The sequence below is a fragment of the Heloderma suspectum genome, chromosome 4 (assembly GCF_057233095.1).
Source record: "Heloderma suspectum isolate Gila_16-S chromosome 4, 16-S_ref, whole genome shotgun sequence".
NCBI classification, from domain to species: domain Eukaryota; kingdom Metazoa; phylum Chordata; class Lepidosauria; order Squamata; family Helodermatidae; genus Heloderma; species Heloderma suspectum.
In genome coordinates, this window is record NC_139461.1 from 271676531 (window position 1) to 271820709 (window position 144179).

At 42.8% G+C, this 144179-nt stretch overlaps 2 protein-coding genes across 13 annotated transcripts in view; one reads left to right on the forward strand and one right to left on the reverse strand.

Moving 5' to 3' along the window:
• Nucleotides 1-1055: 1055 nt before the first annotated feature.
• AHCY (adenosylhomocysteinase) lies at nucleotides 1056-75598 on the reverse strand. Of its 2 annotated transcripts, none has more exons than XM_084853859.1 (10): nucleotides 49275-49385; nucleotides 45539-45729; nucleotides 43830-43905; nucleotides 37922-38074; nucleotides 26952-27064; nucleotides 24757-24964; nucleotides 23875-23962; nucleotides 22311-22428; nucleotides 6989-7183; nucleotides 1056-2197 (listed from the first exon to the last, which is right to left on the reverse strand). In XM_084853859.1, exons 1-10 carry the CDS (start codon nucleotides 49300-49302, stop codon nucleotides 2066-2068), a joined length of 1302 nt encoding a protein of 433 aa, XP_084709985.1. In that variant the 5' UTR covers nucleotides 49303-49385; the 3' UTR covers nucleotides 1056-2065. The 2 variants fall into 2 exon arrangements, with proteins under 2 accessions (XP_084709985.1, XP_084709986.1); XM_084853860.1 differs by lacking the exon at nucleotides 49275-49385 and adding an exon at nucleotides 75377-75598 and having other exon boundaries at nucleotides 1208-2197.
• A 12508-nt stretch (nucleotides 75599-88106) lies between these two features.
• The window catches only part of ITCH (itchy E3 ubiquitin protein ligase), a 66859-nt gene continuing 10786 nt past the window's right edge, over nucleotides 88107-144179 (forward strand). The window contains exons 1-20 of one of the 11 annotated variants that reach the window (XM_084853870.1): nucleotides 88107-88167; nucleotides 88590-88840; nucleotides 98783-98868; nucleotides 104889-104979; nucleotides 112522-112666; nucleotides 114061-114185; nucleotides 117703-117834; nucleotides 120951-120993; nucleotides 126565-126734; nucleotides 127553-127778; nucleotides 129750-129845; nucleotides 130608-130782; nucleotides 135206-135266; nucleotides 135368-135452; nucleotides 136525-136653; nucleotides 137637-137709; nucleotides 138932-139003; nucleotides 140451-140539; nucleotides 142010-142169; nucleotides 143589-143722. In XM_084853870.1, coding sequence (XP_084709996.1) covers nucleotides 98863-98868; nucleotides 104889-104979; nucleotides 112522-112666; nucleotides 114061-114185; nucleotides 117703-117834; nucleotides 120951-120993; nucleotides 126565-126734; nucleotides 127553-127778; nucleotides 129750-129845; nucleotides 130608-130782; nucleotides 135206-135266; nucleotides 135368-135452; nucleotides 136525-136653; nucleotides 137637-137709; nucleotides 138932-139003; nucleotides 140451-140539; nucleotides 142010-142169; nucleotides 143589-143722 — 2012 coding nt within the window. In that variant the 5' untranslated portion in view covers nucleotides 88107-88167; nucleotides 88590-88840; nucleotides 98783-98862. Of the gene's footprint in view, nucleotides 88298-88589; nucleotides 88845-94846; nucleotides 94963-98782; nucleotides 98869-104888; nucleotides 104980-112521; nucleotides 112667-114060; nucleotides 114186-117197; nucleotides 117310-117702; nucleotides 117835-120950; nucleotides 120994-126564; nucleotides 126735-127552; nucleotides 127779-129749; nucleotides 129846-130607; nucleotides 130783-135205; nucleotides 135267-135367; nucleotides 135453-136524; nucleotides 136654-137636; nucleotides 137710-138931; nucleotides 139004-140450; nucleotides 140540-142009; nucleotides 142170-143588; nucleotides 143723-144179 lie in introns of those variants that run through there. The other 10 variants (XM_084853878.1, XM_084853869.1, XM_084853868.1 and 7 more) reach the window with 10 other exon arrangements.

The following is a 144179-nucleotide window of genomic DNA, read 5'->3' on the forward strand; positions in this document are numbered from 1 at the left end:
GCTTAAATAAACCATGGTGGGCTGCAGTGATCATGCGAACTGGGTCTCTATCTGCTTTGGTGGAGCGGGCACACCCGTTCCTCAATCAGATGCAGACCTTCATCAGCCTAGAAAATATTTCAACCAGCTGTGGCACTTCAATGACTTCATTAATGATGCTCTGACCTTGTTTGGTGTTACCTCTTACCAACACTGAAAAGTCAGGAGGTATTTGAAATTTCTAAGGGCGGCTTGCAAGTTCATCACCCAATGTGTGAAACATCTCAACCTGTTCACACAACTTGAGTGTGTGAACTGGCCATACGCAACAAATAGAATGTTCTTTTTGCTTCGCTCACAAATGAACGGCATCCAGATAAGTTGTCAGAGATTATGGTTATGTACAAATGTTATAAATCCAGTGGGCTACGAATCCTGCTCATTTTCTTCCATTTAATCTGACACTCTGCTGCTCTAAACTCACCACACTTGGCTTTTCAACTATCTTTAAATTCCCTATTACATGTAAACTTATCTTCCTCTTTTATTCCCCATTTTGAATTATTTCTGAACTCAATGATTTAAGTATGTTAGTTTGTTCTTTTATTTACTTCTGACCCTCATTTGTATATTTAGTATTTTGCATACTTTAAAATAAGTTTCAGCAATATTTGTGTTCAAAACAAATGCATTCCAATGAACTCTACCCACATCTTCAGCTGTCAGTCACCAAGCACAGAGCACAGCAACCAAGAAGAGAGAAATCAAGTGATGTGCAAACCAGGTCAGGTTTGCACATCAGTAGAGCAATCCTATACTCCAACTACGCTGCGGTGAAGGTGACATACCCAACACACCTTGGCCCTGTTCCAAACCTAGCTGAGCCATTGCTGTAATATTTTGAGGATTTATTTATTATTTGATTTGTACCCCATCTTTCTACCAAGAAAATGGAAAATTCTATGAATATAGAAAATTCAGGAAGGACACACAGTGCTACAGATATGAAGGGCTGGGGAAAAATGGGTGGGGGGGGAGAAAAATTTTGAACACCTTTTTTCCAGGGATTTTTTTTTAAATTTGGAGAAATTTGGGGGGGGGGGTCCCCAGGCCTTCACAGTTCCATGGACTACTAAGAGTTCCCTTAAATAGGTGCACATTAGAGAAGACAAGGTGAAATGACAGCATCCTTCTTCCCAATACACATCACTGTAATAAAAACAAGGCTACCACTGCAGGGTTGTTGTTTTTTAATAAACTCATTTTAAGACACTATGACAGGCACAAGGTACAAAAACTAGGCCTGAGCAGACATTCGCTGCTGGCATCTTTGGAGAACTGATTGCTCCCCAAACCCCTGGCCGCAGGCTTTGGGAATCTCCCAGTTACATATGGACAAAGCTGCTTCCAGATTTTGCCTTCTCAGACATGTTCAAGGTCGTTCTTGCTAGGGAGACTGTATGCAAAGTGGACCATGTCACACTGACAAAATTAGATTCAAACCAACTTCTGAGATCTTGAACAATTATGTAACAAGATAGAAGCAAATCTCGCATTAACGCCTATCTTTTCAGGACATCCCCAGCTGACTTCCAGCTCACAAGCCGTGATGAAGTATGGATGAAGATGCAGCCAGATGAAGCCTACTGCGAAGTGTTGTCCCCATCCTCCAGTGGAGAGAAAAGGATCACTGTAGCATGCATCTTCCTCCTTCCCATTCAGACTATTTATGGTGAAGATATTCAACGATGCAAAGGACAGGACCCTGGAAATGCAGATCTGAAAAGAACTGAACTTGCAAAGTCCGTTTTGACCCTCCAGCACAACAGCATATGATCGAGACATTGGCTGGAGAATTATTTGATAAAGAGGACAGCCTGGGAGTTTCTTTGGAAGAGGAGACATGCTGGACAGTGCAGCAGAGAGATAAATGGTGACGAGAGACAGGTAGGACAAAGGGAACGGCCATTCCATGGGTATAAAGATGGCAAGGGGTGGAGCTGTTCACCGAATCCCAGCAGCGAAGCAAGCACTTTGGAAGATTTCCCATCCTTGCGTCTTGAGATCTTTGGGCCCTACCAGCTGCTCAGTATCTGTAATGATCTGGTTTGAAGGGACCATCTTTGGGTAGTCCCAGGTACTTGGCTTGCTTATCACTCAGCTTTGTTAGCTTCACGCAGAGTTTATCCAGATGAGCAGCAGCCACGGCTTCATCCAGCTGGAAGTAGAAGAAAAGGGGCAGTTAAGCTAAAGCGAACTGCACTGTATTGCTCTGCGACAGAAGAAGCAGCCTCAGACCACTGCCCCATCTTTCTCAATACTGTCTCCAGTGGCTTTCCTGGGGTCTCAGGCCAGATTCTTTCCTATCCGTCCCTGGAGATACCAGGGACTGAACCTGGGAACTTCTGCATGCAAAGCATGTGGTCTGTCACTGAGCTACAGCCCTCCCCCTGGTAAGGTCCAGCAAGGCAATGAGCCAAAGCTGTGAATACGGTGTGATTCTCTGAGAGTACTGTGCCAGCCCAGAAATAATCATTTGATGCAGGCAAAAGGAGAAGGGGACGGCAGAGGATGAGATGGCTAGATAGCATCACCGATGCAATGAATATGAACTTGAGAGAGCGGGAGAGTGCGGAGGGCAGGAAGGCCTGGCGTGCTATGGTCCATGGGGTCAGAAAGAGTCGGACATGACTCAACAACTGAACAACAAGCCAGTAGTGTAGTGGAGCCAGGGCTCATGGGGATGCAGCACCAACACTTTTTATTAGCAGCGGTGCCAATGGCATCTGCCACCCCCATCCCCGCAGAATTCCCTGTCCCCTCCGAGCTTAGCTACAGTCCTCACAGTAGCTGGGGGGAAATGAATTTTCCCAGCAACAATGGGCTGGTTCACATGGATCAAGCAGCCCACTGTGGCTTATTTAATATTCAGAAGTTGCGCCAGCACACACCACAACCCACTGGACTGCAATGATAGTCTGAATCCAGCTACTGTGTTGTTCCCTGTTGCAATGCAAAGTATTTTGGGGTGCCTTGGTCTTGAAGGGGCCATTAAGACCCATTAGCTTTACAAAAGACCTGCTCCTGGTAGAGAGCAACTGCTAGAACTGGCTTGTTGGTATGGATCAACACAGTTGCCTGCATTTTTGGACTCTCCTTGGGTACTGTCATGATGAGCACCTGCACCTCAAAATTTACTACTACACCACTGTCTGGTGCAACATTCCGGAGACATACTTTTTTTAAATGCAAGAAACGTGCTGTTAAAGCTAAAGAGCCAGGCATTAAAGCATGTGAGCAATACCTGGTGAAGTCCAAGAAGGGAAGGCTATCCAAGTGCCGCAAAAGGGAAGAGGGGGCTTTAGCACCCTCCAACAGTTCTTTTGCGCCTTTCTCAGGGTTATTAAAACAGGGCATGCCACAGTTTGGAAATATCGGCAGGGAAACCATTTGCTCTCACATAGACAGAGTCCCAGAATAAGTGATCTATATGCCAATGCGTCGGACTATTCTTCACCGCAAAATGTGCCGTCATGTCATCATTAGTTCTGAAAACGTAAATTAGTTGATTTTCAATTGTATTTTATGTTTTAAGCTGTGCATGTGAGCTGGCGGGGCCGGGGGGGGAGGGCTTTTCACTCTGAAAGGCGACAAATACTGGTAATATTATTAATCTTTCTTATTGTATTGTTTTAGATTATGTTTTGATTATATTTGTTTGTATTTGTATTATTATACTGATTATGGTTTAGATTGCTTTTGATGTTTTTTTCTGTTATATAAATCATGGATTTCTGTGGTGCGTGTAAGTCCCTTCAAGGCTACTTTTTTGTGGTGGGAAGCGAAGTAGAAATGTAATAAATAATAACTACAACAAGTAGTAAGTAAGTAAATAAAAAAACAATATTGCCAATTACTGCTGTGGAAAAGATCACTGGGCAAGAGATTTATTCCTCTCTTTCCAATTCCAAAAGGAAGTGCTGAGTGGCCTACAGAGCTAAACTAAGTTCAAAGAAAAACAACAATAAATAATAAAAAAGAAGACAGACAGACAGAATACGAAGCAACGGGCCTTTGATCTGTCTGCTGGTTAATATTTTGTGGTTATTAAGATGCCAAAACACAAAAAGCAGCAGGCAGACCAAAATCTTACTGAAACAGCACAATCTTTCCCAACATGGTGCCCTCCAGATGTGTTAAACCACAAAAGCCCATAATCCCCAACCAGCATGGCCAAGGGTAGCTGGAGATTACAAGTGTTGCAGTCAAAAACATCTGGAGGACACCAGGTTGGGAAAGGCTGCTTTAGGTATTGTGTCTTTAATGCCATTTAAGGATTTTAAAAGGAGAACCACAGCCCTTTGAATTACATCTGGGAAAGAAGGGGCACAGCAAGCAACAGAAGAGGCCTCTCGTGCATCCCCAGCAAGTGCCAGAAGATGGTGGGACATGGAGAGGCCCTCACCAGGTGCTAATATAGTGCAGAGGCAGATTCGGGGGGGAGGATCCTTTAGGTCAGCCTTCCCCAGCCTGGCGCCCTCCAGATGTGTTGGACTACAGCTCCCACGATCCCCAGCTAGCATGGCCGTATTGGCAGGGAATGATGGGAGTTGCAGTCCAACACATATGGAGGGCACCAGGTTGGGAAAGGGTGCTCTAAGTATTGCATTCTTAAACCGTTTCAGGCTTTTAAAAGGTGATAAACAGCCCTTTCAACTGCACCCAGAAACTATCACCACTAGTGCAGTTGATCCTCCACTACTCCACGAAAGCGTACATCTGTACCAGCTGGTGTTTCCAAATCTATCTCCCTTGTAAGCATTTGAGCTTTGATCAGAAATGTCAGACTGACTGTGCCTCTTAAAATTTCACAGCCTTTCGGCTCCAACTGCCTTTCAATTTTTCATGCATGCATGTGTATAGGATAAATCTATTAGAAACACAAAGTGCCAAAACGGAGGACTTCATGCCTCGGAAGAAATGGGCTCTGGTCCACAAAAGCATATGCCACAATCAATCTGCCTGTCTTGCCACAAGTCTTCTTTGTATTTGGTCCAACAGATGAACATGACTAATTCTCTGGAATTTGCTATCATGCAGTGACTCCAGGTGCACCAGGGTAATTCTTCTCAACAGCAATGTTGCATCAGATCCTCCCCTCTTCTGAAATTCTTTGGGATTCATTTTTACAGGGGGATGGGGCATGCTGAAGAGCAGTTCCAGCAAATATGTCTTGCCAGTCATGCACAGGTTTATCTTATTTACCAAAAGGAAAAACTTTTGCAATTATCACTTTTGGATCTGGCTGAATTTCAAAGATGACAGAGCCAAGCTCAAGCATCAAACAATCACTATCCTGTCAAATTTACAGGGTTGTTTTGGAAAGTTGAGGCCAGATGACCTTTGCCTTTTAGAATGAGGAATTTACGACATCTCTCAATCTTCACTCCACTCGAGAACAAAGAATTCACTGATGATTCTCATAATTAAGGAGAAACCCAGGGGAAATAAAATGGCACAAAATAAGTTAGGCTTAGAGATTTTGCAGAGACATGGTGGACACCTGGACAATTAGAAACAGATTGTGACTGGCTTTGCTGAGATGTTCAAGGGATGGAATAGCCCCTCTTCCCATTATGTCTGTGCACAGGAACAAGCCACAGTCAGGTTCCAGAAGGATCACCAAAGGAAGAAGACAGGCTGGCGCCACATCAGTCCCATCTCTGGTTTCACAACACATGAAAGAAGGGACTTGGGAGTGCATGGCAATCCCAAAGCATATAACAAAATACAACAGACCCGTGAGCAATGCTTTGAAGTTCCCAATTTGTGGCAGGGCAAGATTAATATTTCCTAAAATGTATTTTCCTTGCAGAAGGTGTATACTTAGCTGTAAGTAAGCCCAAACACATTCAAGAATTATCTATCACACACATTAATAATTAACACTATAGTAGGTATGAGACTTCCAAGGCAATCCTTTTATGGTACGATAACTGCACAGCTGTTGCAAGGCCATGAGCTGGGGAGTCCCCAGTTCAAATCTTACCACAGCCACAAACTCAACAGATGGCTTTAGTAAACTGATGCTCTGGGAACGTAAGAAACTGCCTTATACTGAGTTGGACCTTTAATCCATCCAGCCTGATATTTCCTCTGACTGGCAGCAGCTCCCCAGGCTTTCAAGTAGAGAAGGGTCTTCCCCATCATCTCATAACTGGCGATGCCAGGGTTCAAGCCTGGGACCTTTTCCACACAAAGGCTGTGCTCTGCCACTGAGTGATGGTCCCTCCCTGAAGAAGTTCTCTCAACCCAGCATCTATTGCAGGGTCCTACCTTGCAGGGCTGCTGTGAGGATTGCTCAGTAAAACATATATGAAGTACTATGAGCACTTGAAATGCCATGCTGAATTTAGCTCGTGATGTTCAGGAGAGAGGCCTATATTGAGAAGGGCATGGGGCCAGAAGGAACATGATGAAGCCATGTTCTTGAAGCTAAGCAGGTCTGGATCTGGTCAGTGCCTGGATGGGAAACCACCTAGGAACTCCATGTATGCTGCCTTAAGTTATGTGAGGGAAGAAATGTGGGATATAAATGTATTAAGTAAAATAAGTAACCTGATTGAAGGGTGGGATATAAATCTTAATAGATACATTGGACAAAACTAGTAACAGTTTGCCATAAATTGCAACGGCTTTCACTGTTCCTATCTTGATCCAGATAGCAGCAAGTTCATGAAAACATTTAAAGCACAAATGGAATACAGATTATTATTAATTCAGTTTATGAGACGTGCTATAGCCAAAGCCAAAGGTGACATAAATAAAAACAAATACAAAATCAATAATAAAACCAATAACATAACCAAAATCACTAAAAAAAAATAGGAGTATTTATGGTACTCCTAGTGGGCAAGAAGTCAGTTTCCCCCCGTCCCCCACCCTTCCCATTTTATGTTCCACTTTCAATGAAAACACAAGGCTGTTCTTTAGCCCATAAAGAACTCACCTTCTTTGGCAGAATATGGACTCCTACTGCATATTTGCCCGGATTTGTCCAGAGCTCTATCTGTGCCAGCACCTGGTTGGTAAAGGAGTTGCTCATGACAAAACTGGGATGACCCATGGCACATCCTAAGTTCACCAGTCTCCCTTCTGCCAGAAGTATGATGTGGCGGCCATTTTTCAGTGTATACCGGTCCACCTGAATGGAAGCAAAAACAGCCTCAGTAAGAGCTATGGTTCCTAAATGATGGGTCAGGATCCACAGAGGAGACAGGGGCATTCTTGAGAAGGACTGCTGGACTGCCAGGTGGTAGGAGTGATGCTAGATGAGGACACCATATGGGAAATCAACTCCTTAGTCTCCTGATAATCTTCTTCACATATTATCTGTATAAACAGTATATTAAAAAGCAACCATAACAAAATATAAGATAGAGCTATGTCCCCTGAGCAGATTAAGGCAGTTGTATGATTCCTGGACAAATGGCTTTTCAGGTGCGTTTGTAGGACCAGTTTGCTAAACCCTTCTTGGATGCTGAGTACAAAAGACTGTGAATTAAAAAGAATTCAGGCCACAATCCTGTGTGGACCTTCCTAGGCGTAAGCCCCTTTGAACACAGTGGGACTTACTTCCAAGTACATATGCATAAGATTACATTGCACAGCAAAGCAAGGAAAGCATAAACCCATTTACAGCAAGCAACATGTTAAAGGAGCATGTTATCCAATCACTGCTGCAGGTAAGAGCACTGAGCCAGATGGGTCTCTGGACTGATCCGGCAAGGAATTGTATCTTTCGGTGCCTAATCTCATACAAATGTATTTAACATATTAACACCAGGGATGGGGTACCCCAGTGGTTTTAGAGATGTTCATCTTTCTGTAGATGTCAGAACAGTGATACACCATCAGTGACACCCACAATTATCAACAGCTGACATAAACAAAAAGAGAAGGGGAAGATTGTTCCTTGATCCCAACAAGCATTGACATACTGTAAGGAATCGAATGAGCCACAGCTATTTGGGCAGTGAATAAATATCCAGTTCGTTAACTCACTTCAAAAATATAGCAAGAGGAAGGGCTCTCTTACCAAGGAGAAAGGACAGATGGAGAGCCAACCCTGCCTTTATCGCAGGGGTGGGCAACTTCAGGCAGTCCAGGGACCAATTCTCCAGCCCCCAGATCTGCCATGGGCTGCACTCCCACCACCACACCTCTGAATATTAGGATCAAGTAGAGGCAAAAGAAAGGAAGAAAAGAAGCGTGGTTTGCCACTGAAATGCAGTAGCAAACTGCTACAGAGGCTTAGAATGGACAAATTTAGGTTGAAAACATGCTAAATTTGTCTGCTCTAAGCCTCTGTAGCCATGATTTTTCCCTCTTTTTTCTGGGTTAAAAAAATAGGTGCAGTGGGGGGCAATGGGAGCCACATGTGGCCCACCCCACTTTATAGACTGAAAGATCTTCATCTGGAGAGAAAGGACTTTGACACTTACTGTTATGGCACAGCGCAGCCCAACACAAAGAGCAAAGAGCTTGGCTAGGACAACTCAGGCCTCTGGTAAGATGCTCCCTTTGCCTGAGTGTAATGGCACGCAACCACAGGAGGCATCAAGCCCATGCCCAGTTTCCAAACCCAAGATAGGCCAGGTTCTGCCAGCGTGCACCCTGGAGAGATCCCATTGCTAAAGTGACACAGGCACCATGATTACAATGCTTAAGAGTTTGGGCATATGGGGATCTCAGGGAAAGCCAAAAATGCAGGTGGGTTGGGTGTCTCTAGAGAGTGGACTGATAAATTTGGGCAGCAGCCTCTATTTCCATAGCATATATCCCAGTAATGAGTCAGTGGAGGCCAGCAGCCCTGTTATGAATGGCCAGTTGCATTTCAGCCTTTGTGGCCAACCTCTACCCACAGGCAGCTCCTGTACTTTTAATACTTGCATAGATGAGGATGTTCAATAGGTACACAGCTTCCTAACCTCCTGCAGCACTGCCATACAAAAACTGCAACTGAGGAAGGAATGGCACTCAACAGATCCTAAAAGCCCAAGATAATGTGGCCTTCCTGAACCCAACGAAACAAGTTTTGTTTTGTTTTTTAAATGGAAGCCATGGCTTAGAAGTTACCAGGATGGCATGGGGGGCAAGAAGAAACAGAGCTTAAACACAACTACAAAAAATAAGCTATTCAAGAGAGCGCAAGGCAACAAGCTTGATAAATGGGGTAAAAGCCTCAAAGCAAGGAGAAAAAAGCCAAAAGTTTCCAATGGGCAACAAGGGTTTGCTGGAAAAGACTGTCCCTCAAAGAGAGAAGGGGACCATAGCTCAGTGGGAGAGAACACATGCTTCGCATGCAGAAGGTTCCAGGTTCAATCCTGGGCATGTCCAGCTAGGGCTGGGAAAGACAAGGCCTGAGAAACTGGTGCCTCGCAGCCAGTCAGCGTAGATGAGCCTTCCCCAACCTGGTGGCTTCCAGAATGTGTTGGACTACATCTCCCATAATCTCACCGTCAGCAGAGCTAGAAGTGACTCTGTATAAGAGAGCTTCATATGTTCAGAATCCCACCTGCAATGCAGCCCGATACGAAGGCCATTAAAAGAGCTTTCTTCTCAAATGCAAAAGATCTGAGCAAAAGTGGGTGAATCTCATGATACGGGTTGAGTCTTTGTTGTTGTTCAGTCATTAAGTCGTGTCCAACTCTTCGTGACCCCATGGACCAAAGCACGCCAGGCCTTCCTGTCATCCGCTCTCTCCCGGGGTGTGCTCAGGTTCATATTCATTGCATCGGTGATGCTATCTAGCCATCTCATCCTCTGCCATCCCCTTCTCCTTTTGCCTTCAATCTTTCCTAGCATCAGCGTCTTTTCCAGTGAGTTTTCTCTTCACATTAGGTGGCCAAAATATTGGAGCTTCAGCTTCAATATCTGTCCTTCCAAAGAGCACTCAGGGTTGATTTCCTTTAGGATGGACTGATCTGACCTCCTTGCAGTCCAGGGGACTCGTAAGAGTCTTCTCCAGCACCACAGTTCAAAAGCATCAATTCATCAACGCTCAGCCTTCCTTCTAGTCCAGCTCTCACAGCCATACGTTACTACTGGGAAAACCATAGCTTTGATTATACGGACCTTTGTCAGCAAGGTGATGTCTCTGCTTCTTACTATGCTGTCTAGGTTTGCCATAGCTTTCCTCCCAAGGAGCAAGCGTCTTTTAATTTCATGGCTACAGTCACCATCTGCGGTGATCTCGGAGCCCAAGAAAGTAAAATCTGTCACTGCTTCCATTTCTTCCCCTTCCATATGCAAGGAAATGATGGGGCTAGATGCCATGATCTTCGTTTTTTTTTAATGTTGAGTTTCAAACCAGCTTTTGCACTCTCCACTTTCACCCTCAACAAGAGGCTCTTTAGATCTTCGCTTTCTGCCATTAGGGTGGTGTCGTCTGCGTATCTGAGGTTGTTGATAATTCTCCCGGCAATCTTAATTCCGACCTGTGATTCATCCAGCCTGGCGTTTCTCATGATGTACTCTACATATAAGTTAAATAAGCAGAGCAAAAATATGCAGCCCTGTCGTACTCCTTTCCCAGTTTTGAACCAATCGGTTGTTCCATGTCTGGTTCTTACTGTTGCTTCTTGGCCCTCATACAGGTTTCTCAGGAGACAGGTAAGGTGGTCTGGTACTCCCATCTCTTTCAGAATTTGCCAGAGTTTGTTGTGATCCACACAATCAAAGGCTTTAGCGTAATCAATGAGGGTTGAGTCTTAGGCAACAGCTAAAAGCATATTTGTTCAACTAGGCTTTTCACATCTAACCTGGCCCTGGGGCCTTACAGCTTGAAGACTGTGTGGGTTGTGTTATGTTTTTAGGTTACTTTTATGGTTGATGTTTTTAATTACAGATAACTGATGTCTTTTTCTTATGTTGTGTATCACGGTGGGCTCCCTTGGGAGGAGGGGTGGCATACACATTAAATCAGTAAATGAATGGAATGCATGAATGATAGAACTAGATGACCATGAATGGGTGATAAAAGCAGCAGAGGGACTCAGTAGTTACATTCCTGTCCTATAGAGTAAAAGACAATCCTCACTTTGCCAAAGAACACACAAAACCTGCCTTATGAGAGTCATATGGTATTGGTCTTTCAAGATCTTTGCACCAGACACTGTACACCAGATGTCAACCTTCAGAAGCAGTACAGCAGCACTGCAGATCATAGATACAGAGTGAGGGATTCCCCTTTAAACATTTAGTGTACCATTGAAGACAGATGTTAACCGCTACTCCCCTTCAGGAAAGAGAAAGATGTTCCAAGCCTTTGGGCCTACAACCAAAAGGGCAACAAATGTGACAGGCAGGGAATTCTTGAATATGGACAGCCTAATCGAGAAGGAATGAAACCTGGGGGAAAGAGAGAGCAGAAGAGCAACTAGAAAAGAGCAGAATGGCAAGAATAATAGTGGCAAGTACTCAAATTGGAAGAATGGATAAAGTGGTACACTCTTTTCATGGTAAATTGGGACGAGGGAGTCTGTTCTTCATTATGGAGTGGATAACCTAGTATCAAAATACTCTTGGGAACTGGAGAAAATTCTTGGTTTCCTCTTGTCTAAGTGTTAATTTCCCTTGCCTCAGAGCCTATGAGCAGATTCAGGCATTTTTCCTGCCTCTGAAGTTTTGGTGGAGGAGGGAGAGTGGACAGTTTGGTATGCTAGACATTACATTGGGTTCAGTTTAAACTTGTAGCAAGTGGGAAAGGAAATGTTTTAAACAGATGTGGAACCACTAGTACTCCAAAGCTAGCAAACAGAAAAATTCATAGAAAATGTAGGGTAATGATGGCTGGAAGATTTGGTGCACTTTGTATTTTACTGCCATGACTGATCATAGAATCATAGGGTTGGAAGGGGCCTACAAGACCATCAAGTCCAACCCCCTGCTCAGTGCAGGAAGCCTGATTCCCAGGCGGAATCCCATGCAAGTACTAACCAGGGCTGACCCTGCTTAGCTTCCGAGATCAGACACATCCAGCCCTATGCTCGTATAAAACAATGCAGTTGCCTTCCATAATATTAAAGGGCTGAGATGTCTTGTCAAGAGGGATAGCTTGGCCAATAATTTTTTTTTAAAAGAAAAGGGATAAAGTATATTTTGCAGGAGGTGTATCTTCAAACACAAATGGTTCAAATGCCCTGAGGGAATCAAACAAGACAGCAGCAACAATTATACCAGTGAACCATGTTAATTCTGCTTTATGAGGAATAGTAAATGAAAAGGAAGTTAGAGACATTATGATTAAAGGAAAAAGAAGCAAATCTATCATGTTAGGGTGCAAACAGGCACAGGAGAAATTCTATATTGAGTTGTTCATCCATGCACATACAATCTGAGCAGGGGATTAAAATGTAGTAATGGATCTCAGCAGAGAGCTCAACCACAAAGAGAGTACCAGTTACAGAAACACATACATTATTGAAACTGATCAGAGAAACAGGTTCAGTGGATCAATGGCGAAAACTGAACCCTTCTTCAAAAGAACATTACTTTTTAATTCACCCTCTCTATAATCCTCCAGGAATTTATTACACTGCTTCCTATTTGCACTGGCAATAGAGCCATTGCCTTGAACTTTTTAGTCTGAATCAGGAAACAGAAGAAGTGGACGAAAACAATAAACAGGGCATTTTTTTGTTTAGCATTTCTATTATTTACATTTATCATCCGCTTTGGATACTTAACAAAATGTCAGAAGAAGCTAGCTGTAGATGTTGTAGCATCAGCCATTAAAAATTATAAGGCCATGCTCTCATGTATGAGGAATGGTGGGTAAACTGTGGCCCTATTATGGCATTTCCTTTCTGTGTAGGCTGAGCATGTGAGGGAGAGGCACTAGCCTCACCCCCCTCCTTGCACATTTCCATTGCCCTCTACACATGGGGGCCAAAATGCTGAAAAGGACAGCCTCCCCTGTCCATGGAAGCTGCCCGCACAATCTGGAATGCTGGAAAAACAGCGGTCAAAATCATGTGGACAGCCTCTACAGATAGAAGCAGCTCTCCTTTTCAGAATGTCAGTTTCTACATGTAGAGGATGAAAAAAATGTGCCAAGGAGGGCTGTGTGCACTAGTGTTTAGCCTACAGGGAATAGGGAACACCTGCACAGGGCATTGTAGAATATCGGTGTCATAGCTCTGGGGTGCCTAGATGTGCAGACAACATCCACAGCCCAGGACATCTTTCAACAACTTTGGCTGGTGCACCATTAGGCACCCTTCTGGGGGAAAAAATAATTGCTACCCTCATCAATGCCTTGGTAACCTTGGCTAACTTAGTAGAACACACCATTAATTAATTAAATTTATATCCCACCTTTTTTTCCTCCTTAAGGAACCCAAGGCAGCATACATAATCCTCCTCCTCTCCATTTTATCCTCACAACAACAACCCTGTGAGGTAGGTTGGGCTGAGAGTCTGTGACTGGCCCAAAGTCACCCAGTGAGCTTCATGACTGAGTGGGGACTTCTGGGACTTCTTTTGAAAAATAACTGGTTTAAACCACAGCTGCCCTAGCTGCCAGGTTATTGACTGGGACTCACAAATCTGAACACTTGGCTCCAGGGCTTAAGGCTGTACACTGGCATCCAGTTAGCTTTTGGAATGTGGTTACAATTCAGCTGTTGACCTATAAAGCCCCGAGAGCCTGTGGCCAACATCCTGCCATATTGACCTATTGATATGCTAGTATCATCGACTGAGACCTTGTAGGTGCTCCTTCCACCAGAAATTAGGCAGACAGAGACTTCTCGGTGATGGTGTCCAAGTTCTGGAATTCCACTTCCGAGAGCAGAGTGATCCCAATAATCTCACAATACCTTCTCTTTTCAATATCAAACGAAACCAGATTTTATCTAAGTGAGCATCTGGGAAGGGAGGGACAATTACTTATTTTACAGTTGATGTCTTAAGTTGTGCTTCTGCTCTGTTACATTCTTATTTTAACTAGGTAAATTTTAAATAAAATACCTTAGCTTGGGTATGGAGACAACAATTAATCCACCCCCTACCCTCACCCAACATAGACTGAGTATTAGCTTTGTTGGAAGAGAAAGTGGGAAATTCCTGGGGAAAATCTGTCTTTATAACAGGACAGATAAATCATTAAAGTATGCGGGCACTCCTGCAAGCACTCGATCAGTGGGCTTCACCCAGATGAGAGGGCTTTGCAGGGAAGGCAGAGGATACCTGCCCGGCGTCCTCTCTCCGGTGGGAGAAGGTGCGGGGCAGGTGAAGCGGCTTCACTATGCACAGGCCTTCTCTGATAAGAGCCACGTGTAGGAAAGCCAGGCCCTGGCAGACATGCCAGGAAGATCAACATCCCCGTTTTATTTATTTGATTTGTACCCTGCCTTTCTACCAAGAAAATGGAACTCATGGTAGCTTGAAAATGACACCCAGTGTGCCCGCCAGGAACCAAATTATGTCAGGGGGTGAGGCTGCACCCCCTGACATCATTTGGCCTGGAAGGGCTGGGTGGTCTTCCAGCACCCCACTCCATTCTGGTTCCTCACCCCTTTTCCAACATATCAGAAACATAGAACCCCCTGTAAAGCATGGAATGGTCGTTGAGGGGGAAGAGAAATGTTAGTTGTGTGCTTTACCACTGAAATAATACACATGGCCATCTGAAGGGAATCCCCAAAAGATCATTAAGTCCAAGGCCTAAAATTACCAAGCTGCACCACTGAGTGAGAGGATTAATGTCAGAACTATGTCTGTTTGCTGAATGCTAAAATGGAGAATATGCAGAATTGAGAAAAGGGTCCGAATAAAGAGATGACGGCGGAGGACTAGCAAGATATCTGGAAACAACCATATTTCTATTTAAGCATATTAGAAAAAATATTATAAAATTATGTGCACATGGTATAACATGATGGAAAAAAATTAATGTATATGTAAAAAAAGAGAAAAATTGTTGGAAGAGATGTGAAGAACAAGGAAATCATTTTCACATGATGTGGTCTTGTGAAGATATACAAGATTTCTAAGAGAAACTTTTTGATCAAATTGAGCAGATGTCCGGCTGTACTGTGTATCTGATTTACAATTTATCCTATTAAATAGGGGCTAGAAAGCAATGGAAATACTGGCAAAATCAAGAGTTAATTACATGTTTCTTGATAATAGCTAAATTATGCATTGTAGAGAACCGGAAGGACAAGTGTCACTAGTGAATGGTTTAACAAGTGCTGGAACTTGGCTATAATGAATAAATGTACTGCTGAGGTGTGCCCAGCTAAGGGGCTCCAGAGGAAAAAAGTGAAAACCTGGCTACCTTTTATGAGCTTTACCAGTAAGTATTTGTGGGAGAGGCCAAAGAAGCTTAAGGTTATATTCTCATCTGAAATCTTGTTTTATCTGGCTATTTTTGGAGACTCTATACTTCACATACTTGGGGGAACAATATTTTTAGTTTTGCATTCCATTCTGGTTTTTATTCTTCTATTGTTGAAATTGCATGCGGTTTTGAGAGCTTTATTAAAACAAAACAATTAAAAAAAAAAACCCTGCTCCAGTTGACATTCTCTCTTCTGTACCTATACATCTTCTAGATGCAGGAGACTTGATGCTAAAAGGATGGCCACCCCTGTAGAATAGAAACTTAAAAGGTGATTTATATAATAATTTTTACTGCTTGAGTTCTTTTACCAAGGCCAGCCCAAGACATTTTGCTGCCCGAAGTGAAGGACAAGATGGTCCCCCTTCCTAACTATGGAAGCTGACAGAACAAGCAGTTGAATCTTATTTCAACACTGGCGATGGAATAGTATACTCCACCTTACAGGGTGCAGAACATGCTGCCTAAGACACATAGCTCTCCCTTCCAATGGAGGGGAATGGCCAGGGGCTTCTGCCCCTTCCACTCCACTGAGCATCTGCCACCTGAGGCAACCACTTCACTCTGCCTAATAATAGGGCCGGCCCTGATCTTTACTGACATCTCTCCAACACACAAGGAAGAAACTCAGATGCATAAGCAGTGGTAGCATCCATGATCAGGACAGCATCTCCCCAATCATGGGCATTGCCGAGTTTTTCTTCATTTTTTGCCCTGTTCCTTACAGCCCCCATGACTTTGCACTATTCCAGCTTTCAAAATGGATGCTATTATGCACCTGGGTCATAGTAACAGTTAGTACTGACCCAAATCAGATCTTTCAGAGTATTTAATATTCACCTAACCAGTCAGTACAGGATAAGAAACTGAGAGACATATATGGATAAAAAAAAAAAATCATCAATGTTACATTAAAAGTGCTACAACTCTGTTTCTGTACCCTTCAAATGCTTAGAAGTTCACTATAAAAGAAAATTGCTCCTTGTAGCTTTGTTTTATTAGATAGATACTAATTCTCACTCTCTTGCCTGCTCTAAAGGGTAAAAGCAGACATAAACACTCATGATTATTTATTTTTATTTAAAATATTTCTAGGTCGCCTTTCACCAAAAAGGAGAACCAATGGACTCCATTTTAGAATCATAGAATCATAGAATAGTAGGGTTGGAAGGGGCAGGAATCCAAGTCCAAGCATCCCTGACAGATGGCTGTCATCTTGATGACAGGAGGGGGAAAGGAGAAGAGAGAACTCAGCTTGCATCATGGAATCATAGAATCATAGAATAGTAGGGCTGGAAGGGGCCTACAAGGCCATTGAGTCCAACCCCCTGCTCATTGCAGGAATCCAAGCCAGAGCATCCCTGACAGATGGCTGTCCAGCCTCATCTTGAATGCCTCCAGTGTGGGAGAGCCCACCACCTCCCTAGGGAATTGGTTCCATTGTCGTATTGCTCTAACAGTCAGGACGTTTTTCCTGATGTTCAGCCGGAATCTGGCTCCTTTAACTTGAGCCCATTATTCCCTGTCCTGCACTCTGGGATGATCAAGAAGAGATCCTGGCCTTCCTCCCTGTGACAACCTTTCAAGTACTTGAAGAGCACAATCATATCTCCCCTCAGTCTTCTCTTCTCAAGGCTAAACATGCCCAGTTCTTTCCATCTCTCTTCATAGGGCTTTGTTTCCAGTCCCCTGATCATCTTGGCTGCCCTCCTCTGAACCCTCTCCAGTTTGTCTGCATCCTTCTTCAAGTGTGGTGCCCAGAACTGGACACAGTACTCCAGATGGGGCCTAACCAGTGCTGTGTAGAGGGGAACTAGTACTTCCTGGGATTTGGAAGCTATGCTTCTATTAATGCAGCCCAAAATAGCATTTGCCCTTTTTGCAGCCACATCACATTGTTGGCTCATATTCCAAGATCTTTCTCGCTTGTCATTTTGTTGAGCCACGTATCCCCATCTTGTAACTGTGCATTTGGTTTCTTTTTTCTAGGTGCAGAACTTGGCATTTATCCCTATTAGATGTCATTCTGTTGTTTTCTGCCCAGCGCTCCAGTCTATCCAGATCACTTTGAATTTTGTTTCTGTCTTCCAAAGTATTCTGTCTTCTCTCCTGCCCAATTTGGTGTCATCTGCAAATTTGATCAGCATTCCCTGCACCTCCTCCTCCAAGTCATTCATAAAAATGTTGAAGAGCACTGGGCCCAGGACTGAGCCCTGCGGTACCCCACTCGTTACCTCTCCCCAGTTTGAGAAGGTCCCATTGATAAGCACTCTTTGAGTCCGATTCTGTAGCCAACTGTGGATCCACCGGATCGTTGTTTCATCTAGCCCACTTTGAGCTGGTTTGCTCATCAAGATATCATGAGGCACTTTGTCGAAAGTTTTGCTGAAGTCAAGGTACATTATGACTACAGCATTCCCACGGTCCACAAGGGAGGTGATGTGATCAAAAAATGAGATCAGATTCGTCTTGACAAATCCATGTTGGCTTTGAGTAATCACTGCATTGTTTTCAAGGTGCTTCCAGATGGCTTGCTTGATAATCTGCTCCAGAGTTTTCCCAGGGACTGATGTCAGACTGACTGGTCTGTAGTTCCCAGGTTCCTCCTTTTTACCCTTTCTGAAGATAGGGATCATACTAGCCCTCCTCCAGTCATCTGGCACTTCCCCCGTCCTCCATGATTTCTCAAAGAGAATAGACAGCGGTTCTGAGAGTTCTTCTGCCAGTTCCTTTATTACTCTAGGATGCAGTTCATCTGGCCCTGGAGATTTGAACTCAGTCAAAGTCATTAGGTGTTCCTTGACCATATGCCTGTCGATCTCAAGCTGCAATCCTGCCCCTTCAGCCTGTACTTCGCCTTTGCCAGGGGAGTCATGGACCCTCTTTTGGGAGAAGACTGAGCCAAAGTAGGAATTGAGCACCTCTGCCTTTTCTTTGTCATCTGTTATCATTTTGCCATCCCTATTTAATAGCTGAACCACCATTTCTTTCCTCTGCCTTTTACTATGCACGTAGCTGAAGAAAGCCTTTTTGTTGTTTTTGCATCCCTTGCTAACCTCAGCTCATTCTCAGCTTTAGCCTTCCTGACACCATCCCTGCAATTCTGTGCTACCTGCCTGTACTCTTCTTTTGTTACTTGACCTTCTTTCCACTTCCTATATGTGTCCTTTTTTGTTTTCAGCTCATCTCTAAGCTTTTTGTGAAGCCACATTGGCTTCTTCTGTTGTCTTCCACTTTTTCTTCTTGTTGGAATTGTTTGTAATCGTGCCTTGAGAATTTCCTTTTTTAAAAGCTCCCACCCATCTTGGACTCCTTTTCTCGTTAGCATCACTTGCCATGGGACCTTACTGATCATTGTTCTGAGTTTATTAAAATCAGCTTTCCTAAAATCCAGGGTATGTGTTTGACTACACTTGGGTTTTGCTTCCCTTGGAACCAAGAATTCAAGTACAACATGGTCGCTTTCCCCCAGAGTTCCTGTAACTGCTACTTTATCCACTAAGTCATCTCTGTTAGGATCAAGTCAAGGATAGCCGATCCTCTAGTTCCTTCCTCTACTTTCTGTAGGAGGAAGTTATCTGCCACACAAGTCAGGAATTTCCTGGAGAGGCCATGTTTTGCAGAATTTGTCTCCCAACAAGTATCGGGGAAATTGAAGTCCCCCATTACTACTACATCACGCTTCCTTAAAACATTCGCTATTTGCTTTTCAAAAGTTTCATCCTCGTCTTCTCCTTGATTGGGTGGCCGGTAGTAGACTCCGACCACGAGATTCCTTTTATTCTTTGCTCCATTTATTTTGATCCAGATGCTCTCGATGGGGCTACCAAGCTCCTCCTCCTGTATTTCTGTGCAGAGATATGTATTTTTCACATACACTGCAACCCCACCTCCCTTTCTGTTCCTCCTGTTCTTTTTGAACAAGTTATATCCTTCAATTGCTATATTCCAGTCATGAGAGTCATCCCACCAAGTCTCAGTTATACCTATCAAGTCATAATTTCCCTCCTGTATTAAGAGTTCAAGTTCGTTCTGTTTGTTTCCCATACTCTGGGCATTAGTATATAGACATCGAAGACCATGGGCTTCATAGTCTGGCTTTCTTCCTACATGTGTCTGAAGAAAATTATTGGGAGCTATCAGATCTGTTCTCTCCGTTGCAGTGCATGAGCCTACATCCATTGTTACCCCCAACATTACATCTCCCTTCCCCGTAGGTGCTCCTTCACTAAAAAAAAACACTATCTTCACTATCTTGGATGCTCCTTCACTAACAAAAACAAAAACATGTTTTTGGATACATTTGATTTCAAGTCAGACAACAGAATTTAAATGTTAAAAACAAGAGCAGTCCAAAGTTGAACTGAAAGCATTTTGCAATGGCATCTTTGAAAAGAAAACACCCCAGAAATTAGCTCAAAAGCCCAGTCACAACAGAATAGGGTTTGGCCTGAGGAATTCTATTATGCTGGTTCCAATCAGGTATGTGTTACACCCAGATCCAATTACTCTTCTTACAGCAAGTCTCTTTGCTTACATCGGATGCTAGGACTTTAAAAAAGACAGGGCTGTTTTTATGTTAAGAATGCATGAAGAGGTAAGAACTGCTTTTTGATGTGCTCCTACTGAAAGATTTGTCATATTCTCTGCACCTGGAATGTTTCAGAATTAGCACTTTGCCTTGCAAAAGGTTCCACATATTGCTTTAAATAAAGGGGGGGGTGTCAGGGTGGAAACTGAGCTGATAGAACCCCAGAGCAGTACTGATTCTGAGGAGGATCAGCAATCCGTGGGAGAGAAGCCAGCTCATCCCTCACAGGCACAGCAGCTGGCAGAGATTCCTCCTGCCGGCATTCCTGAGATAGATAGTGATCCCAGCAGTGAGAAAGTGCGGGAACGGGGCTTGCTAGATGCTCGACACAGACGCAGGGAGCGACGAGCGATGGAGGGCGCAGAAAGGAGGCGTAGTGCCCGTTTGGCGTGCAAGCAATGGCCGCCTCCCATGGACCCAAGGGAAAGAGGGAGGATCTCTCCCTAGCCCATACGTTCAGGGTCTTCAAGTGACTCTCCTTCAAATGGGGATCAACTGCCTACTCAGAGCATAAGCTACTCTGCTGTTCCTTGCTTAGTCACTGGTGACTAGCATCTGAAGGAGTCATTAAGTTGTAAAAGGATTAAAGCCTTGAAAAGAATCCTTTCGTCTTGAGTTGTCTATTTTGTCTTGAGTTGGCTATTGGAGTCCACTGAAAGAGGCCGCTAGGGCGATCCTGACATGGGGAAAGAAGATATGATAATGTGTTTCTGAAAGGCTCCAGGTCTCCATCCACCTATGAGCAAATGAAAACCAGTAGCTGAACTAGGAAGGGCGAGTTGGAAATGTGAGTTTGCTACAGAAAACCTGGAGGGCCTTCGCCATGAAAGGATACAGTAACCATGGCTGCGAATCTGGGATAGAAAAGCGTGAGACAACCCAGAACAGCTACAGCATAAAGTGAGAGTTTGCCAGGCTGGTTTCAGATATAGATTAATACTAGCCAGGCTTGCATTCTCAAGGGATTCCCAATGCAGTTAAAACCAGACCATGTCTAATCACAAAGGGTAGAGACCATTTTACTGAAGGTGTGTTGATTTAGCAAGTTTGGCTGCATTGATAGGGTGCCATGTGTGCATTCTGGACTTCTGAGACACAAACTATAAAAGGATGCTTTGATGTATGGGGAGGTGGGGGAGAGGAGTTAATTTCCATCAGCCTAAAAAGTGCAAGGAGCCTCTCATCTCAGAGTTTTCATGAAGTTATAGAAGCAGGAGTGGCCCCCACTCTGGTCAGACAATTTGAACATCCAGCCTGGAATTCTAGTTTCAGACAAAAGTCTGTGTTCCAGAAAGAGCAAGACTTCTGCTTGCAGACTTCAGCATCAACTTCTAGCGTTCTATCAGGAAGACAGAAGAACAAGCATAACCTCATTACATTTATCCACAGATTCCTAACCATAAAGTTAGTGGCTCTGTCATTAAAGTTTGCAGATATGCACTGCAGCTTCAATCGCTAAGCGCCTCTTTCACCAAGGCTGCGGTTAAACAATCACAGAACAAATAGATTCCCAGAGTGTAGCTTTGGTAGTCTATTGTGGCAAAAACAAAGAGTCTTGTGGCACCTTAGAGCCTAACGCATGTATTCTGGCATAAACTTAGGGGGACTATAGCCCACTTCATCAGATATGCATGTACAGTCCATGAAAGCTTATGCTGGAATAAACGTGTTAGTCTTTAAGGTGCCACAAGACTCTTTGTTTTGGAAGCAATAGAGACATCCACCCCACCTCAAGGTAAATGCATAGGCTAACCCAGTGATCTATGAATCCAAAATTCACAAAGAGGTTTTTAGTAACATTTCTACCTTCACTGAAGACAAATCAGTTACCATAGTTCGTTTACGCAGCTACTTTTTACACTCCCTCTTCCTCCTCTTCTCATGTGGAGAGTGCATCTATAACTTTAAGAGATGTCTGTAGAGGTGTCATGCTACACATCACCCATGGTGACAAGAGGGAGGAAGAGAGTTCACCCTGCTTAAGGATTTTGCCTGAGAAAAGCCTTCAGTACCAACGATGTGTGTCTTCGCACGAGTTCCAAGCTGCACATGCTGCTAGAAATCCTCAGCATAGGTACAGCCTTGGAACAGGGCAAACTGGGCCCTTCCATCCTTTTCAATGGCACTTGCTCTCCAAATAAACTTCATCCCCACCTCATTCCTTTGTCACCACTTGGCCATAAAGGGCATGGGTGCAGGGCACACCTCTGCAGCCCCCTTTACTGCTCTGGTGGTGGCAGTCATACTCTTTCCTACAACTTCATCCCCCATAGTGACAAAAAACGGATTCCTTGAAGATGAAAAATGAGATCCCAGTTCAGGCCTACTCACCTGTGGTTTAATGTTCACAGTGTCCACAGCATTGTCATTCAGCCACTTCACGTCAATTTCCACATCGAAGTGCCCAATGTTGCACACAATGGAATCATCTTTCATCTGCTCAAAATGCCTGGAACAAACACATACACAGAGATGTTTTCAGGGACCGCAACTCATTCTGTTATGCAGCCAAGGAACTGGACACTGCTTGAAGACCACCACATATCATGGTTAGGGTATGGCTTTGGTTTTATTCTATTTTACTTTGGTTTTATTCTATTTTACTTTGGTATACTTTGGTTTTATTCTATTTTAAACTTAAGTTTTTTGGATTATGATTTATGATGCTATTGTATTGGGTTTTAAGTTTAGTTCTGAGAACTGCCCAGAGAGCTTTGGTTACTGAGTGGTACAGAAATGTAGTAAATAACTACACAGTTAATACATAAATATCAGGTGGGAAGGGACTCATCCCAATACCTAAACCAATCCCCATTTATCAGCTTAATTGCAAACAACACTTAGGCTGTTATGTGGCTGAGATCTCCATTTAAAAAGGCAAGAAGGTTCAGCAACCCCTCTGACCTATCTACTTGCCATTTTCTACTACATCACCCTTGTACGGTGTAACCTGTCTTAGCTTTCAGCCCCTCATTATATTCTATTATATATTATAATATATATTTATATTATAATAAAATATTTTAATAATAATAAGCATTAAGATGAAAGGCTTATTGCACACCTTCCTGTTCTTCTAACCAAAGGAGTGTGGCCTTCATGAAGACATGGAACCAAGAAACATCAGCCATGCATCGCTGTCTTTAGGAATAAGCAATAAGGATATTTGCCCCACTTGCATTTTGCCATTTGTTTACGTTTTAATAGTGAGGGAGCAAGAAGAGAAGGGTGGGATGCGGATTTAAATATCACATGCTACAACAGAGGTGCAGAACTTCAAACCTGGGGACCAAATCTGGCCCACCTGCATTTGCCAGATGACCATGCTCCCTTCCTCGGGCCCTCCCCCTCCCCAACCAATTGTTTGGTATTTTCCTGTCTTTTGTGCAGGGTTTTTCTCATTCTAAAAAGCTGACATGCCTCTTCTAAGTCTTAGGTACTGGCAGCAAGAGCTTTAAGCTAAAATATGGTGGGCTTTGGGGTATTTTGGCCCATTTTGCCTTCAGCCCCAGACACTGCTAGAATGCAGCCCCTGAGAGCGTCTCCAAAACTTGGCCCTCAGGCTGTAAGAGGTACAACACTCTTGTGCTAGAATATCTTCTATGACCCAAAATACTCCAGACACATGCAGAAGAATTAGGCATGAACTCGAATGAGAGCACGAACCCCTCATTTTCTCAGAGACAACTGAATGCTTGAAACCTGTTCTGGTAGGGTGGCTCTGGTGATCACAGGCCAACGTCTGACCTACTTGCACTGGCCAAAAACAACACTGAAGCCAAAATAATAGTCAGGCCACCAGGAAGGTCGAGTCAGGGAACTAGCTTCCACAATTCTTCTGCGTATCTGCTTCATACACAGCTAAAGCAGACTTTAGCTGAAAGGTGTACAGTACCTCCCCTGCACAATATCTGTGCATCCAGTGGTGGTAACAAATATGTTGCCTTCTTTGCAGGCCTCTTCCATGGTTGTCACTTCATAACCTGAAGAGAAAAGTAGAAAGGAATTATATACGACACTATAACTACAGGACTCTTTGCACTTTTCATTTTATTGTCTTCACACAAGCCAGAGAAAGAACGCATGGATTGTTCTTGGGTTATCTGTCTTGGATGCCGAGGGAGAACCAGAGTTCTGGCTTCACACAGCACACTAGGACCATGAAAGTCCATGGTGTATTGAGCTGCTCCTGCTTACCATGGGAGCAATCAGGAAGCATGCATCAGCATGGTGCTTGTAAACTCTGGGGCAGTATCCAACTGTGCCGGTCCACTAGCACAAATGGCATTGTGCTAGTGGAAGGTACGTTCCGAACTATACACAAGAGGAAAATCCAACTCAAGGTACATTTGTGCAAAGTACAGTTGCACAAGCGGTTGTGCAGCCAGTTGCACATTACGCTGGTGCAACCTATTGCACAATGGATTGTGCAACCTGTTGGGAAACCAATTGTCCGAGTGGTTGTCCATTATGCTTGCATAATGTTGAGCAAACCATTGCGCAAGCATAATGCACAACCTCTTGCTCAATGGAAAGATTTGGCAGAGCTCCGGTAGCACTATCTGAGTTTGCAGAATGACACGACTGGATTCTGTAACCCCTGACTTGCCCTGATGTGCAAACTGGGCCACTGCTGCAGATTTTGTCCGTCTGTCCCCCGCCCTGCCCCCCCACAAACTGGAAGAAGACCCACTGTAGACCCATAGCTAGTGCAGCGTCACTGCATGACCACCAAGGGAAAACAACCCACTTGGGCAAGTGGTCCTTTGCTTCTCACCTTCCATGGCTGCCTGCAGTGCATTGATCGGATCAATTTCTGTGATGATAACTCTGGCACCAAAGTTTCTCAGAGCTTGAGCGCAGCCTTTGCCAACATCACCATATCCTGCCACAACGGCCACTTTCCCTGCAATCATGACATCTGTGGCACGTTTAATTCCATCGATGAGAGATTCCCGGCACCCATAGAGGTTGTCAAATTTACTCTAGGAAGGAAAGCAGGTGTTTGTTTTTAATGTAAGATGTTATTAATTTTCCAAATACAAAGACAAAGAAACTAAGAAAGAATAGAAAATGACATCAAATTTAAGTCTAGTTGTCGACGGAGGGTAGTAAATTTAACGTATTTTTCCCTTTTACTTTACAGGCAAACATTTGGGTGGAAACCACTGGCTGCCTGCAGATTTTCTTTATGGTTCTTTATTATAGCAAATTATATTTAATCCCTTTTCCATAATCTGCAGAAAGGCTTTGACAGATCTTGCTGCATATGTCCCTGATTTATAGAGGAAATAAAATCACACCATATTGTATAAAAAGCAGAAATTTTAACTTTGGCTGGCAGGGGAGATACCCTGATCACCAAAGTAAAATTTAAGAAACTGAAGCACCCTTTCCAACCACAAAAGATGTTTATAATATGAAGCAAGCACTTCAGAATGCTTCCTTCATATTATATTTGCTTGGTTCATATTCATATTTAGGTAGGCTAAATGCCTCCAGTTCAAAGTGTTTCTGTAAACCAGGGGTGGGGTACCTGAGATACTCCAGGTTATGTCAGACTCTAACTCCCATCAGCCCCAGACAGCATGGCCAATGGTTAGAGATTATGGGAGTTGTACTCCATCAACATCTGGAGGGCCACAGGTTTCCAGCCCTATCTGTAATCCAACAACATGTTTACACTCTTAGCTTCTCCACACAAAAAGCTACAATTCTGCCATCAAAACCTTCCATAGCAAGAAGATTGCTTAGCCACAGCGATTAGAGCAAAACTTTCAGAAGAAATGTGGAGTCCCTCTCACAGAGGTCTGCTTTCACATCAGCAGTGACCTTCTGCAGCCAAGTTCAAAGTTAACCCTACAGTTACAAGATCTTAGAGGAAGGTTGTTACAGGTGTCCCCAGATGTCATAGGGTATCCCATCTGCAATTTAGCTTGGATGCAGGTATCCCAGCATCTTACACCAAAAATCCACTTGCTTTGGGGAGTGCCTCACTAGCAAATGACCAGGTATCCTCTCTGACGCACAGGTATAAGCAGGCTTCGCCTCTGCTTCCCCCAAGGCAAATTCCCAGCCACCACCACCAGCAGCTATCATTATTTGTGATGAGCTGTTAAGACAAGCAACTTGTCATGGTAAAATTGTTCCTGGGCTCTTACTTCAGAGGGCAGGAGTGGACTCACGTGACTGAATATTCCTCCTGTATAAAGATGTAAAACTGGATGTCAGGAAGAAAAGGTATAGCTTAGCTTTCTCCCCAGTGTGCAAGCTTTCTCCCTGAAGTGCAGATTTCCTTATGTATACTATTTCTTTTTCTATGAGGAAGTACATCCAAACTTCAATCCTTCACAAGCAGTCTGAAAAGATACAATCTAGGAACAATTTTATCATATGACGAGATGGTTGTCTACAGCAGCGGTCCCCAACCTTTTTGGGACCAGGGACCAGTCCGTAGAAGATCATTTTTCCACGGACCGGGGGGGGATGGGCCCGGGCTGCAGTAGGGGTGTGGGAACCCCCCTTACCTTGGGTCCATGGGGGGGGGCATCCGTCCCTCCCCCCCACCCCTGGAATCCTTGTTGGCCCTGGACTCCCCTGCAGAGCTGCTAGCCAGCTCCGGCCGGGGAAGGACTTCTGGCCGCTGGGACTTCCGGCCATTTGCGTCCCTGTTCTTTGTAGTAATTGCTGCAATATGAGCACCCAGAAGTAGCACAACAGCTGCCTATAAAATCCTCAAGGCCAAGAACAGCACTGACATTTTATTCTGCATTTTAATGCCAAATACTATAGCCCGCCCTCCCCACCAACCCACCCACCCACTGTCAAGAGTAGCATTTCCACAGCTTCATTTTCCATTCAGTATGGACAAAACTTGCAGGCACAGAAGGAGACACGGAAGAACAAGAGAAAGAGAGTCACCAGCCAGGGAAGGGGGAAAGAAACAAGATGCAGGTTTTCTGGCTCCCTTACCTTAGTGACAGAGTCATTAACATTGATAGCTGGCAACTTCAGAGTCCCATTGGCATGCATTTTATAGAGATTATGGACCCCAGTTGTTGTTTCCTCAGATATTCCTTTGATTCCTACAAGGAAGAATCACAACATGACATGTGGCAGGTGGAGAGTCCCAAATTTCATGCCAACAACCCTAAGCAAGCTTTTTTTGAAGAATTCATCAGTGATGTGAAGGCAAGACAACCTTCATGTAAGACAGTGTTTAAAATATTCTATGTTTGTGCCTGAACATTCCCTTTCAGTGTAAGCCTTTTCTAAAAACACACACACACACACACACACACACACACACGACTTCAGGATGTGCAGTGCATGGGGAGAAAAGTCTCTTGGGAATCTTCAAGGAAAAAGAGAAGGAACTGCTATGATTCTCTAGGAATATGGGCGAGAAAGTCATAGCTTCTTCGCCCATATCCAGTAATGCATCAAGTGTAGGCATGGTTGGGCACCTGCCAAGGGCCCACATGCCAGCAGGGGCCCACTGACAAGAACCCCCTGGACTTGCTCCTCCTCTTCGTCACTGCAACCTGCTTGTTCACCTGCCTCTCTCTCTGGCCCAGACAACAGTGGTGGTGAGAAGGAAGAGCAGTAGATGCCACTGCCTTCTTGCTCGCTGGCTCTCTGCCTATCAAACAAACAAGTGATAGCAATGATGAAAAAGATGGGGAACAATAACAGCTGGTGACAATGGTGGTGAGAACGTAGGCTCACTAAGGAAGGGGGCCCACTGAGGGTGTCTTGCCCAAGGAACCTTCAAAACCTGGACCCAGCCCTGCCAGTGATATTCTGGACTTGGGGGTTGGCAATTCCAAAGGCTTCACAATTAGCACAGGAAGAGGGGGTGCCTACCAATGGGGTAGATCTCCAGATGTCTGGGACTTCAATTCCCAGAAGCCCATACCAGCATAGCCAATGGTCAGGCATGCTGGGGCTTAGTCCAAAGCATCTGGAGATCTAATCTGGAGATTCTCCCCCTCACCTCCATCCTTGCTTAAGGCAGGGGTAGACAGGCTTCAGGCTTCTGGGATCCACTTCGTTACTTACTAGAATCCCAAAATCCACCTACCAGAGCCAGGTGCAAAAGACAATACACTTAGAATGAAAGAAGAGGGTGCCTCTGAGTAAATTCTGAGGCTAGGCATTTGTTTTCTGTACCAGAACTGAACTGAGCATACACAAAAGTCCACTACTGGTTTCCCAGCAAGCTTTCTTTATTTCAGCAGCCTAATTTATGTGGGGAAAGTCATTTAATGTTAAAGAATTGGGGAATCAGAAACCCTTACCAATCCACTGCAAATCATCCATAGATCTAACACCAGACCCTGATCTACCTTCTGCCCACCCCCAGGGTTAAGGTAACAGAGAACAGTAGATTGAAAGTATTGCATGAAGGTGCTACCCTCCATGCAATTGCACCTTCAATCTGTTTAGAGGACTGTCATGTTTAAATCAAGGAGGGGCAATGTGTGGCCCTCTAGATGTTTTGGACTACAACTCCCATCAACCCTAGCCAGCATAGCCAATGGTGAGGATGATGGGAGTTATAGACCAAAACATCTAGGGGGCAGAGGTTCCCCACCCCTGGTTTAAATATCTGCTGATGACAAAGGCAGCTGGTAGCTATCTAGTTACAGTTGCAGAAGGCAAGCAAGGGGAATCCATAATGATTCAAGCATGACTGGCTGAGGCCATCCAGTTCTCACACGGAGACTTTACCACCTATTCCTACTATGGAAGATGTGAAGTCCAAAACTGCCTGAAACTTGCATAGGTTACTGGTGACAAAGATAAAGGTTGAAAACATGGGGCTCACTTTTTTTTTTTTTAAAGCACCACCACAAAGCTTAATACCTAGTACAAAGGTTACATGTTCAAATGGAAGAGGCAGGGATTACTGCCAATTCCATGGCTGTCTCTAAGCAATTCTTGTGGCCTGTAGAAGAAATTTATGATGCCCATTTAAAAAGAATGCTTGCTACTAAATGGATAATCATGGAACAGCTTTCCAGAAAGACATTAAGGCTGCAATAAAAGTATCCTCCACTTACAAAATTATATCACTGGAGTAAGTTCAGATATTTTTCCTCATGCTTGTTCATATACAGGAATACAATAGGTAACAGCAGTGGCACTGCCAGGATTGAGGGACCCCTTGGCAAAATGGCCTCTGAGGGCCCCCACACTCCTCCATGACACTATCTCCCCGCCCCCTCCACACACACACACTCCTGGATGGAACTCCACACACACACTCACTCTTGGATGGACCCCCCCCACACACACACACACACACACTCCTGGGTGGCTCTTGTAATTAAAAGTTTGGAAAAAGAACATTAAGATAGGAATCCTATTGGGGGGTGAGGGGTGGATTAGCCTTGTGCCAGTTGTTTCATTCTTCCCAGGTATCCAGTTTCCTACTATATTAAATTGAGTTTTTATTGAAAAAAGAAATATTGGCGGGAAAATAGATTGAGATTATTTCTTCTTTTCAGGCTGTCAAATCTAACAGAGCAGGGGGCTTCAGAGGACTAGAAAGGAAGAGATTTGCCGTCCTAAGAAAGAAACACACTCCAAGATGTCAGCTGGCATGCTTTGGGACAATGTATGAAGTAACAGCCAGTGGCCCTGTTGGTTTAGTAGTGGAAGGTCACGTCTAAGACATAATTTTCATCTCGAAATGATGTTTGCCATTAAGAATCTTTATACTCCTCCCCCAAAGGAGGCAGTCCTCAGAAGTCACAGAAAACCTCTACATATAGTGACAGGGTTAATGTAATTTGTCACGAACACATGGATCACTGGAAATGGGCACGGTCATAAATACCCCCACCAATGCCAACTACAGGTTTTGGAGGGCCCCTGCACAAAACACCCTCCATGGGCGACCTCCCTCAGTCAGTCCACCTTCTCACCACCATTGTCACCAGCTGCTATTGCTCCTCATCCCCTCTCTCATCTTGGCTGCCATTGCTTGCTTGACAGGCAGAAAGCCAGTGAGCAAGCAGGCAGTCCCATCTACTGCTCCTCCTTCTCACCACCACAGTTGTCTGGGCCAGAGCAACAGACAGGTGAATAAGCAGGGCTCTTGTCACTGGGCCCCTGCTGGAGTGCAGGACCTTGGCTAGTGCCTGGCCATGCCTGCCCTTGACTCTGGCCCTGACCCTCACAGTAATTGCCTGGTGACTAGAGGAAGATTGTGGTAAGGGCCCTGGCGAATATCACCAATGTAAACAAAAGAATAGAGGCCATCCTCCATAGAAGCGGACTAAAGGGAAAGTGAATAATAACAAGCTCAAGACAATTGCCCAAAAGGCGAACAAGGCAACCTCCTTTAAATTCATACCCGAAAAAAAAAAAAACAATTACAAGTTTGGGAACTGCAAATATCAAAAGGAATTACCAAAGCACATCTGGTGAATTCATGTATGGGTGCAATGGCATAAATCCAGCATTAAAGAAACGGAAAACGTTCAGATGGAGTTGCCGTAGGATGGAATCTCAGAAGAACAGCACAGTATTTCAGACTTAACTGCAGGAAGGTTTGCACCTCTATGAACACCAGAGTCAGAAAACAATAGAAGAACACCAACACCATCTTTCATTTGGCCGACCTCAGTTAAAAACAGAATGCCGTGGTAGATGGATCTTTGATCTGATGCAGTTCTTATGGCATACATTTTTCATGCAAGACCTCGAAATAAGGCACTAAATTCCTTCTGCTATAGGTGTGGCTACTGCAACCTCCTCCTGGACAGATAGCCTTGCCATTATTATCCATGCCCTGGCAACTTCAAGATTAGATCACTGTACTGTACATGGGGCTGCTAGTGAAGACTATTAGACTGTAGTTAGTCCAAAATACAATCACTTCTAACTGGGACCAGGCGCTAGGAGCATATTTCTCCGGTGCTTCTGGAATAGGCACAATTCAAAGAGCAGGTGCTTGCTTTTAAAGCCCCAAATAGCCTAGCGCCCCAGTATATGAGGGGTCCCCTTCTCCTACATGCACCTGCCCATTCACCAAGATAATTGGAGGCCCTTCTTTGGATTCCCCTGCCATCTGAGGCAGGTGATGACAAAAGCCTTTTCAGCAGCGGCACACCAATGCTCTCCCCAGGGAGGTTGACGTGGGGTTTAATTTCTTTTGCAGGGGGTTAATTTTCCCAGGCCCTTTAATAATTGCCCTTGTTTTTGTTTGTTTTATGCCCCCTTGACCTGCTCTTCAGACTTGCTGATGTTGCATTTTACTTTTTCTCTTGTATTCTGTTTGTCTTTGTGAACTGCCGTGGGAACTTTTTATGTTGAAGGTGGTATATACATTTTTTTAAAAAAATTGGGAACAGGCAATCGATGACGAGATGTGGGATGGACCACAACATACAACTTCACGTTCTCCACATACAACCAACAGTAGCAGTTCATACAAAAAGACAAAAGGTCTGGATCCATCCTAATCATTTCATGATATGTAATCGGGAATTCTCCCATTCAGTTCACAACTGTTTCCTCGTCTGCTGAAACAGATACTGCATAAAATTATTTTTGCAGCATGTTTTTATTCACTGCCATCAAGAAAGGAAGTGTGTGTGGGGGAAATAACCTCCTATATACTGTGAAGTACAATGCCCCCCTCTAGTGGGCTTTTTGCAAAATCTCCTTTCAATAGAGTTAAACCTTAAGCAGCGTACGTTCTCTTTCATCACTGGTACGCCATTTCAATTATTCCTCTCACTATTTGCAATTTGTATTTGTTGCTGAAATTTATATCCTGCCAATCATAGCTTACGCACACCTCGGGGAGGCTAAGCACTGGTAATCCTCTCTCCCACCCTCCACCGCACATACAGTGTCCATCCTTCTGTAACTTAGGGTGCAATTCTAACTAGATAGGCGGCCGCCTCCGAACTTGGAGGCGACTGCCTATCCAAAGCAAGGCAGGAGAGGCACGGGGGGGATCGTTCCCTCCACGCCTCTGCTGCCTTGCTCTTTTTGCTAGACAGCAGTTTTCGGCTGTCCAGCAGTGGGCGGGGGGGCTGACCGGGAGAGGAAGCTGCCATACAACACATTGGATGTGTCATATGCACAGCTCCGCTCTCCCCGCCCCAGAACGCCCCTTTTCAGTTGCTCCACGCTCCTCTTGCGAGCGCGGAGGATGGGGCTTCTCCGCGTTGCCTCGGAGGCAGCACAGACAAGGGGGGAGGTCGGTTTTCCAGGAATCGACCTCGGGCTCTGAGGTCGGTTCCCGGAAATGAGCATATCCTATGGCCCTCTAGACAGTGCCTAGTGGCCATAGGATTGCTCCCTTAATTTTATATATAATAATGTATGGGATGCTAGCACACATCTCTTCTGTCAAGAGGATAACTTAACAAGAGAGCAGATTTTCTAAAAGGACTTTTACACATCACACGACCATCCAGCATAAGCAACTCCTTGGCTGCATGTGGTCCGACTAATGTGTCTGAACTCACCTGCTCCTAGGTAAAACACAGAAGGCAGCCATATTCCATAGCTGCGCATGCACAAGTCAAAACTACTTAAAACAGCCTGGTGTCCTCCTGTTATTTTGGGCTACAATTCCCAACATTCCTGGCCATTGTCATGTGCGCTGGGGCTGGTTGGAGTTGTAGCCCAACAACATTCGAAGGGCACCAGTTGGGGAAGGCTGGCTTAAAGTAAGATGTACAGAAAAGAGACCTATTCACTTCTATGGACCTAACTAACTTCCTCCAAACTTAAAGCAAAGCACAAAGGCCTTCTGCTACACCACTACACAAGCACAGAGACTGATTATATAATGCAGCATCTCCTGGGAATCACATTTTTTTATTTTTAAAGTTTCTACCCCACATGGGGTTAATATAGACTTGAAAAGTGTTTTTGAGTAATGCTGGATCATGTTTAATGGACTGGGAAGCTGAGCAAGATTACCAGAGGCTAGAGGGAGCAAGGCTTTCATGGCCTGCATGGTTCTTTGTCCTTCTCCAACTCTAACAGTGCGATGTCATGGATAGAGTGTTGGACTGGGACTCAGGAGATCTGGGTTCTAGTCCCCACTCAGCCATGAAGCTCCATGGGTGACTTTGAGCCAGCCAAACCTACCTCACAGGGTTGTTGTGAGGATAAAATGGAGAGGAGGAGAATCATCTAAGCCATGCTGGGTTCCTTCCAAAAGGAAAAAAAATGCGGGATATAAATGTAATAAATAAAATAAACAAAAAACAGTAGCAGAATAAGTTGCATAGCATAAATACTTGGCCATTTGCTTAACTTGCAGAAATCAGATTTTTTCAGTTCACCTCAATACAGTTCTAGGGACATTCAGCGTATATACCGCCATATGTGTTGGCCCTGGGATGAGATCCTGCTTTTTGCAGGAGCATCTGCCCAAGTCTGAATGAATACCTTCTTGATGTTTATTAAGAGGAAAAAGTATTAAGATGGCCCAAAGCTAGCCCTAACACTCTTCAGGTTTAATTAGCAGAAGGTGGTGCATTATGTGCTGCACAAATCCTGGAATAGCACTATGTGTAGTCAAAGTGGCACATAGGGTGCCCAGCCACAAAGGCAGTAATTGGATAAGTCACTGAAATGGGTGAGCCAACTGCAAACATTTGCTTTTCATTGAAGCCATTGTCCATGGAAAGTACCTGAAAGCTATTTGTATCCTTTCCAGTGAAGATGATGATGATTTATATACCACTTACCATATTTAAAAAATATGGATGCCATTAACATCAATTTTGCTAGTATGTTATTTGTCACAGGAAATCCATATATTGAAGTAACAGCCTTGTTCAACTTGACACTAAACAATGGTTTAGTATGCGAATGAGCTGAAATGAGCCTCAGGCGCTTGCTCACACGCTCTCTCTCTTACACACACACACACACACACACACACACACGGCTGAGAAGAGTTTGGAAACTTTTGCTTGTGTTTTAGACTAGCTGCAGTTTGTCATGATATTGAAATCCGGTTAATCGTAACTATAGTTTGTTGAAACACACCAACTTCAGAACATAGGTTATGAAATTGGCTTGTTTCAACCAACCATAGGTAAGATCAAGCAGTTTAATCTAAGGATCTGTCTATGGACACATTCAGAACTTTGAGAAAGTGTTGCGGGCACCATCACAAAATGGCTGCTGTGGGGCATGCTCATTCACGAAACGGCTGCCATGTTGGGTGTGGCAACACCCATCACAGAAGGCAAACCTGAGGCTAAAGGACCAGTAACCTGCCCAAGAAATTGAGTTCAAGGGCAGAGGAGGTCTGAGCCCCAAAACACAAAATCACTCCTTTGAACCCATACTTCTCTTCTTCAACAGAATACCCATTTCACAGATCATGAAACAACCATTTCAAAGGAGAACTCTCTGTCAGTCAACTCAGCCCCTGCCCCAAAGCTCTGTGCCAGCCAACTCTGCCCCACAACTCTCCCCGACTTCCCCCTTCTGCCCCATAGCCCCTTCATTTCTTCCCCCCACCAAGTGCATTATAGGAGGCATACTAGGGCACATGCCCCAAATCTCCTGAGTGGTGCCCCAAATTTTTTGAGCTGCTCCAATGACATCATGTGCCTTAATAGAAGCCTGTCTCTTCCCTCTGAGCTCAGTAGACTTGCCGTGACTATGAGACCTTAGACTCACTCCCTTAGCAGAACAATAGGGGGTGTAAAATGAAGGCAGCAGCCTTTTAAACTATAGGAGACACTGCCGCCTTTTCTTCCACAGTCTTCTCATTGTTTTTCTCCCCTTCCTTCTACCTTTCTACTCTTGCATGCCCACTGCCGGAAACTTGCTTGCAATGGAAGTTTGAAGTGGGAGGGGAAAGAGCTCCCTGTGAAACGCTGGTATTTCACACAGCACCTGCTTGTACTGTCCAAACTGGAACTTTTGGCTCCTGCAGAACTCAGCGGCTTCAACACAGCAAAGGATTTAATCAGCCTCCACAAACGTCTCCCCCACCTGGCCCCACCTTTAGCTTCTCCCACATAGCTGCAGGGAGCAGATTATACCAAAACGAGGGTTGAGACTATGTGATGTCATGTTCCAGAAAGCGTTGGGAGGGATGAGTCCGGAGTGCTTCATGGTGCTGCCCCAGGCATGGGGCTTTTAAATATGGTTTACAGTTTATGAAAAGCAAGACAAAACCGTCAGCCACCTCAGCTCATAAGGATAATTAAGGTATATACTACTCTCCCACCCCTCCCAAATTCCTTTGAAGTGCTACCCCTATAAAAGAAGCTACTTGGCAGGGGGAATTCTCCTTCCTCCACCTCCATTTCCAACCACCCTTAACAGGAGGGTTTTATGTGTGCATGTATTGGGGGGGGGGAATAAATACTGCACACTTACACAATCTTACGTATGACTACTCAGAAGTAAGTCCCATTATGTTCAAATGGGCTTACTCCCAAGAAAGCAGCGGAGGGTGGTGGCGCTGATGTCAGTGGGGTGGTGAATCCACTCCAGGTTTCAGTCAGAATTCTAAAGGAGCTATCACACATGTCTGTCTGTCTGTCTCCCTCTCTCACACACACATACACACACACACACACAGAGTTGCTGAAGGACAGAAAAATGAGGAGGGATTGTTGTTCGGAGGAGAATAACATATTTGTAATCTGGTTGTTTTCTTGCAACAGCTGTTGTCAGTGCTTCATCTGTAAAAAGGGAATGCGGAGGCTGTAATCTGTGTGGGATATATTCCATCACTATTAAGTGCATGGGAAGTGGGAGACTATAATTGCTCAGTGACGAGAGAAAAGCATTCTGTATATGCTCAGAGGCAATACTTCATTATTATTTTTGCTAACATTGGTGAAATGTAAATAAATTCCAGTAATTCTTACACGTATGCAGAAATTTGTGTCGGGCCTGTGACCTGGATATTTTAAGTACCTAGCAATGCCCTGGCTCCCTACCTTGGCCCCACTCACTTTATTTTTCATCCTCCCCCATGACTCCCTTTGCTCTTTTTTCTACCCCTCCTGATCCCATCCATCCTGCTTTCCATCCCCCCTTCTTTTTCTCCTTCAAGGCGCAATACACAAGCACAGCTCAGCCACCACCTGTCCTTTCCTCTCTCCTCCAACCAGCCTAAAGGCCTCCTGTACAATCAGAATGGAAGTCAGCATGTGCAACCAAGCCCAGCAAGGAACAGCAAGCAGGCAGAGGGGAGACCTTTTTAGTTAAACAAGCACGTAACCTGGCCTGGAGGGAATCAGAAAGCAAGGAGGGCACCATGGTGCCCACAGACACCATGCTGGAGATGCCTAAATTGTGATTAATCTAGAATGGATTGTCTTCCACAAGGAACAGAAACTTCCAGTCTAATCCTGGCGGCCATGCCAGAGGAGAGGATGGGGTGCACTTGAGCCCAAGACTCACTGCAGCATGTTTTCATAATGCTAAACCATGTTTTAGCATGACACCCAAATGCAGCCAAGTGTCAGTACAGCCTCATCTCTCTCTCGCGCGCGCGCTCTCTCTCTCTCTCTCTCTCTCTCGCGCGCTCTCTCTCTCTCTCTCTCTCTCGCGCGCGCTCTCTCTCTCGCTCTCTCTCTCTCGCGCGCGCGCTCTCTCTCTCTCGCGCGCGCTCTCTCTCTCTCTCGCGCGCGCTCTCTCTCTCTCTCTCGCGCGCTCTCTCTCTCTCTCTCTCTCTCGCGCGCTCTCTCTCTCTCTCTCTCTCTCGCGCGCTCTCTCTCTCTCTCTCTCTCTCGCGCGCTCTCTCTCTCTCTCTCTCGCGCTCTCTCTCTCTCTCTCTCGCGCGCTCTCTCTCTCTCTCTCTCTCTCTCTCTCGCGCGCGCTCTCTCTCTCTCTCTCTCGCGCTCTCTCTCTCTCTCTCTCTCTCGCGCGCTCTCTCTCTCGCGCGCGCTCTCTCTCTCTCTCTCTCTCGCCCGCTCTCTCTCTCGCGCTCTCTCTCTCTCTCTCTCTCTCGCGCGCGCTCTCACACACACACACACACACACACACCCCAGAAGCCATAATTAATTTGCATATATTAGCTCCAAAGTAGAGCTGAGCAGAATTTTCTTGAGCTTAAACTTGTGCACATTTTGACAGGGAGGATATTTTTGTCAAATAGACATGTAAATTATACTAGAAACATAAAACACCATAGGGTCGGTGTGGTAGATAGACTAGATTTTACGGCATCCAGAAAGATATTGCACTGAGCACTAAATTGGTGCTTTACAAACAGTGGTACTCATACAGCCCACGAAGCTAAAAAGCATTGCACTAGACTATCATGCAAGCATTCATCTGTTTGTTCAGTTCAGGGGGGGGAGGGATTGCTATTGGCAACCAGGTGCTAACAGTTCAAAGCCCTGCTCACAGGAACCCCACCCCCGCAAGGCTGCTGCTGCTGTTCCAAAGGTTCGAGGAAGCTGTGCAGTTCCTGAACTAGTCCATTACAGAGCTCAAAAGAAGCTCCATAATGCAACAAAGCAATAGCTTAGGCATTCTCCCTCTATGTACCCTGTTTAAGTCCTCCACTAGGCCATGAAACTCAGTCTTCCCCAACTTGATGCCCTCCAGATGTTCTGGACGATAACTCCCAGCATTCCTGGCCATTAGCCATGCTGGCTGGGGCTGATGGGAACTGCAGTATAAAACATCTGGTGGGCACCAGGTTGGGGAAGGCTAATGTAACTGGTAACATTGTGACTTATAATACCTATGAACCAAAACAGAAAAGCACCCAATGCAACCAAACACAGGACAAAATCTGAAAACAGTTTCTCCCTCGTCTATTTGCTATAATATAATGCCTGTGAACAATCAAGTAGTAACGTTTTCAAAGAGGTTATCAAAAATACATCAAGCACACTTCTTCTCAAAAACAAACCTATACTGGTGTTTTGGTTCAGTCCTATTTCGAGGTGTTCGAGGTGAGAACAAAAGACAATTACCTTTCAGGAGCTGTGGATATTTAGTGTGAACCAAGCTGGTGAGGTCTCCACCATCATCAAGAATCATGTTTAGAGGCTGCCCATCCTTGAAATAGAGGGTCTGCTCAATGCACCATATGTACTCTTCATCCGTTTCCCCTTTCCAGGCAAACACTAAGTCCAAATCAAACAGAAAACATATTAAGTCTTTTGATTTCCCAACAGTCAAGTCAGTTACACCCAAGCGAGTGCTGTTAGAGAGCTAAAGGACAGGATATGTTACCCTGATCATTATCATCCCTTGAGGCAACAAGAAACACATCTCTTGCATAAACAGCTGAAAATCAAAATAATCATGTTTGAACAGGGGAGAGTATTTTACCTCTCAATTCTGAACATTAAGACCTTGGTCAGAATAAAGAAGCTTCCCCCAGATCCACACAAATAGTATTATTTATGTAACACCCTCAAAATGCATGGCATTAGAGTGACTACAGAAAGACAGGTCCCTGCCTATAGGAGTGTGAAACTTAAATTTAGATACTACAAAGGCAGGGGAGGGGAAGAGAGTCTGCGTTAAGTTCAGCAATGCTTAACTTTGCCTTAATTTTGATAGAGATGAAGATTAAGGGGTTGAGATAAGTGGGTTTTGTGGACAGATTTGAAAGAAGAGAGGCAGATGAGTTAGGTCATCTTGCTCCCAAGTCAACATACCATCAGAAATTCACGTCAGGAGTTACTGAGAAATGCAGAGCTACTGATATTGCCTTGCTCTTCTTCCCATAATTCAAATCTTAGACTCACACTTATGCAAAGCATTCATCATCTGAAATACATGCCTACACATCTCCCAGAGGAATAGCAGTGTTAAGTCTGTTGCAGCAAAAGCAACTAAGGGCGCAGTCCTATGCATTTTTATTTAAATAAATAAAATAAATAATGTTGTTGCCGGTTTTATTGTTGGCTTTTATTGTTGTTTTTATTGTTATTTTATTGTGTTTATGTTGTTATTGCTTTTAATATTTTAGGGGGCAATCCTAATGGGGATAGATGGCTGCCTCCGAACTCGGAGGCAACTGCCTATCTAATGCAGGATGGGAGAAGCACAGAGGGGATCGTCTTCTCCATGCTCCAGTCGCCTTGCATTTGCAGCTAGACAGCCGATTTCGGCTGTCTAGCTGCAGGATGTCAGAGCACGGGGTGGGGAGACCAGATGACACATAGGAAGTGTCGTACCGGCACTTCCAAACTCCCCACCCCACCCCCAGGAAAGCCCCCTTTCCCCTGTTCCGTGCTGCTCTTCCGAGCATGAAGCACTGGGACAACCCGCGCTGCCTATGAGGCGGTGGGGGAGGGGAGGCATTTGTCCGGGAGCCGATCAATCCTACGGTCATCCAGCTGCTGTCTAGCAGCCATCGGATTGCACCCTTAACTGTTTTTACGTACTTCATTGCTGTAAGCTGCCTTGGGAGGGCTTCTGCCCTGAAAGGTGGCCAAGATATGTTTTAAATAAATAAATGAAATGTTTAGACAGAAAAAAGTCCTACAATTCCCAGCATTCCCAAGCCAACAGGGCTGGCTGAGGAATGCTGGGAGTTGTAGGACTTTTTTCTGTCTAAACATGCATAGGATTGCGCCCTAAGCGTCTTGCAGCACCTTGGAGACTAGCAAATTTATTATGGCATAAGCTTTCATGGACTAGAGTCCACTGTAGCAGCTTATGCCATAATAAATGTGTTAGCCTTTAAAATGCTACGAGCCTCTATTATTTATGCCTAGATATATATTTCCATTTTTTACAGAAGCCTATTAAGTGACCTCAGCTTAATTTAGCTTTACCCAGTCTGGGAACCTCCAGAAGTTTTGGACTACAACTCCCAGCATTCCTGACTGTTGGACATGCTGGTATGGGCTGATAGGAATTGAAATCCAAAACATCTGGAGGGCACCACGTTGGCCTCATCTAACTTGCAGGGTATTTGTGAGGATAAAATTGGGGGGATGGGACCAAGTATGCTACCTGGAGCTCCTTGGAAGAAGGAGAGGATATAAACATAAGCCAATACCCACTAACTACCTGCTCCTTTTCATTTTACTCGAGGACCCAGTGGCAGGGGCAATTCTGTCTTGCAACCTTGCCTGCCATACTATTTATTTATTTTATTTATTAATATGTATATGCCACTCAAACATTTTGGACCTGTGGGCACATTTGGGAATTTAAAAAAATGCTGTGCGTAACACCACAAAACACCTAAGTGCATTGCCACTTTGGCATCTACCTGTTGTGAGTATGGATCTTAGGCTGCATCTTATTCCGCAAAAACATTTGTTTTATGTCTATTGGACACCGCAACGTCTCTTTAATAAGGAATTGTCTAATTCAGCTAATTGCTGGCAGTGCAACACAGCTAATGCTTCTTTTAAACATATGTTTTGGCAATGTCCAGTAGTTGCTTCTTTTTGTGGGGATATCATTACACAGATAAGTTTTGTAATGGAACAGTCTTTAATAGTCACTGATGCACACGCTCTTTTAAATTATTTACCTGCTTCATGGAAATTTACAAACGGTCAGTGTAAATAGATTCTCTGCGCCCTTTTGATAGCTAAAAGACTGATATTACAACATTGGAAGGATAAACACTCACCTCCTATAATACAATGGACTGAGGACCTTACAACGCTTTCAATATTTGAACGAGTTGCATACAGACGCCACCTTCAAATGGATATTGATTTGGATATTTGGTCTGCTTTTGTTGAAGCCTATGTATAATTGCTAGAAAGCTGTATGCATTTCATACAAATCCATCTATGCATATTTTAAAAATGGGAATTAAAAACAAATAAAAAATTGGGTACCTGCAGGCACTGTGCTGGGGACCCCTGTCTTAGTGGCTTATATTTTTTTAAAAAACCTAAAACCACTGCTAATCACCTCTGCCTCCAGCATACATGATTTCATAGACATGTGGTGAAAAGCATCCTTGCACACCCTTACCTTCTTGTTTCACCTTTGCTTGATTCCTAGACCAACAGTATTTCCTAGGCGGACTGTAGTCTGTTCTACTGCAGCCCAAAGGATGCATAATCAATGGGTTAGATAAAGACTAAGTAAGCCAGGTTTTAATTCTATTGATTTTAATGGGACTAAAGTGTAATTTACTTAGGACACAATCCTACGCATGTTTAGACAGAAAAAGTCCTACAACTCCCAGCATACCCGAGCCAGCCATGCTGGGAGTTGTAGGACTTTTTTCTGTCTAAGCATGCATAGGATTACGCCCTTAATCTGGATGCAACCCACAATCTTTAAGAATCCTTAACAGGGATTTGTTTTCACATGAGAGGTCACAGAAATGATTACTGATATGAAAAGTTCTATTAGTAGGGACATTATACCTAGTTGGAGGCACTGCACTGCAGTGGTTCCGCTCCTACTTGGATGGCCGATTTCAGAAGGCAGTGCCAGGGGATTATTGCTCTGTGCCTCGGCAATTATGCCATAGGGTTCCACAGGGCTCTATTTTATCCCCCATGCTGCTTAACATCTACATGAAATTGCTGGAGGAGGTTATCTGGAGGTGTGGGCTGAGGTGCCATCATCATGCGGGTGACACCCAGCTCTACCTCTCTTTCTCATCAAACCCAGGTGAAGCAGTGGCTGTTCTGAATCAGGGCCTGGGCACAGTAATGGATTGGATGAGGACCAATAAACTAAAACTCAATCCAGACAAGACGGAGGTACTGTTAGTGGGTGGTTTGTCTGCCCGGCTAGGTGATATTCGACCTGTTCTGGAGGGGGCTGCACTCCCCCTAAAGGATCAGGTTCATAGTTTGGGGGTGCTCTTGGATCCAGAACTGTCACTTGAGGCACAGGTGAACTCAGTGGCACGGAGCACTTTTTATCACCTTAGGCTGGTATACCAACTGCGCACTTATCTGGACAGAGACAGCCTAGCTACAGTTATCCATACTCTAATAACCTCTCGTCTGGATTACTGCAATGTGTTATACGTGAGGCTGCCTTTGAAAACAGTCCAGAAACTTCAGCTAGTCCAAAATGGGGCAGCAAGACTGTTAACAGGGACTGGCCTGCGAGCTCATATTACGCCGGTACTTTTCCAGCTGCACTGGCTGCCAATCCATTTCTGGGCCCGATTCAAAGTGCTGGTACTAACATTCAAAGCCCTTAACGGTTTGGGGCCAGGTTATCTAAAGGATCACCTCCTCCCATATGTGCCTGCCTGGACCTTAAGATCATCCTCAGTGGTCCTTCTCCATAAGCCCCTGCCAACGGAAATGAAGCAGGTGGCTACTAGGAAGAGGGCCTTTTCTGCTGTGGCACCCCGGCTGTGGAATGAGCTCCCTAATGAGGTTCACCTGGCACCTACATTGTATTCCTTCCGGTGCCAGGTGAAGACCTTTTTATTTTCCCAGGCATTTTAGAATTTTAGCTTCCTAGTCTTTTAGCTTTGCTGTTTTAAATCTGTATTTTAAATCTCTGCATTGCTGCTAGGTTTTATTCTGGTTGTATTGTTATACTGTGGGTTTTATGCTTTTATATTTTATATTGTTTACTGTGTGCTTTTTGGTTTTAATTCTTGTGACTCGCCCAGAGAGCTTCGGCTATTGGGTGGTATAAAAAATGAACTAAATAAATACCTTGACAATGATTGGTCAATAGCTGCAGAACTGAGACCTACATCCTATGGCATTTTACATAGTTGACTTTTATGTATTAATAAAAGCTACTGCACCCCATACAGAAAAAGAAGTAATTGAAGACTTCCATTTCTCATAGGTTTTAGTGTAGGACTAGGATGACTAGTCTTTCAGCACTATGGCTCCAGTATACCTTTATCAGTTGTGTAGAAGAAGGAATTGGGATAGGTGCTGCTTTTCAGCACTTACAAGAATGAGAAAAGCTGAACCTGCCAAATTTCCCAAGACATCCTTGAATGTGTTAATTGTGTCCAACACACAGCAGCAGTATCAAATAGCAGACCACTCACTTCACTTAAGCGCCTAGGGAAATTTTTCAGCAATACATATATGCAGTCGGTACATTTCACACATTGAAGGCATTCAGAATAAAGGCTTCTCAGTAAGGCTGCTCACACATACGACCCATCATGAATTATTTAACCCATGGTGAAGCTGTTGCATGTATGCGGCTGCCACTTTGGATATGCAACCCCTGCTCAGGAGTTGTTGTGTCGTGTGAACCCAGAGAGTGTGGGTTATGCGAGGGTTAAACAACCCTCACATAACCCATGGTCTGTTTTAGGGTTATGCGAGGATCGTGTTGTGTGAACCGAGTGAGCATGGGTTATGTGAGGGTTAAACAACCCTCGCATAACCCACACTCGCCAGGTTCACACGACATGACAACCCCCAATTGGGGGTTGCATATGTACTCTGATGCCCATGGGCACTGTGGCTCATCATGGGTTAAATAACCCACACGAATCTGGTCAGTATATTTGAGCCAATACTCAGAAAAACAGGAACATTCTATAGAAAAGTGGTAATAAAGGATCTTCAAGACCACAATCTCTACAGTGTCAAGATGAACATGCTTCTTAGATTAAGCCGTAGTACTATGGCAATTGTTTTCATCACATCGCTTAAGACCAACTTTTAATTATTTTTGATTAGCCATAATGCAGCAGCATAGCCTGCTTAGTCAAGCAGCTCCTGCATTTTTTTTTGCTAGGATGATGCACCAATAGGATTTTGCCCTGTCAGCACTCCATTCAGAATGAGAAATCACACTCTCACTAGGAAATCAAACATATTTCCTCTGCTCTGATGCTAGCCTGGCAAGCCCCCCATCTCTGTCCTGCATTTTTCAACAATCACTGGCCTGGACTGAACAAATGAAACTGTCAGGAATTAAACTGTTATCAAAGCAAAACATTACCAGGAATCCCAGTTTTGGCAATAGCTGCAGCAGCATGATCCTGAGTGGAGAAAATATTGCAGCTGGACCACTGCACCTGCAAAACAATTCAAAATATATCCATAAGTTCTTTTTAAGGATCTTGCTACTAGCTCAGAAAGCTGTGTGGTGTGTGTGTCTCAAAGGCAAACAGCTTAAAGAACCAGGAAACCAATTATTTCCAAATGTAGGCTTAATCAGATTTGGGAACACTTAACCCAGGTTAAACTGAAAGCCTTCCGAAACCCAGCTGCTAAACATCAAAACGTAATTGGGGCCTGGAGACTGGTGGTAACTTATAAAACAATTGTTGGATTTTTCCAAGGTCCAATCCAGATTTTATTAATACGATTATCAATGGAACTCCTTATTAGATGATATGACATTCAGTATGTGAAATCTTAATAGTGTTTGTGATGCACACTGATTTCTAATTAAAAAGAATATTCTGGAATGGTGGACCAAAAACCTGCTACTGGATTGTGGGGAAACCTTGGCATCTACTTTGGTACGGGCGGATGGGCAGTCAACAGAATGATGAAAGCAATGCTGAGAGGCCTGCACCTACCCAGGATTAAGAATGCCTCCACACAGATTAATTTGCAGGTGATCAGAGTTCAGAATCACATGCCCCCCACCTCCAAACTACATTTTAGGTAGGAAGATCCACGTGGATTCTGGCAGCGATAAGAACATGCGAGATAGAGCTATCATTGCACCAAAACAGGAATGGTAACTCCAAGCCCCTGCAGCCAGCACTACTTCTTTAACATACTTCCCAGTGCAGTCTACTTGCCTGCTACAATTGCAATGAAGCGCACAAAGAGCTGCTAACCATGCCCCGCAAGAGGCCTATGTTCTGAGCCCACTGGCTTTAAGAGGACTGCGACACCTCCATGTTTGTTTCAACACTTTGCAAAGAAGTGCTCCATTCGGCGTGGAGCAGTAGTGCCCAAAAACTCTTTCTCAAGAGAACCCCAAGTGAAATTTTGTCTCTGAAAACAGTTCTCTCTGTTGGGTTTGTTTTTCATTGCGTCTGCCCCTTGACAATATTGAGCAACCACGGTGTCAGGGTGGAAACTGAGCCGATAGAACCCCAGAGCAGTTCTGATTCTGAGGAGGATCAGCAATCCGTGGGAGAGGAGCCAGCTCATCCCTCACAGGCACAGCAGCTGGCAGAGATTCCTCCTGCCAGCATTCCTGAGATAGCGACCCAGGCAGTGAGAAAGTGCGGGAACAGGGCTTGCTAGACGCTCAACGCAGAGAGCAACGAGCGATGGAGGGTGTGGAAAGGAGGCGTAGCGCCCGTTTGGCACGCAAGCAACGGCCGCCTCCCATGGACCCAAGGGAAAGAGGGAGGATCTCTCCCTAGCCCATACATTCAGGGTCTTGAAGTGACTCTCCTTCAAACGGGGATCAACTGCCTACTTGGAGCATAAGCTACTCTGCTGTTCCTTGCTTAGTCGCTGATGACAGCATCTGAAAGAGTCATTAAGTTGTAAAAGGATTAAAGCCTTGAAAAGAATCCTTTCGTCTGCATCTTGAGTTGGCTATTGGAGTCTACTGAAAGAGGCTGCTAGGGTGCTCCTGACACATGCACGGCATGGGTCATTTTGCTCCACTGTAGCCCACAATGCCGAGACAGTTTCTTTCTCACAAAAATGTACTAAAGAACCCAAGTGCAACTTTACCTCGGCACCCAGAGCTACCAGAGTTTCAATCAGAACCCCGGTCTGCAGAGTCATGTGTAGGCAACCAGCAATTCGAGCACCTTTCAGTGGCTTTGTTGCAGAGTACATCTCCCGCATCTTCATCAACCCGGGCATCTCATTCTCAGCAATCTCCAAGGCTTTGCGACCCCATTCGGCAAGTCCGATGTCAGCTGCAAGCACAGGGAGCGACAGGTGGTTGAAACGTGCACAAAACTGTAATTCATTTGTCAGCACAACAGCTATGAAGCTATCGAGACAGAAACTATATGGCAGCTGGAAGAAAGAGGAGCAGCCCTTCTTCATTCCCTCTTGAATCATATTAGGTAAGGAATTATGTATCCACGGTGTTATACTACAAAGTGGTTTTTTGTCATTCCATATCCACTTTACAACTATAACTTTCATATGCAGGTGAATGGAGTTAGGTGTAAAGGTCTCGGTGTTGGAAGGAACTGTAACCGCCAGGTAATTTGTTCTGCAAAGTCTTTGAAGCTAGATGCTCCTGGAATAATGGTCAGTTGATAGGTGGACTTGCAACATTCTGAAATAAAGTTATACTTTATTTTTTAAAAAGCAAGGACATCTGTCAGCTTTACTAGAACCAGCAGCAAGTTTCCACCCCACACAAAATGAGCCCTACACTAAATATAGCTTGCATAGATAGCTACGTCAGGAACACTGAAGTTTATGACACAGTTTCGGTTAGGCCATATTGCATCGCATATTAGTCTTGTTGCAAATACAGGAGAATTCTTTTGCCAGTGGCTTGTCTCCAATAATTCAAAGAGTCTTAAAAAGAGGACAGTAGCCAGACAATAGCGCCCAGGGAACAGATACCAGAAAATTGTTAAAATATGTAAAGAAGAAGTCCTATGCGTGTGCAAATTTGTCCCATTTTCAAGCTTACATCTCTACCTTCAACCACAAATTGGAGGCTGTCCAGTGAGACAATTTTGATTCCAACACGCACTAAAAAGCACACCTCAGGATCTATTTGATCCAAGAATGAATGTTGTGGCAACCTGATCTCATGCAATTATCCACTACAGCTCTTCTGCAGGGATCCATTGCTTTGGAGTCCTGAGTGTACCTGCCTCTTCCTTTACTCTTCCCATTGTTCAGGTTCTAGGTGAAAGTGTCCTGCTTGTGGAGCAGCCTTCTCCAACCTGGTGCCCTCCAGATACAATTCTGAATACATCTGGAGGGTACCAGGTTGGGGAAGGTTGTTGTAGACTAGAGGCATTTGGCCGCCCATTGTTAAAACAGAACAATAGAGTAGATGAACCTCTTGTGTGATCCAGCACTACTAGACTAGATGAACCTCTAGCCTGATTCTTCTGGTTATTGTGCATCCCAACGTAACTTTCCCTCCTAGAGTAGAGCTATTTCAGGGCTCCAACGCCCCTATCAATTTGGCCTCATGACCTTCTAACCTTCCTGCATCTTAAGCACATGCAACAACTAAGAGATGGTGAAACGCTAACAAGAAAAACGAGAAATTGTATAGTACAGCCTCACTTTCACCATCTCTGCTTTCTTGTGGCCTTCCTCCATTTAATTAATATGTGAGCTTGCTATGAAACCAGCAAGCCATTTCTAGCTCCTGATGGAAATAAAACTCATGAGAAACCACCAGATCCCTTCAGGGATTCCCAGTAACTATAATTCCAGTAAGCAAATATGGTAACCAAAAGCCAAAATTTCATAACGATGGATTTTAAAAAAGAAATAAGATGGAATATTAGTACTCAAACATCAAGGGTGCAATCCTATGCATGTTTAGACATTAAAAAGTCCTACAATTCCCAGCATGCCCCACCCAGTTGACACATTACACCTCAAAATGAACTACATCCCACCCAGCATTACTTCATCACAATAGTCACTCATCTGAAAGGAACGTTGGCAGGATTTGGTACAGTTAATTCCTTTGTGATCCCCTTACAGTGCTCACTAGTATTTCATTAACCTAAATAATTTTGACTTGTCAGCAACACTTGCTGCCCTTTGTACTTCAAAGGCTGTTGGTGGTCATGTCTGGGACTCAAAAACAAAGAAGATACCCAACACCATAGGAGTAGAGTCCTGCCACTACTTTGGAGACCAACAAGCTCTGCATCAAGCAAACTATATGGAGCTTTCGAAATGGCAGAGAAGCAAAGGTGCTGATGCAAACCACTTAATGAATAATTGACTTGAGTCAACTTTATCCTAGAACAAAACCAGGGTGACTTGGGGTTGTCGTTTCTTTGTACAACCCACTGTCAGATACCTCAACACTTAATTGGAAAATAGTGCGAAGTAGCTACAGCATTTTCACCCACATAAAGTTTTCACTTTGGTATATTTTGATAAGATAGCTTGATAATGTTAACACGCACAAGGCTTTTGGCAACAAGCTAGCATTCTTTTGGTAAACAATTACAGCAGTTCTATTCTGAAGTGAAATGTATGATGTTACATATACAGGCCAAGAGATTTTTCTGAATTTCCCAGCACATGAGTAGCTCCACTTTCCAATTCTGATCTTTTAAGCACATGACAAGACTCCAATATGACTATTGTTATTTAATAGATCAGCCATATACTCCGATGCCATGTATCTTAGAAGTGGTCAGGATACTTTGGGGAATGCGCTAATAAACAAACAAACAAATCCCTAAGGGTGCCAACCTATGCATGTTTAGACAGAAAAAAAGTCCTAAAACTCCCAGCATGGCAGGCTGGCGAATGCTGGGAGTTGCAGGACTTTTTTGTCTAAACATGCATAGGATTGCACCCTAAATTGAGAATGTTTCAACTCCTCCTGAGAAGGCGGGAAGTTATGACTTCGCAGAATGTTTGAGTTGACGCTTACGGAGAAACGGCTTGTATTTTGTTTAAAAACTCTCCCATCTTGGACGGATTTACCGAAGTTCTACATTTCAAAATAACAAGGTTCCTCCCTTGCGGGAACAATCGACAGACGCCTCCAGCGTGCTTAATAGCGAGGCAACGGCAGCTTGACAGCATGGTCCCCGGGAGCATTATGGGAAATGTAGTCGCCGCGGCTACAAGACTCGAACACAGTCCTTCTGCCGAACGGTCAGAAGGACTACAATTCCCAGAAGGCGCTTTTCCCTCCGGAGCCCACATGGCGTTTGCTCAGAGACTACATGCTAACTAGTCAATCTAAAGTCCATTTTGGACTACAGAACGCGAAAATTACCAGAACAGGCCTAGTTAGAATAATTTAAAAAAAAGGATTATGTAAGAATATAAATGTCCGTCTTCTTTGTTCGTTGACTGTAAGCCGCTCCAGGGGGTCTTTTTTGGCTGAGGAGCGGGATAAAAATACAATAAATACATAAATATATTAAGCAAATAAATAACTATAATAACATCTACTTTAAATTAAGGGCAGCCGGCTGGATGGGGTGGGAGCGATTCATCAGCACTGCACCGTTCTTTGGGATACGTAAAGAATCCCATTCTAGAGCTAGGTGCAACAACGAAAGAGCAAGGACGCAGGAGAAAGCGCCCCCCTCCGGCCCTTCCTTAAGCCCCCCTCCCGTTTCCCAACCCCGCGGGAAACGAGAGCGCTTCGCCATGGCTCTGGGTTGCGATCCATCATCCGCGGCGGCGGCGGCAACGCGAACCGAATCATCTCTGCAGGCCCCGCAGCGAGGCGGCTCGCAGCGCCGAGGGAAAGAGGAAAAGAAGGAGGGCCACTGACCAACTTTGTACGGGAGCTTGTCTGACATGCTGACGCTGCTGCAGCCGGCGCGGAGGAGAAGGAACGAGAGAAGGAAGGAGCCGGCTGGGCGGGCAAAGGGCGGCGGAAAGCGACTGGCGGCAAAAAGGCGGCTTTAAATAGACTCGCCTGCCTTTGCAAATGTCTGAGGCCGCCTCCACCAATCCCCTTGTAGGGCACGAAGGGGGCGTCGGCCTGGAGCGCGCGGAGGAGGAGGAGGTGCCCGGGCGCGCGCGCGCGCGCTTCTGTGCCGGGGAGCGGGGCAGGCGGGGCCAGGCGTCTCGTGCTCCTTTGCGTCACGAGAAGCCTAGTGGAGGCCCTTTATTTCGTAAGAGCGTAAGAGGAGTCGTGCTGGAGCGGGCCGAAGGCCGGTCTAGCCCCGCCCGCTGCTCCCACAGCGGCTAATCGGATGCCTGTGGGAAGCCCACAAGCTGGACACGGGTGCAAGAGCATCTTCCCGCTTGCGTTGCCCAGCAGCCAATATTTATTTATTTATTTATTTATTTATTACATTTTTATCCCGCCTTTTTTCCTCCTCGAGGAACCCCAAGGCGGCTTACTCAGTCCTCCTCCTCCATTTTGTCCTCACAACAACAACCCTGTGAGGTGGGTTGGGCTGAGAGGCTGTGACTGGCCCAAAGTCACCCAGTGAGCTTCCGTGGTCGAGCGGGGATTAGAACCTGGATGTCCCGACTCCCAGTCCAACACTCTAGGCACGCTTCAGGTGCTGGCGGTAATATATAACCGTCTTGCTTAGTAACCATCGATAGCATTGTTCTCCCTGAATTTGGCCTACCCCCTTTGAAAGCCCGAACTTTGGTGCTGGAGAAGACACGAGTCCCCTGGACTGCAAGGAGGTCAAATCAGTCCATCTTAAAGGAAATCAAGCCTGAGTGCTCATTGGAAGGGCACATACTGAAGCGCAAATATTTTGGCCACCTAATGCGAAGAGAAAACTCTCTGGAAAAGACCCTGATGCTGGGAAAGACTGAAGGCAAAAGGAGAAGGGGACGGCAGGGGATGAGATGGCTAGATAGCATCACTGATGCAATGAATATGGACTTGAGCACGCTCCGGGAGAGAGTGCAAGACAGGAAGGCCTGGCGTGGTGTGGTCCATGGGGTCACAAAGAGTCGGACACGACTGAACAACAACTTTGAAAGCCATCCAGCTTTGGTGGCCCTCGCTACATTTGTGGCAGTGAATTTCATAGTTTAGCTACGTGCTGCGTGAAGAAGTACTTTTATCCCTTCTGAATCTCCCACCGTTCAGCTTCATTGGATGAGCCCAGGTTCTAGTCTGAGGGGAGAGGGAAGGAAACTTACCTCTCTCCTCTTTCTCCACACCCTGCATAATTTTATACACCTCTGTTATTCCTACACTTTTTCTAAGCTAAAAAAAGCTGAACCTTTACTGACAGAGGACTTCTTCACCCTAACTCCAGATAATCTATGAACAAACTTTCAAAAATTCCAGTCCCAATACAGATCCTTCAGGGACCCCACTGTTTACATCCCTCCACCGCAAGAACTGTCCATTTATTCCTACTCTCTGCTTTCTGTTCTATAACCAGTTACCAATCCATAAGAGGACTTTTCTTCTTATCTCATGATGGCTAGGTATGCTCAGGAGTGTTTGGTGAGCACTGTTGCACTCATGCCCTGCTTGTGGGTTCCTGGTCAACAGCTGGTTGGCCACTGCATGAACAGAATCCTAGACTAGATGGACCCTTGGTCTGGTCCAGCATGGCTCTTCTGTTCTTATGATTTTATTAAAAGCCTTTTGAATGTCCAAGTAAACAGTGTCTGCTGGATCACCCATATCCAGGATGTACCTGGCTATCAATAATCAGCCATATTTATTCTTCTGCAAGGACTTATCCCTCTATATGCTTGATAATTTTATCTTTAATAATGCTTTTCACCAATTTCCCTGGAAAGCTAACCAGCCTATAATTTCCTGGATCCACTCTGCATACTTTAAAAAAAAAAAAAAGTTACATTGACCACTTTCCAGGTCTCTAGCACAAAACCCGATTTTAGGGACATGTGAAATTGTTGATTTATATATAATATAATATATAACATCTGAGTTCTTTAAGAACTCTTGGATAGATCCTATCTGGACCTGGTGATTTGTTTTCAACTTGTCAATCAGGCCAGAACTGTATCTCTTGTCACAGTTCCTCAGATTGCTTTCCTGAAAATATCAGTTCAGGTATCTCCTTACATCTTCTACGGTGGAGGCAGATGCTGAGAATTTATTAAGCTTTATTGCAATTTCCTTAATCCTCCTCTAGTACTCCTTTAACTCTCTTGTCATCCAACAGACCAACTGCCTCTCTAGCCAGTTTCCCTGCTTCTGATATATTTTAGGGCACAATCCTATAGAGATAGGCAGGTGCCTCCAACCTCCCCTGAAGTGGGGAGGAGTGCCTATCCGATGCAGGGCAGAAGCAAGTCAGAGGAAAGGATTCTCTCCTTCCTGAAGCCGCCCTGCACTTTGCCTTAGATATGTCTAAGTGCAGCTTCAGGGAGGAGCCAGGAACGAGGCTGGAGAGCACAGAGGAAGCTGTCTAAAACAGCTTCCATGGTCTCATCCCATCCCCGCCCCTAGGAACACCCCATTTTCACTCCATGGTCTGTGATATGAGCACGGAGGCAGCGGTGCAGTTCTCTCCGCACAAGCTATGAGGGGGTGGGGAGAACGGTTTCCTGGCTATGAGCTCATAGCACTGTCTACAAGCTCGGTGCTGGGAAAATGAAAAGTCCTGTCTCCCCCAGACACTGTCTAGAGGACATAGGATTGCTCTCTAAATTTTTCGTTATTGTTGGTCTTAATGCTATTAGCAATATGCTTCTTAAAATCCTTTTTTGCCTCCCTTATTGTCTGTGTTCCTTTATATTTTCCTCATTCGGGCAACACTTCCATTTTCTGAAGGCTTGTTTTCCCTGATAGTTTCCTTGAAACTGCTCATTAATCATGCTGCTGATTCTTGGACTTTGTGCTTCCTTTGTGACCTGTGATATACATACTACCTGAGCTTCTATTATTGTGAACTTGAGTAACTCTCAAGCATTCTGGAGAGATCTGATCCTCTTGACTTTCCTTTCAACTTCCTTTTTACCAGAACCTTCATTTTAGAGAAGTTTCTTCTTTTGAAATCAAATGTGACTGTGCTGGACTTCCTTGGCAATTTTCTTCTTACATATACATTTAATTTTATAGTACTGTAGTGACTGTTTCCAGTCAGTTCAACAAAACTCACATCTCAAACTAGATCCTGAGTGGTTCCACTTAGGATTAAGTCCAGGGTCACCTCCCCGCTGGTCAGTACTGTAACCAACTCTTATAGGGCACCGGGGGCATGACGAAGGATTGAATGAACAGAGCCAAAACAAAGTGAGTGGGGCTAGATATAAGTCATATCAATTTGGATATTTTCCTACCAAGCATACAAAGCACAGCTCAATCCTATGCATGTCTACTCAGGAGGGAGCCCCAGTACAACAGCTTTCAGGCATACAAAGCACAGCTCAGTTCTGTGCATGTCTAAGCCACAAAAATTGACTTTTAAAACACAAGCCTCTGGTTTCCACACTTTCTCCTTACAGGACCGGTTTAAATACTTTGCTGTTTAAATACCTTTAAATGCCCTCTTATTTCCAGTCATTGATTGATGATAAGATCAGGTTTCCCTGCACTGTGCTGAAGAAAAGCTGTTTTTCCAGTACTCAACAGGAAAAGCCCAGTTCTTATTTCCAATCAGAGATAAGGTTAGGGGTTTTCTGCATAGGGCTAGAGGGAAAGGGGTGGGGCTTGTAGAAGAGGTTTACAGGCTGCATGGGGAACCCCTGTGGGCCAGATCCGGTCAGTAGACCAGAGGTTCGGTGTCCCTGGTTCAGCATATCAAGAAATTGTACCTCTTTGTCATGAGCAAAAAATGCATTTATCCAGTCCAGTGATGGTAACTGAAATCAGCCATCGCTACAACTCTTTTTTTGGATGCCTCCCTGATTTCATTTTCTATTTCAAGATAACCCTAAGCATTTTGGTCAGGGGGATGACTGCACATCTCCTGTTGACCTCAGAATCTTTGATCTCAAAATGTTTGTCCTCCCTGTGATCCTTATTCTTCATTTTGCAAAACATAGGGCTTCCAGCTTTTAGAAGTAGCATGCTTCCTAATACCAGTTGCTGGGAAGCAACAACAGAAGTCCATTGCTTTCAGGCTCTGCTTGTAGATTTGTCAGAGCTACTTACTTGGCTACTGTAGAGAACAGAATGCAGAATTATGTACAGGGAAGCTGCATTATACCAAGACAGACTCCTGGGCTATCTACCTCAGTATTGTTTACACAGGCTGGCAGTGGCTCTCCAGGGTTTCAGACAGGGGCCTTTCCCAGGCCTACCTGAAGATGTCAGGAACTAAACCTGGCTGGGACCTCCTGCATGCAAAACATGTGCTCTGCCACTGAGCTCCAGCCTTTCCCCACCCTTTGGGTTGATCCAGCAGGACTCTTCTTTTTCTTCTAGCTTGAATTATCAAGGCTTGTTGTCTTAAGAACTTCTTAAACGAAAAATAATCAAGGATGGCTTTGAAGTTTTGTTTGTTTAATTTAGTTAACCTATATGTCCCCCCCTCCAATGATCAAGAGTCACCAGCTAAATATAAAGCTATGTTAACAGTGAAAGACAGTTTTTCCCTTTTGAAGTTTTCACATACCAAGCAATACCTTGCCCTTAAATTACCAAGGTCTAGGGCATCCTTCCTGAAGCTGGTGCCCTCGAGATGTGTTGGACTACAACCTCCATCATTCCCAGCCAGTATCTGGCTGGGAATGATGGGAGTTGCAGTCCAACACATCTCGAGGGCACCAACTTCGGGAAGGATGGTCTAGGGATTTCTAGACCCTGAAGGAGCTACTTTATCTTTAAGGGGGGGGGAAGGGAGAGAGACTTCCACAAGGTATTGCTTTTCCTACTACACTGACTCACAGAAGCTGTACTTGGTGGACACTTTCTGTGCAGCCCAATGGTAGGCATGTTTACTTGGAAGTAACTCTCACTGTGTTCAATGGGGCTTACAGGAAAGTGGGCACAGGATTGCAACTATAAACCTCTCAGCACCATCTTGGTTTCCAGCTGTAAAGTTATGCAAACAATAAGATGTAGGGATCGTCAAACGGTGGGATCAAGACCAGTTCCTTAGGGGAGTTTTTAAAAAAAAAACAGCAAATATAGCAAGATGCAATCCAAGAAATACACTCTAGGATCTACTGTAATATCACAAGCTGGGTATGTATTATCTCAGAGTTGCTCCCAGCATCTTCTGTGCCACTGCACAGAGTTCTGAGGTACACACCTCTGATCATGCACTGTAGCCCATTGGAGAAGCAAAAAATTATTTATAGCACTTTTTCCCTACCCTTCGGCCAAAAAGGCTCCCAGAGCGGTTTACAAAGATAAGAACTAAGACAGTCCCTGCCCCCAAGTACAATCTAAAAGACGCTACACAAAAGGGAAGGGGATTGGAGGGGAGGAGGCAAAAGCAAAGGCAGGCACTAGACTCTTAATTGCAAAGTTCAGCAGGTCATTTTGTTGGATCTAAGCACAGTGAAAAGGCCGCTGCTTCCTCTTCCTCTGAAGTCCTCAGCAGTGGCAGCTGATAGCAGGAGGGAGGGGGCTCTTAGCTGAGCTGTATCCAGGCGTGATGGAGGGTGATTTATTTATAGAATAGCAATATTGAACATTTATATAGTGTTCAAAGTGATATTTACGGCAACCATGTAACTTAAGTCAGTATTATTATTTCCCCCATATTCCTTACATTACCAGTAGGGTTTGAGTCCTGCCCGCATTCCCTCTTCCTGTTCTTTCCAGTCCATCCAATATTCTATGGAGCTCCTATACTAAAGGTTACACGGATACTATAAAATTATAAAATAAGTGTTCCTTTTCCTGCGAAATGTTGGAAGATATGCAGTGAACAGCATAGTGGACAGTGCACCAGCTCCTCCTTCTCCTTTAACCCACCCTGGCAAATTTACCAGTTTACTGGGGGAAATGACTGTAAGGCTCTCCTGGGATCCCAGGCAGGAGGCACATTGTGGAGTCCATTAATGAAGAGCTGCCAGCAAATGCCAAACGGGGGAACCGCCCACAGCTATGTGCTGGAACGATAAAAAGTCTTTATCCCAGCAGCATGGGTTGGCAGTGGCAAGAGAGGAAGGAGGTTGTGCCAAGAGAAGGACTGGGCAATCGACCTGGTGGGCCCAACATCAGCATCCGGAAGCAGCTGCCATCCTGAAACTCCCAGCTTAAGGAAAACCGGGCTATTCCTTCTCTGTACCAAAGAATGCCTTCCCACTGGGTGGGTGAACAGATCCAAGGCGCTGGACTGAAAAGGACCTGAAAAAAGAGCTATCTTCTGTATTGTAAGTTGTAAAGAACTGTGCGTTTGCCAATGTTTTCATTTGGACTGCTGATAAGTCCCCATGGATTATCTACACTGTTTGGCTGAACAGTTTTGGAGGCATGTGCCAATAAACATTGCCCTGGTCTCTGTATTATCTTCTTGTTTGAGACCATGCTTGGCATCACAGCTCTGTTGGGTAAAGGACTAATTGGAACCCAGCTGAAGCCGTGGGTCCATCCCTCTTCACACAAAATAAAGAGGAAAGCATAGCATTTTGTGATCATCTCCATCTCTTTGGGAATGAGCATTTATCCAACACTAATGCAAACGCTGTAACAGGCAGTAGATTACGGGATTCAGAGCTTGAACCAGAAAAGAGAGGAGTTGAGGATCAGCACCTAGCCTAGTGGGCTACCTGAACATTCTCTCCTTACCTGTTCAACAAAGCAGAACTGCTAGTTCCAGCTTTTGCCTATATTGAGTCTGGACTAAATGTATGTCATTCCAGACCTAGTAACATCAGGGTAACACCAGCCACGGCTTTACCCCAGCCTGGATACAGCCATTCATTTCCTAGGTTCTGTGAGTACCTGACAGTCTCCTGTCCCTATACAGCATCAAGGAGCCTCGTCACAGCTATAACCTCTGGCCATCTGCTATGGTCACACATGGCTATGTTCATGCATGAAGTGTGCTTCTTTCAATCAGCCCCCATGGCTTCAACTGTACTCCGTATTGTACTATTGGCCATTTGAATATGGACCTCAGACAGGTTTACCTGTCGCTCTTTCCTTTCCCTGTCCACGTCTCAGCTCATAGGCAGCAGAATTTTTAACTGATTTCATTGTTCAACTGGAAATCTCTTTTCCTGGTGTATTGCCCCAGCTGTGGGCTTCGACCTCTTAATTTAGAGGTGCCGAGATAATGATAAATCAGATCCAGGTTTACTTACAAGGAGTACTTTATTGAGTAACTTACAGCACACAGGCGCAGCCTATGGTTGGATCCGACAGCTTCTCTGAACCCAGAGCCATGGGGTACAATGGGTTTTATACCATACATGTTAGCAATGAGGCAGCATAACAGGAGCAAGTGCCCCCTAGCGTTCATTCCCAGCATAGTAATTACAGCCTCTGTCACAGAACTTCATTATGCTGAGGATAACATAATCTGCGCACGTTCAGAGGAAGATCTCCAAACTATCCTAGACATCTTCGCAGAAGCATATGAAAAGCTCGACCTGTTGCTTAACATCAAAAAAACCAAAATGCTTTACCAACAAGCACAAACCAACCCCTCTGTAGCGCCATCAATCCAGCTTAATGGTGTGATGCTGGAAAATGTCGATCACTTTTCTTATCTTGGCAGCCATCTCTCCACAAAAGCCGACATAGAAGCTGAAATTCAGCACTGCCTGAGCTCTGTGAGTGTAGCATTCTCCTGAATGAAGCGTAGAGTGTTCGAGGATCGGGACATTCGCAGGGAGACCAAAATGCTTGTTTTCAAAGCCATTGTACTATCGACCTTACTGTATGCCTGTGAAACATGGACCATCTATAAATGCCAACTTCTTGAAAGATTTCATCAATGCTGCCTCCGAAAAATTCTGCAAATTACTTGGGAAGACAGACGGACTAATGTCAGTGTATTGGAAGAGGCAAAGACCACCAGCATTGAAATAATGATTCTTCAACATCAACTTTGCTGGGCCGGCCATGTTGTTCGAATGCCTGATCATCATCTTCCAAAGCAGCTACTTTATTCCCAACTTATGAATGGAAAACAGAATATTAGTGGACAGCAAAAGAGATTTAAAGATGTTCTCAAAGCTAATCTAACAAAATGCAACATAAGCATTGAGAACTGGGAAGCTCTAACCCATGAGCGTTCCAATTGGAGGTCAGCCTATATTAAAGGCGCTACGGACTTTGAAGAAGCACGAGTACAGGGCGGAAGGGAGAAACGAGCTCAGCGGAAGGCACGTTAAGCAAACCCTCATTGTGACCGCCTTCCACCTGGAAACCTATGTCCTCACTGTGGGAGGCTGTGTGGATCCAGAATTGGCCTTCACAGTCACCTGCAGACCCACTGCTAAGACTCTACCCCTGGAAGACAATCTTACTCGGTCACGAATGATCGCCATGATGATGGTGATGAGACTAGCAGGGCTTAGTTCTCAGCACAGCCACCTGCAGCTCAGCATAAACAAACTTTGCTTATCAGGCACATCTTGATAAGGCCTTCTGGCTCGTTAGTGTGGAATGTATCAGCCTTTGACTCATCTTCACATGCTCAGAGGCTTACTAGCAAGGGTATTGCACTAATTGCAATATTGCACTATTGCACTTACTAGCAAGGGTATTGCACTAATCCCCTTCATGGATCACTGCCTTGTTGTGGCAAAGGGGCTTGCGTAACTCAGTGAAGCCATAAGCTATGCCGTGCAGGGCCACCCAAGATGGACAGGTCATGGCAGAGAGTTCTGACAAAATGTGGTCCACTGGAAAAGGAAATGGCAACCCACTCCAGTATTCTTGCCAAGAAAATCCCATGGAACATATCACAAGGCTAAAAGAGATGACGCCGGAAGATGAGCCCCTCAGGTCGGAAGGTGTCCAATATACTACTGGGGAAGTGCAGTGGGTATTTCCAAGTAGCGCCAGAAAGAGTGAAGCAGCTGGGCCAAAGCCAAAAGGACACTCAGCTGTGGATGTGTCTGGTGGTGAAAAGAAAATCCGTTGCTGTAAAGAACAATATTGTTTAGGAACCTGGAATGTAAGATCAATGAATCAAGATAAGTTGGAGGTGGTCACACATGAGATGGCAAGACTGAACATCGACATCTTGGGAATCAGTGAACTAAAATGGACAGGCATGGGCGAATTTAATTCAGGTGACCATTATATCTACTACTGTGGGCAAGAATCCCTTAGAAGAAATGGAGTAGCACTCGTAGTCAACAAAAGGGTGGGAAAAGCAGTACTGGGGTACAATCTTAAAAATGATAGAATGATCTCAGTACGAATCCAAGGCAAACCATTCAACATCACAGTAATTCAAGTCTATGCCCCAACCACTGAGGCCGAAGAAGCTGAGGTTGATCGGTTCTATGAAGACCTACAACACCTTCTAGAACTCACACCAAAAAAAAGATGTCCTCTTCATCAAAGGGGATTGGAATGCTAAAGTAGGAAGTCAAGAAACCACCGGGATAACAGGCAGGCATGGCCTTGGTGTACAAAATGAAGCAGGACAAAAGCTAATAGAGTTTTGCCAAGAGAACACGCTGATCATAGCAAACACTCTTTTCCAACAGCACAAGAGACGACTCTACACATGGACATCACCAGATGGTCAATATCGAAATGAGACTGATTATGTCCTTTGCAGCCAAAGATGGAGAAGCTCTATACAGTCAGTAAAAACAAGACCTGGAGTTGACTGTGGCTCAGATCATGAGCTGCTTCTTGCAAAATTTCGGCTTAAATTGAAGAACGTAGGGAAAACCACTAAATCATTCAGGTATGACCTAAATCATATCCCTTATGAATATACAGTGGAGGTGAGGAATAGATTTAAGGGATTAGACCTGATAGACAGAGTGCCTAAGGAACTATGGACGGAGGTCCGTAACATTGTTCAGGAGGCAGCAACTCAATCCATCCCAAAGAAAAAGAAATGCAAGAAAGCCAAGTGGCTGTCTGATGAGGCTTGACAAGTAGCTGAGGAAAGAAGGGAAGCGAAAAGCAAGGGAGAAAGGGGAAGATATATCCAACTGAATGCAGAGTTCCAGAGAATAGCAAGGAGAGACAAGAAGGCCTTCTTAAATGAACAATGCAAAGAAATCGAGGAAAACAACAGAATGGGAAAGACTAGAGATCTTTTCAAGAAAATCGGAGATCTCAAGGGAACGTTTTGTGCAAAGACGGGCATGATAAAGGACAAAGAAGGCAGGGACCTAACAAGCAGATGAGATTAAGAAGAGGTGGCAAGAATACACAGAAGAACTATACAGGAACGATCTTAATGTCCCTGATAGCCATGATAGTGCGGTCACTGAACTTGAGCCGGACATCCTCGAGAGTGAAGTCAAGTGGGCCTTAGGAAGCATTAGTAACAACAAAGCTAGCGGAGATGACAGTATTCCAGCTGAGCTATTTAAAATCCTAAAAGATGATGCTGTTAAAGTGCTGCACTCAATATGCCAACAAATTTGGAACACTCAACAGTGGCCGCAAGACTGGAAAATGCCAGTTTACATTCCAATTCCAAAGAAGGGCAACGCCAAAGAGTGTTCAAACTACCGCACAATTGCGCTCATTTCACATGCCAGCAAGATGATGCTCAAAATCCTACAAGCTAGGCTTCAGCAGTATGCGAACCGAGAACTACCAGAAGTACAAGCTGGGTTTCGAAGAGGCAGAGGAACTAGAGATCAAATCGCCAACATTCGCAGGATCATGGAGAAAGCAAGAGAATTCCAGAAAAGCGTCTATTTCTGCTTCATTGACTACGCTAAGGCCTTTGATTGTATGGATCACAACAAACTGTGACAAATTCTTAAAGTGATGGGAGTACCAGACCACCTTACCTGTCTCCTGAGAAGCCTGTATGAGGGTCAAGAAGCAACAGTAAGAACCAGACATGGAACAACCGATTGGTTCAAAATTGGGAAAGGAGTACGACAAGGCTGCATATTGTCACCCTGCTTATTTAACTTATTTGCAGATACATCATGAGAAATGCCGGGTTGGATGAATCACAGGTCAGAATTAAGATTGCCGGGAGAATTATCAACAACCTCCGATATGCAGACGAGACCACCCTAATGGCAGAAAGCGAAGAGGATCTAAAGAGCCTCTTGTTGAGGGTGAAAGAGGAAAGTGCAAAAGCTGGTTTGAAACTCAACATTAAAAAAACTAAGATCATAGCATCTGGCCCCATCACTTCTTGGCATATAGAAGGGGAAGAAATGGAAGCTGTGACAGATTTTATTTTCTTGGGCTCCAAGATCACCGCATATGGTGACTGTAGCCATGAAATTAAAAGACGCTTGCTCCTTGGGAGGAAAGCTATGGCAAACCTAGACAGCATAGTAAGAAGCAGAGACATCACCTTGCCGACAAAGGTCCGTCTAATCAAAGCTATGGTTTTCCCAGTAGTAACGTATGGCTGTGAGAGCTGGACTATAAGGAAGGCTGAGCGCCGAAGAATTGATGCTTTCAAACTGTGGTGCTGGAGAAGACTCTTAGGAGTCCCCTGGACTGCAAGGAGGTCAAATCAGTCCATCCTAAAGGAAATCAAGCCTGAGTGCTCATTGGAAGGACAGATACTGAAGCTGAAGCTCAAATATTTTGACCACCTAATGCAAAGAGAAAACCTTCTGGAAAAGACCCTGATGCTGGGAAAGACTGAAGGCAAAAGGAGAAGGGGACGGCAGAGGATGAGATGGCTAGATGGCATCACCGATGCAATGAATATGAACTTGAGTACGCTCCGGGAGAGAGCGCAGGACAGGAAGGCCTGGCGTGCTATGGTCCATGGGGTCACGAAGGGTCAGACACGACTGAACGACTGAACAACAACAACAACATTGAACTAATAATGAACTTAAGCAAGCCTTATGGATCTGTAGGCCCCTCTAACACTGCAGGTGACTTGGTTATGTTCCTGGCGCCAATACACCCGGGCAAGGCCAATTACATCCTGGACCAGACATAGGTATGCATTTTCTTGCTCCTATGTAGCCTCCTGACCCCAAGCCTCAAGGAGTCTCACAACAACAACCTCCAGTCCTTCTTGACATGGCCATCTACTTGCTCACTTAACAATTACGTTCATATGTGCAATAAGTGCTCCATTTACTCAACAGTAAGTCCCCTTCCATTAGACCCCAGAAATCCTGAGTGGTGATGCTGATTTCTTCACTATAATTTCTAACAAGTAACATTAGTTCTGTACATGTGCTATTGTGCTGTGTTTCAGACACAAGAGGTTTTATGAAATGAAGACATTGGATGTCTCCTGTTGGTGGATATGTGCCGACTGCCAGCTCAAATCATTAATCCATCTAGCCTGCCCTCTAAAACAACCAATGAGAGTCCTTGCCCTCTAAAACAACCAATGCCATGTAGCCAGATAGAACTCTGATGAGCTAAGCCCGTTAAGCAAAGTGCTTTGTGTTTATATTGGCTGGATTTTATTTTATTTTTTTGGCTGTTACACATACCTTGTTATGTGAGCTGTACATTCCTGGAGAATCATGAGAGGAATAGAATGGAGAGGACAAATGAAAACCCACCAAGTAAGACAATCAGGAGAAAGGTTTTTTGGTCTGTTTCTCCCATTCAGCAGTCCAGTACCATGTACAGTGCTAGTAGTTTCATTTATCTCTAAGAAGTCACACACATTTTCTGTAAAGCTAGTTCTCACTTAAGTGGGAAAACCTTTGTCTGGGCTGTACTACTTCAGGTGGTGAGGGAGGTGGAATCCCATGAAGCTTCCCTATTAAAAAAACAACAACAGTTCCATCCACATAAAAACAGCACTTCTTGGAGAAGGCTAAGTTAATTAGAAGCCTTTTCTTGAAATCTAGTTTTCTATGTGGAGGGATTTTTTTAAATATGTGGAGACACATTCAATCATTGGAGCCCCCCACCTCCAGTCTGGTTGTACAACCCAGACACAGGTGCACCACCTCAACAAGACTGAGGCTTTAGATTTCTTGCTTGAAGCAGTCCTGATTTTTCAGAACTTTGGATGAGGGTAGCTGGCTCCCTTAAGGAATTAGCTGGCTGTTTGCCCAACAGCTTGATGAATCCCCAAGGAAACCACTACTAATAATTTGTTTTGAGTGGGCTGCCAAATTGCAACCTGGAGATCCTACCTGCCCCTTTAAATGTCCCAATGCAGTTGGTTCTCTTGCCTACTGTCCTGCCTGCCTGAATACTGATTGCTATGGGAAGGACTAGATGGGGGGAAAGATCAGCTGTTGTACACACTCACACTGCTTTGGAACACTTTGACAGGCATTCAATATCTCCAGGGTGCAATCGTGCCACCCTAACTCTACCCCAGTTTCACATGATTTCTGCCTATCTAATCAGTATTATATTGCTCATTTTTGGTGCTGTAGCAACATGTCCCTTCTGTATTTTGGAAACAAACTATGGGCCGGTTCAGAAGGGGGTGTGTGCATGCATGTGCCCACTTGTAATTTATGATGTTTGAACTGGGCAGTATTTATCATATGCATGATCCCCCTCCCATTTCCATCATTCTTTAACCTAAAACAAAGGTGTAAAGACAGAATTGGGGAGTATGTTATGTTGGATGCATGCATGATATTCACACTTACCAATCAAATCAGATGTCATTTCTGTACTGGCCAATTCACCGATAATGTCCTAAGCACAGTGATAAGTGTGGGCTGCTGTGTATTTCTGCTCATAGACATCTCTACATTTACCAGTGTGTGAAAAAGGAACCACTTTGGGGAAATGTAATGGTTAGGGGGGAAAACCCATAGGAAGACTTCATCCTCAATATTTTCTTTTCATTTAGGCCAGATCCTCAATGCTCTGTGAGGGCCAAACTATTTGTGACACTAAGGGTGCAGTCCTATGCATGTTTAGACAAAGAAAAGTCCTTTTCTCTGTCTAAACACGCATAGGATGGCATCCTAAATGAATTTTGTATCAACCATGTGAGGTTTTTATTTTTTTAAAAAAGCAGGTGGGAAGGGCCCAAATGTCATCAGGACTACAGCATGCAGGGAAGTGAGGTTTAGCCCTTTCTTCCCACACTGTGATTCCAATGAAAGTCCCCTCACCATCTGCTATTAACCCCCAAAGGGAAACTCCCATTACCATTGGTGCTTGTTGGGGGCTGAAAGCAATTTTCATCAGGATCATAGCTGGGGAGGAAAAGGGTTAAAGTTAAACCACCCTCCCTGCACACTGCTGTCCTGATGAAAATAAGGTTGGGCGGTGGGGGGGGGGGGCGGGATACTGCCTGTTATTAATTTTGTTAAACCCTGGCATGGTTGATAAAGACACATTTATCTGTCATGTCTCATTTGGCTCGGAGTGTGTCAAGTTATTGCTATAGATGTGACTCCCCAGCAGAGGGTAGACGTGGTCTATTGTAACCCTGGAAAAGAAGAAGAGCAGGCTCTCAGTTGGATAACAGCATCTTTTAATTGCTGGAGAAAAAAGATGATACTACAGTATTTTAGTTCCTTCCAATAATTAATAAAAAAACAGTTGCTATTACATGTATGGTTTGATTGTTAATAAATCTTGTCATTTTAAAACAAATTTCACTTTTGGAGATGTGAAGATACAATGGAGAGGAAGAGGATTATGCCAGCCACCCCGGGTTCCTTGGAAGAAAAAAAGGTGAGGAATAATAATAACAATAATACTTTGTGAACATGTGAGATCAGCAAACTGGGCTACCCTAGGATAAAACAAGAATACATTGCCAATCCAATCAGACAAGAGCGTGGTTTGGCAGCAGCCATCTTAACTCTCGCAAAGAAACACTTGTGACCTGGCTCAAATCCCATAGAATCACTGAGAGTATTTTATTTTGGCTTGTAAATATCACAGTTATTTTTACATCACCCTTGTGAAAGATACCTGGTACAAAAGCAGTCATACTTCTCCTCCAGAATAATCAATTAACTGCATCCAGCTAAACTCCATCATGCAGTTGCCCACATTAATCAAGTAGCAAGTGCTTTTAAATCCAATCCTATTTCAAGCCATCTGTAGCTGTTGCAAGAATGCAAGCTGCCACTTGTGCTACAACAGCTAAGACACAATGCTGTGCAAAGCAGCTGGGGCTGGGCAATCTGGGAGCATCTCTGCATTAAGCAAATGCCCTGCACCCTCACCAAACTTTCTTCTTCCTGAGACTTTCTGGGTTTCCAATGGACTCCTTTAGATGGCGAACACGTGATTGGGAATTGAAAACTTCCCTTCTTGGCAATGCTCTATATGTTCAATGAAACACTGCCATCTACTGGCTGATTTATAACACAACGGCAGCATTGCCAATATGGTGCCATTAAGGTTTATTACAGCTTATCTCTGATCTTTTTGAAAGTGGGATAAAGGGGGGGAAAGCACAGGAGATGTCCTGGAGATTGATGACATTGTGTAAATGCCCTGCAAACTTCCATGTGAGCCAGTCACAACCATGGAATAAAAGCCCCATGTAGAATGCTCAGTGTCTGGCCCTTTTTTAATTAATGCCTTAAAACTAAAAGCCTTTGTTCCACAGTTAGGTTTCCATGGAGACGGGAATTATCTGGCATAATAGCCCATCCTTTTTGTGCAGTGAGACTTATAGCCTGATCCTTTGCAGAGTTAGGCATCCTTAGCCACTATTGATTTCAATGGGTTTAGGCATGCCAATCTCTGTACAGTAGGAGGATGCAAGGTTGTAATATATCCACTTAGCACAGGATTTCTCCCTAAAGCAAATACCAGCTTCCAAAGAGGGTTTTTCCTCAGGACCACAGCACTGGAGAAAAGGATTAAATTCCTTCTCCATGCCTGCTGAGATACGGGTGTAAGTGTGTAGAGGAGATCAGCAAATATGGACATGCTTTCTACTAAGGCAAAGCCACCACTGGACATAACTGATGGATAGGACTGCACTCTTTGGCAAGCCTATACACACTTACTTGGGAGTAGGTCTCACTGAACTCTGTGGAACTTACTTTTGAGCAGCCATGTATAAGATTGCACTCTTAGAGAAGTAGTAATAAACAGCAAAAGTAATAATGATTAAATATTTGAAAACTTTCAATACATGGACAACAGAGACAATTTTGGGGAAATTCTAATTATTAAACTAACACATCAAATTCTGAAAAGGGTGATTTTGGCAATGTGAGTTTGTGTGTGGGGGGGAGTTCCTTTGTATCTAGATGGACTCATTCTCTTTAAGTTTTTTGAATAGGTATAACATTATGAAATTCATGGCTCTCCTTGATTTAAGTTAATATTGTCTATTTCATTATCTGGCACTATATTCCTAGAATAATACTGTATCAAGTTAAGAATTATTTGTTGAAATGTCATTCAAGGTTAATTCTGTATGACTGTGTATATAAATCCAACTGATACAAAGGCACAATCTTATTAGGGAGAGGTGTTGGTATGTAGTGTGGGCAGCAGCTTCTTCTGGCCCCTGGCAGTTGGTGATACAGTCCAGGCTTCTTTACCCAGAAGGAGGGTACAGAATAAAGGTGGGTATAGAAGAAGCTGCAGATCGTGAACTCAGGCTGGGTGATGCTGTCAGGATCAAGGCCCCAAGGACCAGAGGCAGATGCCATGATCAAAGACAGTCTGAGGGTCACTCAGCAGAGCAGTGGGATACTCAGTGGGACAAGCTACAGAGCTGAGGAGCTGCCTTGGATGTAACAACTTTACAAAGTCTGTTGTATTCCAATTGGCTTGTGGAGTCAGCTGACTGTGTGATCAGTTGACAGTCTTCATGCTGGAACTGCAGCCTAGTGGGTGCCATTGATCCATAGAGCCTTATCTACCTGGTCCGCTAAGGGGTCAGCACACTGGTAATGCAGGAGGTAAGGTGCTACAGTAGAAACTGGCTTCTGGACATTCTGATTCAAGACTCTCTGTTTAGGTAGGTAGGTAGGTATCAGATGGTAAAGATGCCAGCCTGCAGAAGCAGCCTTTCCATTGATATGTAGGCTGCTGGCAATTGAAATGCAACACATCTAAACCCACAGCCCTGTAATCTGAGAAAGGGGGAAAATATAAAATAACCATCACCTCGCACTGGGCCTTTTCAGCAGTGGCACCCCAGTTCTGGAATGCCCTCCCCAGAGAGGCTCACCCACATTGTGGTCTTTTCGGCACCAGGTGAAAACTTTATTTTCCCAAGCTTTTTAGCCCTTCAGTTTTAAACATTATGTTAGTGTGTTTTTAGATCTTTGCACTGCTGATGGCTTTACCCTGGCTGTTACTTTGGTTTTCTTTCATTTTAAACTTAATTTATATTATATTTTATTATTACATTATTGTAATTTATGGGTTCAGGTTTGGTTTTGTGAACCACCCCGAGAGCATATGGCTATTGAGCAGTATAGAAATATAATAATACATACATATATATAGGGGAGAAAGCTAGGCAGAAAAAAGAAAGGAAGAAAATGCACCTTTGCTCCAATGTATTATATATCCTTTCCAGGCTTCTATGCCAAGGTTACCTTCATATTTTAGATGAAGTTTCTCCCCACCCCCAAAATACTCTGCCTATCTGTTTCTGAGAGTATTATCATCAAGCTCAAATGTTATATTTTAAGTTCTTTTCCTATTCAAGAATACATCAACAAACTGTGTTGCCATAACTTTGGAAATGTAAGCATCACTCCTAGCTAATAACACATAAAACACAGAAAAACCACAAAGCCCAATAATACAGTTCACAACCATACTGTCAACAGTGTAATAACACTGAATATGTATGTACATAACAGAATGCCAGTCAAAATCTGTTTCAGCAATAACACACACAAACACAGACTACCTAAAGCCCACAGTGTGTGTCCTGTTTGCCATTCTTCAGGTCACTAAGGCCCTGCTGTGTGGATTTGGTTTCTCACACTTCTGGATCATACAGATTTTAAGCATTTCCCCAAGATGGTTTTCTAGCCCTTTCCGTGTGTGTGTGTTTGTGTAAAGAAAAATACAAACAGGAAAAGAGAAGTTACCAAGGAAAGGAGTTTATTCTATTTTGATTCGTATTTAGATGTTTAGACAATTCATTCTTCTCACTAAAAATACAAACAAGAAAAGGGAAGTGAGAAGAATGAATTGGCCAAACATTTAGTAAGTAAGGAATCAAAATAGAATAAATTCCCCGTTAACTTCTCTTTTCCTGCTTGCATTTCTGTTTACATAGACACACAAGCTCACATTGATCTCTCTTACTTTTGAGGGATTTTTCTCTTGTTGTTTTTGTTGTTGTTCAACTATTTAAATTCTGAATTATAATTTCAAAAGGAAAGGCACACTGGACCTGTGGGGTCTGAAATATGAAGCATTTATTATGTGCTATGAGGTATATTATCCAAATAATGTCAGAGTCCACTGGGTTTGATTATATTTGCAGAGTTAAGGTGAAATTATAGGTGTCCACCAGAGACACAAGTGATGGTATGCAATACAAGCAACAAAGTAAGATGGATAAAATCACAGAAGGCAATCCATGGAAATCAGAGCTGGGTCGCTGTCTGGAAGTAAAAGGTTACAGGCTATGCTCCTTGACTCTGAGCTTCACCACACGAGGGTAAAATCCCACATCCTTACCAGGGCTTCTGCTTCCAGATTATTTGCAGGATTAAGAATGGCTCTTTTACACAGGCGGACACATGCTTTGAACTGGGGAATTCCTTTCTCTGCAAGTGCTATATGTTTCATTTTACAGGCACTAGGTGGCACTGTGGTTATAACAGAACCACACAATTACACACAGCCAATATATCAGTTTAACATCCCTTATCTGGTTATCTCAAATCTTTTAAAAAACAGAATAAAGGTCAGAAAGCATAGGGGACACCCTGGAGGTTGAGGACGTCGTGTAAAGGACCCGCAAATTTCCGTGAATGACCAATCACGAATATGCAAAAAAAAGCCTCCTGTAGAAATGCTCTCTGTGTTCTTATTTCCTTTAATGAAGCCACTTGGAACAAACTGCCATAGGGTCTGATACTAGGCCTAGTTCGAAATGATAAAGGCAAATTTGCAAAATGTTTCTCTTGCCTCAAAATGTGCTTTTTAGATTCTCGTTATTTCTCTTGTGGAGGAGAATTTGAGAAACAAAACTCTGATAGTCAAGTGGCAAACTTTCTGTTAAATGCATTTTTGGAAAATAAAAATAGCCGGTCTTCCTCCTGAATAGGTGGGGTGGGGTGGGGTGGGAGCAATTGAATAGATGGGGTGGGGTGGAAATAATACACTTTTAACAGAGTGGACAGATTGTTCATCCTGCAGCTTGACATTATGCAGAGTCAAATACCCTTCCAAAGAATAAAGCAGACTTGTTATTCACAGTGTGTTGTTCAATGCAGCACTATTTTTTAAACCTGAAATACTGAGGGAAACTTGTTTTACTGGATCCCTTTAAGCCCCCAGCTGTTCTCAAACAGGGATAAGGGGATTTCCCTGCCTTTGTCCCCCTGCCCCAATATTTAAGCATGGTAAGAGAACATGTCATGTACTGTTCTCTTTAAATACCCTCACAGGAGTAAAAATGCTAAACATTTTTACCCAAATTGATGAGATGAAGCACGAGCTAGCCACACCTCTTTACCCTGCATTCTGCAAACATACTCTGAGCATTTTTCTCCCTGTTCTACAAGTCCTTGCACATGCACAGAGTCCTTGATTTTTTATCAGTATGTATGTATGTATGTATGTATGTATATATGTGTATATGTATGTGTGTGTGTGTATATATATATATATACACACACACACACACACACACACATACATACATATATATGGACATGTGTTTTACAATCTAACAAGAAAGAGAGGCCCTTAACCAGCTTCGAATTAGAAAAGACATAGTCATAAAACCCGCTGATAAGGAGGGAGCTGTTGTGATGAAGAATGAGGATTATATTTCTGAAGGTCTGAGATAACTAAATGACAGCAGTACATACAAACTCCTTGATCATGATTATCACAGCTGACCTAAATAAAAAAAAGAATTGGCAACTTCATCAGTAAATTCCTGCATAAAAACTTACTGGACAGAAAAATTGCTGATCTTTTAATTAACCCCACCCCTACAGCAGGAAGATTTTACATGCTATCAAAAGATCCATAAAAGAATAAAGCCCAGGAAGGCCTATTGTTTCATACAACAATACTGTTACTGAAATAATTTCACTATATATTGCCTCCATAATTCAACCACTAGTCCATAAACCTCCTTCATATATTAAGGTCACCACAGATTTCCTTATGAAGATTGAAAAACTAAATCAAGAACGTTGTTTTAACAATAATACATCATCGTAACCTTCAATGTTACTTCTTTATACACCAACATACCCCACAAGGAAGGCCACTCTGCCTTAACATACTTCTTAAACAGCAGAACCTCTAATGAACGCAGTAGTGGAGTCTTAGAATCATAGAATAGTAGGGTTGGAAGGGGCCTACAAGGCCATCGAGTCCAACCCCCTGCTCAATGCAGGAATCCAAGTCAGAGCATCCCTGACAAATGGCTGTCCAGCCTCGTCTTGAAGGCCTCCAGTGTGGGAGAGCCCACCACCTCCCCAGGTAATTGGTTCCATTGGCGTATTGCTCTTACAGTCAGGAAGTTTTTCCTGATGTTCAGCCGGAATCTGGCTTCCTGTCACTTGAGCCCATTATTCCGTGTCCTGCACTCTGGGATGATCAAGAAGATATCCTGGCCTTCTTCTCTGTGACAACCTTTCAAGTACTTGAAGAGCACTATCATATCTCCCCTCAGACTTCTCAAGGCTAAACATGCCCAGTTCTTCCAGTCTCTCTTCATACGGCTTTGTTTCCCTGATCATCTTTGTTGCCCTCCTCTGAACCCTCTCCAGTTTGTCTGCATCCTTCTTAAAGTGTGGTGCCAGAACTGGACACAGTACTCCAGATGGGGCCTAACCAGTGCTGAGTAGAGGGGAACTAATACTTCCCAGGATTTGGAAGCTATGCTTCTATTAATGCAGCCCAAAATAGCATTTGCCCTTTTTGCAGCCACATCACATTGTTGGCTCATATTCAGCTTGTGGTCGACAACAATTCCAAGATCCTTCTCGCTTGTAGTGTGGTTGAGCCACGTATCCCCCACCTTGTAACTGTGCATTTGGTTTCTTTTTCCTAGCTACTTCTCCCAAACAACCATTAAAGAAAAAGTTTGCACATTTTCAGTGAAACTGCAGATATTGTATAGATTTATTATGTATTCACTGCAATGTGCAATGAAGCATACACCTCTGTATATGTGATCTACTGGGGTGTGGCAGCAACATATGGAATGCTGTCTCTTTCCCATTCCCATTTTTTAAAAAATGAACATTGTGCTAATGGCCAAAACCGGTACACATAAACTCATTTACTCAGAAATAAATTTCATTGAGTCCCAAATAAATATTCTTGGAGCTCACATTCTTCAGCAGCCTAAATCACTCACTTGTTCTTTCACAGCCAAAAAAACCCCTTGCCTCTTTATCAGGCAAAAGCAGTTGCGGTGAGCACAGCTCAGACATTGTGTTGTGTTGACTAGGCAACCAGGCAAAGCTAGCTGCTGCTAGGTTTCACTTTGTGGTTCGTTGTGCTCTCAGGCACCATATTGTGCCAATAGAAACAGTGAGAGCGCCAGGAATTCCCAAACAGAAATAAAGGTTGGTCTGACTGATCTTCCAAAAGATTTCTACTCGAATTAATGCCCCAAATTTTGAGAATGTTTGGTAGAATCAGAGTTTCTAACCAGGCCTACCTCATACACAGACAGGCTGAAGGCCTCAAGCTGTGAGTACATACTGTTGAGGTGAAAGGTTTCGGCTTGCAGAATTTTAAAGAACACAAAGCAACATGGCGTACATACTGGGGTCACTTTCTCATACAACCTTGGCCCACTGAAACATTGCCTTCCGAAGTGAAAGGCATTGAATAAAACCCCAGTCCCAAGTAATGGGTTGAACCATTTGTATAAACATATATGGTAATTCTCCTAATGGCATGGGTGATTAAACAAATTGTGTGAGACACAGATTAATATCTCATACTCTCCATTAGCATGAGCATGTAATGATGTGGGCTTCCAAAAGGTTGGGAGAGAAGAACCTATTTGTATTCCATCCCACTCCCAAATAAGCATGCTCTCTCTTCCCTATAATTGTGTCCAAGGGAAACTTGTTCTTCTTAGTGCTCCTGGAGGCTGCACCAAGGCAAAGCTCTGCTTAGGCATCTCAAGTGGTTGCTGGGGTATCTCCTGCTCCCATAAGATTTCACATCCACCACGTAGGAATCAGTGAAGGACAATAAACAGCATCAGACAGGAGGAGGCTGAACAGCAGGCTAATTACTTATGTGACTGGAAAATGCATTGGGCATCGCTGGTCTAAAACCAGTATCTCCCAGACTGGGGAATGAGGGCGATTCCTCACCACTGGAAACTGACAGCATGATCTGCAGACATATGTAAAATCAGAGAGCCACACATTATTGGCTTGCCATAATTTGTGGTCACCACTGACCACTCCTCTCTTGGATGTCCTCTGCACATGCCAGAGAACACACACTGAAGGATAAGTTTTTCCAAGGAAGAAACACAGACACACAAGCTCATGCGTACGTCTCTTTCTCCCTTTCTTCCTCTCCTCTGACTATGGGAACAAAAGAGTGTTCTTCATGTGGAGCAGGACCAGTCCCTGGCAAATAAATTTGTCGCAGACTGTATACAAAAAGCATACTTTATGGATGGTGTCACTTCCCTTTCTAGAGACCTCAGAAATGTCTTCCTCAGTTTCCAGTTGTTCCATGAGCAATCAGATCACTGTTGACATGCTTATAATTGCCAGATTGAGCTAATTACCTGTGTTTTTGATTCATCGTACTTATTCTTCAGGAAGTGATAATAGCCTCCATCCTGAATATTCTGTTTTTATTGTGTATCAGAAAGTCTATTATTTTTCCCTGTTGACTCATCTGATAGCAAGTAGGAGTAGCCAAAGCTGAATTTAAAATGTGATTATTAATTAGCATCCATCCACCCACTCTTTTGGGTGACAGCATATTCTCAGTGTCAGGAATGAGCCAAGCATGTTTGGGCTAAGAAAGAGAGGAAGGAACACAAGCAGCAAGTCTCATTGCAACTGTACACTCTATTAATCAGTACACAATATATTTTAATCTAGAAAGAGCTTTGTAGTCATTATCTCATTTACCCTGATAGCAACTCCAGGAGTTGGAACATTTTTTTAAAATCATCAGTGAAAATTCTAAGAAATGAACTTGCCAAAGGCACCTGCATTGACGAACTGAAAATATTAATCAGAGTCTCCTGGGTTCAAAACCAGTATTCTAGACACTTGCTCAGATTTTAGGTTCCCAGTTCTTCAAGAAATGCTTATGTTCTGTCTCACAAGACAGAGATCTTGCTATGCAAACATAAAAATTAAGCAGCTGATTGCACAAGGGCACCTATTAATTTCAGGGACAGGTGGGGGTGCAAGTACAGTCACAGCTATGAAGATTACTACTACAGATCAAGGGCAAGGTATAATTATGTTTCAAACTGCATGGAAGGGCTTCCCACTTCCACCCATTCGCAACTGGTCAATAAACTGTTTGTTACAGTCTTCATCGTGACGTATTGAGCAGTTTTTCCCATGCCACTCTTTTGAATCCCTGATGATTATTTTGCTCCAGGGCATCAACAAGTTAATTACTGAGCAAGTGGCTAAACTCCTGAACCTGGTTATCCTCACTAGACCACTTGTGATTGTTTGATTATACTCCTCGTGGAGACATGTTTACTGTTCAGTTTTTTACAAATTTTGTACCCATCTATTTTACTAACATGTATTTCATTAATACATGTATATTCAAAATGATGTAGTAATGGTCTGTTGACTGTAAATACAGATTGATTGAAGTTAGTCATGACTAGCTAAAGTTCCACTGATTGTAGTGGGACTAAAGTATCACTAATTTAGAGTGGCTTCAACCCCAAGTGTATGGGAGCTGGTTGTAGTTATGGAGCTGTGTGAGAAAAGCACTTTCCATGTATACAAACATTCTTTTTTCTCTTTTACTTTGATACAAAGTTTACATTTTTCATATAAGATGAAGATAAAGGTACAATTATTCTAGACCATAACATGGAGGGTGTTTCCACACAAATGGCTCCTAGTGCTAACAATCAAAAGGCACTGTAGTTATTCCATATTTCCCTCCTTAACAGATTGGGGGTGAGGGTTGGGGGGAGATGGAAGAAGCTCTGGGAACCTACAGGCGGGTTACAAATGGAAGGCAACACATCTTGACCTCCTGAAAAAGTCTGAGTATGAGGCAGGGTAATTGTACAATGAAAGCACACAAAGTCTAGTAAAATAGAACTTTCAGTGTTGCACCTATGTGAGATTGCTACTTATGAATAGTGCTGTAGCAATCACCATTTATTTGTTTCTTTCTTTCTTTGTTTGTTTGTTTGCTTGATTGACTGACTGATTAGCCTCCCATCTGGCCAGCTACCCGGCCACTCTAGGTGGCGTACAATACAAATAACACGAAAATACAACAAATTTACATAATCAACTGAACAAAACAACATTGCTCTAAAAAACTCTAACCCACCCCAAAAGCCCACCTCAACAGCCAGGTTTTCAAAGCCTGGCAAAAGCTCATCAAAGAGGGGGCATGGCGGAGGTCACTAGGGAGGGAATTCCACAGAGTGGGGGCTACCACAGAAAAGGCTCTCTCCCTAGTCCTCACCAACCTAGCTGTCCTGGCTGATGGGACAGACAAAAGGCCTTCCGAGGCCTATCTCATTGAGCAGCATCCCTGGTGTTGTTGGAGGCTCTCCTTAAGATAGACTGGGCCAGAACAATATAGGGTTTTAAAGGTCAATGCCAACACCTTGAACTGGGCCTGGAAAACAATTGGTAACCAGTGCAACTCCTTCAGCACTGGAATGATGTGGTCTTGCCAACAGCTGCCTTTAATCAGGCAGGCTGCTGTGTTCTGTACCAGCTGCAACTTTCGAACCGTCTTCAAGGGTAACCCCACATAGAGCACATTACAGTAGTCTAGGAAAGAGGAGACCAGGGCATGAACTACTGATGGGAGCAGATGGTTAGGGAGGTAGGGGTGCAGCCACCTTATCAGATGGAATTGGTACAGCGCTGCCTGGCTCATGGCTGACACCTGAGCCTCCATGGACAGCTGGGAGTCTAAGATGACCCCCAGTCTGCGGACCTGGCCCTGTTGGATGCATGTGCACTTGAATACAAAAATCAATTAGATTATCATGCTTAAGCCATAATGTTTTTTAAGCTGATGCTGAAAACGTGGTGGTGGGGGGAACAACAGGAATAAAACTGTTGTGCAAAAATATCACACATAAAAGTTACAAAAATAAAACCTGTGCAGAAATATTACACATATACATAGACATGAAGGAAAAATCCAGAGTCTGCTCCTGTATAATATGCTTTAATGAATCGTACTTAAGAGTGCAATCTTACTTAGCATGCATGCTTAGGCAGAAAAAAGCCCTACAGCTCTGAGCATTCCCCACCAGCATGATTTTTTTCTGTCTAAACATGCATAGGATTGCACCTTAAACTAGTCAAATCTACTACTTTCAAAAAATTTGAAGAACAGCAACTGCCGGGCCTGGTTGCTGCTTTGCAGTGTGGTGTTTGTTAGCACAGCTACCATTCATCAAGGATTTCAGGAGTGTTTTTCTGGTCTTCTTACATCAGTGCTTCTAAAGGTGGGGACTTCCTGGAAGACAGTGCTATCTTGTGAGGCCAAACTTTACTGGCATGATTACCCAGGCCACAGATCTCAACTCCCCGCTACATATTCCTACTTCATTTAACTCAGTCAGTTTGTTTTCTTCCTTGTACAGTTACCTTATATTAGAGTGGGCAACCTTTTTTCTGCCGAAGGTCACATTCCCTCTTGGGTAATCTGTCAGGGGCTGCATTATCAGCAGTGAGTGAAGCCAAAGCCAGCACAGTCAGAACCGAAAGTGGGTGGATCAGCCCTTTTCTCTCTCTCTCTCTTCCTTCCCACACAGCAGGCTACCAGGGAAGGGACAGATCACACTTGCCAGAAGTCTGAACTGATAGCATGCAAAGAGCATTTAAAATTAGGATGAGAGCTGCATGGCTCTAGGGTCATAGGTTGCCCACCCCTGTCTTATATATGATATTACAACCATAGTTCCTCTTCTCCTTACTCTATATACAAGTGTAATTTTAAAGCTTAAGCAAACAGCATACTTTTCTGTCTGAGGCTGTGTTCGGACGTCACTTTAAGCCATGGTGGCTTAATAAACTACTCACAATAGCTTATTTTTTAAATAGTCCACAATGCCCTGCCATACAACCAGGCTAATAAGCTACTGTGAGTAGCTTATTAAGCTACTGTGCATAATCTGAGTCATCGCCCTCTGTCCCGCTGCAGTCCACCCACCAGAGCAGTGACGCTGTTAGACCCATTGACCACATTGCAGCAACCTGTTCTAACCTGGATAGGGGAGGGGTGTAGGGGGAAGTACAAGGGCTTAATTCAACACTTTCATCATCACCCCAATGAGGGAGTGACAGCTCTAAAGCACTGGAAGTTTACAGGATCGGGACCAAGCTTCACACACAGCCTCCCCTAGTTGGGAGGTACCCGATGCACCATCAAAACCCTGTACAATTACCCCAGAGGAGGGAAAACCCCAGGTGCAACAAAAAGGGGGTGGCGGCTATAAAACCTTGACGGTTCACAGGATCGGGACCAAACTTCACATGAGCCTCTCCTAGTTGGGAAGCACCCGTTGCATCATCAAAACCCTGTACAATTACCCCAGAGGAGGGAAAACCCCAGGTGAACAAAAAGGGAGTGGCACAAATAAATCCTTGGGGGCTTGCAGGATTGGAACAAAAAACCCCAATTTTTAATTTGCCCCCATACCGGTTGCTGGCATAGACACCTTTATTGTCATCAAAACTGACAACAATGGAGTTGGGCATTTCACACACACCCCAAGACATTGCTGGCAGCACCATTTGTTTGCTAAAGCCCTAAACCGAAATTGTGCAAAAGCCCCCCCCCCCCTTTGTTGGCATAAAGCCTTTTTCTCTCAAAATCACTAAAGCACTATTTATTCATTTATTTCATTTTTTATATTGCTCGGTTAGCCGAAGCTCTCTTGGCAGTTCACAAAATTACAACCTCAAAAATACAACAGAAAATACAATATAAAATAGATTAAAACTACAGAATAAAATCACAATCAGAGCAAAACTTAGCAGCATCACAGATATTTAAAACACAATTGCAGATTTAAGACAGCAGAGCTAAAAAATCTGGAATGCTAAAATGCTAAAAATGCCTGGGAAAAAAGAAAAGTCTTCCTTCACCTGGTGCCGGAAAGAGTACAATGTAGGTGCCAAGTGAACTCCTCTAGGGAGTTTGTTCCACAATCAGGGTGCCTCAGCAGAAAAGGCCTTTTTCCTGGTAGCCACCTGCCTTACCTCTTTTGGCAGGGGCTCCTGGAGGAGGACCCCTGGAGATGATCTTAGGATCCAGGCAGGTACATATAGGAGGAGGTGATCTTTCAGATAACCTGGCCCCAAGATGTTTAGGGCTTTGATACCAGCACACTGAATCAGGCCCAGAAATGGACTGGCAGCCAGTGCTGCTGGAAAAGTCCTGGCATAATATGATCTCGTTGGCCAGTCCCTGCTAACAATCTCACTACCCTGTTCTGGACCAACTGAAGTTTATGGACCATTTTCAAAGGCAGCCCCATGTATAATGCACTGCAGTAATCCAGACAAGAGGTTATCAGAGCATGGATAACTGTAGCTAGGCTATCTCTGTCGAGATAAAGGTGTAGTTGGTATATCAGCCTAAGGTGATAAAAAGTGCTCCATGCCACTGAGTTCATCTGTGCCTCAAATGACAGTTCTGGATCCAAGAGCACCCCTAAACTATTAACGTGATCCTTTAGGGGGAGTGCAACCCCCTCCAGAACAGATTGAATATCACCTAGCCAGGCAGATGAACCACCCACTAACAGTACCTCTATCTTGTCCGGATTGAGTTTCAGTTTATTGGCCCTCATCCAGTCCATTACCATGCCCAGGTACTGATTCAGAGTCACCACTGCCTCACCTGTATTTGATGAAAAAGAGAGGTAGACCTGAGTGTCATCTGCATATTGATGACACCTCAGCCCATACCTCAGAATGACCTCCCACCGTGGTTTCATGTAGATGTTAATCAGCATGGGGGATAAAACAGAGCCCTGTGGAACCCCATGGCACAGTTCCCAAGGCACAGAGCAATAATCCCCCAAAACCACTTTCTGGAATTGGCCATTCAAGTAGGAGTGGAACCACTGTAATGCAGTTCCTCCAGCTCCCAACCCAGACAACCTATCCAGAAGGATACCATGGTCAATGGTATCAAAAGCGACTGAGAGGTCCAAGACAATCAACAGGTTCCCACTCCTCCTGTCCCTCTCCTGGCAAAGATCATCCCACGGGGTGACCAATGCAGTTTCTGTTCAAAAACCAGGCCAGAAGCCTGACTGAAATGGTTCTAGATAATCCATTTCCTTCAAGGGTGCCTGGAGTTGTCCTGCAACCACCTGCTCAAGTACCTTTCCCCTGGAAGAGGATGTTAGCCACCAGTCTATAATTGTTAGCGTCCTCCAGGTCCAGGTTAGGCTTTTTCAGGAGTGGCTATAGCACTTTAGCGATACAGTGGAGTTGCGCATTTCACCCCTCCCAGATATTGCTGGCAGAGCCACTTCTGTTCACTATAGCGCTTTAGCGAAATTGTGCAAAAATGAAATTGCGCAAAAGCAAAACGGCACATTCCCCACCACCCCTAGCCATTTTGGTTCTTCTTGGAAAAGTGAGCAGGGGGTGAGAGCTAGAACTCCCTGACGGTTTGCTGGAATGCAGCAAAATTGCACAGGTGAGGTGCCCTCATGGGGAGCCTTCAGATGCTGTAGTGGATAATTGTGCAGTTTTGCTTATTCATGGAAAAGTGACCAGAGAAGGAAAAAGAGGTGGGAGCTGTAACTCCCTGAGTTTGCTGGAATGGGGCAAAACTGACAGGTGGGGTGCCTTCATGGAAAGCCTCCAGATGCTGTAGTGGATTATTGCAGAACTGCGCTTCTTCGTGGAAAAGGGAGCAGTTCTTTCCCTATTCCCCAAGCTGTGCAGTTTCAAAGTAGCGATCAGGGAAGCCTGTCATTGTGTAACTGTGCTGTAATGGGGTAGCACAATAGCACAAGGCTGTCATTGTATTCTGGGAAAGCTGTCATTTTGCAACTGCAGTACTATATCAGGGAAAGCCATGCTTGTTTGGCTGCAGTTGTCCCTGGGCTGGTTCTCAGATCTCGGAAAAAGGGCTCTGTAGGTTGGAGCAGAGCAGCCACAGAGGTTTTGGCTGCTCTGCCAGGCGACTCTGTAGGCAATTGGAATAAGCCACGCTGAGCGCCAGATGACATGATAACCCACGGTGGGTAAGTAACCCTTTCTGCAGACCATGGGTTATTAGAATGGTTTATTTTGGCCAAATAAGCTATCGTGGATTTTAAAATCCCCGACAAACGACACAATAACCAACAATGAGTTAAATAAGTCATGGTGGTTTATTTAACCCATCGTGGGTAATCATGATGTCCGAACCTAGTCTCAGTCTTTTTCCATAAAGTATCCATTCCATTGTATGAGGACAACAAGGTCCTGCTCTCATCCTTGCAAATTCAAATGGAATACCTATTGAAAAACAATGGGGCAATTTGTTAGAACATATCTGATGTACATTTTATCCAAAGGTGAAGTTAGTTAAGTTTGGGTGTTATATGCTCACAGACACAGTAGTTGTATTTGGGTGACATCATCACAGGAACAAATGATTACGGAGTAGACAAGTAACTCAGCAAATGAGGAATTTTAACCAGGGTGGATAAAAACAAATGACTAAAACACCCACATTTAAAAAAAAAGAAATTGTCAATAAAATTCTAAATTTCTCTCTTAAAAAAATAACAGTTTCAGTTAAATCTAAACTCAAACATGCTGAACCTGAACTTACAGTCTTGTAACAATGAAGTAATGCCTCTGCCGTACTCACATTCATTAACATACCTACCAAACTGAGCATTCATTTGCTCTGTTCTGCCAAACTACCAGCTTTTGCTTTTTGAAAGTTTTGTATGGTTTGCATGCAGGAGGTCCCAGGTTCAATTCCCTGAATCTCCAGGTGGGGCTAGAAAAGAATCCTGCCTGAAACCCTGGAGAGCCGCTGCCAGTCACTGTTGGCAATACTGGGCTATATGAACCAGAGGTCTGACTCACAAGCAGCTGCCCTATACAGACCACTGGTCCATCTAGCCCAATATTGTCAATGCCTAGTAGCAGAGGCTCTCTAGGGTTTTAGGAAGGAGTTTTTCCAGCCCTACCTAGTGATGTAAAATTTCCAGAAATGTTGAGGCCATAGGAAAAAAAAATTTTTTTTCCCAGAAAAATGGGAAATTTTGGAAAAATTGAAAAATAAGCAATACTTTTTTAGCGCTCTTTACAGATCTAACATCACTTTGTTGCTTTAAGACAGCCTTCCCCAACCTGGTGCCCTCCAGATATTTTGGACTTCAGCTCCTATCAGTCTCAGACAGCATGGCCAATGGTCAGGAATGCTGGGCACTGTAGTCCAAAACATCCAGAGGACACTAGGCTGGGGAGGGTTACTTTAGGAAGATAAAGCAGCCTTTCTGTTCCTAAAGTTATTTTTTATATGGCTTAGTTTGCTCATAAAATTATCATTGTATTTTAAAACTTTTAAAGTAAACTCAGTAAATTTGTAATTATTGTCTGAATAGATTAAAACTACATTAAATGACTGCCACAGCATCGGAAACACAGGACTCTATAGAACAAACCCAAGCTGTCAAAACTGCTCATTTACTGTCAAGAATGCACAATGGTGACACTACTCACATGTTCGGAAACTGAACATAAATGTCTATCAGTGAAATATACTTCAGATCAATAATGTTAATAAGGAACGAAAAAACTAACTGCGAATCTTTCAGAGAGGATTAAAAAAATACTTTCCCTCATGGCTTCATTACTTTCAGACACTTTACATCTCTATTATTATTATTATTATTATTATTTCTTCTATACGAAAAGGTTTTACACTTAAAAGCAGCCTAAAAATCATTTTCGATAAATAAATCCTAACTAAAGTTGGTTTTTAAAATTCTTTTCCATTATATGTTTCAGATGCCCTTGATAAAGAGAAGAATCTCAGATTACATCAGGAACTATGAACATGGTTGAAGCCGTCTTTTGTTTTGTTTTGTCTTTTACAGCTGTTTTTTTTAATCCTCCATTTTTGTTTGTATTCTGTTAAGTATCCCTGACAGATAGCAGTCCAGCCCCTACTTAAGTAGCTCTAGTATTTATTTTATTTATTTAAAAAATTCTAGGCCACCTTTCAGGGCAAAAGCCCTCCCAAGGTGCCTTACAGCAATAAAATACATAAAAACAATTAAAATAGTAAAAGTGATAAAAACATAAAAACAATAGAAGCCAACATTAAAAGCCAACAATAAAACCAGCAACAGCAACGGCAGTAACATCAACAATAGCGGCCATATCAAGAGAAGGCTATGGTAAAATAATATGTTTTCAGTCTTCATAAAAGCCTGCAATGAGAGCATGGAGGACCTCCAATGGCAACTTTTTCCAAAGGTATGGGGGCCACTGCAGAGATGTGTGATCAGGGGCATTGCTGGGTTCTTAAAAGATCCGGGACACAGCTCATAACACAAATTTGTGTGTGTGTATCTATATATATAGAGAGAGAGGGAGGGAGAGAGAGAGAGAGAGACGAAGCGTACCTCTAGTATAAATATGTGTGTGTGTGTGCGCGCGTGTGTGTGCACACGTGTCGTGTGTATAGATTACACACATTCATATATGAGAAGTGTGCATTGACCCCCCACCCCATTTCAACTCAAACTCTGATTCAGTGTTCTGGAAAACATCCCGCTTCTGCTCGGGCCAATTTGTAGTCCGTCCACTTCAATTCAGCACCAAACCTGAGTCAAGGTTTGGAAAAATGAGTCTTTATGCTTCCTGTTGACTACCATGGAAAATTAGAAAAAAACCTAACTTTTTTCTCTTGGTTAGAACTGGATGATAATTTCAGGCACAGTAGCTCCCTAGAAGGGGATTACACCTGCCCAACAGTGGTGTAGTGGCAAATTCAGAAGTGCAGGGTCCCTTCGTGACAGCCACAGCCACGCCCCTTCTAAGACTGTACAACCTTGTAAGATATACAGCCTTCAACTGGGATCCACAAACAGTGCAGCTGAGAGTAAGGCAGTGGCATTTCAGTTGGATGTCTGAAGGAAAAAATGCAGGGGTGTCAATCTTTTTCACTCCCTCACTCAAACACAAACATTTTAGGTTTTCAAAATATGATACTCTATGGAAGCTTCAGCCTCTGACCTCAGCCCTCATGGACAGATCCCTTCTCATTTAAACAGCCCCCTTGCACACTCCCTTAGCGCCCCAACTTTACCCATTAGCGTTTCCTAAGCTCCTTCATTATCTCTCTTCCATCCCACAACAGAAACGTCCACATACTCAGCTGGATTGAACCACACACATACCTACCTTCTTTCTCCTCTCCCCACACAACTGATTTTTTTTTCTGTTTCCCTTCCCTCCACCAGGGTTTGTCTGCCCAGATACATGCCAACCTTGTACCAAAAAGTGTAGATGACAGAGCAGGTTGCATTTGGCAATTCCGCTTACGGTAGAAATTAATGTTCAAGAATTAACAGTGCAATCCAATGGGTCTTTATTTCAAATTTAATTTACAGAGCTCTTGGGAAGGCAGCTAAGGCTGCAGTCCTGCACATACTTACCTGGGAGAAAGCCCAATTAGCAATTGAACATAGTGGGACTGACTGCTGAGTAAACATGCATAGGATTGTGTGATAGATCCTAAACACTGGCACAAACCAGTCACCCGCCCTGCCCAATAGGTAAATAATGGTGGCAGCACCCCCCACCCCCGCTGCTGCCATGGCCAGCAGCGGCCCTGAATGGGAGGCCAGTGTTGCAGGAGACAAGGGCAGCGCCGGGTGTGCAGGCACAGAGCAGGGACATAGAGACAGGCGGAGAAGCCAAGAGCTGAGGAGGAAAAGGGGGGCAAGAGGAGGCTGCAGAGTTCCCTCAGGCTCCCTCTCTCGCTTGCTCGCTCCCTTTGTCTGGCCAGCAGCCAAGAGGCAGCCGCTTGCACTCCTGCTCCCTCCTCCCTCCCTAGCAGACTACGAACCAGATGGGGGCTGGCTTCAAAAAAAGTGCCAGAGCGATGCCCCGGCACGACCCCCCACCACTACGCCGCTGCTCCTCAATATCATAAAAATAGGTGCAAGGTTTATATTTTGATTTTCTTTTAAAGGGAACTGCCAATAACATTTTTATTCCTTGGAAGAATTGGGTAAAAATTTCAGGATTTATTGCCCCATCAGAGGAGATCGTGTCCACCAAATTTCAGAATGATACCCACAGTGGGTTTTGTGCAAGGGTAGCCTTGACATTTTGAGGTCTCCAAAAGAGGACATACTTATCTCCCTACGTTCCTTGTGGACCATTGTTCTGAAAATTGCAGACTGCCTAGAGGTGTCCCTAAGTAAGAAACCAGGAAAGTTTCAGAAGGTTAGGTACAGCAGTTCATGAGGAAGGGGAGTTCTCCAAATTAGGGAGGGAGTGATTTGCTTTTCCTTCCCTTCAACTCTAATGAGAGTAAGCCTCATTAAACGTAATTGGGCTTCTGAGTAGGCATACATAGGGTTGGATAAATAAGCAGTATTTATCTCCCCTCCACTTAAAAAACAAACCAAAAACTCCTACATTTATTAAAGTTTTCTGTTCATAGGAACATAGGAAACTGCCTTATACCGAGTCAGACCCTGGATCCATCTAGTCCAGTACTGCCAACACTGACTGGCAGCAGCGGCTCTCCAGGGTTTCAGGCAGGATTCTTTCCTGGCCCTACCTGGAGATGCTGGGGGTTGAACCTGGGACCTTCTGCATGCCAAGCATGTGCTCTGCCACTGAGCTACAGCCCTTCCTACTGCTGGATAATGGCAAATGACAAACAAAACGGCCCCAGATTTGTTTCTCTGCAACCATGTGAACCCACTTTTCTCAAAGACTTGAGTGAGGAGAAAAACAAACCCTCTTGCGTGTTTGTATAAAGTCAAATTATCTTGCCCACCAAGGAGAATTCTCTTTAAGACTTCCCCAAGATATGCTCTGGGTGGAATGAAGAAGAGAAAGCAAGAACAGGATAGGGAAGGGAAGGGAAGAAGAAAAGAAGAATGGTGACTGGAAATGCAGGGGTAGAGAGAATTCCCTAAGCCAAGTGGCTCCTTTCAGAGAGGTGGAACTTCAGAGGAATTTAGGAGGCTATGGAAGGTTTTTAAGAATTGCAGGTACTTAAATTAACTTTATGAGGTGAGGTGGCTGAGGGCTTTTTCTAGCTTTTTTTTTTAAAAAAAATTGTAGAACTTATTTAAAAGCCTCAGCAGTTCCTCATCATGACGCTGCATAGTCCTAACCCACTTTTTGGAATAATTTGAGCCCTACAGCTATTTAGGAGAAATTAAAGTGGGTGAGGGGGAGAAGTTTGTGGAGGCTGACTGGATTCTGTGCTGTACTGAAGCTACTAAACTTCTGCAGAAGGCAAAGATTCCAGTTTGGGGCAGTAAAATCAGACACTGTGTGAAATACCAGTATTTCACATGGAGCTCTTTCTTCCCTTCCTTCTTCCTCGTCAAAATTTCATTGCAAGCAAGCTCCAAACAGTGGGCATGTAAGAGCAGAAAAGTGGGGGGGGGGGAGAAAAAACAATGAGCAGACTGTGGAAGGAAAGGTGGCAGTCTCCCCTCTAGTTTAAAAGGCTGGTGCATTCACACTAGAGTCCCTATTGGTCTGCCAAGGCAGCAAGTCGTAAGGCCTCCTAGAAACAGTAAGGCTACTGAGCTCAGAGGGAGGAAGCAGGCTTGTATTAAGTAGGGCTGTGCACTGCTTTCGGATCTGGATCCGAATTCTGAACTGAAGGTGATTCGGACAAAATTGGTCCAGATCTGAAACGTTTCAGATCCAAAGCGGTTGGATCAGTCCAAATCACATCAGATGATTCTGAAGCCCAGATATCCTGTCTGGGAAATGTAACAATTTCCTTAAGATGGGGGGGGGGGAGTTGGAAGGGGGAAACTGAGCCCTGGCAAGTGACATCTAGCTGCCAATAGGGCTGAACCAGCAGTCTCCAATCACAGTGGGGTGACAGAGTAGGGTGCAATCACTACTCTATAAGGAAAGGCTTCAATGTTTGGGCTATTTAATTTAGAAGGCAAATAAGGAGGTTTATAAAAATTATATGGAGTAGTGAAAGTGGAACAGTGCAATAAATAAGCTGAGTGCAGTGTGACACCCCACCCGCAATGTGTATTACAGCCAAAGAGATGTTTAACTTCTTTTTTCCCTTAATGAGAAGCCTCAGGTTATCCAGTGAAGATGAACAGTGGCAGATTCAGGACAGACAAAAGGAAAGTACTATTTGCAGTTAAAAAAAAACCTACACCAGAGATTAGGGATAGTGACCTCCTAATGGTCACCTTAAACACCTTCTGATTAGGATCTATGGCTTGACAGTTTTTACATTTTGTTTTAGTTTTTGAGAAAAGGAAACTTTATGCATGGCTAGCACAAAAGCCACTGGACCGAACGGTCTGATATTTGGCAGGTTCAGTCAGCTCCATAGGGGCTTCCAGGTCCCCAAATTCCATGCACTTATGTGGAAGAAAAAAAATTATAACTCTTTTGCTTTGACAGATTTTCTTGAAAAAAGTAAATTTTACCTGTGGCTAGCACAAAAGTCACTGGGCCCAACTGTCTGAAATTTGGAAGGTTCCGTCAGATCCATGGGGACTACCAGGTCTCCAAATGTCATGTATTTATCATGTAAGTCAATGGGAAAATGTAAAAAAAGGCAATTAGAACAGCTCAAAACATCTGGGGCACAGTGCAGAAGATCTAGGGCCCATGCCCAGGTGAGCCCTTTTATAACAATACCCCTGCGTGTAATCACCCACCTGACTGCTATCACATGTGGGCAAATGAGAAGGGCCCCTCTCTCTCTGATCTTAAAGTGCAGACAGGCTAATATGGGCGAAGGTGGTCCTTCAAATAACTTGGCCCCAAACCGTTTAAGGCTTTAAAGGTCAAAACCAGCACTTTCAATTGGGCTTGGAAGCACGCTGGTAACCATTGCGGCTGGCACAATATAGACATTATGAGATCAAGTCGCCTCGCCCGCACAAATACTTGGGTGGCCGCATCCTGCATGAGCTGGATTTTCTGAACTGTCTTCAAAGGCGGCTCCACATATAGCGCATTACAGTAGTCCAGCCTGGATGTCACTGGTGCATGGATAACTGAGGCAAGGTCTGTCCTCTCCAGATATGGCCGCAGCTGGTGTGCCAGCCTAAACTGGTAAAAAGCACTCCTGGGCACTGCAGCCACCTGGGCTTCCCCAGGAGGACTCCCAGACTGCATACTTGGTGTTTTAAGGGGAGTGCAACCCCATCTAAGACCAGTTGTAAACCTCCATCCGAAGTAGTTGGTTTCCGAACCCACAGTACTGCCGTCTTATCTGGATTAAGTTTCAGCTTGTTCACCCTCATCCATCCCAAAACTAGGGATGGGGGAGAAATCTGCCACGGACCCCAATGAGGCTGGATTCCAAGAATCCGGCCTTACTGGGGCCTGTGGCGGAACGCAGCACTCACCTCCACCTCCGCGCAGAATCCTTCTGGGTCGGATCTGTCGCTGCCTTGATCCTGCGGAGCCGGCCACATCCCTGGCAAATGTCAATACAGCTGGCAGCTATTACCATGCCGTATCGCTGCAAGTTAGGCTCTGGACGCAAATGGCATAGTGGGAGCCATTTGCGGCCATAAAGCTGGTAGATTAGCCTAAATGCAGCCGTAAATGGCTGTATTTAGGCTAATCTACCAGCTTTATGGCAGCAAATGGCGCCCACTACGCCATTTGCATCCGGAGCCTGACTTACAGTGATACGGCACAGCAATGGCTGCCGGCCGTATCAAGATTCACCAGCAAAGCAGAGCTGGCGGCCAGCTCCGCAGGATCAAGGCAGAGTGGAGCCGGCCTGGACAGATACCGGGGGGGAGGAACAGATCGCCTCCCCCCCCATGGAACCCCCAACCCGGAACGGGGTAAGTGATCCGCCCATCCCTACCCAAAGCAGACTCCAGACACTGGCTTGAGAGTTTCAAAGCCTCCCTGGAATGTGCAGATAGAAATGAGAGGTAGAGCCGAGTATGATCTACATACTGATGACATTTCAGTCCAAACCTCCTGATGACAGTAAAGGAGAGCCCACCCCTCCCGAGGAAGTTGAACAGCCCTCACTGTTAGAAAGTTTTACTTAACATTTAGCTGAATTCTGCCTTCCTGCAACTTCCAACCATTGCTCCATTTTCTGCATGACAGCCTTTCAGATATTTGAAGACCACTATCTATCACACTTGTTGCTACTCAAAAAGGTTAGTGAGAAAAGATTTGCATTTTCAGAAGCCACGCTGCATTCACCAAGATTTGTTCTTCTGTGTGTGTTTGATAGTTTTATTTTTAATAAAGCTTCCGACCAATTAAACCAGAACAGACAAACCAGCATGTAGTCCCACTCCCCATCCCTTTTTAGTAAATAATGATTTAAGAATTCAGTTCATCAGCTGAGAAGGATCCCACCCCGCCTCCACCATTCTGGATCTACTTCTAATGTTTAGGGTGCAATCCTATGAATGTTTAGACAGCAAAAGTACTACAACTCCCAGAATTCCCCAACCAACCATACTGGAGTTGGAGGATTTCTGTCTGTCTAAACATGCGTAGGATTGCAGCCTCAGTTTAAGCAAACTAAAGCATTCTGTTCACTTTTAATGGTCCAAGGCTGGACTAGACGGGCCACTGGTCTGGTTCAGCAAGCCACTTCTCATGTCTCCGTTAACAAGCAGAGGCAAGGGCTCAGAATAGCTTCACCTACCGAATGTCTACCTGTCACGTAGCTATTGAACACGTACCAGGAAAATAGACAACGGCGGTAACCATACTTCCAGTCTATGCTGCACAGACAAGCAAAATGAGAAATCGGACTGTGTCCACAACAGCATTTCCCCTGGTTCGAACTAGAAATTAGGTAAAGCCATTTGCAAAACTGAGCTGAGGACTATAACCAGCGCGTGAGAGCTAGGCAAGAGCCCTACGTTCTTGACCCCAGAACAGACCCCAAAACGTGACACCCCCCGAGAGAATCAGGCGTTCGCCAATGGGCCGGACCCTGCTCCTTCCGATACAGCGCTCTCCGAGAAGCCAATCAAAGCGCGCCGGAACTCTCCGGCGGCATGCTGGGAACTGTAGTCCTACCCGCCCTCTCCGCCTGCGTACGCCTTTTTTTCCTCCTCCCCCTTCGCTTTTGTTCTGCGCAAGCGTTCTTTGTACCCGACTTTAGAGAGTCGCCGCCTCGGGTTGGACTTGGACTGGCTGCCATCTTAGGCGAGGAGTCGTCGCAGTTCTGGCCGGTAAGAAGTACGTTGCGCTGCCTTGGGCGGTCTAGCGAGGAGCTGGGCCGTCGGGTGACGGCTGCGCTTTTCGGCCTCCTAGGAGGGGGTTCCCTTGACGGTGCCGAAGGAAGGTTGTGGGGAGTCTGAGGTAGGCCTGGCTGTGAGGGGGTGGATCGCAGCAGGTGTAGTCTCAGTGAGGGGGGATGTGATGGAGAGGGGTCCCCTCTGCCTTCTTCAATTGGGGAGGGCCCCCGCCACGTCCTTCGCGGTGTCCCCCAGAAGTCTCAGTGAACCACTTTCCTGTCTTGCCTGTGGACTGCTGGGCTTTTAGCTGCCCTCTCAGAATGAGGGCGATGGGGGGAACATTCACGTCTCTAAAACCTCTCCTCTTTCTCCCTCACGCCCTGGTATTGGTAAGCTATTTTTTTTTTCCTTTTCAGTGTCCGACTTGTTAGCGTTGTCCAGAGGAAAATACGCTCAAGATTACTTAAAAAGTGGATTAGTTCATACTCCTTGGCACACTTTCATGGTGCTGGTCGCGAGAAGGGTGGAGCAGAGCTTCCAATCCGTGTTAGCAGCTCTGAGAAAATGACTAGGTGGAGAGGTGATGGTCATTTGATGTGCACCCCAAAGGGTGTGATCTTAAGGTTCCCAATCCCAACCTCTTGAACTCGCTTAGATAACAATGCAAGTAGGTGTGTGGGTATCCTTCACTGTTCTTTGCTCCCCTTGACCTTGTTGCCGCTTTGAGATTTATTAGCATCTAGATGAATATCTTCCCTGCTCTTACTGTCTTTGGCTTGTGCATCTCTCTGTCATCTGGTGGTCATATCAAAGTAGCACCAGCTGTTAATTACTGGGAATTCTCCCCCCTCTCTTTTGAAGGGAGCCATTTGTTAGATTATTGGGTTTAGCTGTGGGGAGGAACCCTGGTTCAAATTCTCACCTAATTGTGAAGCTCTGCATTTTTAAAGATGCAGTGGAGCCATGTCCATTTGCTACTCCCATGGCACATAGATCTCATAGAATCATAGGGTTGGAAGGGGCCTGCAAGACCATCGAGTCCAACCCCTGCTCACTGCAGGAAGCCTGATTCCCAGGCAGTCTCCCATCCAAGTACTAACCAGGGATGACCCTTAGCTGATGAGATCAGGCACCTCCAGCCCTTTTGGCCCAGTGTATTTACAAACAATCCCATGTTGACACTTTTACGATGTTTACCATGCAAATATACCTACAGGCTCATAGAAGGTGAACTGGTTTTTGCTACATGGACTTGGGTACCTTTACTCTCACCTTTAACCTCACAGGTTCATTGTGAGATGAAAATGCTTTTGTGAATTCTTAGAAGGATTGGTGGGAAATGTGGTAGATAATTGATAATGAAGTTATTATTTTGAAGTTAAGTCTTTGTAGCAACTGTTGTATTTTGGGGTTATTGGGGTGGCTTTTTTGCTCCAGCTGGAAAGGTGGAATTTCTTTTTTAGTTAGGTACAGTCTGTGTAGACCAAAACACTGAACTCCATACTCCTAATCTTATGTGATATAGAATGGAGTGTGCGGGGAGAGTGTGTAAACATTTTATAAATGACTCTAAATGTTAATGGATGTGTTTTAAAAGCTTTATACTAATAGCATTAATAGTCTCATTGGAGAGAACTAGCTCTGTTTGGGGGAAGAGATCTTTGGACACACATTGTGCTATGAGAAACAACATCAAGAAAAAATATTATGCTGACTAAAGCCATTCTAACTATGGTTATTCGGATGTTAGCGCCACTGATTCCAGTACTCCATGTAACTATGCTTATGTTTGCATCCAGATTCTGTGCAGAATTAGTATGTCTCTTGAAATCAGTTGACACGCACTCCTACTTCCACAGATAAGAGCTATAAGGTTGCGATCCTGTGCACACTTACTTGGGAGTAAGTCCTGTTGAACACAGATGATTAAACCTCCAAATACATGTGCATAGGAGTTTGGTGATGGAAATATTGTAGATGGAAATATTGTAGAATGTGTTCTGACTTCTAAGGTTTTTTTTTTTCTTTACCATTCGTTCTTACTCAGTTTGTACTTGCACTTAAAGGGTTTTCTCACTATATAGAATTCAGTTCCCTCTGGGTTCAGCATGACTCATTTCCTATTTAGTATGCTTAGGGCTGGAGCCTTACAGTGCAACCCTGTGCAAGTATACTTGAAAGTATGTCTCATTGAGTTCAGTGGGATTTATTTATCAGTAAGTGTGCATTGGATTGTAATCTTGATCTCATAGGACCAAGAAAGAACTGAAATTGTAAAGGGTAGTGTTGCTAACCTTGTGATAACCCTATGATGACTTGGGATGGGGCACCTGGACAAATGTAGTTTCCTTCATAACTGTTTTGAGGATCATTTTGTGTGTGCTAATTAATGCTTCACCAAAGTAGGACTATAAAGGAGTGCAGTGACATTTTTGAAGTCTTTTTGACTTACAAACTTCTGTTCTCTGAACAGCATGGACTAAAAGTAAAACTGAACTCTCCAAATAGCTGGAAAAGCTGTAAGAGTACTGGAAGCAAGTTCTGTTCTGTTTTATAGCACAATAGTCTTTTAGGGGAAAATGCACATCCTAATTTGTTTTGACTAATAGCAATGAAAATTGTGTTCTAATGTGATTTTAGTTTTAGTATTTCTGTGTTTGAAAATATGAACAAATTGGAGGTGATACAGTCCTACCAGTGGGTGGAAGATCCAAAGGTAAAGGAATTGCCTTATCCAAAATCCTGCTGTGCTCACAGAAGGCAGGGAGCAGCAGCATTTTTCTTTTCCCTCCCCATTTTTGTTTTACTTTTATAATTGCAATGGAAGGAAAATTATATACATTTCCCCCCATTCTGGAAGTGTTTTGAAAGGTTTCAAATCCTGCAGATCCAAGTCTTCCCCTAACATGCCCATGAAAAAAAAAACTTTGCCTATTCCAGAGCTCTGACACTGGAGAGGCAAGGGCTGCAGAAGTTTCTATGGCAGCTGGGAGGAGGTTTTGAGGTTGGATCTCCCTCTCTGAGATTCTCTCCAAGGAACCATGGGATTGCAACCAAAGACATTTGACAGGTATTTTTGAGATCTGAGAGATCAGGCAGTGTGCTGCTTATTGAATTGTTGAATTTCAGGTTGTATTTTTTGTTTTGTTCTCTTTAATCTAGTTGTTTTCAACAGAAAGATAATTCCAGTAAAGATGATAATTTTAAAAGAGGATTATATCTTAATTTCTTAAGCAACAAAGCTGTGTTTTTTGCCACTTGTTTCTAGGTATATAAACATTTTTCAAAGTGGACTTAATGAAGCTTCAATTCCTTCCATTTTTATAGAGACTGATGATTTTTCAAAAGACTTGCATTATTATTCATGTGCTATATGATTACTTAAGGGCGCAATCCAATGCATGTTTAGATAGGAAAAAGTCCTATAACTCCCAGCATTCCCCAGCCTTAAATGAGGTAAGAAAAACAAATGTTCTTAAGTCAGCAAAGAAAAATTATTTAATTGAAAAAGAAGCCAAGTGTGCCATTGGTGTTGGCAGCCTGTAGTAGCTGTAAAATTTCCCTGTCTAATTCTGTTTTGGCCACATTCTGTGGCAGTCAGGTGAGGTTTTAAAAACTGTTTTTAGGGGCTGTACTGATTGATGGACACATTCTTGTCTCTGAAATAAGGATAAATCACATTGTTTTCTCAAAGCTTGGAAAAGCTTGGAGACGCAAGTCACTGTCGGAGTCTTTAAAGATCTCAGATAGGCCATGCACTTGATATAATTCTCTGACTGGGATAGCTCCAGCATCTGCACCCTTTCTGTACTCTTATTTAGCATCTGCATGTTATACCTTTCTTCAGGTAAACAAAGCACCGGAAATGTGCAGTGTAGTGGTGAGAGTGTTGGACTGGGAGCCGGGAGATCTGGGTTCTAGTCCCCACTCAGCCATGGAAGCTCACTGGGTGACTTTGGGCCTGTCACAGACTCTCAGCCCAACCTACCTCACAGGGTTGTTGTTGTGAAGATAAAGTGGAGAGGAGAAGGATAATGTAAGCTGCCTTGGGTTCCTTGCAAGAGGAAAAAGATGGGATATAAATGCAATCAATCAAATGTGTATTCTGTGGAATAGAATACTATCACTTGAGTAGTTGTATACTAAGGCTGAGTTGACTTACCGTAAGAATGTAAGGAAAGCTCTGCAATTCGAAGGTCCATTTAGTCCATTGCTGTCATGGTCAATAGGTTTTGATAGACATACCTTCTATGAATTTGTCTACTCTTTTTAAAGCCTTTGAAGTTGGTAGCTATAACTTCAGTTTGTGACAGCAAATTCTTTTGTAACTTCATTGTATCTTTCAAGAAGAAGTACAATTTTGTCTTACCTGAGTCAGCGATAAATCAATATCATGGCAACAGGGCGTGTGTTATTCCAAAAATCTAAGCATTTCATGATTGCTAATTTCACAAGGTAAAGTTGCACATTGAAATATTTTATAAGGTGAAGTCTTAGTGCTTACAAAATCTCTCAAACAGCTTGTTTTGTATTAAACTCCTAAGCACAGAAATTCCATGCATAACTTACTATAGTTGTTCACTGTGTACTTGGGGGGGGGGGAATAATGTGATAGACCACTTACTTCATAATATATTAAGCCTCAAGTTCAGTTCCCAATATCCCCAATCAAGAGTTTTTGAATCAAAGGAGAGAGAGATAGACCTGTGCTGGAAATCTGGATTGCTGACTAGATAAGCTATATGGACTACTACTGCTAGTAGATTTTTGTATCCCTTATGAGCAACAAAACTATAAGCATGCAGGTTATTAGGGAAAATTTAATTTAGGTGTGTATTTCAAATTATTTGAAGTACCTAATGAAATATTAATGGAACCTTATGTTTTGTTGCCCTTTGGGGAAATAATTGAGATTTGCAGACTATTTTAGGGATTGTTGGCTAGATTAAATTTATGAAACACTGTGCAGCATGCACCACATAATAAGTTCTACCCAGGTTTAACTAATGACACAGCATGCAAAAAATGCAAGTCATATACATTTGACAAGTAGAGGCTGTGCACATCAGTCCACCACTTTCATTACTGAAATAATTATTCTCTTTTATTTGCAAGGTCTCAAGTCACTAAAAAGTTAGATGTCTTTATATTGTTACCTAAGTGTGGTGTGCTGTCAGCACACTGAGTGATTCATACCCCGATAATATGTGAGATGTCTCAATAGTGTTTTGATTCAAACCTTTACCTGCACTGTCTCAACACTTGTACAGTATTTTTATGCATACCAAAATAAAGAATTAGTAACATTTGGAAACCCATTTTAAAAAGTGGGTGGAAGAAGAGAGGAATCTCTTGATTTTCTTCTCCTTCCCCCATGTTTGCCTTGGTAGTGGAGAGGGAATGAGACTACAGTCTCTCTTCATCCGTGAAATGCTTGCCAAAGGCTGGAGAGGGCAGTCTGAGCTCAATCTAACCTCTCTCCCCAAAGATACAAATGCTGTAATACGAACAGCCTTCCTCCACCCCTAAAATAGAAATACAGTGAGACCCAGTGAGAGAATGGTGAGTGGAACTAAATCAGCTCCTTCTGCTACAGAAGCCTAAACATTCACAAGAGCAAAGGACTGGGCTTGGACAAACTGTGCCAAAGAGCGTTCTTTCTTGTAGTCCATTTTTTCCCCTCCCCCCACCTCCCCCAGTATTGGTTTATCAGCAAAGGGAGACAGATACCTCTTCCTGTTCCTTTATGATATCTTGCTGGCCAGGGGGGGGGGGGGGGGAGTGGGGATTTCACTTGGACCAAGTGCATCAAAGGGCATTTGAGTCCAGCTTCCATGCTCTTGAGGGTGTTAATCTGAAATGAGCACTTCTGTGTCACAGTTACTGCCTTAGTCTTCAGATTGCAATTGATTAACGTTTCGTTTATTGGTGAAAATCCAATGTCTGTACTAATTTATAAACTCTTAACTCTGTGCAAGATTTTAGAACTGAATATTTCCTTGTGCCTGCTTATGGCTGAAATATGTGAGAATTTAAACTCACTTTTTAAAAGAAATAGATTTAATAAATAATTTTTTGTTAAAGTTATTGCCACACATATTTAAAATATGAACACCCTGCAGCATAATTGCAGGTTGATATGTGCATCTTTTACTTTGAAAGCCTAGAAGTGGAATATCTAAGTAACTAGATAATCCATCCTTCCCCAACCTGGTCCCCTCCAGATGTTTTGGACTGCAACTCCCAGTATTCCTGACCATTGGCCATGCTGGCTGGGCTGATGGGAGTTGAAGTCCAAAACATTTGGAGGGCACCAGGTTGGGGAAGGCTGCCTTGAAGCATCCACAGTCAGGATAAGAGAAATAGAAGAATGGGTTTCTCCAGTCTTTTAATTCATTCTTAAGCACAACATAGGGATTCTAATTGGAATCAGTGATCTAATAATATGATTTGAGATTACATATGTGGTATAAAACATGGAGCATATATTCTGGAATTGCAAATTAGAAATATTTTCATTTGTGTCCTAGAGGGCTTGAATACCTAATTTTCCTAGTCACCTCCGATAAGAAACTTGCATGGAAGGCAGACTATGAGCTCAGTGTGTGTGTACAACCTACAGAATGCGGCCTTGCATAACACAGAACTAGGGCTATGTTCTGTACTATACTAGGTTCTGTACAGTGGGAGATGCCCTCTGAGAGGATTCCTGCAGGAAGGAAGTCCGGAGGTTCTGCGGGCTGAAATGGCATGCCTAGTGGGCTGGAGATTCTGCACCCCTGTAGAAGTGTGAGTAGAGAATAGTTGCTATTAGTACAGTGCTAATGGTTGATTTCCCATCCTGATTTTCATCCTGACATCTTAAGAGTTCAGGGGTTGATGGGATAGTAAGTGGTAGAGTATGTGGCTGGGAGAGAGGTGATGGTAACAGCAGCAGAGTGCAAGGAGGGAGAATAATTAAAAATGCTTATGAGAAAGGAGGAGGCAGTAGGTAATCTCCTTGTTAACACTGGCATTATGGGACCAGCTGCTTCCCTGGTTATACTTGAGATGGCAATGGTGATCAGAAGCAACTTGTTTCCTATCAGCCATGAAAACTGGGCCATCAGGTGGATCTGAGTAAGACCTTACATGTTATGAATGAGTCAAAACTTAACCAACAATATAGGAGTTTGTATTTAACTTGAAGTAAATATATGAGTTACAGTTGCATTTGTCCCTGGAAATAGTACACAGAATATGTAAGGTGATGGCTTGTATTTCATCTACATCTATTGTAGGGGATCAAGCAAGTTCTTTGAAATTCTTCAGGTCAGGCCTAAGGAGTGCTATTCATGGAAAATACTGTCCTGAAAAGACTTTTAAGCAACAAGATGTCCTTAAGTACATTTATTAGGACTTGCCAAAATTGTGTTTTTCTTTAAATGGTACATTCAGAAAGAGGAATCTTTATTTTGAAACAAGTCAGAAAGGGTGGATTAAGTTTGAAGTAAAACCTTGTGAAGTATAATTTGGTTTCCTTCTTCATAGATCACTTTGTTCAGTGAAGTATTTGGCCCTGCTTCTGAAACTGCCAGGAGATGCCAGTTATGATCATAGACTTTGTCACTAGGAACTTGTCCAGAGCAACCAAATCATTGCCAAGTGTTTATCCTCATGCTCATTATGGACCTACAGAATGCAAAATGGCCTCATAATTACAAGCTATCACACATACAGTGCTTGTGCTTAAATCGAATATGAACCTTTCCATGAAATGTTTCTATAAAGGAGCATGAGGCAGTTGTTTGAATGTCTCTGCTCCTCTTTAAAGAAATATTGACAGAATAAATACAATTGTAAAAAATGACATGCTGAACTCTTACAGGTTAGTTATGACAACCTTCTCCAGCCTGATGCTCGCCAAATGTTTTGGACTAGTCTCAGCATTCTTAACCATTAGCCGTGTTGGCTGGGGCTGATGGAAATTGAAGTCCAAAACATCTAGAGGACACCAGGTTCTGGAAGACTGCTTTATGGGCACAGGCCTGAACTAGATGATCTTCAGGTCCATTCCAGCCTTGTGATTTGAGATCTGTTAATCAGGACAAGGCAAAACATATATGAAAGCTCAAAGACCAGATGAAAGAGGTTTAAGAAAACATTTCCAGATTTGTTTATGCTTACATCAAATATGAACATTTCTATAAAGGAACATGAGGCAGACTTTAAAAAGCACCCTTAAAAAGTTAAAATTAAAGGCATATTTCACCCTTAAGCCCCAAATACTATATTTTTAGGGTGCATAAAAGTACAGAGGAGAGCAGCCTACCCTCTTATGTACATAACCTCTACTTTGTCAGCATTTGATTACTTTGTTTTTACCCCTATCAGATAATAGTAGCTGTTTTAATGTATTTGGGTTTTTTTGTGCTGATCTTGTACTTGATTTGATTTGAAACTTCATTATATTAAATGATGTGATTTAATTTTTGTTGACTAAATTGTTGTACATTGTGTAGAGGGCTAGCTTTACAGGCAGCAATTAAATGTAAATAATAGTTGTATGTCATAATTAAAAAGCCGCAAGCTGCGGAACAGTGACTCGTGCAGAGGTGCGACTTTCAGCTTCTTCTGAGGGCAGGTAATTTCACTGCATCTCTGCACTGGGAGTGATTGGATGATCAAGTCACACCTCATCACAGTGGCAGCAGAATTAGTTGAACCTAGCGTAGGCTGATTAGAAGGAGGCAAGTTCAAAGCATGCAGAGATGGAGGGGCCAGCCTTTATGGGTGGGTGCTTCAGGCTCTCAATCTTAAATTATTTCTCATGGCACATTAGCTGTGCCCAGGAGTATAGTTGGGAATTTCATCTGTAGGACATGCTTTTTTTTTTTCCAAGAGCTTGAATAGGGGTGATGGCATCCCAGTTGAGAGGGAAACTTGAGAATACCTGAGGGGAATATCTGTGCTTCTATTCTACAGAAGAAAACATTAATGAAATAGACTTCTGATAAGTTCAGTGCATAGGAATTCTGGGTGTTTTATTAAAGCTGAGAAAATACTCAAAATTCCTAAGCCCCTTCACCAGCTGTTCAAAATGTAACTTCTGAGATTATGATAAAAGTTATAAATCCCTTTTAATGTATTTTATATTTGTTAAATTTGTCCATTTCTCAGTCTATGAATCCCCAAGGTAGGTAACAAATATTAAACTATAATACTTAATAAAAACCTGATAACTTAAGCTTGACATTATTATGCTTTACACATCCTGTACTCGATTAACCATCCAATCCTATTACATGTCTATTTGGACGTAAGGCCCATTGTCTTCAGTGGGGCTTGTTCCCAGGAAGTATGCATAGGATTGCAGCCTTAGTATGCCAGAACATAGTTTAAAGGGCATATAACGAGTTAATTACATGCTGTTTGTTTTAGTATCCTTTTGAATCAGACTAATGAAAGCAAGTGAAAAATGATAGATTGTGCAGTGTTATGCTAGGTAAAGTTGTAGGCGTTGATAGGATTGTCTTGCAATCATTTGATTAGGCTGAACAGCAGGCAAGAGCAACATTTTTCTTCCTCTACCACCCCTTTTGGGGTTCTTCGTTTTACTTCTATGAAATTATGTATAGTTCTTCCAATTCTGAAGGCGTGTTCAGGAAATGGGAAAGCTATTGATCCTTGCATATATAAGCCTTCTTCCAATCTGCTTTTCAAGCCCACAGAATGTCCCTTTTTGCCTCTGCTAACATCAGAGCTCTAATGTTCAGAAAACCAAGGGCCATGGAAGTTTCCACAGCAGCTGGGAGAGGGGTTGTGAATTTGGATCTTACCATCTGAGGTTGTGCCTCTCTCTATCCACAGAGCAGAAGATCCAAAACATCCTATTTCCCCCTAGGATGTCCTTCCAGGGACCATAGATAGGATTGCACCATAACTTTGCTACAAACTTCATAAATAATATCTATAGGAACTCAAAATCTGGGTAGTGGTAGTAAAGAATGTAGTCCTCAATGATCAAAAGGCACTTTCAGTCTCCACATTTAAAAACAAAAAACGTATGTGTATTTAGGCTGCCGAATAATCAAAATTGTTTCTTGGCCTCTGTGTAATCAGATCCCTTGTAGAGGAAATACATGTGCCCCTGTGGAGCCCTGTTAAAATTCCAAATAATGCACAGACTCCACCTGTAGGTATTAGATCTCAGAACTGGCCTAGTTATGAATCTTGCCTGCAGTTGGTCAGAAATTGTATAATTCTTGTGGGATTGGCATGTAAATAAAATTTATTAGAATAAATTATTGTGCCTTTTAAAGTTTTGGCTTATAAATAATAGCATCTTAACCTCAAGGTATTATTGAGAACAGTAAAAGCTTGTTTTCCTGTGTTTTGTCTGCAAAGTGAACTTCTGAAACAAGATTACATAATTCTAATTGTCAACATAGGGAAAAATGCAGTTATACCTGTACACTTGGATTTTCCAGTCATGTTCAGTGTACTTCACAAATGTTGTCAACTTTTGTGTGTGTGAAAGATGTCATTTTTTTAGAAAACAAGACTATTACAGTGACCCATGTAATACAGCATACTGTTTGTTACACTTATACCCCATTCTTGCTTCTAGGAGCTCAGCACGGCTTACATGTTTCCAAGGCTATTTTTCATGGAGGCAGTGTTCAGGAAGGGCCTCATCTGCTCCAGATCATGGCAGTATGTTATATCTTTACTTACTGGGTTTTGTTGCCTAGTTAACTTAGGCTGCAATCCTATGCATGCTTACCTAGAAGTAAGTGCCACTGAACTTAATGGGGCTTACTTTGGAGTAAACATGTATAGGATTGCACTGCTAATATCTTGTTGACATAGATGTGCTTCATGGTTGCCCAATCAAATACATGAATTTCCTATAATGTAACGTTTCCTAAGGCTGCTGTCTTATGCACACCTCATTAGGAGTGTTTATTTCCAAGTAGGCAAGCATAGCATTCAGCTGTATGTATGCAAGCATTTGGATTTCTTTCCTTTCATCCTTCCAAACTGAGTGGAGTGTTCCTGTTCAGTGTCTTGGCCATCCATGCCGTCTTTCAGGTTACTCCATTCCATTCCCTCTCTCTCATCCCTACGGTTTTCTAAGCTGAGTATGCTTAGTCCTCATTGGGTTGTCCAGGGAGGGTGGAGGGAGTTGTCTCCATAATAAATTACTTTGAGGAGTTTAGGGACTATGTGTCAGTGGCAAAATTAACCTATGTAGGAATGCAAAAAAGACAGATTAGTTATTTTTGTTAAAAACTGGAGACCTTTTATTGAATATTGTAATAGCATCCAGTTTTCATTTTCAATATAAAATGTTATTTTGTAGTAAAGAATTTGAAATAAAATGTTAATAAAGAAACTAATTATGATTATTTTAGTGGGATTACTCACTTCTATGCTTCCTGCCAATATCAGACATGTGTACTGGAGGCACTGTCATAAACAGCACTCTCCCCCCCCCCGCCCCACCCCCAGCTACCAAAAAGTGCCACAAGTACCTTTGAGGAAGCAATGGGCGCATTGGAAATCTAGCTCCCCCTGCCTCTTCATGCCCCTTTCTATCAACAGTATGCAGACTATTTTGATCCTGGGCCCTTTGTGCTGACTGTTTACATCTTAATAGTTTGGAATGTTAATGAACACTCTATTACATCACAGCAACTCAGGCAATAGTTACAGGGAAGTCATTTCAATCAAATGTAGGCAAGAGCTCTTGCTTCAAGTTTCTATGATACTACAACCCAGCCAGTAGCCCGCAATGACTTGTAGACAGATACGTAACTGCTAGCCAATGACTACTTGGTTTAGTGTTATGAGAATGAACCACAGTGAGCCTTGCATGCTCTCCCTCTCTTCTCCTCTAGCACAGCCACAAGGAGGGGATTGGAAGCTTCTGCTTCCAGTTTAGATTAACTGCACTTTCGTGTGTCATCTGAACCCTAAACTGTGGTTGATCTTAACTATGATTAGTTGAAACAAGCAATAAACTATAAACTATGGCTTGAAGTTGGCTTGTTTCAGTATACCATAGTTAAGTTTAACTACAGCTTGTCCAGGTTCAGATGTTATGACACCCTGTGGTTAATCTAAAATGGAAGCAAAACCTTCCAGATTCCTCCTCATGGCTGTGCCATGCAGCTCGTTCTCATTAAAAACTAAACCATAATTTAGTGTTACACCTGAATAAGGCCTTTTGTACTTCATGCTTCTGAACTTCATGCTTCTGAAGAACGGTTGTCATTTCCTCCCAGCAAATATATACATACATAATGACTGGGTTCACACGTAACGCTAAGCCATGATGGAGGGGGGGGTTTGGTGGAACCCATGATGAGTTCGTGTGTCATCTGTGGGATGTTTCCGCCACCCACAATGGGTTAATCTGCCCAAACAGACCACTCTGAGAACCTGTGCCCTGCAGAATGGGCATAGTCAGCTGTTTGCATAATCTACAACACCTAGTGGTTAGCAACCCATCATGGCTTAGCGTTGCATGTGAACCCAGCCAATCTGTGCTTTAATCTGACACCTACCTGACAACCTGACAACCACGGTAGGTGTCTTGAAACTGCACCCATACAAAAAGTTTCTGAATTCAAAACTATGTGCTAAATTCACCTTGGTTCAAAACTGTGTGCTAAGTATATTCTGGTTAAAATTTACACATACCATTTGTGCAAAATGGCAGGCCACAATTGCTCAGAATTCTGGTGTATCAAAAACGAGCAAAGTGTGCTGGTACAAACTGGCCAACCACTTCCACTTGGCTCCTGCTGCAAACAGGAGTGACTACAATAATGAGTAAGTTACCAGCCATAGAAAGCTTAGTGTTACATCAAAACCTGGACTCTTGGCTTGCCTCTCCTCTAACAAGCCAGAATTTGAAGCCAGGATTTGTAGTTGGCTTCTTGATCCTGGCTTGTTGGATCAACAAGCCAGTGTTTAGACACAACAGTAAGCTTTCTTTGACCGATACATTCCTGGTTACTACAGCTGCTCCCACTTGCAGGAGGAGTTAAGTGGGAGCGTCCATGCAGCATGCAGTGTGGTGTAGTGGCAAGAGTGTTGGACTGGGAGCTGGGAAATCCGGGTTCTAGTCCCCACTTGGCCATGGAAGCTCACTGGGTGACTTTGGGCCAGTCACACACTCTCAGCCCAACCTACCTCACAGGGTTGTTGTTGCAAGGATAAAACGGAGAGGAGGAGGAGAATGTAAGCCGCCTTGGGTTCCTTGCAAGAGGAAAAAAGGCGGGATATAAATGCAATAAATAAATAAATAAATGCACCAGCACGCTAGCTAATTATCAGTAAGCCAGAATTCTCAGCAATTCTGGCTTACCGTTCTGTGCAAACATGGTCAGCACCTTCAATTTGCTCCCCATCCCCTGGAATTCAATATAAAATGAAACCTAGGATATTAAGATTAGAAGAAATTTTACAGAGTACCAGAGTAATCTTTACCTCTATCTTTAAAGTAGCACTTGAAGCATATTTATATAGTGCATTTAAAATAGACAGTGTGACATCGTTTAATCTGTTTGCAGCTTCCCTATTTGTTTGGCTAGAAAACCTTCAATTTAAATTTAACCTCCCAGTTCAAGGCTGTTAATTAGTTTTCTGTGACTGTTGCATTTAGGGGAAATAAACTAATTATAAACCTGCTTATGAAAGCATTTTACATGTTTAAATAGTAACCGTTATTCTTTACCAGCTATATTCCTTTTTATTAAACATCCATGCAGGCTTCCTGTGTAGTGTTCTCAGATTGTGGGACAGTTTGGATGTCACAGTAAAGCAGAGGTAGGCATACTTCTTGGACCCATGGACATATTTGGCAATTTGAGAAATTGTCCAAGGTATCCCCACAAAATGGCTGCCTTGGGGGGCCTGGCTAGTCACAGATGACAAGTAGCCTTCCCAACAGGCTGAGTACAAGGCAGAGGTGAGGTCTGAGTCCCTACACACTAAGCAGCTCCTTTGAACCCACAGTTTTCAGTGCCAACAGAAACCTATTTCACAGAAGGGAAACCCTTTTTCTCAACCTAGCTCACCACCCATAGGCATGCACATACTGTCTTCCTCGCACGCACGCACACACTTCCCATCTATCCATTCATTCAAGCACCATCATGCATGCATTCACACACATCCCTTCTTTCTCATCCTTGCTGCAAGCACATGAAAAACCACGCTTACTCTTTTTCCGCATCCCTTCAAAATCCACCCCAACCCTTTCACTCACTCGTTCTCATACACATGCAGCACTCATCCATTTAGAGATACAAGCACACAGCTCTTTCCAACCTGACTCTGTTCTCTTTAGCTGCCCCTCCCCCCCCCAGCTTACCATACAGAAGTGACAGGAGTCACTTTTTCCCTTCTTTTTCTTGGCAGCTGGGCGCACTGCAGAGGAAAGCAGCCTACAGCCACCTGCCTTCTTCATTTCCTAAGAGTGCCTCTGAGCCTCACGTGTGTCTCTCTGATGCCTCTAATATTGTGCATATTAAGCTTTCCCAGCCCTGAACTGCGCATATTTAAATAGGCACATTTTTTTAAAACTCCCTTTTTTCTGTTAAAAAAAAAAAAGGCAGCAAAATGGTGGGCACTCGCCAGATGAGCTGTAGTGAGTTCAGGAAGACGTGAGCGGGCGAGGGCAGGGGCTCGGTGGGCATGGCCTGGAGGTTGCGGGCGGGGGGGCAATGGACTCCTGGACCCAGTCGGGTGTCCGCGACATCCCTAGTTTCATCACTCATGGTTTGAAGTTGGCGTGTTTAAAAAAAACATAGTTAAGCTTAACCACAGTATGTCACATTCAAACAAAATGACAAGCTGTAGCTAATCAAAAGCTTCCAATTTCAACTGCACTGGAGAAGTAGGGCGGAGTGTGCAAGACCGAGGTTTATTGAGGCTTGTTTGCATTATAATAAGTAATGGTTGTGCAAAAATCAGCCTAATATTAATTTTGACTACTTGAAAACAATTTCTACTTGTTTCTCTGTCTTCAGAGGTGATTGAGCAGTTACCGTGTGAGCCCAGGTAGAGGCTAGGCTCATTCTTGTAATGCTAACTCGCGATGCAGCCAGTCAGCAACCTAGCAAAGAATGCTAGTTCCTCTTAGTCTCCTGTTTAATTATACTTCTCTGTGCTGTAACTGGGGAACTGCATGCATAGTCTAAGAAAGGAGGTATCAAGCAGGAGGATTAGTCTCAGAGAATCTTTTCACAATGAAGAGTTCTCACCCCCTTCCCACCAAAAAGATTGCAAGGGGAAGTATAAATTAAGAATTGGTTGCAGGAAGAAGGAAGGCGGCAGAAAGGAATCACAAGGGCCAAGAGAAGAATCAATTATTCAAATATTTGCCTGGGTGATGTCAGTGGCGGTTTTCTTCTTCCTGAAAATCTGTAACTATGGGAAGTATGCTCTATGACCAAGAAACTTTCAGACTTCTTTGTTTTAATGATGTGTCGCTATCTCTCTTTCCCCGCTAGGTGTGGCAGCTGCCTGAATTATGTAATTTACGAATTGTATTAACAAAAACAGAAAGCCGCTGTGATCTGCAGTGCAATTTTTTTCTTCATTGCTTTTGTATCTATGTGGAGACTTACAGACATGGAGCTGCCACATTTTCCTTCTTAATAGAGGCTTTGAGCCTTTTACAGTTGCAGGGCCACCCCCACTCCCCAAATCTGCAGAATGTATGGGGGTTGGGGGAGGATCCCGCCACATGTGATGTTTTAGAACATTATCTGTGAAAGCTGTTGGATATAAATTTGTTTGTGTATTTTGAAGTAGTTCTATCATGTGGGGTTTTTTTTTAATCCCAGTGTGAATAACTTCTGTTTCACAGCTACATTTAGGAATAGTTTTCCAGCTTCAATTTGCACTATTTAATCAGTTCTATTTTTATTAAATCTACTCTCACTGTGGAATGTGCAAGTGCTGTAATACATATTTTATAGATAGGTCTAATTCAAGAAGACTAAGGGCCAGAGTTTATTTATTTGATTTGATTTAAAATTAAATACAATGATTGTATTTAATTTTTAAAAGCACATAAAAAAAAACCCTGGAAAATGGGATAGTGGGAGAAGAGTGAGGTTGGGCGAAGGGGCTAATTCACACTGGAGGTTGATATTGGATGTGGCTGAGGCCGTAGAAGGGAAACCTGCCTGCATTCCTTCCAGTGTTAAGAATCAGTTTCCAAAGTCCATCAGAAAGAAGTGAGGTGATTGTTTTTGTTGAGCTAGATAGTAATACCTACTCTACTTTGTAATTTTCTTACCTTTAATTTTTCCCAAATAAATGAATGTCTGTGATTCATTGCTATCGGTAAAAGCACATGGGCATATTTGTACGCAAGATGAGAACAAAGCTGTCTTCCCTTGGCACTGGTTGCCTGGAACTCTGCTGATGGGGGCCTGTGTTGGGGGGTGCAGGGGTGGTAAGGGAGGAGAGCTACATATTGTGGCTCCTCCAGGGCTCCTTGCAAATCATGAAACCCTTCCCAGCCTATCATAATGACAGGCATTTTCCTAGTAACATATTTGCCCATTGTAAATGTCATAGTAGTTGTAAGTTGCTTTCTCAAGATGTGTGAGCTGCAATATCCCTTAATGGCGCAAGTTTGCCCACCTAATATGTCTGTCAGGTTCTCTTATGTTCTCTTAATCTCAAGAGTGAAATTCTTGTTTGTTCAGGTTCATGTACCTTCCTGTGGTATGGCTGGTAATGGGTCAAGATCAGAGTCTGCCAATGGATTAACTATGAAGTCACAGCTTCAGATCACTGGTAAGTGTCTAAAACAGGCCTGTGGGTTGATTGTATTCCTGTTCCTCTTTGTGACCACTGATGGAATTGCACATACCCATTGTTTGTGACCTTTTCCCACATCTTTATGGGAACATCTAATGTCCACCAAACCCTGTCATAAAGGACAGGGAACATACCTTATCTTGACTCAAGCCATTGTGCCATGTGACATTACACATCTGTATATAAGCCGATGTTTATGATTATGTATTCCTGTTATATCTCTTGTGTTTTATGGTGAATATGTCTATGGTGAGAGAGATGAGTGACTGGAAGAATGGTGGATTTGCATATGTGTGATGATTGGCTGAGTGAGTGAAGGGGGGTGAAATATGTGTGCTATATAAACTGCTTTGCTGTGAGAGGCAGATAGTGAGGGATAAGATCAGAGATAGTGATGATATAGGTTTGAGGGATGGTTTAGATCAGAGTTAGGATTTGTGAGAGGCAGGACTTTAGGACTGAGAACTGAGAGACAGAGAGAGAAGTCTGGGGATTTGTGAGTGATTGTTTGAGAGTGTGGTCTAGAGAATGGTTTATGAGAAAACATATATTGATAAAGCCATTAAGAGTTACCTGTTCATTATTCAACAACTTCTTACTGTAAACAATAAAGCTTTTTTTGTTTATAAATCCTATGCATTCTGCTCTTGGGTACTTAAAGGGAAGGTATAAAGGGGACCGCGGTGGCTTAGTGGTTAAGACGCTGAACTGCAGACTGGAAGGTTGGCAGGTCAGCAGTTCGAGACCCGAGTGCTGCGTGACGGAGTGAGCTCCCGTCTTCAGTCCCAGCTCCTGCCAACCTAGCAGTTCGAAAGCAAGAAATTGCAAGTAGATAAATAGGCACCGCTTCGGCGGGAAAGGTAACAGCGTTCCGTGCACCTCGGTGTTCAGTCATGCCGGCCACATGACCACGGAAGCGTCTTCGGACAGCGCTGGCTCTTCGGCTTAGAAACGGGGATGAGCACCGCACCCTAGAGTCAGACACGACTGGTTGGGGACACCTTTACCTTTTATAAAGGGGACAGTACAAGATTATAAGTAAAGTCTGTATGTCCTCACAGGTAGAGAACTGAGTTAAGTGTTGGACCTAAGCCTTAAAGGTCCTGGTGGCAGCGAAACCCAGTGTGTATGAAACAAGGTGGTTCCTGCTGGGTGTGAGAAAGGCCTTAGAGAATGGGAATTCTCACTAGGAGAGGGGGAATTCTCACTAGGAGAAGGCAGGAACATCATACTCCACCTAGCTGTAATTGGCAACATCCCTCCAAGTTGTCAGGAAGAAGTCTTTCTCAGACCTGCTATCAAATATCTCTTTTGACTGGAGTTCAAGGGAATGAACTTGGAACTTTCTGAATGCAAAGCATGAGATCTGCCCATAAGCTATTACTCCTGTGTGCCCACTGGAATAGGAGAATCATCACTGTGTTCACATTTTTCCTTCTTTTCATGTATTTAGAGATGTTGATGGAGTTTTGTACTGGCCAGCCTTTAAAGAATTCTGACTTTGCTGTTTTAGATGGTACTATTGGTCTGTCATCCTGGTTAGTTCCACTATAGGCTTCAATGTATTGCAAGCAGGTTTTTACAGGCTTTTAAAAAACCTGGGTCACAGAATCATAGAATAGTAGGGTTGGAAGGAGCCTACAAGGCCATCGAGTCCAACTGGATGCTCAATGCAGGAATCCAGGTCAGACCATCCTTGACAGATGGCTGTCCAGCCTCATCTTGAATGCCTCCAGTGTGGGAGAGCCCACTACCTCTCTAGGTAATTGGTTCCATTGTTGTATTGCTCTAAAAGTCAGGAAGGTTTTCCTGATGTTCAGCTGGAATCTGGCTTCCTGTAACATTAGCCCATTATTCCGTGTCCTGCATGGAATGAACTTAAGTTACAACTAGTGCATTGTAGCAAACAAATGCTAGCGTATGGCCATAATATAGAGAACTGCACTTGTATCTATATGACTAGATGTGAAGACCTGGGGCTATGTGTGTGTATATTTCCCTATTTTTGTGCTGGGCTCAGATACAGAAAGATTAAGAACTTTTTTTCAAGAGTTTGGAACGAGAGGCTATAGATCTTTCAGAACTGGATTCTTACTAGAGTGAGAAACTCTTGCTATGCTCATATTTTTTAGAATATATTTGTTTAAACTGTGTGATATTGCTTTAGAATTTTGAAGGTTTTTTCCTATCCCGTTGTACCTCTGCTTATATTAGGTTTAAGACTTATTTATTTATTTATTTATTTATTGCCCATCTGGCTGGTCACCCAGCCACTCTGGGCGATGTACAAAGTATATAATAAAACAGTTTAAAACAATAACATTCTACAGTAAAAACATTTTCTAAAATACCCTAACCCATCCCAAATGGCTGCCTGAACAACCATGTTTTTAATGCATGGCGGAAGCTCATTAAAGAAAGGGCATGGCGGAGTTCCCTAGGGAGGGAGTTCCACAGAGTGGGGGCCACCGCAGAAAAGACCCTCTCCCTCGTCCCCACCAGTCTAGCTGTCCTGGATGAAGGGACAGAGAGAAGGTCATCCGAGGCTGATCTTGTTAAGCGGCCTGTCTGGTGTTGCTGGAGGCGCTCCTTAAGATAGGCTGGGCCGGAACCATATAGGGTTTTAAAGGTCAAAACCAACACCTTGAATTTGGCCCGGAAAACAACTGGTAACCAGTGCAACTCCTTCAGCACTGGAGTGATGTGATCTCGCCGGCGGCTGCCTTTAATCAGGCGAGCTGCCACGTTCTGTACCAGCTGCAGCTTCTGAACTGTCTTCAAAGGTAACCCCATGTAGAGCGCATTACAGTAGTCTAAACGAGAGGAGACCAGGGCATGTACTACCGATGGGAGGAGATGGTCGGGAAGGAAGGGGCGCAGCCGCCGTATCAGATGGAGTTGATACAGTGCTGTCCGGCTCACAGCTGACACCTGAGCCTCCATGGACAGCTGGGAGTCCAAAATGACCCCCAGGCTGCAGACCTGGTCTTTCAAGGGTAGCCGTACCCCATTCAACTCCAGGTCAACATCCCCCAGCCTCCTCTTGTCTCCCACCAAAAGTACCTCAGTCTTATCAGGGTTCAGCTTCAGCTTATTCCTCCCCATCCAGCCACTCACCATCTCCAGACATTTGGACAGAGATTCTACGCCCAACCTTGGTGAAGATTTGAATGAGAGGTAGAGCTGCGTATCCACATATTGATGACACTGCACCCCAAACCTCCTGATGATAGCCCCCAACGGCTTCACATAGATGTTAAATAGCATTGGGGAGAGGATGGAACCCTGTGGCACCCCACAAGTGAGCGGCCATGGGTCTGAAACCTCCTCTCCCAGTGCTACCCTCTGGTACCTGCCGGAGAGGAAGGACCGGAACCACCACAATACGGTGTCTCCAATGCCCAACCCCTGCAGGCAGTCCAGGAGGATACCGTGGTCAACTGTATCAAAAGCCGCTGAGAGGTCGAGGAGAACAAGGAAGGAGCATTCACCCCTATCCAGAGCCCTCCTCATATCATCCACCAAGGTGACCATGGCCGTTTCTGTCCCGTGCCCAGTCCTGAAGCCTGACTGAAATGAGTCTAGATAATCGGCTTCTTCCAAGTGTGCCTTCAATTGCATCGCCACCACCCGCTCAACCACATACTATTTGTGCTTGCAAATTAGTGATCTTTTAATGAAAAATCTTGTTTGAATTTATCAAATAAGAATTGGAAATGACAGTAGATCTAACATTTTAATGGAGTTCAAGAGTTTTCCATGAAGAGTAGTACTACTATTTTCAGTCTTCTGTTGAATAATTCTTCATTGACTGCTTGTATAATATGATTCAAATATATTTCTTTCTGTCTGAAAGCTAATTGTCAGTTAAAAATTGTAGTAATTAACAGTTTGGTTCCATGTCTTCTCACAGGAATGATTTTGAGAGCGGACAAATAACCAAAGATGTTGAATAGTTTTACACAATCTGTTGCTTCTTCCTGTACTTGTTTTCTTCACTAGCAGTAACAAAGACTGCTTCATTTGGCACTCGAGCAATCAGTTCTCTGGCAGCCATACCACAGAAATGGCTTCTTTTGGATTGAATACATTTATTACTCCTTTAATTTTTACGTGCAGATCATGTTGGAATTCACAGTGAAAACACAGGATGTAATCTTAGTATAGTTTGAATGGGGAAGTTCAGTGTGAGTAATATCTGTACACATATACCCCATTTTTTGAAGCTGTCTGCCTGGGGAGGTGGGAGGGGCCATAGCTCTGTGTTCAGAGCTTTGCATGCAGAAGGTCCCAGGTTCAATCCCCACCATCTCCATGTAGGGTTGGAAAAACCTCTGCCTGAAGCCTTGCTGCCAGTCAATGACAAAATACTGGGCTAGATGGACCAATGGTCTAACTCAATATAAGGCAGCTTCCTATGTTCCAATGTACCTTTTGGGAAAAGGGTACACACTGTCTGCTTTTTTTTGGATTTATTGTGGATTTATACCCTTTTCAGGGGAGGGATGCAGAGCAAGCTTAAAACTCATAAGGGCAGTAGATATAAAGACATTTGTATATACCAATCAGTCACTGCTGAAGTAAACTTTCTTTTGGCCTGTCTGTACTATGGCAACAAAGAAAAGTCCAGTCTCTCCACTGGAGATACAGAACATTCGTGAGTGATCATCACAGGCTTTTATCTTGGTTGTGTAGAAGACAGGAGATTTTCTTTTTAGAAAGGCATGTCTTTCCTCCTAAAAATCTGTTCTACTAGACACAGCTGTATTGTAGATAGTTAATAAATAACACATAATCTGCTTCCTTTCAGTTGAGTTAGGCTTTAGCCTTGTTGTGACATACATCAGTATTACTTTAGAACAAATAAAGGTCTTGGGGCCCTTCTATGTCAAGATACAACTCTGACTCTCTTCAAGGATAGCTTAGTCCAATGACTTAGCTAGGCTAATGCTTGCTATGAATGTGTATCCAGAGGCTGGCAGATCTAATGAAAATTGAGGTACAGTCCTATGTAGGCCAATAGTATTGCCAGTCAATATAAGGACATTGAAAGTGACTGTTGACAGTAACCTGACGGTACGGACAGGTTGAAGCCAGGGATGTGTATAGGAAATGGGGGCAGAGACAATGGGCTGGTTTGCACAATCACATAAACCACCGCAGCTCATTTAAGCCACAGTGGGCTGCGGTGCAGGAAGTGGCCATTTTGAATATTCAAGTTGTGCCCGCTGCTTGTCGTGTCGTCTGAACCCAGCGAGTGTGGGTTGTATGAGGATTACACAACCCTCACATAACCCAAGGCTTGTTTTAGAGTTATGTGAGGATTGTTTAATCCTTGCACAGCCCATCCCCACCAGCTTCAGATGGCGTGACAAGCTGGACTTGGGGCTTGAATATTCGAAAGCCACCCAGCATGCACTACAATCAGCCATGGCTTAAATAAGCCATGAGCTGCAGTGATCATGCGAACCGGGTCAACATGTGCTATCTGTCAAGAGGCAATCAAACTGGTCCAGGAGGCTACCTAGGTAAGCTTCCCTTATGTATAAGCAATATATAATTTATCTCCAGGTAACAGATGGCATGTTGCATTGGGCCTCTCCACTGTTCAGTACAAGTGACAGGCCATGTAGTGAAACAGCTGCCACCCTGTAGCCACTTCCACACATGCACAAACAGTACCAGTGAAAGAATTAGAGCAGAGTTGCAGTATAGTTATTTGTTTATATAGTGCCATCTATATACATGACACTTTACAAAGAACATGTTTCACAGGTCCCTACATCAAGAGGCTTGAAGTCTACAAATAGAGGCAAGGAAGCAACAGAAGATAGGGAGGAAAATGGAGGTGGGGTAAACGGGGGACCAATATGCAGTTGTTTCAATCACATGGTTTTGACTTAGTTTCAGTAGGGATTAGAGGGTGGTTCCAAAGTCTTCATGGAAAGGGTGAGTTTTGAGAAGGGATTTAAAGGGCGTAAGGGGAGTGGTCACATAGAGAATTCCAGGCATAAGAGGACAGGTGGAGTTATTTCAGGGAATACAAGAGATTTGGAGGGCTGAGGTGGTGGAGCTAGATGAGTGAATGTTACAGGAAGGAACGTGCAGGATATAAGAGTAGAAAGATAAAGGAGCGAAGCCCATGGAAAGTTTTGAAGGTAAGGGCAAGAAGCTTGTGGTGATCCTGGAGCAGACAGGAAGCAAGTAGAGGGATTGGGGTGGAGAGTCACATAGTCAAGAGACAAGAATTGTGAATAAATTTGGCAGGAGAGTGCTGGATAGATGTGAACAGAAGAACAGAGAGAAGCCACTTCCTTGTGTGAACAACGGTTTGCCTGGCTAAGTGGTAAAATTGCCCCAGCCGAGTAATAAACATTTCTAAAGAGAAAACAGTTCTGTTGCTAAATGTTGATCTTCTAGAATCAGACTCATTTTATTTGTGCCTTAAATCACAAACTGAAAACACATCAGTGTTCTAAAATAGACATAGATGTCAAAAACTAATTTTCTCTTTCACTTTTGTAACTGAAGTGAGAGACGACACTTTTGGGGGTGCTAAATTTTGTGTCGTGATATTAATACCATCAAAGCAGAATGGTGGCATGCAACTTTTATTTATTGGTCTAATTCTGCTGCTGCCACTGCCACCACTTTTTGAAATGCCATGTGTGTAACCAATATTGCTGTGAAAGAGAATAAAGTGTGGATGGGATGGTACAACAAAAGGAAATGTGCATGGAAGCACAAAACTAAGAATATGGTGCATCTTCATCCTTAAGAAGTGTAATATGTGAAAGTATTGCAAAAGGTAGGCATCCTGTAGATATACTATAGGGCAGGGGTGAGCACCTTATGACCCTCCAGATGTTTTGGACTCAACTCCCATCAGCCCTAGCCAGTATAGCCAATGGTGAGGAATGATGGGAGTTGTAGGCCAAAATATCTGGAGGGCCCACACCTCCTGTAGGAGCTAAATACATGAATTAAAATTGGGGTGGTAACTGTGGGTTTGGGGTATTGCAGTATTTGCATGACCAAGTTCAATTTTTTAGTTTTGCTTGGACAGATTTACTCTTCAGATACTGCAGTCAAGATTTAGCCTATCCAAATGAATGAGATTTTGGAAGCTGTTCTGCCAATCTCTGCAGAATAGTACTGTAGAAAAATAGGTGCTTAAAACATTTATTTAGATTTCCAGAATGAGATGTTGCAACATGATCTAAATGTGTATCAATTTCATATATGTATATTTTGATTAATCAGATTGTTTGGTGTAGTGGTGACTTGGTAATGTTTCATCTTTTTCTGTTTAAATGAGTTGAATGGAAGGGAAAATGTTTGGTCCAGTGTAAATATCATATCTGAATAAAAGGACTTTGTATCATGGTGTCTTTCTATCAGCGTTCAAGAACCACAGTTTGGCATGGTTTCCACATTGTACGATGCTAAGTAATATTGATGACTTCAGACATTACTGAAGCAAATAAAACGTTTCTTCATACTCTTTATTTCCAATAGTTATTTCTGCAAAGTTGAAAGAAAACAAAAATAAATGGTTTGGCCCCAGCCCTTATGTAGAAGTCTCGGTGAATGATGGACAGTCAAAGAAGACAGAAAAGTGCAACAATACTAATAGTCCAAAATGGAAACAGCATCTTACAGTGTAGGTTTGGAAATGTTCTCTGCTTTGTTCTTCCATTCTAAAGAACAATAAAAACTCAATCTGCTAGTGTTATATAGCTATGAGATGGATATTGACTCTGGAAAACATGTTTTTTAAGGGGCCATCTATGTTCATGGGGGTATAGAATTCTGGTCAGAGCCATTCCCAAGCTCTGTCATTAGGGAACTCAGATTCTTAAAATGGTCAGACTGATTAAAACACATTTGCCCAGTTTACATAATTATGGTCAAAATGTTTTACACATTGCAGTTTTGATTTTGTACAGAGGCAGAACTGTAGCTGTATAAGCCAGGGCACACGGGCTGGGATTTTTGCTTCCATTTGCAGCTCCTTGCACTACACCAGAGAGCCCCCTGATCCACGTGAATGGCTTTTGGAGGGGGTATGTCAGTTATTGTAAGGAGGAGAACCCAGAAAACCACAGTGTACATAGGGAAGCAACTTAATAGTTCTTTGTATCTCAGCCCAGATTTTAGGGCATGAGGGAGGTGAACAAAAGTATCCATATAGATGTCCTAGTTCTTGGGAGAGATGATATTTTTTCACTACAAGTTGGGAAGATGGTAAAAGGAGGTGCATACTGTTCTTAGAAGACTGCCTAAGTCTGCTTCTAAGCCTTCATAACCAGTTGTGTGAAATCTCCCTGTGGAATTTATTGTAAATTATGAAATACCTTTTTATAATCAGTTTTGATTGTGCACAAGGTTATTTCTGAAGAAAATAAACCTGACTTACTCATACTGACTGTGCAGAATTAGTGTGTCATGAAAGCTCACTATTTTTTAACAAATACTATATTCCAAGCAGTAATAGGATCTCCCATGGAGTTTTCCTACACCTGTTTGTTATTTCCTGTATCAAGATGCTTGATCTGCAGTTGGGAGTGTAAATACTAAATATGAATAATTATGTATGTAAGCAATCTTAGGGTACAATCCTGTGCATGTTTAGACAGAAAAACTCCTACAGCTCCCAGTATCCCTTCAGCCAGTCATGCTAGCTGCGGCATCCTGGAGATTGTAGGATCTTTTTCTGTCTAAACTTGCATAGGATTGCACCCTTAAAAGATTAAGAAAAATAGCAGTTTTTAGAAGTGATAAAGAATTGTTTCTATGTATGGAAAACATATTTCAGTTTTATGTTTTCAAACTTAAAACAACTCAAACCTCCAGAGCTGTAAAGTAACAATTATGGGGGGGGGGGGGTGAAATAGGGTTGTTACAGGCTATTTGTGTTATTTTATTTCTGAATATTAGACATACAAATATATATAATTGCAGGGCATATCAAATTTATAACCTTGTACATGAAATCAGAGGTATTTCTAAAAATATTGCTTCCAAAGTTTACATTACACAATTCTCTTTCTTTAGAATTGTCAGTCCTAAGAGCAAACTACATTTTCGTGTATGGAGTCACCAGACATTGAAGTCTGATGTTCTACTAGGAAGTGCCACTCTAGATATCGCTGAGACACTAGAAGCAAACAATTCAAAACGTAAGTATGTCATAGCAAATATCCTAAAATTAAATTTGCATTATCAGCATTTCTGCATATGCAATCCCCTTTAAAAGCAACTTCTGTTTAAAAAAAAAAAAAAGTTTTGAGAATTCAACAATATAACTGTCTCTTTTCTTTGAATATACCCTTTACATCATTTTATTTTAATATCTTATAGTGTGACTGTTTATAATGTGATGCATTCCATTTGTGCAGTAGGTATTTTGTAGTCAAGACAGAGCAATGTAATCAAATTGAGGATCTAACAGCTTTGAAAGACTGCATGGCAAAAAGCAGGCAGCTTTTCTCCACCAGTGCTCCTCAGTAAGGTTTTGCTTACAACTTGTGGTGACTTAGCGCTACTTCTTGCATAGAAAGATTTATATGTAGATTTATGGCCAAACTACAAGCAATGCTAAATGCTTCACATGTGGTTCAGTGAATTTTTTTTTAATGCAGGGCCCAATCAAGTCTAGGCAGGGAGGGTTAGCTCATTCTGTCCCTGCTACAATCCCATTGAAAATCCTCATCTCCCAAAACTTCTATTTGTATCAGGAGGGAAGCTCCCATTGGTGCCAATAAAAGCTTCTGTCATGATCCAAATAGCAGCTTCAGGTGGGAAGATTGTCTTTGGGATTGTTGCAGGGAATGATGGGGTTAAGCCCCCGTCCTAATCTTAAAATGCTATTTACATTTTTAAAATATTTATGGAACTACAAGTTCTGTTTAGCATCACATGTAGTGCCTTTAAACTGTCACATTTAAGGGATGATGGAAAATATGTGCAACGCAATGAAATGTTCATACAACGCATATGAAAGTGGTAACCATTAGTTCATGCGTAGTGGATAGTATTCACTTCTTGTGTCATTTGTCAATTTCCAGAGTGAGATAGGAAGTATGAATTTTAAAGTGGTCATGGAAGTGTTATCTGTTAACTAATAATGTTAACATTATTCCTTGAAGTCCAGAGGCTTGGATGTTAATTATAAAAAGATAATATGAAATAGTATGTTTTATAGGCTACATCCAATGTTGCATGAGCAGATTTTTACTCATGCAATAAGATTTTACCTTCCTCTCCTTCTCCTTGTACCCCACCCCCTGCAAATCTGCTCCAGGGCAGATTTGGGGGTGCATGGGGAACTGAAGGGTGGAGAGAGAATCCATTCCACAAACGGTGTCCATTCTGTTGGTAGACGGGCACCACTGGATACAACTCTGTGTATGCTTTACATCTTCTGAAGGTTCAGCAAAGGAGACTTGTGAAGTAAGTTCAGTGACATTCTGCATGAGCTATTTATCTCTCCTTTTACAGCTCCTTTTAGGAGTTTCTTCTTTACCCAGCTCCCCAGTCTTCTGCAAAGAAGATGGCTACAAAGCCGTAATCATGCCACACAGTCTCCATGCTAAAAAATAATTAAAATCTTCCAAAGCATTAGGAACTATGAAGTTTGAAAATGTAAATGTGGTGTTCTACATAATTTTGTTCTAGATAGCTGCCACATATTTCTTTTCCAATTATTAAAAATAAATTCTTACCGTTGGAACACGTTCAAGAGCCCTGCAAAAGTATCTTTAGTGCTCCCATTATGCCCCATACCTGCTGAACAAATTCTTTCAGATGTTTAATTTTCATCCGTTCTGTGACATTTGCATAACAAGTATGCGGGTAAAAAATCAAGTGGCTTATAAGATGTTCTTTGACATTATTGGAAAATTCTTGTAGTCAGATTTGCATTCCACCCATATTGCTTTACACACGCATACACTTAATCATACAATAGTCTTTTTACTCCATGTTACAAAAAACTCCTATGTTGTCTGTTTCCATTTTCCTGTGTTCCAAGGCTGCTTGGAGAGCTCTAAAATGTGTACATTTTGTAAAGTTCAAGAGTAGAACAAGACACAAGAGTATTTTTCTCTGTTAGTAGATAGGGCTTCCACATTTCAAGGTCTCCCCTCTTCCTCTAGATTGTGCAAACCTAGGCATTTTTGTGGGGTGGTGGATGAATAATTCTATAATTTTAGTTCTATAAAGTGAAACTGACTGCTGTGCAAGCTGTATACAGCACCAAACTGTGGTGCTCTTCCCCTGTTGCAAGGTGTCTAGAAGAAAGCTGTTAGCCAAGTCTCAGATATCAACAATACTTTATGCAGTGTCATTCTAATTAATTTTTAACACTTTTGAAAAGCTCAGTAATGTGCAGGGGTGTTTGTAATGGGTCTTGAGACATATGTTTGTGTGAAAAAGATGAAAAGAAATAAGGAAGGGGTTTGCAAAGAATTCAGGCAAAATTGGCAGTGCTACTCGAGTGGCTTGAGTAGAAGCTTTATTTAAGATTGAGGGGGAGGGTGGAAGCGACATAGAAATTCCAACTCTGCCTTCCCAGCCTGGTGTTTTGGACTATAACTCCCTCCATTCCTGACTATTGGCCATGGTAGCTGGGGCTGATAGGAGTTGTAGCATCCAGGAGGCACTAGTTTGGGGAAAGCTGCTTGAATAGTAGCCCAGGCAGAAACACCTTGCAGCATCGTTGTAAGGTGTTTAGGCGCTGAATTTTATGGAACTCTTGAGGAAAGAGGTTCCACAGTTACGAGGTAGCCACAGACAATGTCTTCCTTCCTTTATTACATTTATACCTTGCATTTTTCCTATTGCTAGAAGCCCAAGGCAGCTTACATGGTGGTCCTCCTCTCTATTGTTATCCCCACAACAACCCTGTAAGGTATGTTAGGCTGAGAGTCAATGACTGGCCCAAAGTTACCCACTGAGTTCCATGGCTGAGTTGGGACTTGAACTTAGGTCTCCCCAGTCCCAATCCAGCATTCTAACCACTACACGACACCAGCTTTGTTCAGACTTGATGCATTAATGTACAATTATGATGGCTCTTTCAGTTGCTGTTGAATGTATTCATGGACAACGTTCTTTTGCAGACTATTGAAAGAACAGTGACACAGCCCAGGGTTGATACGAAGAGAAATGAGAACAATGATGAAATATTCTATGCCAACCTCAACCAGGTGTTTTGGACCACAAGGCCCATCAGCCCCAGCCATTATGGCCAGTGGTCAAGGATGATGACAGTTGTAGTGTAAAACATCATGAGGATACCAGGTTGGGGAAGGCTTGCTAAAAATTTGATCCTAACTATAGTGACTGTTCCAAACCTTAAACCCACAAAAGCAAGTCCATGCTTCTAGATGAGTTTTCCTGAGTGCAACTGTTGAATATGAATCTCAGTCTTTGATTGCGTGGGCTGAATGTGGTCTTCGGTATAAAACTGGGAACTAGATCTCTAGAATTCTATTTTTAATAAGGAAATCACACCTATTTAGTAAAAGGGTTTTTGCAGATCAGCATGTGCGAAGATCGCTGAATTAACTAAATATTACCAGTGAGACTGAGTTGTATCTTAAAATCTTTCCAATTAATTGTAACTTATCAACTCATTAGAATAAAAATACTAAGCAATTAAGAAAAGTGATCTTTCTTCTGTGTTCTCAATAGTTGAAGAAGTAGTTGTGAACATGGTGCTTAGTGGTGACAAAGAACCAGCTGATGTGACTGGAGAATTGTCCGTCTGTTTAGATGGCATGCAAGTAGATCATGAGCATCGGTCGAATGATGATACCTCAAGAAGTGAGTAATATTTACCTACTGTGTTTTCATTCTGTGGCTGCATTATATAACTGATTGTATATATCAATGAGCTCCTCTCTCACAAAGCTAATAAGGACTGAAACAAATGTACACTATGAGGAGAACATGAATTCAAATTTAGCCCTAGGGCTGTTTTCCCTGACTTGCTTTCCTTGGCCTTCATCAGGCTTGTAAATAGCTAGCTTCCTGTGGCACTAAGCATCTCCTCTGGGTGAAAAAGCAGAGAGGTTTTAAAAAATGTGTTACTTTTTTCATCTTCTGGGCCATCCTTCTGCAGTGTGGCCAATATAGCGATGATTGGGCAGGTGGGGCTAACAGAACTTTCTGTGGGCTAATGTTTTTGTGGACTTGCTTGTTAATTTCTTTAACATTGAAAAATAGAACTGGAGGGAAACTCTTGGATCATCAAATCAGTCCATTCCCAGGAATAAGGCTTTTACTTTGACAAAGTTTAGTATCAGTGGACTCTCATTTCCAGTGATGAATATTCTTGGACATATTAGTAGAAGTGACCTCAAAAGAACATGCTGTCAACTTCCTCTATCATGGTTTGAATATATCTAAACAGACCCAGTCTAATACATGTCTAACCTGATGTGGTGGGCTTCATATGAGGTAGAATCCACTGCAACCCTAGGCGCCCTGCTCCAATGCCAGCAGAAGGCTGTTTTAAATGTCCAACATACACCTGTGATTGCAATTTGAGACTGTCACTTTAAGGTTTGCTGGAAGGAAAGCTGAGCCATCTTACACTGTAAAACATAGCAACTCTCCTCCTTTGGGCTGGTTCCGATGAGACTTTTCATACACTGGATAAATACCTGAAAACAAAATACACCAGCAATGTATCAAATATGAACTGTGCCTGTGTGAATTATTATCCTATTCCTCCTCAAAATGCGCTTGGGCCTGATTGCCATGATGATAAAACATGCACAGAGTTCACATTTAACATAGTGTTTATGTATTTTGTTCTGACATATTCATACCTGAGTAGAAAGTCTTGTATTCTCTTGTGCCTTTTATACATTTATTGTTTTTATGAGTTTATTGTATGCCACCATAGGGGGTTTTACTGAAGGGTGGCATAGAAATCTTCAGGAACTGATCCCTGGTCTCTCCTCATTGCCATATACTCCAGGCTTTTAACCCATTGTGGTCTTTATATTATCTCTGCCTTTACCATTTTTGTCTTGATGTGTTTACCAGAACTTAGTACGGTATTTCAGCAAAGTGGTTATAATGGATAACAGGGTGAGCCAAATACCTCCTGAAACTTAAGAGAAGCTGTTATGGTGTTTACTCCCCCCCCCCCACACACACACACACACACTGCCGCTTGCTAGATATTCCTGTGGGTATTGTTTTTGGTTGTTCTTATCCCGGTGCAGGACCTTACCAACCTTAATTTTTGTCAGCTTCCTATTTGGATATTACATCATCACACATACCTTGGCTGGACCAGTTCGTTCTCCTTTTTAGGATAACCTTTTAAAATGGTATCTTCTTACTTTGTGTCTCTGGTAATGTTTCTAATAAAACGCCAGCTGGATTCCTTGTCCCTTTCTAGTTTTGCTTCCCATTGGACCTTTTCTAGCAGTTTCCAGAGTTGATTAGAAACTGCTTTCTTAAAATACATTGATTTTTAAAAATCTTTCTTGGAATCATAAAATCATAACTTTTACCTGCTCTACATTTTACTTCAACACTATCAATATTTATCTGTTTTAAGCATTCATATGTCACTTTTCAGGTATACAACCTCCCAAACTCATTCCTACATTTTTTAAAAAAAACAATGTTACGTCCATCTTAAAAATTGTGCAGTAAGGCAGTAGGCAGCAGCAGAAGAACTTTTTAAAGCCAGATAAAACAATCAGTGAAATCCTAAAAAAAACCCAGGCAAATAAAAGGGTCTTCACTTGATACTAAAAAGTTAATAGTTGGCAGCAGGTGAACCTCCCTGGGGAACATATTCCAGAACTGAGGTATCATAGCAAAAAATGCCCTGTCCTGAGTCACCAGTTGTTCAGTTATTCCCACTTTGAGAACCAGTTTTTCATAGACCATTACCATCTTCTGCAACAATAATTCTTCCTTAATTTTAGGTGCTTTCCATATATTAATACTGTGTCTACACTACATATATATTTATAATGCATACATATTTACACTGCCTAGGTATGACTCTGTTAACATAGCTGTCACATCACTTCTGTAGCCCCACTGCAAATCACCTTAACATCCTGAATAATGTTGTTGGCCTCTTGTTGCTCTCAGGAGCAGTGACACTTGCCTTTTCATGCAGAAAGAATTGGGCCCTGAGAAAGTCTACAGGCCTACTTTGAACACCTTAGGTTACAGTTCTATACATTTTCACAGTTAAGTTCCACTGAAGAGGAGTTGTACCCAGATTTGCACTCAGCAGAGTTTTATTCACGCTGGAGGAAGGGATGGAGTTGGGGACATTCTGGAACAGTGTTGGAGGTGGCACTGGGGGCTGCAGGGGGAAGGAGAAATTGGTGAAAATCCCTAACCTACCCCCTTCCTCCAGAGGAAGCTTCGGCTAGGGCCCAAGTCTCTCTGCAAATGGAAGGAGACTTTCCATTCATGGATAGGCAGGTCTGGTTCCCACCTAGAGAGACTTACTTCCACATAAATCTATATAGGTTTAGATTTTTAAAAGATACAAACTGCAGACAATAATGTTGCAGTTATTGGGATGTATACAGCTGATGTGTTACTGAAATGTTTGCCCTTTAATGATATGCTCTCCATTTAAATAACAATTTTAATTCAGGTTTATGTGGAAATGTAGGCAATTCTTCTAGATTTCCGAACATTTGGTGTCTGTTAAGACACTTTCTAGAATTTTTAAGTTTTGAAAATGAACGTTTAGACTCCATACATGCTGTGGTTGTGTGCATTATGTGTGTGGGTGGGCAGGGGCTGGGCAGGGAGGTCTGACTTGCAATAATGAAAATGTGAATGACACGTTTTAACAAATAGGTAAGGTCATCGTTATTGCTTAAAGTGCTGTAGGAGGGTACACAAACGTTAAACATGTTTCCATTTCTTTGTGCTTAACATTAAAGGTCCCATGCAAAATGATGGCTCCATCGCAAGAAGTGAAATAAGGTAATGAAACAAGGTTTTGCAGCACCTGCATTTTTTAAAGTCATTTTTTATTGTGAGTTTTAACAAAACAAAAAATTACAAAACCAAAAAAACTAAAAATATAACATGTTCTATGTTTCAAATATTACAAATATTACCATATTCTAGGGAGAAAAAAAGAGAGAAAGAATAGGTTACACATAAACTTTGGTAAAAGCAGACCAAATATCCAAATATAAGTCAATTTGCAAGTTACGCAAGTTACCACTCTTTCAAATGTTGCCAGCATTGTTAAGTCTTCAATCCGTTCCATTATAGGTGGAAGTTTTTATCTTTCCGGTATTGTAGTGTCAGTCTTTTAGTGACCAAAAGGCTGTGAAGGATCCATTTACACTGACCATGTGTTACATTCCAAAAAGCAGATAAGTAATTTAAGAGAACATTTACATCAGTAAGAGCTTTCCAATACAAAAGTTATCTGTATAATAACTTCCTCCCAAAAGGAGGCAACTATTGAGCATTTCCAAAACATATGAATAAGAGAAGCATTAACTGCATTACACCTCCAACAATTAGCCGAGTTTGACAAGCCTTTACTAAAGAGACATTGTGGCGTCCAATAGACCCGAAACAAAAGTTTTTGCTGAATAAGGCGTAACTGAAGATCCATAGAGTTATTTGATACAGACACCAAAACGGCAGTCCATTGATTAGACAAAATAGGAATTCTAATTCCCTGTTCCATTCCTGCTGTAGGACACATGTATCATTTATTCATTGATAATAAATATTTGTAAACCTGAATTGTGGGTTGATATGTCTGGTCAGCGTCAGTGAGTGTTTCCAATAGCGAAGGAGACGCCGAAGCATTAAAAGCAGCAGGACCGAATCTAGATACTAACAAACATTTCAGCTGCAAATACTGCCATTCCACTGTAGCAGGCAAATAAAATTTATCTCAGAAAGTTGAAAACAGCAAAAATTCATCATCAACACCCTATAATTGATCCAGGGTAAAGATAATTTTATCTACCCAGGTCTGCCACAAAAACATTTTCTTTCCCATTCTTAAATCTGGGTTTTCCCATTAAGTCAATTTGGCATGGGAGAATGGGTCAAACTGTAATTGATGTGACATTATGCACCACACATCTCTAACTGCCAAGATTGTGAGAGGAGCACTTTCTGCCTTAATATGCCAAGAACCTAATGCCATCCATTTAAAGAGAGGCTCCATACAAGAAGATTCCAATACGGACCAAGGTGGAAAATCAAATCTGAGTGGAAAAAACCAAAATTTAGTACAGGTCAGCAAATAAGCCCGATGGTATGTAGCAAGATCTGGAAAACTGAACCCACCTTCATTAATTGGAAGTTGCATCCTTTTCAAAGATATTCTTGGTGGAAAGGACCCCCCCCCCCCCAATTTATGAAACAAAGCATTGAGTTTTTGGAAATATTTGCCAGGTATTAAGTATGGGGATCCTACATGTAATACTGCATACATAATTCAAGGTATAGTATTCATCTTAAGTGTATTAACCTTACCCCATAAACTCAGCTTTAAAGATGCCCATCTATCTATATCTCATGAAATACCGTTAATCAACTTATTTAAATTTAACCTAATCATTTGAGATATATCTCTAGGGATAATTATTCCCAAATAACTAATAAACTTTGGGCACTGTTGAAATTGCTGATAGGGTATACTCTAGTGTATTAGCCAATCTCCAATTGGCATTATTTCCAACTTTGACCAATTAATGGAATAGCCAGACAATTCATGAAAGTATTAGTCAATTTCATCAAAGCTGGAACTTAGGAGTGGAGTTTCAAGATAAACAACAAAAGATCATCAGCATACAGGCTAATTTTGAATTCTAAGCTAAAATGGACAAATCCATGAATACTACTATTTTGTCTAATAGCACACACCAGGGGTTCCAAACTTAAGTTGAATATCAGTGGGGAAAGTGGACAACCTTGTCTGGTGCCCCGCCCAAGTAATAAAAAAAAGCCAAAAATAAACGATTAGTCATTATTCTCGCTCTTGGAACCGAGTATAAAATTTTAACCCATTTCAAAAATTCTATAGGAAAACCAAAATTAGTGAATGTGGTAAACATAAATTTCCAGTGAATTTTGTCAGAAGCCTTTTCTGCATCCAAGGAAATGATGGCCGCCTGGTCAGTTCTTTCAGAGTTTAAAGTTAGTAGATCAACGACTAACCTTAGATTATCCCTGTCTATTTTTAATAAATCCCACCTGGTCTGGTCTAACCAATGCAGCCATAACTTGTTGCAATCTGTCGGCCAAGATTGCTGTTAATATTTTGATATCTATATTAATTAATGATATGGGTTGATAGTTATTGCAGCACCTGCATTTGAGTTGTAGTTGAACACTGCAGTGTTCAAAGCCAAAGTTAGTGGAGTGCACAGAGGTTTGTCAGTTTTGTGTATTGAAAACTGCCTAGAAGTGGTCTTTGGATATAAAAGTATATTTTAATAATGCACAGAGTGTCTAGCTTGTTAAATTCTTGTATATAATTGGCCCAATTAAAAAAGGACTTAATTAAAATAGGTAATTCCTACTTAGATTTTTACTAAAAATAAGTAAGGTTGAATGAACATAACCACATGCCACATTGAACCTTGTACTATCATCCAATAAAACACTTTCATATGTAGGAATGGGGGAGAATTTTGTTTTGGTACACATTTTTAAGCAAACCAACCTAAATTGCACTTCCCAGGCTAATATATTGATTGGGACATAGTTATCCTTTCATAGAAGGCAAACTGGTAATGCTGAAAGACCTGTAACTTGCCTCTGAATCTAAGTACCCATTTCACAGAAGGCAAACTCTTTCTTTCTCTATCCCCCTGTCTCTGCCAGCCAACTTTCTTACACCTTCCCCACAACTCTTCTCTTTCTCACACCAAATCACCACCCATACATACATGCACACTCTTTCTCACTCAGGATTACCACTCATACCTCCACAGTCACTGCCAGCCTCCTCAGGTTGTCAAGTAGCAGTGGTCTCCTTTTTTATTTATGTTCTTACTAGATGGCCAGGGCACCCTGGAAAGCAAAGCATTGGGCTGTCCACCATCTTCATTGCTTAAGAATGCCTTTGGGCCTACAGGCATTCTGGAGAAGTAAAGATGGTGGGCTGTTGCTTTGCTTTGCCGTGTTCCCAGCATCCTGTTTTTTGTTTTTAATCAAAAAGAATGGTGGGAGCAGAGGGCCTTAGCAGCTGTCAGGGGAGATGTCTACAGTTGCTGTGGTGCCCATTGATGCTGCATTGATGCCAGGATTAGATGACTGGAAACATATGCATGATTTGAGGTACAGCAGAGGATTAAAAAAAATGCATAATATTGGCTTTAAAGATAACACGTTTGCAAAGAGCGGGTAGCATCCATGCAAAATCGAAAGATTTTTATGGAGCCCCAACCAAGATAAGCAACAAAGCTGTCTTTATCTTAATGATACTTAGATGGTTAGGATAAATGATTTACACAGCGCACACATCGTATCAGGCTGACCTGTATGCAAGAGGATCAATACCTCTGGGACATAGCCTTGGAATTCCTACCACAAATAGCATGCTTCTTAGGATGGAGTAAAGTAATTTCATCTTTCATTTCAGTAATCTGCAAGTAGCCAAAAGATGTTGTAATGCTTGAGCAGCGATAGAGCTTAAAACTCCTTGAAAGTAGCATGAAAGAGTAAAATGAATTCTGAATATATCCCAGTCCTGCTTGAAATGTTGGTTCAAGAAAATCATGGGCATGTTTATGCTAAACTTAAATTATAGCTGCTACCGCTATTAATAATGGGGGAGGGGGTTAAATCTTGGCACTGGAATAATATGATCCTTCTTATTAGCCTACAGATATGTTGTGCAGTCATTCGTATGTATAGATTTTAATGCTTTAACTTACCTGAATCATCCAACTGCATTTTCGTTAAACATAGTGTAATTAAATAATGTAGTTCGTTCATGTATCTAGAAACAAATTCTTAACACGTGAACAAAATGCAATTTACATTTCCGTTGAAAAGTCAAAGATGTGTGTTCTGCTGTTAACTATTGCAAAAGGGAGAATGAAAAGCAAACCCTCATTAAATTTTAGTAATGACAATTACATTGTGACCAGTTATGTCCACATTTAAACTTTGCTCAGTTGCCTGAAACAGCTACAATTCATTTCAAAGATTTCCTTGCTCAATGTGTCTGAACGTTTGGGTATAGTTTCACAATGTCAGCCTTTTCCTGTAATTAAGGAATTGTAGTTCATTATGTCAGTGTTAAGTGTTTTCATCCAGTTCAAAGCTTCCTATCAGAGTGCCTCTTCAAATAGTTGCAGAGCTACAATGTAGGGATAAGATGTCTTTGTATTTCTCTGAATCATATAGAATTGAAAGCTTAGGAGCCTACACCTGAGGTTCATAGGAGTCCCTTATGTAATCTGCAAAATCTTGTTAGTACCCTGTGAATATATGTTTTTCTTAAAAATAAAAAGCTAACAGTAATTCTTTACAATTGAAAATTTAAATTTGTCATTGGTTGGCTTGAGCATATGGACATTACAACCCCAACATCGTAGCTTTTTTTCTTTGCTTGGTCCCAAAGAGACGCTTTCCAATGTCTTTACAACTGACGCCACTTAGGAGTTAGCAGCATTTACAGTAGCAATCAAATATTCAACATCAGTTACAATTGCCAATGTATCTGATGAAGCTTTTGTTTAAGCCTGCATCTAGTAATAGAGCAAATCCCCCCTCCAGTCAGGCTCATAGTTGGGCTCAGAAAATCAAAAATGTTTTCCCAAAACTCTGTTCTGCTTGTTCTGAGCCAAACTGAATCCCATCATGCACTTAATGATACCATTGGGAGCATGGCAAAGTCTGATCCTTCCTATGCCCCATCTTCAGTGATCCTCTAAGCCCTTCCCTCATCCTGTGAGTCTCCAAGCCACTTTACTTGTGCTCATCTGGTTTCTAGCAGTGGTGTTAACAGTAGGATATCTCTACCCCTTTCTGGTACCTGACATGCTGCTATGCAGCAGACACGTGGAAAACATAAGTTAGTCATAAAACATAACTACTGACAACTGCAGTGGCCCTTGGCAAAACTAATTTCCCACGTGTATGTGCACCTGGTGCCCTTTCCTTCACCAAATAAATGGGTGGGAAGGATGCTTGCAGGGAATCATGGGGAAGGGTAGAGTTTAGGGAGAGGGTAGGAAGAGAGAAGAAGTTGAACTGTTCTCCAACTCAGATTAAAGTCTGAGCCAGAAAAGAATTATGGAGTCGTAATATCTGCTTTGCATTCGAGTCAAGTGTTATGACCCTCTGAGGTCCATGTTTCTGGTACGAGAAACACAAGTTTTACTGCCCTCACTACTCATGACCATATATCCGAACCTTTACCAAAAAAAGAAGGGTTTTAAAATATATTGTAGAATTTGTTGTTATATCCTGTAATTGAGTTATTCTTTATTTTTAAAAAATGTTTTAACATAGAGTCAGATGTTCAAGTCTTTACAGTAATCTGTGCTCTTCTTTCCTATAAAGGAAAAGTACAAATGGTCCTGAAAGCTGTGATGCTTCTGGCTCCAATGAAAGCAGGGTGGTCAATGACAGTGACTCTCCGCTAATTGCAAATGGAGGTTTTAAGCCTTCTAGACCTCCCAGACCTTCTCGACCACCTCCGCCCACTCCACGTAGGCCCTCCGTTCCATCTGGTATGTGTGTCATTGTGGAATATGATTTCAGAAGCTGTTGAGTTCAATGTTGGTTTTACTTAAGATTATTCAGTGTAACCTGCCCGCTTCACTATTGTATTAAAGCTGTGTCAGATATTATGGAACATGATACCAACACACACACACACACACAAACTTAGTTTTCAATTTACTTTCTAGAACATCCATTTTTCTGATGCTGAGGCTTAAATGGTAAGAGGCAAATGTTAGCATTAGTGAAGCCAGGCATCTCCATCTGACCTTTAACAAGACATTCTTAAACTGCTGAAAGGAAAGACTATATGCCCCAGAAGTATATCATACAGTTGTTTTGAGAATGCGCATTGTCCCACACTTAAATTATGGAAGTTTTTCTTCTTAGAAAATACTGAAGTAGCTTTATGTGACACCCACTGAAGCTGCAGTCTGGAATGTTCTCTTCAAAGACTTCCAGGCTTTCTGTGGTCAAAAGTAGGAGGGAATTGCTGAAAAATGATTCCCTTTCATAATTTTCTAATAATCAGAGTAGATTCCCTGGGAAGGAAATGGTGAAATATAACAGTGAGCTAGTGTTTTTAAAATGATATTGAATAATTGAAACTCTGAATATAACTTATTCTTAATTTTTCATGTAGTGTTTGAAATTAATTTGGATAGTTTTGTATAAATGTTGCCCAAAGAGCTTTTGTCATGAACTACTTTTCTTAAAAGTCTGGCAACTTAATGATGTACCTAGTAGACACTTGAAGGCTTATCTATTCATGCTTTGTAGTACTGGAATGAACATCTGTCTTTTTTCCTACCCGTGTTCTCTGCAGCATGTGTCAATGGCTCTTCCTCCACAGAGTCAGAAGGGGCTAGTGTAGAAATAGTGCCAACAGCAAGAAATTCAACATTGGAACCAAGCTCTGATGGAACAACAGCAGGAACAGCTGTTCCTGCAGCAACACCTTTGACCACACCACCAATATCCAGACAAGTTCAGCCAGTTACTCCAGCTTCACAGCCACATCATACCGTTAGTCAAGGTCCTCTTCCACCTGGGTAAGAGTTTGATGCTAATGTTTGACATTAGTTGCACATTTCTAACCCAACATTTTTCTCTAAGACACCACTGTTTCCTCAGCCTCATCTATAATTTCTAAAAGCATTTAAAATACGCTACATGCTATACAAGAATAAAATGAACTTTGCACATGCTAGGTGAGAATTTTAGAATCCCCTAAAGAGTTAAAGTAGGATTTACCTAATAATTAGTAAAATAGTCAAAGAAAACAAACAGAAGATCAAGAAGGAAATACACGAGAGACCCAGTGAGTTTTAAATAATTTCTTAAGGTTGGACTAAGACTGACTGTTTAAAAGGAATAAATGGTCTTGTGAGAAAAATCAGAGATGAGCACAAGGGAGCAGAGTTTAGGAGAAGAGTAGCGTTTTACAAGTTGGACCTGCAGTAAAATGTTGCAGCTTAGAGTGCTCATGTTCAGGATTCAAATGTGTTGACTCCAGTACCAAAACAAGACAACTGGTATGCTTCCAGCTAAATAAGTACAGTTAGACATCATACTCCTGTACTGGTTGGAAATTGAGTTTGCATAGTGAGAAATAGGTTCAGTTCCATAGGTACAACTGGAAGGTATGCAACTTGGTGACAGTGAGTCAATGTGGCTTTTGTTGCCTAATGGGTTTGGAACATAAACTTAATCCTGAAATTCATGGTCTCAAGCAAGCATGTTATAGTGCAGAGTGGGGCTGACTAGGTTTACATGGTTTATTGTTTGTTTTTTGAAGCTCTGTGGTCCATCAGTGAATTAAATTTATAAAGCAAGTGAGCATATTCAGTATCTCAAAGAACAAAACAAAAGCTTAGTTATGCCTTAATGTTAAATGTAAGCACTTTTGCTCAAAAACAAGCATTACTTTGCTGGATTAGATCTAGGTTCATTTAGTCTAGTAGATTGCCCCTACAATGGCCCACCAGATGCCTTTGAGAAGCTGATAAGTAAATAGGAAAATGGAGAAAGGAAGGGAACAATACAAATGTGACTGACAAATAATCCCACTCCTGCAAATTGTGCGGCTGAGCAAGCAGTTGTAGAATTTTCTGAGAAATGAAGACTAGGCCTCTACTGTCTACATATAAAGCAAATGTGCTTGAAAATGTCCTCTTATCAATTAGATATTGTGTTATGACAATTGGATGTACAAAACAGCTGCTAGGTCAAGGAACCACTTGGAAATAAATACTAAGATAAAGCCAGAAGGTGAATAGATTAGAGCAATGTTACATATGTGAGCTGGACAGTGCTGTACCAACTCCATCTGATACGGCGGCTGCGCCCCTACCTTCCCAACCATCTGCTCCCATCGGTAGTACATGCCCTGGTCTCCTCTCGTTTAGACTACTGTAATGCGCTCTACGCGGGGTTACCCTTGAAGACGGTTCAGAAGCTGCAGCTGGTGCAGAACGTGGCAGCTCGCCTGATTAAAGGCAGCCGCCGGCGAGATCACATCACTCCAGTGCTGAAGGAGTTGCACGGGTTACCAGTTGTTTTCCAGGCCAAATTCAAGGAGTTGGTTTTGACCTTTAAAACCCTATATAGTTCTGGCCCAGCCTATCTTAAGGAGCGCCTCCAGCAACACCAGACAGGCCGCTTAACAAGATCGGATGGCCTTCTCTCTGTCCGATCAGCCAGGACAGCTTGACTGGTGAGGACGAGGGAGAGGGCCTTTTCTGTGGTGGCCCCTACTCTGTGGAACTCCCTCCCTAGGGAACTCCGCCATGCCCCCTCTTTAATGAGCTTCCGCCATGCATTAAAAACGTGGTGGTTCAGGCAGGCATTTGGGGTGGGTTAGGGTATTTTTAGAAATATGATGTTTTTAATGTAGAATTTTATTGTTTTAAACTGTTTCTAATATTGTACATCGCCCAGAGTGGCTGGGTGACCAGCCAGATGGGCAATTAATAAATTTAATAAATAAATAAAAAAAATGTGAGCTGCTTGTATTTTTCTAGTTGGGAACAAAGAGTGGATCAGCATGGCCGAGTGTATTATGTAGATCACGTTGAAAAAAGAACTACGTGGGATAGGCCAGAACCTCTTCCTCCAGGGTAAGTCAGTCATGCAGTGAGAAACTTTACTTGCTAACAGGCTTGAAGATGTCAGTTCAAACTTGCCATCTTTATATATAGATCCAGTTCAGATAATATGCTGCCCTATAGCTAAGCCATGGTTTGGTAACCAGGTAAGTGTGATGTCTGATCTGGGCCTCACGGTAAGTATTGGCTCTAGAAATGTCAGTCATATTAGGCCATAAGTGGCCAACTATGGTACAAACTGCTGAGGTTCGTGGCATTCCCAGGCAAGAGCAGGAAGACCTGTAGGTATGGTTATGGCATAGTTAATCCTGCTGTGCTGCTGCGCTCCCTGGTTCTGTAGAATAGAAACGGAAGCAACCAAAGACATTGGATGGGGCTGCATATGTACAGTAGCACATACTAAAGTGCCATTTTCTCATACTTTGGACTTGTAGCACACTTGCCAAAACGACCTACTCCAACTGTGCTACGCTTCTAGAGATTTCCAAATGTTTGCTACTTCAGATAAAGTAAGCTTGAGATGAATAATCAGGGTGCGGAACCTTTAATCAAATGATAAAACCCATGGGAATTGAGGGATAGGATGGTGTAGAGACAGCCCTGAAGAGAGAATGGCTTTTTCCTCACTCTTCCAGCAAAACTGAGGGATGATTGTGCTTGACCCACTTTGTCCTTTGTGTTGAACAAGCTATCCTGTTTTCCTCCACTTCTATTTGACTGGAAGGTACTTTGAGGTCAGTGCATGCATTTGAGTATCTCAACTGTATTCTTTAGCTGGGAACGCCGAGTTGACAACATGGGCCGGATTTATTATGTTGACCATTTCACCAGAACAACAACCTGGCAGCGGCCAACTGTGGAATCTGTCCGGAATTATGAACAATGGCAACTTCATCGCAGTGAGCTTCAAGGAGCTATGCAACAATTTAACCAGAGGTTCATATATGGGGTGAGAACATTGAGGATTGTGCTGAAACTCATATCTAACAGCCATTTTATCTATCTAATTGCTTGTAACACATAGACATAATTTTTTTCTTCAGTATTTTCAGCTAAAACCATTTTTAGTAAAGGCATACTAGAGAAAAGCTTGAACAACTCCCATTTGATCTCCTTTAATGAGGAAAATATTAGTAACACAGTCTTGGTCACTAAAGAGTATTGCTCCATGCAGACACACCTAGCATCCTGCTCAGAAGGTGGTTTAAAAGTAGGCAACTCTAGAATTTTTGTTGAAGGAGCAGTATCAACAGGATTCAAAGGATCCCAAATCAGCAGGGTCTAATACAGCATAGTAGTTACTGGTGGGCACATTAAACTCAAGGGGGCTAGCAGAGGAAAAATAGGAGTCTATCCTCCTCTGCTTAGAATCAGGTTTTAGAGCATCTTTAGTATGCTATCAGTATATTTTGATTTACCCATATTGAGCATGTAACAGGTGACAGCAAAAGCTGTCAAAGTACTTTAGATTTCATTGCTTGTTTAGCATCCACTGCTGTAACTCCAAACTACCCAGCAACAAACAATTTCAGAGTGCACCCAGATGCAACCACTACTCCATAAAACATTAAAAATAAAGATAAAAATCCTAAAACAAAAGCTAAAACATGTTAGAAACAGCGGTCCTATTTAAATCATCAGGCTGTCACCTAGCGACTGACTCCTCCTCACATATACTTTAACGAACACAATCCTGCAGTATTAGAACAAATACTCTTCTGTGGAGGATAGAATACTGTGAACTCAGTTTAGACACCAGCCACTCCTTCATAGGTGGGCTCCATTCCAAGAGAAGTATCCACTGAAGAGAATGGTGGAGGACATCCACTGTGCATTCCTGCATGCGTCTCCAAGGGCAATGCTAAGTGCCTGTGGTTTGTTGTTGTTGTTCAGTCATTCAGTCGTGTCCGACTCTTCGTGACCCCATGGACCATAGCACGCCAGGCCTTCCTGTCCTGCGCTCTCTCCCGGAGCGTGCTCAAGTTCATATTCATTGCATCCGTGATGCTATCTAGCCATCTCATCCTCTGCCGTCCCCTTCTCCTTTGGCCTTCAGTCTTTCCCAGCATCAGGGTCTTTTCCAGGGAGTTTTCTCTTCGCATTAGGTGGCCAAAATATTGGAGCTTCAGCTTCATTATCTGTCCTTCCAATGAGCACTCAGGCTTGATTTCCTTTAGGATGGACTGATTTGACCTCCTTGCAGTCCAGGGCACTCGTAAGAGTCTTCTCCAGCACCACAGTTCGAAAGCATCAATTCTTCGGCGCTCAGCTTTCCTTATAGTCCAGCTCTCACAGCCATACATTACTACTGGGAAAACCATAGCTTTGATTATACTAACCTTTGTCGGCAAGGTGATGTCTCTGCTTCTTACTATGCTGTCTAGGTTGGCCATAGCTTTCCTCCCAAGGAGCAAGCGTCTTTTAATTTCATGGCTACAGTCACCGTCTGTGGTGATCTTGGAGCCCAAGAAAGTAAAATCTGTCACTGCTTCCATTTCTTCCCCTTCCATATGCCAGGAAGTGATGGGGCCAGATGCCATGATCTTAGTTTTTTTAATGTTGAGTTTCAAACCAGCTTTTGCACTCTCTTCTTTCACCCTCAACAAGAGGCTCTTTAGATCCTCTTCGCTTTCTGCCATTAGGGTGGTATCGTCTGCATATCGGAGGTTGTTGATAATTCTCCCAGCAATCTTAATTCCGACCTCTGATTCATCCAACCCGGCATTTCTCATGATGTACTCCGCATATAAGTTAAATAAGCAGGGTGACAATATGCAGCCTTGTCGTACTCCTTTCCCAATTTTGAACCAATCGGTTGTTCCATGTCTGGTTCTTACTGTTGCGTCTTGACCCTCGTACAGGTTTCTCAGGAGACAGGTAAGGTGGTCTGGTACTCCCATCACTTTAAGAATTTGCCAGAGTTTGTTGTGATCCACACAATCAAAGGCTTTAGCGTAGTCAATGAAGCAGAAATAGACGTTTTTCTGGAATTCTCTTGCTTTCTCCATGATGCAGCGAATGTTGGCGATTTGATCTCTAGTTCCTCTGCCTCTTCGAAACCCAGCTTGTACTTCCGGTAGTTCTCGGTTTGCATACTGCTGAAGCCTAGCTTGTAGGATTTTGAGCATCACCTTGCTGGCATGTGAAATGAGCGCAATTGTGCGGTAGTTTGAACACTCTTTGGCGTTGCCCTTCTTTGGAATTGGTATGTAAACTGACCTTTTCCAGTCTTGCGGCCACTGTTGAGTGTTCCAGATTTGTTGGCATATTGAATGCAGCACTTTAACAGCATCATCTTTTAGGATTTTAAATAGCTCGGCTGGAATACTGTCATCTCCGCTAGCTTTGTTGTTAGTAATGCTTCCTAAGGCCCACTTGACTTCACTCTCGAGGATGTCCGGCTCAAGTTCAGTGACCGCGCTATCATGGCTATCAGGGACATTCAGATCTTTCCTGTATAGTTCTTCTGTGTATTCTTGCCACCTCTTCTTAATCTCATCTGCTTCTGTTAGGTCCCTGCCTTCTTTGTCCTTTATCATGCCCGTCTTTGCACAAAACGTTCCCTTGAGATCTCCAATTTTCTTGAAGAGATCTCTAGTCTTTCCCATTCTGTTGTTTTCCTCGATTTCTTTGCATTGTTCATTTAAGAAGGCCTTCTTGTCTCTCCTTGCTATTCTCTGGAACTCTGCATTCAGTTGGGTATATCTTCCCCTTTCTCCCTTGCTTTTCGCTTCCCTTCTTTCGTGAGCTACTTGTCAAGCCTCATCAGACAGCCACTTGGCTTTCTTGCATTTCTTTTTCTTTGGGATGGATTTCGTTGCTGCCTCCTGAACAATGTTACGGACCTCCGTCCACAGTTCCTCAGGCACTCTGTCTATCAGGTCTAATCCCTGAAATCTATTCCTCACCATGTCCTAAATACCTGAGAGGAAACAGCAGAAGGTGGTATCAGCTGGAGTAGCAGGCTGGGGAACCAACAAACAAACTTCCCCCTCCTCCCAGCGTATATATAGTATATGAAGTAAAACTAATCAAGTTTTAACTTCAAGTTTTAACAACTAATCAGTTGTAACTTCAACTGATCTGTATCTTAAAGTACCTTTGGGTTGTAGCTAATGGTCCAGCAGAGGCTTCCATCAGCAGTACAGGGAGGGAGGTGATTTTCATTGATTCTTCCCATCCCCAGCAGCCCCCACACCACCTTCTATGCTGTGCCTTAGTCCTCCAACCCTCTGGAGCATATATTGGAAAGCAAAGGGGGCTGCAGGGGGGAGGAGGAGTCTGCAAAAAGCATTGCACTCCCCATTTCACTGATGGGAGCCTCCGCTGGATCAGAAAGTTTTCCAACAGCAGCAGGACACCACTTAGTACAATCCCATGTATTCTGAGGAATCTCTTATCCCAGAGGGTAATGGCTCAAATATCTCAGCCTTTGGCTTCTTGCTCTGCCAGTTGCAAGCAGACAGTACTGACTGTGTTGGATCAATAGAATCAGCATTTAGCTAAGCATAGAGGTCATTAGCAAGATTTGTTCAAGGAATGGCCTCAACATAGGCAAGGTTTGATTGAACTCTATAGGATTCTAGCCCTGGAACCCTATTCTCAGGTGGGGCTTGGCTCCAAAGTTAAGCAGGCTATTAATGCAAGTTAACACCAGAATCTTCTAGCCTCTGATAATGATCTCCGGACAGTGTAGTTCCTGTTTGGGGGTAGATAAACTGTCACTTGTAATATTATCTGTCCTGTAATGCTGGACCTTGCCCAAAGGGGACATAAGTTTTCTTCTTGCTAGGTCACAGTTAAGCAATTTTCACAACGAAAACAGGAAAAGCGATTTGAACACTTTTCAGCCAGGGCTCAGTAGTCTCAGGCTCACTGTTTTTGTAAACAATTCTTAGAATCTAGAACTCTAGTCTCCCTTGTAATGCATTAACTACAGTATGTTTATCATTGCATCTGAAGATTGCCAGCTGAATCCCTCATATATTGAGTTCCGTTTCCTTTCCAGTGAGTAACCATAACTGGTGGCTGCCATAACTGGTGGCCCCCTCTCCCCCCTTATTGGAGGCAGAAGGGATAATGTTTCCAGCAGATTCAGTCTTCGATTTCTCATTTTATTGAACAGTCACCATACACAGGGAAAAATCAAAATTTCTGCTTCCCTTCTAGCTTTACACTTCTGATTTCATCTGAGCAATGTGTATTTTGAAACAAGTCAGGGCCCTTTAATTCATGATAAATCTGTGACCTAAATTAATTCTCTAGGGAAGTGGGACCTTATTAAGAACAGATATAACTATAATGTAGATGAAATATGAGCACTTATATTGGTCAGTCAGTCCCTGTTATAGTGTGTCTTCTTGTGATTGTAGAATCAAGACTTTACACAGAATAAAGAATTTGATCCCCTTGGTCCCCTGCCGCATGGATGGGGTAAGGTCTTTTACAAGTCCTGGTCTGCAGCATCACTTAATTAAAATCTGTGTGCTAGTTTGCACTTAAGATGGTACTTACATTACTTTATTTCCTCTCAGAAAAAAGAACAGACAGCAATGGCAGAGTGTATTTTGTCAATCATAATACACGCATCACACAGTGGGAAGATCCCAGAAGTCAAGGGTAAGATGTGACTCTTAACAATGTTCAAAATATCATCTTTAAGTTTAAGCACAAAAGGAGGAAGCATAGGCAACAGTTGTGACTACTATAACATGTAGCTTATTCAGTGTTTATTGGGAACCTAAGGAGAAAGTAGAAATATGAGAAAAGTGTCTCTTAAATAGGAATATTTCTTGCCAAAACAAGAAAGTTGTAAAAAAAATTCTCACTACCAAAGCACTAAACGATGACCCCATATTTGTACCTAACATGCCATAGAAAAATATCTTGTACTCACTGGGCCCGTTTGCACGTAACGGGAGCAAATTGTGGGTTAATTAACCCATGCATGGTGCATGGCTGATGTGTGCCACCTCCATTTTGAATATGCAAACTCTGATCAAAGGTTATTTTGTGATGTCAAACCGGACACTATGGGTTAATCATGAGTTAAACAACCCATCGTTAACCTACAGTTAGTTCTTTTAGGTGAGCTGTGGGTTGTTTAACACATAGTTTAAAAGTAACAGTGTCCATTTTGCGTTTGGATGAACTTCTCAGCAGAGAGGGGAAATGAAGAATACACAAGCAACACCCATTCCTATGAGGCTGCCTGAACTCTTTGATAATCCAGTATTTAAGTAACAGAAGGAAACGAGATGTAACACATTGACCTCCTGACAATGAGCAAGAAAAACCGGTTTCTGTATGTTCTTTTGCTAATCTGTCTGGTGTCAATACGTTTCCTTTCCTATTCAGATTACAGGAGATTAGATAATAGTATTTAGACATCCCACATTTGGGATGTGGATTAAAATTCTGACAACTATTCCCCAGTTTGGATTTGTGGTGTTGCTTGTGTCTTCCTTAGAGCTGTAAAATCAGAGGTGCAATCCTATGCATGTTTAGACAGAAAAAGTGCTATAACTCCCAGCGTTCCCCAGCCAGCCTCATGTACTATCTTAATGTCAGTATTGAAGCTCTAGTAAAACTAAATCATGTATGAACAAAAATGGAGCAACTACCAGCATGTACAGTTCACCAGTGATATGTTTAATATGATTCATAATCTTGTTTACATCTGTTTCTGCAGTCAGTTAAATGAAAAACCTTTACCAGAGGGCTGGGAGATGAGATTCACTGTGGATGGTATTCCATATTTTGTGGATCACAATAGAAGAACAACAACATATATAGATCCTCGTACTGGAAAGTCTGCACTGTAAGATTTTTTTCTTTTTTTTGGTAAAATTACTATTGGGGACTGTTGTATATATTGCAAGATTACAGTATAATTTATCTCCCAGATGTGGTAAGAAAGGATATGGTTTTTAAAATGTTAGCATGCCTTAGCCAATATGTTTGGCAACCCTTATAAGATTAAACCTTAAATATGTCTGCTATTTGGGTGAAGGGAAGGACCCACACATAACAACTTTACCTTTGTAAGTACTTGGGTAACCTTGCTTCAAAGTAGAGAAAAGTCTGAACATTCTTGTCTGGCTTGGATTAAAACCCAAGTCAGATGAGAATTCCCAGTTTATCCTCCTCAAATCCCTCCACCCATCCAGCTCCCCCATTCCCCCCCCCCACACACACACACACTTTTCCCTTTAATCACAGTATGGTTGGAGCAGCATTGGCAGCAGTACTCAGCTGTGATGAGAGAAGGAAAGGTGGAAGTAGGATCTCTCTCTCTCTCTCTCTTCCTTCTCTGTTGTGCAGCCAGCATGGCATGAGGAAAGGCCCCGGTTGCTCTTGGAAAAACTACAACTCCGAAGGACCACCAGGACCTTTATTCCTTGGTGTGCTAGCAGCATGCCAGAGAGGGAAGGAAAGGAGAGATCCAGTCTTCCTCCTTGTTCTATTGCAGCTAGAGTACGCTGCTGCTTATTTTGTGCCGCCTAGGAAGTTATTTAAAGGGAAGGGAGGAGGGAGGTTGGGAATCAGGCCTGGCAGCAAGAGAGTTTGGGAGAATGGACAACTTCCAAAGTCAGCTCAGCTCAGAAAATCAACTTAGTTTCCAGCTTTTGGGGAAATCGTTCAGCTTATTTCTTAAGAAATAATTTCCTATGACTGTGTGCTCTCCCAAAATGAACCTTCCCTGTTCTGCAACAGCTTATTCTATTAACTAGACAAGGCCCTGAAATTAATGTCAATTGCACACTTACATTCCATTAATCTAATTTTGCTTTCTGTTTCCAGAGACAATGGACCTCAGATAGCATATGTTCGTGATTTCAAAGCAAAAGTGCAATATTTCCGGTTTTGGTGTCAGGTAAGTTATATTTCATTTTAGGAATGTATTTTTGGAGATCTTCGTATTACCCCCAAAGGATTTTAACTAAGTTTGGAGTAAGAGTTTCCTGTAAGGTTCTACGTTTGTTTCTAATACATCTGCCTCTGCTACAAGGCCCCTGTGCTCTGGAATCTCCTGAGGTGGAGTGATTTTGTGGTGGCGGCAGCTCACAGCAGGACAAAGAAGGGGAGGATGTAGAGAAAGGACACTTGCCATTTCCAAGCATTGCAATGATCAGAACTATCCACATATAGATCCATTTGTTGTTAAACAAAATAAATTGTCTTGAAGTCTTCTACTCAGAACCATTTTTTGTAAGCCTCATTGGAAGTTTTTGGCTAAAGGCAAAATCACTTCAGTTAAATACACTTTGTCAGGTGAAAGGCCTTAACATAAGCAAAAAAAATAGCTTCTCTGCATGAATGTCCACAGGAGTAAAGTTGACTCTTTAGTCTCTCAAATTAGTTCAGAACAAATTGCCGTTGTATTTGCAAAATGAAATTTTATAGGACTTTGGTTTGCTACGCACAAACACACACGAATTATTAATCCACGCTAATGTGACTGCCATCCACATTTAGTTATAACAGTACAATTTCATTTTTTCAGTGGTGAAATCTAGAATTGGCATCAATGGTCCTCTTCCAAAGATAGGTGTACACAACAATGCAGCTAGAACCAAACATGAGAAAATCACTCATGGTTGCATCTATCTCTCTGCGACAAAGCACATTCAACCATTGCAGTGTATCTTAATGGATCTCCTCTCTGTTGTATAATTACCTATCTGCTCATGTTCACGGCTGACTCATGTGTAGGAGGCAAATCCTGGGATTCTTTTTTCTTCACCCTACAGAAAAATTTCCAGCACTACTCCCTGTGTGCAAATACTGTACTGCTCATGGAAACACATTTGCATGTATGAATTACAGTTCTGGCTGCAGCCAGAATGTTCTTTATTTCCAGTCTTTCCACATTCTTTATGCTGTATCTGATATTGCCTTTAGCATGTTAGAAGGTGTACTAGGCTCACTAATTTTGTAAAATTAATATTAAAGAGCAAATTGTTGGATATGAACTGAAAGAATCAATGCTGTGATTCCTATTTGTGATATGCCATTCACTTCCCCACAGTTCCTACTCAGTGTTCTTGAATGTTATAGAGCTGGCTTGTTTTTCAAACCTATTTCTTGCATTTCAGCAATTGGCTATGCCCCAGCACATAAAGATCACAGTGAGCAGAAAAACGTTGTTTGAAGATTCATTTCAGCAGGTAAATGAGCTGTACTTCAGATCTTAATGCATCATAAAATTTTGTGTAGTAGCTATTTAATCTGAACGGTTTCTTCCTTTTCTAAAACTCACTAGTTACATTTCTGGTTTCTAATTCCAACCAGGGGGTTAAATCCAATGTCCCATCCGCTAGTGCAACAGGACTTTCTCCCCCACCCCACCCCGGCAGCCCTCCTGGCTGCCCAAAAATTTGCTCTGGAGGGTTTCTCAGCCCCCTAGAGCAGATTTTGTAGGCACACTATGGGGGGGAGGGGGAATTGCCCCCCTATTCTTTACACTAACAGAACCAGTAGCTTTGCAGGCAGACTCTAGGGATGACACTCTTTAAAATGCTGGCCCTTTTTATGAGGGTTTTGTTCTGATTTGAAAAATACCTTTGTATAATTTTGTGTTTGAGTTATCAATAACTGGAAAGGAGAATCTGACTGGGTTCAGATGATGACGGCAGAGAAAGAAGCCACCGTGGCTTCTCCCCATGCCCCTATGCGTGCTGCACACACGACTGCCATTAGCATTATTATGCTGCAGCTCAGGTTGGCATGTTGTCCGAACCGCCACAGGGGTGGTGGGGGTGGCCTCGTACCCAACCTACAATCCACCAAGTGCAGTAGAGGTTGTAGTGTGGGTATGAAGCCACACACACCCTGCACCGCAGTGAGGGGAATAATGCAAATGGCAGTCGCATGTGGTGGGGAACAACGATGGCGTCTTCCCCTGCCTGCCATGATCGTCTGAACTCACCCACTGTCTCAAATTTAAGAGCTGGGTATGCTTTATGTACACAACTTTGCAACAGTCTGTCAGACACAGGCAACCAGTTCTGTCAGCGGAATGACCGCATTAGATCCAATCCTTTGTTTCTAAATAATTTTGTAAAATGGATGTCATGATAGGGTACAACTTGTAACCAGTGGTGTAGTGGAACCAGGGGTTGCAGAGACGCAGCTCCAGCACTTTTTTTATTGGCAGGGACTCTGACATCATCTGCCAACCCCCCTCAGAACTCCCTTTTCCCTCTGAGCTTAGCTGCAATCCTCACAGTAACTGGGGAAAAATGTGTTTTCCCAACAACAATATATTGTTCCTTGTTGTTAATGCAAAGTATTTTGAGGTGGGTTGAATGGGCAGTTAACACCTGTTAGCTTTACAAATGTCCTGCTCCTTGTGGAAATAAAACTGCTAGAACTGGTTTGTTGATATGGATCGCCACAGCTGCCTGAATTATTAGACTCTCCTTCAGGGCATGGCTATGGGGACTGTGTGAACTTCAAAATTTACCACTGCATCACTGCTTGTAATCTTCTCAGTTATGTTCAAAACTGCGTTCCAGAAGAACTGAGTAAAACAATAAAACTAGCATATATAAGCAACTGTTTTAATGTGAATAGCTATTGGGATGTTAATCATTTAATATTTTTTTCATTAAGATAATGAGCCTCAGTGCTCCAGACCTACGAAGACGCTTGTGGGTTATTTTCCCTGGAGAAGAAGGATTAGATTATGGAGGAGTTGCACGGTAGGGAACACTTATTTTAAAGAACAAATAAAGCCATAGAAACTGAAATGATCTGGTAGGAAAGCTTTTCAGGCAGACTCTAAGGATTAGACTTTTTAGAATGTTAACCCTTTTTATCAGTATTTTGTTTTTTGCAAAAAATACTTTGGTATAATTTTGTGTTTGACTTGTCAATATCTAGAAAAGAGAAACTGTCTGTAATTTAAGAGCTGTGTATGCTTTATGTACACAACTTTGCAGCAGTCTGTCAGATACAAGCAACACATTTGGGCTATGGTATCATAATGGATAAATGAAGATGCACGTTATATTAGTGAAATTCATGTCTCAGCTAAATGATACAATATACAATATTTTATTCTTTAGCTGGTATAGCAAAATCAGCCAGGACCCATCAGCCAGGACAGCTAGACTGGTGGGGACGAGGGAGAGGGCCTTTTCTGTGGTAGCCCCCACTCTGTGGAACTCCCTCCCTGGGGAACTCCGCCATGCCCCCTTTTTAATGAGCTTCCGCCATGCATTAAAAACATGGTTGTTCAGGCATGCATTTGGGGTGGGTTAGGGTATTTTAGAAAATGTTTTTACTGTAGAATTTTATTGTTTTAAACTGTTCTATTATATACTTTGTACATTGCCCAGAGTGGCTGGGCGATTAATAAATTTAATTTATAAAATTTTAATAATTTATTTTAATTTAATCGCCAGATGGGCGATAATAAATTTAATAAATAAATAAATGTTTCATAATAATTAAAATTGGTTGCATTTAAAATTGTAGAATTTCATAGCACCCAAAGTAATCATACCTTAAGTGCACCGTATACATATATATACACAGCACCTTAAAAATGGCCTTATCTACTCTGGTGATCTTGATTGTAACATCTCTGTCCGAAGGGCAAACACACCGGCATATCAGTTAATATGCTGTTCAACCTCAGAGCTAAAATGTTAGAAGGTCAGCATCAAGTATGCAGTATTTCTAAACTAAAAATCTGACTCAGTATCAAAGTTACAAGCCTACAATAATTCATTTAACTCACTAGTAGCTTGGCAACATTTAAGAGATGTTTGTGGGCATTTAAGAGTAGTGGCTGGCTTGCAAAAAGACAACCCTGTGTTTTCATATGCCATACAGAGAAAGATAATAAACCCCAAACAGAAATGCAGGCCAAAGCTTAAGCCAGACACATGTAAATCACTAGTTATCTATATCTGAAGGTTCAGTAATTGCAGTCTTATCGTCATAGCTGAATAACTCTAAAACTTCTTTGGACAGCAAAACACAAGTGGTTCTGAAACAGTTGACATGTTCGCTCTGACTGACTGTCACAGGCTGAACAGAATTCTTTGTCCAAAGAGTTATCTGTTAGTTTTCAGAGATATTAGCACTAGGGAATCTGTACACAATGTCTAAATTTAATGTTTGTTTTTTGTGGTGTTCACTGTGAGTTCTTTATGTGGTTTCAGGGAATGGTTCTTTCTGTTGTCGCATGAAGTGCTGAACCCAATGTATTGCCTGTTTGAATATGCAGGGAAGGATAACTACTGCCTACAGATAAACCCAGCTTCTTACATCAATCCAGACCACCTGAAATACTTCCGCTTTATTGGCAGATTTATTGCCATGGTGAGTTCAGACACAGAATAATAAACCAGCACTTCTGGAGTATTGTGAGGGGAATACAGTAGGGACAAGCTGAGAGTTGCTGGTTGGGGAGGCTGAGGACCTTCTAGGCATGAAGCAGAAACTCTCAGTCTGTCTCTGGAGCTAGGAGAACCTAGGTAGTAATTGCTCTCAGCAGGAGTGGCCTCTGTTGTGTTCTGTACAGCACCTTGCATTTCTGTGATCATTATCTCTACAAAGTTGTCAAGCTTTTAATTATGTTTCTCCCCTTTAACACTTGCTAAGGTAAGAGTGTTAACCTGGGAGGGGCGTGACAATTTTGCATATTTGGGGTACATTTATAGCTCATGGGTGTGGGGGTGGAGTTACCTAATACTTCTGTAAGCTGCCATAAGCTTCAGAGAGAGAGGATAGAAATGTACTAAATAAAATATTCTTGTTGTTAGTTTATAAAAGTGGTATGTACATACAGAGGTTCATTCAGTATTTTTCATTTAAATATACATGCATTACAATGGGCCGGTTCGCATAATCAACAGCCCACCATGGCTTATTTAAGTCATGGTGGGCTGCGATGCGGGTGGACAGCCATTTTAAATATTCAAGCCATGACTGCAGTTTGCTGTGTTGTCTGAACCCAGCGGAGGTGGGTTAAACAACCCTTGCATTAACCCATGGTTGGCCAGTACATGCTGCTGTGGCTGCAGTGATCATGAGAACCAGGTCATTGACTGTGTCTTGGTTTGGATGATCATAGGGGGGAAAGAAACCATTGTGGCTTCTCCCCCTGTGGCAGGGGAAACTTCATAACCAAAGTACAACCCATGACTTGCAGTAGGGGTTGTAGGGTGGTTATGAAGCCAACCCTGCTGTGCCGCACGCTGGATGCGGACGACACATCAATCCACGCTGCAGCGCAGGTAACTATGGAAACAATGGGTGTGTGGCACACACAGGGGTGGGGGGAGAAGCCATGATGGCTTCTTTTCCCCTGTGATCGTCCGAACACCTCCATGAGAGCCAGTAGAGAAGATGTTTTACAGAAAGGGGTTCAAATTGCCGCTCTACTAAGGCCTTCATTAGGTTAGTGGCTTTCTCATATTCTGTTTATAATCTGCACCATGGAGAGTAATAACCTACCCAGAATAAATGAATAATTAAAGAGTGGCATTGAAGTTGTCAAATTTTCTGTGCTGCCCTTTTCCTTTTTTGTCACCAGTAGCTATATTTACCTACAAAAACAGCAATTAGTTTTCAATATACTTTTATTCTTTAAGGTGACCTTTCGTAGTCTGTTTCGTCTAAAGTTTAGGCTGCAGGTATTCGTCTGCTGGTTATAAAATTGATAGACATGGGATTTCAAAGCAATTAGCGCACTGAGAATGCTATAAAATAAATGATACTAGTTTCCATCTTTTGCAGGCTTTGTTCCATGGGAAATTTATAGATACAGGGTTTTCTCTACCATTCTACAAACGTATCCTCAACAAGCAAGTAGGACTAAAAGATTTGGAATCTGTAGACCCCGAGTTTTATAACTCTCTCATCTGGGTAAAGTGAGTTTCTGACTTCAACTTCTCAGTTCTTAAAATCATCCAGATAAATGTGTGATTTTTGTGGGTATGTGTGAATGTACACAATTTGATACATAGGGATTCATGTTGAAGCACATCTTTGAAATACTTGAAATTCACCAAAACGTCTAGTTTTGCTATTTAAATTTTAATTTGAATTTTTGATAGGAAATTTTGCCTCAAAATTAAAGCATGTTGCTTTAAGCATATTGACATCCCTACTTTTAGCAACGTTATTATTTTACTATTTTAATAGATTGATTAGATTGTAAACAGCTTTGAGCATTTTTTAAAAAATGGGAAGTGGGGATAAAAGCTATATTAGATCATCAGTATAGATATGAAATATTTGACTATTCAGAAACATCAGTAGTCATAGGATATTTTTTAAAATACTCCGTTCTCACACTCCCCTCCTTATAAAAGTGCTTTAAGAACC

Bases quoted from the DNA above. Each gene is read 5' to 3' on its own strand.
- AHCY (XM_084853859.1), bottom strand. From the start codon at position 49,302: ATGTCAGACAAGCTCCCGTACAAAGTTG. The intron at 38,075-43,829 runs GTAATGTTTTGC...ATTTGGACTTAG, and splicing joins TGCCAAAACTGGGATTCCTG to TGTTTGCCTGGAAAGGGGAA. The intron at 23,963-24,756 runs GTGAGAAGCAAA...TTTTCTCTTCAG, and splicing joins ACTGCAGGCAGCCATGGAAG to GTTATGAAGTGACAACCATG.